We start from the raw sequence: 121896 nt of genomic DNA, 5'->3' as shown, positions 1-121896 counted from the left end.
TTTTCGACTTGATGCTCGTCTAATGGGTTAGTGCTTTGTCCTCCTAAATGTTGTGTTGTCTCTTTTGGTCGTCCTATCAGAAAAAAATACATGGGACTGCTTGTTTGGTCCAACTCATATAATAAGAGAGTCTTCAATTAAGGACCTTGGTGGTTGGCTCGATGACACCCTCACATTCAACGACCAGATCAACCATGTCGTTGATAAAGCGAACAAAGTGCTGGGACTCATTGCTTGTCTGGCCTCTGAGCTGAAAGATCCGCTATGTCTGAAGGCACTGTACTATGTTGGAATTCGCTAGTGTTGTGTGGAACCCGGCTGGAGGCGCCGCTATGCAGAGACTAGAGAGAAAGAGTGCAGAGGAAATTTACGCGTATCGCAATACGTAGATTTCAGCACGGATATAATGCACCTATGCCCTCATATTCTCTTCGCTGTCGTATCCGCTGGGCTTGATGGAAATCAAATGACGATGAAGTATGATCGCCAGCCTACTTAACTCTAAAATCGATGCTGCCTCGCTCCTCAGCTCTATTCCTCTTCACGTTCCTTCTCGTCGTCTCCGCGACAGATCTCCCAATTTCATCCCCTCCCGCCGTTCTGCTTTTGGTCAGAAAGATCCGTTTTTGAGAGCTTGCGCCTACTTTAATCAAGTTCATGATATGTTTGACTACCACGTGCCCTTGTCCAGTTTTCGCTCTCCGCTTTTCGAGTCCTTATCTATATCATCAATCCCCCATCCTTGACATTTCCTTCTTCCTTAGTTTGTAAGATATATTACTGTGAAACTCTGGGCGGCTGACAATATGAAAATAAATAATAATAATCATAATATCCACTGAAATTCGCAATCCATTCTGTCCTAAGTCCCTTTTTTATTGCTGGGTCCGTTACGTATTGGAATATACCTGTATTATCTGGTCTCCTGTTCAAGTATCTATGGTCCAAAGGATTGAGAGGATTTGGAAATGATTTACAAGGATTGCATTTCGTAGATCACTGGGTCATCACTCTATTCCCCTTCCTTCGTATGACCATAGATGCTCTCTATTAGGCCTAGCTAAGCTGGAGCACCACCTCTCGGTAGCTTAGGCTTTTCTTTCGTATAGGACTTCTTTAGCCTGTTGTTTCATACGATAGATGCTCCCTACCTACTGTCCCGTGTACATTTTTATGCTCCTTGTCGCACCTTACGTTCCGTCCTTTACTTACTTCCGAATTATTGTACGCTTAAGTTAGTAAGTTCTATTTCTGTAACTCAATAGGGCCGAACAATAGACATTAATAAAAAATAAAATAAAATAAACAAGCACGAGTTTAGTTTTACGGTTAGCTTTATTTTCCTAGATTTTCGCACAATTTTCACAATTATTGCTGGCGTTAGCGCGACGGCCACCGATGGGGCCACCCTTTTACATTATTTATCGGTCGTTAATGCTATTAATGATGCTTTATTTTATTCCTCACATTTGCGGATTCGGTGATTCGTGGTCCCATTGAAGGAGTTTACGATCAGTAATTTCTTTGTCTCTCCCCCTGTTAGTGTAAGCGCGCGACGGAAGGCTTTAGTGGCCTCGATTGCCTGCATATCGTCGCATCGGCTCGCTGGGCGCCTCTGTCCTATTGGGCGCTTTCCGTTTTCCCTGTCAGTTCTTGTCCGCTCAATTAAACAGTAATTAGACTAGCATTATCTTATCTTACTGCGGCTAGAGCTGCGCGTGTACGCGTGAGCGCAACCTTTTACCGACAAGTTCGTACCGATCAGCATCGTACAGACGCGTTCTTGCTTATATCCCAAAGCACGATCGTGTTGTGTGTTTGATTTTTTTTCGCACACACATCCAGCAACTTTAGTATGTTTTAATCCTATTGCTTTCGTTCCGCGTGTTCTTAAACTGCCCAAGTAAAATGAATTTTCCTTTTCGTTTCGCACGCTGAAATATTCTCCCAATGCACACGCGTTTCTATTAGTATCTCGTCAAGCGTTAATTAGTGTCTAATTTGTTCAGCGTTCAATTTTGTGCTATTAGTGTAAACTGTCGCGTAAAATTACAAAAAGAAAACCCGCTGCTAAAAACATGAATGAACCCCAGTGTTTGCTCTCGTGTGCTCTCTCACCGACGGTGCCACTGCCTACACAGGAATCGAATATTTACAGCTTGTTGTACCCTCACGTTCTAATTAATAATTCCCACCCCGTACGGTGAGACAGCACCGTGCGTTCAGTGTTGTCTCCAGTTTCTCCATAATGCATAGGACCGTCCACGGTCGGCGATGGCCAAAATGGAAGTGTGACATAGCGTCGTTCGCGCCGATTCCTCCACTTCAGCCCGCCGAGCACGGCAGTCCGTATTTGTTTTGCTTTTCTTCTTTTTTTGCCTTGTTTGGTTCCGGTGTGCGAGAGAGATCATGCTCACCGCGTGAGAAATCGTGACTTTCAATGGCGAACGATCTCGAGTGCGATCGTGCAGAGTGCGGCAAGCAGGGCGCCCAGTTGCCAGGCCGTCCGCCGGGAGCTACCGCTGGCGCTCTCGAACGATGCGTCCTCCTGCTCCTCCTGCCGGGTGATCACCTCGCGGAACACGATCGTCTCCTCGACCTTGGCGCTCTCGTTGTCCGCCGGCAGGGTGGTGGCTTCCGGCTGCTCCACATCCGCCGTCCGGGCCGGCACATTGTGGATGCTCTCGAACACGTTGCCGGCACGGCTGTTGCGGGCAAGCTTCTGGTTGGTGAGCTTCAGCTGGCGAATTTTCTGATCAATCTCCGACACAGTATCTGTTGCAATAAGAGAGAGCGAGAGAGAAAGAGAGCTAAAATAAGGTACTGGAATAACGCCAAACGCTGCACCACAACTTACTCTGATCTGCATTCTCGTCGTAGTTCACCTTGATGAAGGTAGTCATGGTGACTTCGTACACCTTGTTCGGGTCGGCCGGTGCAGCACTGATCTCGCGCTTCCGCCGTCCGAACGCCGTCTGACCGTTGCTGCAGATTACACCCTTGCACCGATCGACGCACACGTTGACGGTGCCGCGGAACTGGACGTAGGTCGACTCGGGGAACTTGAACGCGCGGAACTTGGCTGCCAGCAGGTCACCGTCGACCGTGTTGAAGTTTTCGAACAGATACGGATCAACTGAGCAGCTGCAGAACAGTGTGGAAAAAGGTTAGGCGGGTAAAGTACTGGCATGACCTTCGGCTGTCGGCGGTATAGTGTCAAAGGCGCGTTAAGGCCCAGCTTACCCGTTGAAAATGATCGTTTCCTCCTGGTATTTGGTGTCGGTGACGAGCATGTAGTTGACGCCGAGCCCGTAAATTGGTGCCGAACGGTTGTCGAGGAAAATTTCCATCTGCAGGTGAGCCCCGGGGCTAACGTTAAGGTCGCCCGATACCAGCTTGTCGCCCTGGCGGATCGCAATACCGAGTGACGGTTCGGGGGCATTCTCCGTGATCGAGGTCGTTATTTCGAGATCTCTGTAGTGAAGAAGGAGAGATAGAGAGGGAAATTGCAAGGGTTAGTAAATGTATGTAAATGAAAGCACGGCATGTTCTTGGCGATCTTTTGGTTAGGTATAGGTTTCACACAAACAGTGATTAAAGAACAATTTTGTCTTTAATCACTATTTTGAGCTGGTGAATAATTGTTGAATTATGACTCTTTGTCTTACATTGTCTCATCTAAGATATAAAGTCTATCTCTCTTAAATGAGGCAAAAGACCCACGAGGTCCAACAACTCTATAAAAAAATGACAGCAACATCAGTCGCTCTTAAGAGACGATACGAAAATATTCAATATAGACTAGTCGCTCAAACCTAAATACGGCCTTTCGATTGCTTAAATCTATTATAAATTAAGGTCATAACATTATTAAAACAGAACTGGGATAGTGTTCCTGGATAATGAAATAAGATTTGAGATGTTTCTATACACGTGCCTATTTTTTAGCATAAACATTGCTAAAGAATGTCATCTATGACGTGTAAGGAAATCTTTCCAGAAAGTGATCCAAGAAACTGTTCAGTAAGCCTCAATGTCAGAATATAGGTGGGTTAAGCCGGCTTATACAGGCTTTCGAGACTATTTTAAGTACTACACAGTGATCCGGCAGTTTAAGTACTACACAGTGATCAATACTTGCTTAAGGTGGCGGTCCTTACGAGGATTGAAACCAGGACGGGCATGTTATTAAGTGTCCAAATTGACGATACTACTGCGGTGCCAATGCAAAAAAGGGAAACCTTTTGACTGGATAGTTCCATGACTGAGACAGATGTAGGCACTATTTTTGGACCCGAATTAAAAAGGGATCAGTATCAAGGCCTAAAATGGGGTCAGGATCTGTTTCAGAATCGATATGGAATCTTAATCAATTCAATGACCAGTATGTGTTTGGGATCAGTTACAGTACAATAGGTACATGTTACAGCATTTGTATGGGGTAATGATCAGTTCCAGAACCGGTATGGGTTCAGTATAAGTTCTGGTATGGGTTGACGATCAATTCCAGGGCCAATACGGTTTTGGGATCTGTTTCAGGATCGGTATAGAGTCAAGCTCAATGGAGATGGGATTAGAGTAAGTTCTTTCTTCTGTAAGAGATCTGTAAAATTCCAGGATATACATGCGTTCGGGACCAGTTGCTGGATCAGTATGGGATCATAAAGTTTCTCATAATGTGTTCCTTATAAGTCACCAGGAATTGGCGTTGTCTTTTGAAAAAATCCTTTGCTTAGTTAGTTATAGTTATAAATAGTTATAAAATTTCTTGAAATTATCTTGCATAACCCTGTAACCGGGCCAAATTAACTAGTGCACAAAAAATTAAATAAATGCGCTTGCTGTCGTTAAGCATAGGTTTTCTTGTCCCAAAGCAGTGGTCCCTAGATTCAGATTTTTTGAGAAAAAATTTGGTTAGAAGGACCCAATTAGTGCAATAAATATGCATTGGAATTTTATCATGGACATGTGGTGACTTAAATATTTTTACTAATTTGTTCAATGAAACCCTTGGCATATGAGTAGACTCTAAACATTAAATTATAATATAGTCTATCTCTGAATGGATGTTTCGAAAAAAATAAAGGTCAAGTTCAAGCTGTTATGCATTTCTATAATTGTATCGTGCCGTTTTGGAACACTTGTTGATTCTACTGCTCTCTAGGAACGTCAATTATCTGACTGACTCTCAGACTTTTAAACATGTTTCGTACGTAGATTTTTTGGAGAATTCAGCAACTGGGCAACGAAAGGGATCTTGGTCATTTTGAAGACCTAGCAAAATTATATGCATACTTTATTACAATCCTAATTACAACATGACACCAACAGATGGCCAAAGAAGTGGTGACAAGGGAAGAGAAGTAGAGGGAGATTCTTCCATCGTTATATGTCGTTACCCTAGCGAGAGGAAGGAGTCCAACGGGTTGCGTATAATATTGCATCACGTACCTCATGAATGATTCGATAGCTGCTTTAATCTTTTTTAAACTAACTCCATTTTTTTATCCTAACGTTATTTATGGATGGCTTCTTACGTTGAACGTATAGTATAGTAGAACGGTGTAAAAAATACATTAAAAACAGCTTAAACACTTACTCTGGTTCCTGGAAGCCGGCGGGCAGCACATCCCGCTTCACGATACCGTGCGTCACATTGTAGCTCGGCCCGGTGGTGATGCACTTTACGCTCACGATCTCCTTGCCAGTGTCCGGCCCGGTCTCGACGATGATCCGATGATAGAAAACTTTCTTCCCCTGTAGAGGAAAAATTAAGCAAAAGTTGTCGTGTTGATTAGCATCTGCAAAACACCCACCCTTCCATTGCGCTCAATGACGGGAACACACACACGCCGGGTACGTACCGTAATTTGATTGATCACCCGTGTCACACCGCAATCGTAGATGTTGGTGAGCGAAAGCTCAAACACGGCCAGATTCTCCCGTATGGTGGGCTTACACTTCGGATCTGGATAGCCCTTCATACCGTCCAGATAGACGGCCTCGCTGGAGAAGTTTTCCGACGGCAGTGCAACGTCGACCCGCATCGTCTCGTCGGCGCACGTTACCTTGTGGGTGGCTGGGGCGGAAGGAAGATGGAAAACATACACAGGTACAGGCCATTAAAACAAATGTTATTTTGGGTTGGGTAAATTGTACACTCGTTGGTCGAGGAGGTGGTGGCAGGCAAGCGAACAGGTGCACTCTAACGGAAGCTAGGGGGAAGGCATTTTCTTCCCATGATCCCCCAGGGCTAGGCGAGACCCAGTGGACTGCAGCGATGGGACGAGCGCCACGCATGAACATCATCATTTTATCAACTAGTCAGCCAATCAATCTAAACAGCTACTGCTGATATTGATCGTTTGGCCAATTACCGGGGACAGTGGGGTTTGGGGTTGAAACACGTGCATTGGGTGTATTCTTCTGTGTCACGATTCTATGCTCCCGGACCGGTTTTGGGAGGGGTGATGTGGAGGGACAGTAATTGGCTCTAGCTCGTTTCTTGGGTTTGCTATAAATTCCGATACATTCCAGAACAATATATGATAAGAATGTATGAGAAGATAATATTTTAACTCACACTCAGAATGACTGTTTCGTTAACATTCCTTCCAATAGACTGGATTGTTTAATAATTCTATTTGCTTTTCCTTTTATCGACTCACTGGCACGGGTAGCTTGAATCTCACAACTACAATGCCGCTCGAACGTACGGCTGGGGATAATTTACCGCTCGTCTATTTATTAGTTAGCGAGTCGTCATGTCACCCGTTATTAGCGTCAATTGCATTCTCCTGCACAAACGTAGCAAAGGAAGCGACCGATTGATACAGAGCGAGAGAGTGGGCAAACGGACAAACGTTGTTTGGTAAACAGTAGACGGTGTTGAGAGAGTTGGTTGAGATTTATAATTATGACAACGTCGCTTTGATTTTCTATGTTCTATGCTTTCACCACCGGACGCCACAGCATCATCATCATCCAGCCGCGGTGCAGTTAGACAACCTAGAATCTGTTCGATGCTGCGCCAAAGAGCAACAAGCAGCTGGTCGTATTTATCGCCGTTTAGGTGCTAATGGGAAGTCGTTCCAGGGCGCCTATTATTGCCGTGAAGCTTGCGTGATTAGAGGACGGAGATGCCCATGCACGGGTAGTCGGACGTCTCCCGTTTGTAAGCTCTAAACTGTACGATTCAGATGTGTACCAGCAACAAGATTTATGCTTCCTTTGTGGCGCACGAAACGCATCGATTTGAGGGATGTAAGAATCGAAATAGTATGGAACACAATGTACAGTGTGCTTCCTTACTGCAGGGCTGTGTGTCATGCTGTGCAAAGCTGTGTGATCTACATTTATCGCGGGAAATGGAAATCGGCATGTTGGTTTGGAGTATGTAGAGCTTTGAATGCCCAATGTCTTGATACTTTGTATGAGTTACAATTCACGGTGTGGGAGTTTGAAATCGATATAATGCCAAGATCTAAGATATGCCGACATGGTGAAACCATGAATAGGCTCTAATAGAGATCAATAACGATCCCGAAATGATTGATGAATTTTGAAGATCAGCGGTGCAGCTATTTCAAATCCTTCTATAGAGAGGTGCATTGTGAAAAATGATTTTTATTCAGCTAAACATGAATTAAGTCAAACTAAAGTAGTCAAATATAATATGCTCAACTTCAGCGTGTGTTATTGATTTTTGAAACCCCATTCACCTTTTTTTTAATTTGGTTTTTCAACACATAAGGTCAGATTCGTTCGAGAGATTGCATTTTTATTTTCGTTGTTGTCGTTCATGGTTTGTTTCGATTTTGCATTCATGCCGAAAGGGGTTGACGGGGAGAACATGTCCGTGGCCTTTTCAGGAAAGTTGCTTATCAACAATCGATCGGTCATCGCGCAGCGTGCCTTCCACGACACGTCAAACATTCTTCTTCGGGGCCACCGCATCGATCGATCATTGCGCGCGGAATGAGGGCAAGCGCTTTTGATGTTCTGATATGTGATGGGTACGATCATTACCTTACCAGAAACAATTTGCTGTTGTTTGCTGCTGCTGAGTGAAAGGACCGAAATGGACACAAAATAACAATTTCTTTTCAGAATGTGTTGGGTTGCCCATTGAGGGAAGAATTGGTGAAGAAATGCAACACATTAGTGCGATGGTCTTTAGCTACCGTTAGCTGAGGTACTTGGTAATTAAATATTGTGCTTCATTAGTGTGCTGATTAGTTATCATCTTGACAGACTACCTGAGGCAATTGATTAGGTAGGAGAGTTAAGTATTTAAATGCGTGATCTTTTTGTTCAAACCAAAAACTCTCAAATTTATTGAAACAAATTGTTTGATTAGACCCTTTTAAACCAGAGGCTACACATCGTACATCAAATATCATGATATAATATATCTTCAAAGACATCATGATTTGCCTCAAAGTCTGATGTTTCTCAAAGCCATCGATATCAGATATCAGACCCGATGCACAACTGCAGATGATCTGCAACTGCATTCCCTTCTCGGTGCAACCTGTCCGGCAATGTCCCAAAAATGGACCGCTCTTTTCCACCCTCTTTGCTACTTCCAGAGAAATACGCCATGGACAACAATTACATGCCCCAGATGGGAAAATTGATCCCGCTTCGCTATAAACGGTAATCCGGTACGCTTCAATCATTGCCGTCCCAGAAATGGAGCCATACGATGCGTGCGCTATGCTCCAGACGCCCCAGAATCTACAGGCTACGGTGATTACACCGGCCAACCGAGCGACTGCTGCACCTCGGACTCACGCATCGAAGCCATCCTCGATCCACGACCACCACCAACTCAACTTACGCAACCAGGGCACCCGCACACGAGCGCGGGAAAAATCGAACGCTTTTCTCTTAATTTTATTTTCTAGTCCACAGTCTCCCATCCCACCAACCGATCGATCGATCGATCGGTAATTGCTCGCGGGAGCAAAACAAAATTAGATCAATCTTGAGGTTGTCGGGCAAGTGCACTTGCCGGTGTCGGTATTGTTTTGCCAGTGAAAGCAGAACAAAAACGGCAGACGGTTTTTTTTTTTGGGAACGGCCCTTTCGAAAATTCGATCTGCAACTGAGGTAGATAATTGGTTAGCCTACCGGACCGGTTACCGATCGGATGTGCCGGACCTACTAGCCGTGTTCAAAAACAGACAGACAGTAACGAACGGCCCAGTACAGGTGCTTAGTGAAAAGTGAGATTTTGTTCTGGCTGCGAAAGAAGTACGCGGTGATATGCTTCTTCGACGGGAAACGGGGGCAATGCTTCTGGTGTTTTGTACCTTTAGATTACATTGTCGTTGTGCCCTTCTTTTCTCGAGTGATCAATCTCACTGATACGATTTGGTTTAATTAAAAAAAATCATTTCTTCACAACCCAAAAAAAGAACTGGGAATTTAGGTTACAACCGTCCAATCGGGCCCGGTGCGTCGGTGGTATCGTGTCTGTAACGTGTGTGTATGAGAAAAAAGGGAAAGGCGGCAATTAGATCCAACTAATTTTCCAGAAAACCCCATCCATCCGGCGGGGAACGATCCTTACACGGATTTAGGATTGAAATTAATTTGTTTTCATTCTTCAGTTCTGATTCCATTCGATCGGGGCTGGAACGTGTGTAGCTCGACGGGAGGTATGCAAAGCGGCAGTTGAATGTTTCTGATGCTGCTGCCTCATTCCTGCTGCTGGTGGACCACTTCCAACTGGACACACGTACCAATCATGGTGATCAAAGAAAGGGTTGGGGCGTTTAGATAAAGATCAAAACATTTCTACCGGCATCAGCAGGGCAAGGGGCGGCCCCTTCTGCTTGCTTTGGCGGTACTGCCAGATTAATGTGAGAAATTAATAATGTGGTATTAAAGGGGGAGTGTAATTATGTGCGCACTTTAGGGTGGATTTGTTGCTGACAAGGAGCTTTAATGAAAGTAATTGCATGCTTGCGTATGTTTTGTAGCGCTTGATTGGTTTTATTTGTGTTTGTTAGATTGCTTTTTTAGTGTGGCATTTGATTTCATCACTTTTTTCAGTCGCTTGGAGAGATTTTAAAATAACGATTCATGTTTGATTTATTAATTCATTATACAAACCATTAAAAGCAGGAAACATATCTCCTTTCACTTAATTTAATTTATTTCATAATTTATTCTAAACAGTAGCTTTATTAAATTCTTACTGGGATTAAAAGGGGTTTAATAATCGACGATTTTTTTTTGCCATAAGTCGTCGTTTAGTTATCGTAAGGAATCGTTTACTTCAATTTGTTTTAAAGAAGTTTAAATTTTGCCTTTGAGTGGGGCAAAAGCAATTTTTATTATTTTTCAAATAACTTCTTATTTAACTATGATTAATGAAAACGTTTTTATTATAGATATATTGACAAAAAGTATTATGATAAATTTAATTTAAAAACAATTTACTCCGTCTTTAAATGTAAAAAATGTACGAAAAAAAAAGTTGAAGATGAAAGTATCTAACAGCAATTAATGAGAATCTTTTGTTCCAAGAGTGTTCTTAACATCATCTGCAGTCTAATCACATAAAAATCAATTGTTCTTCCCTTTCGTAAGCACAGCTGGCGGTATGCAACCTCATGGGAAAGTGAACTTTGGATGTGGGATTTATTAATAGTAACTATGGCACTCAAAAAAAAAAGAATAAAACACTTTCAAACTGATACAATAGTTAATTTCCCGTTGCGATTCATCATCGGAAATCACCACCCGCATTGGCAGCTTTTCCGTCCCGCTGGTCCGCTGGTCCGCTGTTCCCTTTCTGTTTAGGGTTTCCATTTCTCCTATTCCTACATACACACTCACACATTTGTGGAGAGAATTTGTAATCTCGTTAATCAAATCGTTAATCGGATGAACTTACGCCGTCCCAGCGCTTTGCTGACTAATGAGTTTTCTTTCCATGGGGTTTCGCTTTGTTCGATGGTTTGCTACAGTTGCAATACATTTTCTTCCCCGCATTCGATCGAGTGTGACCTCTGCGGTGGTGATAGGGAAATTGCGGCACAAACACTCGTCGGTTTCTACTACTCCACGCAGATGGATCAATTCAAAACCAGACCAAGATTAGCCGATCAATCGAGGTGCGAGTCAGCGATGGTAATGTGCCGTTTCCGACCGTGGACTACTTTCTGAGACGAAAGGTTGCGCAGCACCTTTGTTTTAGCAATTTCAGTGTCCGATAATGGGTGGTCTAGTGTCTAGTTCGATCGTGAACATTTCTAATCTGCAGGTACACATTACCCTGTGCTTATGTTTGAGGTCACTGAAATACTAAAAGACGTTACCTTTGTCTTTGTCTGTTACTTCGGCAAGATCTAACCCTCCAAAAGAGAGTAGATGAGGTGATTCTTCGGAAGTGAAATTTTGGGATGCATTGGTACAAAATAAAAACTGCCCGGAAGTGGCCATTTCCTGCCGTTTATTCGCGATTAGTGCTAACTGCATTACCGTGCGCGTCAGCAGGAAGGGAATTAACATGGCATTGCTGCGATGTCTGCGCTCAGGTGACTCGTCTCCGTCAACGCAATCGGAACAACGTTCACGTTAATCGGAGATAATTTACAAAGCTAACCAGGTCGATCGAGCTGCTGGTGCGGCTGCTGCTGCTGCTGGACCAACCGTGTGGCCTATATGTGTTGATTTGGCGCCGTGGAAAATGAAACCCAAAAAGCGAAACTGGGATAAGGTGATTAGCGCATTTCGAGGGGTGTAAGCTATGAGGGCGGTCGCGAGTGGTGTGGTCATCGATATGATCGAAAAGCTGCTGCGTATTGGCTATACCCTTTGTACGACCGTGCTCGATGAGTTGTTAACCGTGATTGGGAAAATCTTTGTATAAAATTGAGAAAAAAAAGTTTCTATACAAGACACAAGTTTTGATAGTTTTGAGTACATTTAATTTTTGTAAACATGTTTAAACTTGATTAAAAAAAAATAAAAAAAACAAATACTAAAGATTTAAAAGAACTCAAGGTTCGTCGCTTGCTGCTGAAGTTTTTTGATACAGTTTCTTTCAAATAGGTTTATTTTGATGTAAATGCACACCAGTAATCAAGTGCTTACGATGCTAACCGATCAAAAGAAACCTGGTGCTTATGTGAATGTGCCGAATCGATCGATCTCGTGCAACGGTTAACAATTTCACCTTTAACGCATAACCTACTGCGGTCATGCGGGCACGCGAGGTGTGCGCCGTGTCGATTAGTCGATCAGCAAAAGGAGAATAAAAAAAGGTCATACCTGGCCAACGAGCGTGCGCCACTGACCTCGACGCGATCGGGTTAGCTTCGTTTCGGGCACGCTATGGGATTGAGGTATACATGGGAAAATTCCAGTCCGTGGTTTTGAGTCCAATGCTGATTTTATAGCCTATCTCACTTGAAGTGTGCTTTACTGGATTTGTGATTGATGGAATCTTCCTATAGAAGAAGCATCCATATTAATGTTGCAAAATTTCCATAATTAATTGCACTGCTTAAAGCTGTGAGTGCCGACCAAAAATTGAACCAATCTACACTACCTGTCTCTCGCCTTTGGATAAGAGCAATCAGTTTCTTTTTAACAGTATGCATCTTCTTTTCTTTCCCATCCCATGATTATGCAAAATTAACCCCTGATGGGGCGCCCCAGCAGAAATAATGGGCGTTGAAGGTGTGCTCTGGCATCGACACACCATTAACACCGGTCATTACGGTACGCATCGGCTCATGACTAGTAATGAGCCAAGGGGCTGTGTGCATCATAACCGACTCTGTACCATCGGCCAACGATAAGCTGGTGCGAGTTGGTGCTGTGCTGTGTTATGCGATGGCAGAAACGTGCAGACCTTCGGCAAAACAGAACGCTTCGAAGGGAGGCTCTAACTTTATCAATCAACTCGTTTCACACACACATGAAGCGCACGATAAGATGAACGCACTAGATCCACGTTAACGCATCTTCTCACACTTTAGCCCGCGGACGCAGATTGCGTGTAATTTATGCAATGCGTACCGGGTATGGCACCCTGTCTACTATGGCACTGTGTCTGTTGTAGCGCCTCCAGCCTGGCGTGCGGTGATCCAACCCATGCAAAACTAATTACCTTCTCTGCGTTGCGCTCCCGATCGGACATGACGAAGTGATTTTGATCGCGTTGGAAGTATTTATAATGCGCATGATTAGAATATTAATTGCAGATAATATAATGACCATTCCTGCGGCTGCCTGTTTACACTGAATTTCTGATGTTGTTAGCAACGATAATCTGTTGTTTGCTTTTTTTAAACACATCTGCACTGATCAATTGCAGAACTCACAGATTGGACCTCGCGCCCATTTAACGATCGGCTTTGTTCGGTTCAAAGGTGGTAACGCTTTTCAGAACCAGGGGCAAAAAATAAAACTCAGACATAAACAACCAAATTTCCTTACAATGACCTCACACGCCAATTTCCTCGCGGCTTACACCGTCCCAAGCTTCGTCGATCATTGGATTTTTGCACACACGCTTTGCCTATTTTGTGAGGCAATTCAACGCCGATTTTTTATTCGAGATTTGTCTGAAAGTATTAGCACACACACATACCAGCCAGATATCATTGGCAAATGAAAGGCTCTTCGAAGGGGAAAAGAAAATCAGTACAGCTGAGCAGAGTAATTCCCTCTACAGCTAGGTGAGGTTTTATTAGCTTGTCTGTAATTGAAAATTACCCTCATCGGAGCGCGAATAATGGTACGCAACGGCATCGCGTCTTTGTCTGTGCTCTAATCAATCCAATCGGATGCGGATATTGGTTAGCTTGCCTTTATCATCCACCCAGCCACATATTCTAAGGTGGTGTGGAGCAGTTTTTTTTTCTCCTTTTCCGATTACTGTTTTCCCTCCATCACTTTCAATGCGCAAGCATCCAATATGCAAACAGGGAAGGAAGTAAAATGTTGCTTCAGATCACCTGCAAACCTGCGAACAGCTGCGTATCGAGCGAAATAAAATTGGCTGCTGGCGAACCGTATTGCGGACTGTGGAGCAACAGAGTGGGTGTAATGCCAGCATCGAAGCTTTATGTGCGAATCCCTTTTGTGATGCTGGTGAGACAAAATGGGTGCTGGTCATTGACCAAACCATGAGGATAGTGGAGAAGATGGTTGATTTTTCCGACAATCCAGCCAGCGTCAAAAAACATTGGCATTGTGCTCTCGCCCGTACGACGCCCGTGGTCACGGTAAGCATCTTGCATTATGGTTTGAGGTGCGGAAAAAACATCTCATTTGTTGCGAGCGGCATATAGTTTCCGTTTTTATTTGTCGTCGTAGTGTGTGTTCCCTCGCATTCGCCTTCGCCTTGTACGGATTGAATAAAATGCTCCCCTAGAGGGTACCGGTGTTTCCTTTTGGGAAGGACGAGAAGGTCATCTTTTGTTTACTCTTTACAGCGCTGAAAGAAGGGTGAATAAAATGAAAAAGATTTCCACTTCATCTCCAACAAGATACGGTTTATGCGATCTTCTGCTCTTCCGCAAACTGATAGCGGAGGGGTCAAACAAAGAGCTTACAAATTTAAAAAAAATCCCTTCTACACTTTCACACACACACGCATGCCATAATCGTAAAACTAAAGAAGAGAGAGAGTGAAGAAACGGTTGTTAATGGTTTTGTTTTCATTGGTTGCCGTTGCAGAGCTTGGAGGTTTTTTATGCCAAGTTGGTCAAGCTTCTTTCCGAGGCCCGTTTTATGCTCGCTATGGAAATTGCTGAGAATTTTCCCAGGCAGCAGAGATCGGCTTAAGCCGGCGGTCCAAAGACAGCAGTTCGTTCTTTGAGAGTGGGAGATGGAACTATTTCATTCTTGTGCCTTCAGCTTGCTTGTTTTGCTTAAGAATTTATTTAGCTGTTTGTGCGATTTTGTTGTCTGTACGACGTGTGATGCCAGCAAGGGGAAAACGTTGAACTTTCTCTGCCAATGGTTATGCTTCAAAACAAGCTTAGAACGTGATTGGGGGGGATGGTTGGAAATACGTTGAATTAAATTCTTCGTGAATGACGTCGGTAGAATTTTGCCTATACAGAGTGGGAATGTGTGTGTGGGAGCGATTATGAAAATATTTCTGTTTTGATCTGCAGCGTGGTTGGTAATTGTCTCAGTTCGAACGAGAACCATGTGCGCACAGAACGGAACAGAAGGGAAATGCCCGTTATCAACGATTATTGGAGTTTGTCGGAACGTAAGGCAGATGGGAATTGAAGAATTATGTGCTCGTACATTTATCGTAGCCTTAAGTAATGAATAAACCGTCAAAAAACCGTCAAATAACAAAAAAAACGTCATTTTTTAATTCATGTGGGTTTTCAAACTGTTTATCATCACAGTTTTCGAGTAAGACCACGTTACACTTGGTTTTCGATCGATATTGTTGTGTCTCAAATAAATCAATTTCCGTCAAACTAATTTGAAAATGAAATACAAAAATTTAACGTGCCTTCATCACCATCCAATCTCTTAAAAGCACTCTTACAACACAGTCGCAGTTTATGGACCATTACAACTCCATACATCAGTTCGGCCATTAATATTCATCGATTCTGCAATCGATCGTAGCCGTCGCAAACGTATCCGGGAGCCGCCGAGTTATGTGCATCGCCAGTACACAAAGCAACTGCCGGTCGCCGACATAAAGCACCACCAGTCGCAAAAACTGGCAACGGAACACCCAAACGCTCCAAACCATACAACAATCGCCCATAAAACCGTTCAAGTCGAAAGTGATTAGCTTCGTGCACATCGATCGTGAGGTCTCCCGCCCGCCCGTTTCCGGGCCAATCCAATCTGTACGGGCACCAAACGCGACAACGATTCTGTTCCGTCCGCGCGTTGCTGCTTTGCATTAGAACGCAGCCAATAAGGTTGGGTCTAGAGGGTAAGCTGTGAGAGCCGACCTGTGCACACACCCTTTTCCCGATCCCTAGCCACGTTCGTTGGACGATTTCAACCGGCTACACGAGGTGACGTTCATGATGATGTTGATGATGATGCGAGATTCTTCACCTTAACGGTTATGGGGGAATTGTTTTCGAACAAAAAAAGAATCCATCGGGGACGATCGACGAAACGGAGGGATGGTGCGATTTGTTTGCAAATGGCACGACCCAAGTTCGGCTTCGCAATCCCAAGCAGGGGCGCGGGGGGGGGGGGGGGAAAGGTGCGAAAGATGTTCAGAACAAATTGAACAACATGATTCGAGCGAGCGAGAAGTGTTTCCGTGTGTCGTTTTAACGGTTCTTACGTCCGTTCGCGAACGCAATGCTTGCACGGGTGCTTTGGGCCGCATTTGGCAGCGGGCTGGTGGAAATGAACAGTTCGATTTACCACCCATGGTGCGCCCGGTTGGGGTGTTATGACACAGGTGATATTTTACTGTCACCAAGCACCATGATTAGCGGTGGGTTCGGTCTGAAATTTAAACTATAATTTAAGCGAATAAAATGTTATTGCTTTTCCGCGATGAAAGCATGCTGTGGGGTCTCTGTAATGGCAAAAGGGAGAATTCATTTCTTTAAGTATGATTGGATTATGAATCATTTGACGGATCATAGGCATCGATCGGGCCTTTAAAAATGGAATGAAAGTTGTAAGATTAGAAGAAGTAGGGATTACATTTTATTGCATTGAAAGGCGTTCATCAAGATGACTTACAGAAAGCAATTAAAAAAACACCAAGCTATGATTTGTTTCTCTGCCTTACTGCTCAAGAATAATTATGCGTTAAAACAAGAAAATTCAACAAAAAAGGTAATCGTCTTCCCTTGTTTCTCACAGGAAAAAACACACACTTTTGTTTTGTAAAATAAGTGATCCACCCCGTTTTCTCTCCATCAATTGCAGTGGCAATTTTAAGCAACTGTACACTCCCCTGCACATTCTCGGCGTTGCATTGCGTGTGTGTGCATCGGTTGCTGCCGCTTGTTACCGTTTAGGCTGTTTGTTCTTTCGTTCGTTTGATATTTCTTGCACACAGACAACGCGGCAACGATTAGCTGCACAGTGGCAAAGGTTATTGCTCCTTGCTTTCCATGTTCGATGTTACGTGATTGTTTTCTCACCGGTGGTGCAGACGGGAGGAGGCAAGCTGCAACCTCCAGAACCAGACAGACGTAAGCCCTTTAACTTGCAGACAGCGGTACGTCACGTTCCAGTGTGTAAAGAATTCCCAGTCCAGGTGTAATAACTGCAAAATCATGGTACAGTGATCTCTGGTCGGCCATCGGCCGAAATGAGACCCATCATTATGTGCTTCAATTCGCTGCGATTGAATCGTTACGATGAATTTTGCTCGCAACGATCATTCGCAGGATCATTGCATTGGAGGTATAGAGCAGAGCGCTAGAATTTCGGAATAGAAAGAACGGCAGCAGATGGTTACCTCCACTGGGTAGCAGGTATCATTGGCAGATGATTAGTGGTTTGGCGAGTGAATTATAAATAACTCTTGTTTAGTGTTATGAGGCGAGTGTTTTCACAATTTCAATGATTAGGCAGCGGTCGTGTTGAAATCTTGGATTTAAATTCACTTTTCTTTAGTTAAAATGCATCACAGTAGAATCCTGTCGTACAATCCAATGTTTTGCAACGAGTTTTTTTTTACATAATAATGCTCACATGCACAATTTGTTTTAAGTCAAACTCATCATTCTGTTTACACTTATTTTGTAAAAGATTTCTGCGATAAATTATTGGAATTATACAAAGTTTTGTACAATACGATTGTGAACGATCGATTTCAATTCAAATTATAATCCAACATCCAACCATTCCTTTCTAGATACCTTTCGATAGTCAATGAAAGATCACAGTTCTGTTAAACGATCTTCGTCACGAGTTGTGCCTTTGTGTTTTTCAATCCGATGCAACGACCAGCAAAAATTCTACATTTGAGAATTGAAAAACAAAAGAAAAGCATCTAAAATTCACATCAGACTGACGGGTAAGGGGTGTAAAGGAAGGGAGAGCAAGAGAAGCCTATCCCATTCCAGCACAGAATAATCAATCAATTTCCTTTCGAATGGACGATTATTGATAGTAGCGCTTAGAGACTGACTGGAATAAGATATTTTATGCAATCGATGGTGCATGGTATGCACTTTGGTCTTCGTGACCGAGCGGGCTCCATTGTTTCCATCCGGGGGAGGTTATCATTTGCAGTGGGGATCAGCTCTGCGGACCATTGTTCTTGTGGCATTCGGTTTGAGCATTTGCAGCACGTTTCAAGCTCGTTCGTAAATCTGTGACACAAGATATAATTTATTAAACCATCACGATGCGCGGTACAGAAAAGCGCATCGAAGCAATATTCATTGCCTGGCAGGAGAAGAAGCACGATCCTATAGTTATTCTAAGCGGACAATTAAACGTGTAGTGAATGCAGCATAATAATAACGAACCGATAAATCCATTCTTCGATCCTGAGTGTGAAATAAATCAACTCAATTAGAATAAAAAAACTAAATAAAACGGAGCAGTACTAAATCTACACTGCAATAATGATGATCGCTGGCCCGATTAACACCATTGATTAATCTCTTTCTAAACCCTTTCATACCCTTCCATCGCTTCATAATCGTGTGGCAAAAGCGTGTGAAAAAAAGAGAATATAGCTCAAGCACGCACCACGACGACCGCGAAACATCGATTGCGGTGCGGTGAGTAGCGTTTAATTTTCCGTTTCCTTCCTTAGGATGATTGCGAATCGCGTGCTCGATGTGCGCCGCGGTATGCAGTGTGCTGTATCGGAATTAATTACCCGAGACGGCGACGACGACGACGGTGACGACGATCACCTCCGATGACGGGCTGGGCAGGAAGGAATAATAGCGTTAAGACATAAACCATCGATTGGTGTTGGCAGAAATCGGCCACTAGCCGTACAGCAACCGCACTGAATGGGAGAGCTTGCGGTAGTCTAGTGAGTGCACTGGCTCTGCCAGTAACTCCAAAAGGAAGGCAGAGAGGAGGAGTACTGATCGTACGTACATGCGTCCCTTTGATTGCTTTGTCCTGCATTGTGGCGGTCTTTTCATCCCATCAAGGCTAAGATTAATCCACACCGGTCAACGTGAATTACGCGGCAAATTTGTGGAAATTTTGTACCATCATTGCCGCTAACAATAAGTGCGCAAATTAGCCGTTGCAATCGGTTATGAGCGGCGGCAAGTGCGGTAGATCGAACTGTTGACGGGTGGATTTATGCGATGATGGAGGGCTTCTATACATTACGATGAACGGTGGGCGATTTTCTTTCTTTTAGCTTTTAGCGAAGGCAAATTTTGTGCAGCTAAAAATTAATCAAGTTGGTATTTTAAGAGGTTTTTATATATATTTGAAACAGAAATAAAAAACATTTCATCATTTAGAACTTATATTCAGCAATTATAGTAGTTTCTTCTATAAATTGTACTACATCCGACGTAAGAATTCTTCATTGCGTTGTTGAGCTTTTCCATTTTCCCAACAACCAACGGTAGCGAGAACCCTTTAGCCTGCCCGGGCTAACAACTGTGACACCGTGGATTCCCCACGACCGGAGATTAAATAAACGAAAGGGAAAGCAAAAATCGTGACAACAGTTTGCCCCCCGAGAACCTCTCAGTGTCCATCGCTATTTTGCTGTCGCTCGCCCAAACCCACCTCGCTTATGGCACCGTTATAGGGTAAAGGTAGGAAGCGTGTTATTCTATCGGTACAATTCTGCCCAAGTTCTCGCCAAAGTCAAGCGGCAAAATAAAGGTCAGTCGCGACCGTGTCTGTGCCGCGCGCTAGAATGTTAAACGGTAGGCGCCATCCCGCTTGGGGGTTCGTCGCTTACGAAAACGCCACACGCGCCACTGCCACGAGCGTTGAAGTCTTTCGTTGTGTGATGGCCGTTTTTTGCGATCTTTCGACCATTTTAACGAGCTACAAGGTTCTAGTGCATTCTTTTGCTTTCCTACCGGTCGGGTTTTGCTTCAAGTTGTCGCTTGTGCCCTTATTTAAAACGAGTTGGCATTTTGCTGGCAGTGTGGCAAGAGGAATAAAACCGCGTTGTTTGAAGCAGAGAGAGAGGTTTAGGATTAGCGTCAATAAAAAATCGTCTCACTGGTGAATTAAAAAAAAGGACAAACGCTAACTATTTCCTCTATCGAATGTATCGCAAGACACCGGTGCCCATCGAAATCGTCGCTTAATTACGTCCACTTTATTACGCGTGACGCGTTTGCTGTGCAACCTGTTACTTGGCAAGCCGGTTGGACCGTGCGGCGTGCTTCCCCCGAGACGGATCTCCCGGCCAGCACCAGTAAACAGAGGCGGAAATGTACACGCGTGAATGTTATTTTTTTGCATTAGACTCCAAACGATGTGTGTGTGTGTGTTCTTGTCAGACATGCCAATAATAAAAAGCAACATCAAACTCCAATCTACGGCGTAGAATCGGAATCGATCGACACGCGGCGAGATTCAGCGTACCGGGGAACTGTAGATTAAGCCGGCGACCGTTTTGTGCGACGCGATAATCGCAGTGCGAATGCTTGTGGCCACTAGTGGCCGTAAAGTATGAGATAATGGCTTAACCGGTGGTACGATTTCGCGACAGGTTGTCGTTTGTGGGCATTGCCGTTTAAATTGCAGAACCGTTGCCACAGCGGTTGACCCAGACGGCGGCGATAATAAGTTCACCGGGCTCATTAGTTTACTTTTATTTCAAAACGAAAACGGTCGCTTTCCGTTCATTTGCCAGCCCACCGGCCTGTAATTACTGCTAATCCAGGTGCGAAATATGTGGAGTAAAGAATGCTCAGAATCTCATTTACAGAAGCAAACCGGGATAGTGCCGGACAAAAACAGGGATTAGAAGCCACAGCAAATAATTTTAAAATTATAACCTTACTCCATTTAGTACTGGCCGGGCCCTGTGGCCCATCATCACATTTTATTTGCTTAACGGACCCAACAAACGCATCACTTTCGCAATGCGTGCTCAGAAGATGTTGCGGAACAGGCTGAACGTTCAATTGCTCTCGTATTCCGTTTAACGTTTACCGTTCCGAAAAGAGGGGGGGGGGGGGGGGGGTAACCTTCTGGCCCCTGGGTGGTACTAACAACTTCATTAAACAAGTAACGTTTTACCTCTCTATTTATTTCGATCGAACCAATCGGCTGTCCGTTTCTGACCATGGGGCAGAGAGAGAAAGAGCGAGAGAAACAGCAAACTAAGGAAAAAAGCCATGGAAGAATCAGAACAGTTTGTAGTTCTGTGCCGACTATCTGCATATACATGCCACGGGGTCGATAGATGGATGCTGCTAATCTATTTCATTTTATTTCACAAGCGGCCACATGTACGCGCTTGTCCAGCCCCGCCGGCTGCTTCATGGTTCTTCATTTGTCATTCGGACCGATGTTTGCTTAGCATCCGGGCCGGGTCGAGTGTGCGCTAACGTTCTTGATGGTACGAGTGCAGCTGCAAAATGGTAGTTTATGTTTACGCTTGATACTCTACATCTTCCACTGCTTCTAAACATGCGCGAGCGGGCAGGTGGGAAAGGTAAAAAGATTAAGTGTCCCGTTGGGTGCGAGTTAATGGTGTTGAAAGTATTTTATTAGCTTTGTGATCGTATGAGTGGCTTACTACCGATGATGCTGAAAGCTTTCGACGGGGAAAGGATCCGAGAGGGCTTGATGTTGATGTACAAACTCTTGGCTTGAAGTGAGCCCTTGAGCTTAAGAATGATTGCCTGGCCCGTTCGTGCGGTTAAGAGCGTAGAACATGTTCCTGTTCGGAGAGAGATTGTTGAGTCTAGTCAAGAGTATTGCTGTTCTAGGACTTTGAATAAGTGCACGGAAGATATGAAGAAATGAATTGATTACTTCATCACAAATTCATTTCATTTTGCATAAAAAAGAAGTTGTTTAAACAATTAAAAATGCTAAAACTGTATTATTCTGTTGGAACGAGCAGATCGTATTGCTTTTAATAATAAATAACTCTTCTAATTGAATGAAATTGTTCAATTTAATTTAGATAATCAATATATTTGAAAAGATTTGGCACCTTTACTAAATACGATGATAGGATAAGCAACACAAACATTAAGTCCAAATGAATGAAATAATGAAAGGGAAGCACTGAAGCGATAAATAAATGGATTTCAACACATCATTGAGTTTGTATTTTGTTATGGGTTGCAGATCGCATCGTTATGGAATCTAATAAGACTGCGCACAATGTTTTTGTGTCATTTACACAACATTTAAAATTAAAACACACGTATATAAGCATTTACTCGAGCCTTTCGTATTTTCTATTTATTTTTTTATTCCTTGATATTTTTCATTGTACCTGTTCCGGGTCGAGTCCATTGAATGGTTTAACAGTATGGAATTTTATCATCTCACTATCAGCTAACGAGCCCTTTTCATTCCCGCCTGTTACCCGGCCCTGCTTGAAGCAAACTCATCACTAGGTCAGTCGTGTCGCGTAATGAGCGCACTTGCTTGCGTCCGGCGACTTGCGTAACAGGTAGAACTACCCGGGCCGGGGCCAGCGGGCAAGTAGAATAGACACACACACACACAAACCCAACCGCAGCGGCACGGTAGGGCTGACCGTTGGCCATCCAAACAAAATGAGCCCTATTTCTCCTATTCAAGAGAGAGAGCGTGCGCGCGAGGGAGCCGGTTTTGGCCTCGCGGATAACTGTTCCTAACGCCAGAACGGACGATAAAGCGCATAGCGATTGCGTTTGCTTTCTTGGCGCGTTTTCCCTCTCCTCCCCCCCCCCCCTCTTCTCACCAGCTTGTTGTCGCTGATGGAAATCGCAAATGGAAAAGGGAGTCAATATGTTTGTGCGCAGAACGTGCGGACTTAATGGGGAGGAAGATGTCCTCGTTTCTTGGGTGTGGACAGCCCAGTACGCGTGCAGTAGAACCGTCCTGCTAGAAGATGGAGCTTGTCGCCGATGGACAACTGCAAACAAAAAACAACGGCAAAACGGCGGAACTTGATTTACGATGTAGTTATGTCCACGAGCGAGTACGCACACACATACATACTAGAGAGTGTGAAAATGGCGCAAATGTGTGTGACGAGTGTGAGCTTCTCTTTTTTTTCTTCCATATCTTTGTAACGCTTTGTTTGCCAAAGCCAGTCTGCGAAGAGTGTTACTGATCAATTTGTGCTAGATTTATGCTGCTAAAAGGGTCGAACGAATGTCGAGGGGAAAATGTTGCTTTTTGTTTGCTTTACCCGATTTTCCAGTGGCTTATGGTAGTGTGTGAAGTACTGCCTTGTGTTTGCTTCAATGCTGGGCATTGTGGCAGGGGATAGAGCGTTAAAATAGCAGCACTACAATGTACGCGAATGGTATAATTTATTTACTTTTGGAATAACACCTAAAACAGTTCATCATTATTGAACGTAAAAAATTGTTTGCATAGCTTATTAAAGCGTTTGATCTATCTTCAACTATAAGATCTCCGATTTTTTTCATAGACGATTCGAAAGTAAGTTTGATTTAGTTAGTTTACTATTTTTATTCAGAAACTTTACAGCAGCTTTATGTAGTTTTCATGTAAAGAATGTTGAGAATGTTTGGTTAACCAGCATGTTTGCAAACAAAATGATCATGGATATGGAGATATGAAAGACAATATCTTTCTTAAGATTACTCGAGAGCCGAGGTACAACGTGCTGCAACAAAGACGAGCACATTATGAAAACAATTACTGCAAACAAAATGAAGACACGGTAGTTTATTTAAATTTGAATTCCAATCAATTACAGTTAATTGTAAGATTGAAGTAAATTTCAAAATTCTTTTCAATATTCTTGTAACAAGACCTTGACATGAACTACATGGTCCTTTATGACCTTATTCCTTCCTACAAAATAAGTCTGTCATAATTTAAAAACGTGACGTTACGTCTTCTAACTCATCTCTTCGTTACTTCCAAATAATGCCATTACATCACCTTGTTCCTAAATAGGGAAAAATAATTACTAGGAAGACCATCTGACCATCGTCTAAGCACCGAAAAACGTTGCCTTTGCAGTGCTCATTAAAACATAACAGCAGTTTACGGAAAGAAATAATTCAATGTCATCCAACTTCCTGTACACGCTGGTGGGTTGTGCGCATTCTTTGCTTTGTAAGCTTTTCCCCCCTACGCTCACGTTGTTGACAGTGAATATATTAATTTTTAAAAATACTTCCCCCAACACACACACACACACACTCTGCTCGAGCTTCAACAGAATAGAACAACGAAATGAAAAGTGGCTTCTATTATTGTTACGGTCCACTGCGCCGCAAGAAGCCTTTGTGGACAGTGGTTCTCAAACTCCCTGCACGACCGCACGATGACACAAGCGCGACCGACGAGATTGTTAAGTGAAACCAATGAGAATTCGCAATTACGTCATTAGTGACCGAAGACGGTGGGCGATTGCAACCATTTGCTAGTGCGTGTCCTGTTTCCCCGCACGACAGACCGCACGTAAAATCATCAAGACGCGCTCGTTCAACGCTCCGGCCTGTCCCGGGTCTTTGTCTGACCCCGCCAAGGTTACACGGCTGGATGCGACGCGTCGAAAGTAATTTACCTCAGCGTTGCCTGCCACGGCAACCTCGCTCCGTTCGCGGATTCACTTTCCCGGGCTCGTCTACCAGATGTCACGATCTCGAGTTTTGCAACTGCGTAAATGCAATTTAAAGTGCTACTAATGGCGCAATTCATTTCAGTGCTTTTTTCGCTCTGCGCCATCCGCGGGCATCCTTGCGCGGGGGAAAAGAATAATCGTTTTCTCATTCATCTATTTAGTTCACGGTCACAGGCCGGACGGTGTCGTACGATGGGAAGGCTGATGCACGCTGGCTGCAGTGAAGCTAGAACTGTTGCTGTTTTGTATTTACTGGCAGCGAATCTCTTCACAGTGGAATGCTTTCACTAGCGAACCGTAGTGAAGCAAAATGGTATGTCCATTGAGGGAGGGGACGAGCGTATGTTGACTTTTCTTGCACTTCATTCCGATTCACAAAAGCACGAAGCTGGAAAGCTATCTTATTACGCTGAAGCCAAGCTATTATCGCTCCGGTAATCGTTATCATTATCCTGCAACATTCATCATCAGCAAAAGCGACATGATGCGGATGCTGCTGTAATCTGCTGGGACTGCGTGCAAATAGTTAAAAGTAATTTAACATTTTATTGGATTCAATGCCGTGCTGCAATCGTTTATTATTATGTTTTATTTGCAGCAAAATGCAAACCGATGGAATAGAGCAAAACAATACAATACAAAAAATAGATTCTAAACAACACATAAAACGAATTCATTTTATTAATTGTGAATTAGCTCATAAAAGTCATAGATTTTTTTAAACATTGCACAATTTTTTTATATTTCAATACGTTCAATGAACTCTTCAAGAGCTACAAATCTACTCTCTTGTTGTTCTAAATTGTCTGAAGTCGGCTTTATGATCATTTTATTTACGTCACTATTATTGGTGATCATCTCCATTCTCCAACTTCTCCTTCAGATCGAGCAGTAACTCGTTCCCAGTATTCCTTAATTGATTTTGCAATTTACTACCGAAACCGAATCTCCTATAATTTATTGTCACATTAAATTATTGTGCACAATTTTACAGAGCGATATTATTGAATTGCTGCTTTGCTCATTGCTTCACTGCAACTTTGGAAAAATGTCTCCCCCCGCAACGCTGCAACCGAATCCTCGACATCGCAACATAAAGTGTGTTTTATGAAATGTTTACGAGGAAATATCCTAAAGGCTGCGAACGTTGCACAGGAACAACACGCATTTCCCTCCATTCAATATACAAAAGCCCAACTGCATTCGGCTGTAATGTTGAATAGCTGCACAGCGTAAATTCCAATTTCAAAAGACTCGCGGTAATAAGCGACGATCCTGGTGGGCCTCGATTCAGGTTCGATCGGTTCGCTCGTTGCTCTTTCATCCAGCAGGGTTAGCAGAGGAACGTGAAAAAAAACCCAGGGAATGATCTTTACGTTGCCTTTTTTTCTTGTTTTCCAACCGGAAAACCAAACCGGGAATGTTACCGACAGTGCGGGCAATCATTTAAATTGCCTATATGCAAACTAATCTATGCCACAAGCCACATGCCGGCGGCACACTTGGCCGCTTTCCATAACCGAAGCTAGAAGTCCTTGCGCCGGAATGTGTATGTGTGTGTGTGTGTGCGCATGCACCGCAAATAACCGACGATGCAATTACGTCGCCACGCTTGCATAATGCTGTTGTGGTTTCGCGTCCACCAAAACCACAGTCTGCAGCCATCCGGGCCATGCAGATTTGTCCGATTCGATCACATCTGTAACTGCGGTCAACTGAAGGAGTGAGGAGCATAGCCGGTGGGAAGGCGATCGATCGTGATTTGATCGAAGCTTTGATCTGCGTGTGGCTACAGCCGTGTCCTGAACCGGTATCTCTTCGATTTGGAGTGCAATGGCCCAGTAAGGTGAGGTTTAGCGTCCGCTTCATCATATGCAAGCGTTAGGGTTGAATTATTTATTAAATGGAAATTTATTGTTGTCCGATCGGGCTCCAACGACGGGCGAGAAAATGTCCCGGGACCGACATTTTACCACACAAAAACCGACACCCTCGCACCACGAGCTAGGAGAGGAAGCGTGCAATGCAAATTTACCCTGCAGCAATGGTCGCATTTTGAAAGCTGTTGAGGGTGGATGCAAGTGATCTTCCGGGCGATCTGGGCGGGCGATCATTTCTGGGGCTAGGGCACTTGATTTTGATTGATTTCCGCAATTGCGTCGGCAGGCAGGCATCATTTCCTTGCACACTAACCTAGTTCTTGCGTGGGAGGATGGAAGGAAGAGTGACTGCGATAGGGCACTCTCGAAGGTAGCAGTACCGTCTGGAAGCTTCCGGTTGTACTGGCCCGCTTGTGTTATTTTTCCCCCGACTGGTAAGTTCTTACAGCTAACGGAACGTGCAGCAATTGAATTTTATTTTAAGCCCATCATGTCAGTGGTGCGTTGGAGGCTGCAGCCCCGTTCGGTTTGCCTTTGGCAGGGCTGCACTGGCGTGCTTTACCCTTGCACTTCCCGACGTCAGCACCAACCGCACACAGCGTGGAAATAAACAACAACAACAACTAGAAAAGTCGGCCGATGTTAATTTTAGGCTCGTCTGTACGCCTTTTCCCTTCTCATTCTTCTCTCTCACTACCTCTTCGCGATGCAATCATCTCGTGTGGGGTATGATCGATCGTAGGTCCGCATGCATCAGCACATACACACATACGCACACTTACACACAACATTGCTGGCCTACTGAGATGAGCTGGCGACTGCGATTGTGCGTTAGGACACGTTCACACCTTCAACTCGCCCGTCGAAAGGTTGGGCTTTTGCTTCAACGGACGCATCTACACAATTCGGGCATCATGGAATGGGTGTCGGTGCACTTTTAACATAATTTAACATTTTTTCAACATAACTTTGCTGGGTGAGTTGCCGTGGGTTTAAATTTACCATAGCGTGAAAGTTCTTTCACCAAACGCGCGCCCATGACCTTTCTATGCGCCGCCGGACCGCCGTTCAAGCTCGTCGGGCGCGTCGGAAGCACCCAGTTATGCATTGTTGTGGCAGCAATGAAAAGATCGTAAATTGTGTGAGCAAGTTGCACACGCTCCTGTCGGGCGGAGGGAAGGGAGAGGGAAGCAACGCAACGCCGGCTCACCAGATTAAAATTAGAGCTGCAGAAAAAACTCATTTCAACCGCAGTAGCTTTCGTTGATTCATGAAGCGTTTGTTGTGGCTGTGTTTAATGTGTGTGGGTCTGTTTTCCTCTGCTTCCGATGACAAGCGATGGGAAGCAGTGATATATAAATTTGACAATTTATGAGCTCCTAATGAAACCACTAGGGAGTGAGTGTTTGTGCTAAAGTTAACTCAATGTAAAACGTGTCAGACTGGTCTAATTTCTTAGTTGCGGGATTAAACTGTTGTTTTTAAAACACAAATGAAATAAGTACAGAATAGAAGAAAATAGGATTAAATTGCAAACTTCTCTACCATACAAATTAATCGAAAATAATAACCAAATAGATTGATGCTTAAAGATAAAACAGTACAAAAGTTGTTAAAATATGTATGGCTTAAAGAACTGCGTAGGTTTCCTCTTTCGATAATTAAATGCTATTGATTAATATTTTGATTTATTTTTTATGATTTCTGTTGTTATTAGTTAATCTAGCCTTTTATTTCCTGCACTGACGAATTTTTTATCTTACTTTTACAGTTCACAGGGTGTTGACAAGAAAAGCTAGTAAATTGAAATATGTTGTACATTTAAAACATCATGTTCTTGCTTATTTACAGACTGCTATATTGAATCATGTCCAAAGATTCAATACTAAATTGAAACGTTAATCTCATTTTACGACTAACAATTTCATCCATCGATTTTATTACTAACAACTGTCAGTGTTATGATTTCAAAGATCTAATTTGCAAAAAGCTGTTTATTTGTTTGTTTATTTGTCATTTAGTTCTTGCACAGACTTGCTGGGACACTTACTTGTATAATAAATCCCTAATTCATCTAGAAACTTAACTAAAACGCTATCAATGAGGAAACGAGAGACCATTGGTTTTGAATTGGATTATACTAATGTTGAAGTCAAAGAATCTTTGGTACTTGTTGAAGTTTTGTATCGTTTGGTTCATATGCGCATTATAGGAACATGCAGATCTTGAGAACATAGGTCTTCGCAGCTCACGTGACGAGAAGACTCACGTGAGAGGTCGTTCAGGAAAGATAAAGAACATAAAGATTCAGCTTTTCTAGCAGGTAGCGAGGATCTATGTTCCCGCTGATTAACTTCGCGACAAAAGTAGCTTGTAATGACTGGCGTCTATGTTCTAAGGTTAGTTACAGAAATGTTAGAAAAAATACCCTTTTTATTGAACATAAAGTTCTTCTTCTTCTTTAGCACAATAACAGTTGTCGGCCAAGACCTGTTTGTACCACTACTGGGCTTGGCTTTCAGTGACTTATTGATTACCCATAACAGGATAATCAGACCTACCTATGGTAGAACGGTCCATTCGGGACTTGAACCCCGTGATGGGCATGTTGTTAAGTCGTACGAGTTGACGAGTGTACTACGAGATCGGCTAAGCATAAAGTTCACGTTGTCAGTGAAATGGTAACTGAATGTTAAAAAATTAAATTATTTGATCTAAGCAGATGATAATTACTACATAAAAGATAAGGCATTCGATGCGATAAATAAAATTAAACCAAGGATGCAAAAAAAATCCAACAAAGTTGCTGATTGGATGTGATCTAAACACATGATAAACAGCTTATTTACAGATTTACTTCTTTATGTAAACTAAAACGACTACAAAAGACTAAATATCTAATAATAAACGAAATTATATATTTCAACCATACGAATCACAATTTGCACCAAAGAAACTTTCTCCAGAAGTAATGCAACAAGCTTCTGAGTAATGATGCCCATTTCATAGCCGCCCATCACGATCGCTCTCCGCGCAGCCAGCCAAGTACCATCATCGTTTCCCCAAGCAGCCCGGCGATCATATCGCAACACTACGAATGGCCGAATTGTGCGCGGGGCTACTGATCCCGATCTGTTTTCCCGCTGCCTGGCAGTCGGTCAGTTGACCGAACAAGGCAGCCCACATGCTCGGGCGCGCCCGTGCCCGCGATCATGTAATGTGTGTGTGTGTGTGTATGTGTGCGTATGTGTGGCTGCTGCGTTCGTTCGGGATGATTATTTTAAGTGTGTGTTCATTATGCTGCCGACGGCCAACACGGTCCACAGTCAGTGACCGTGTTGTAGTATGATCCCGCCTGGGCAAGGGGAAACCCTTCCCGGCCCGTTCCGCTGTGCCCGTTACGCTGCGTTGAGTTTCCATCACACCGCATCGGTATGTTTGTGTGTGTGCGCGCTGGAAGTTTCCATGCTTGAACATTGCTTCCGGATCCAAAAAGGCCAAACGGGACCAGCCACGAGCCAACCGGTGGCAAGTACCGGCCAACTTTGACGAGCCCGAGGGGCACATTGCGCGTGTGTGTGTGTGCGTAACGGTGCTGTCAAATACTTGCCAGCGGATGTCACGGCACGTCATGTCTGTCTGGTACGCTGCTTAAGGCCGTCGACAGATTGCCGAGCGGATTGCAACAGTTCGAGCAGTCGGCAGGCTGACCGCCGCAGACCACACACTGCCGATCGATGTCCTGCCAGCAGCCGGCACAGTAGCAAAGGAAGCAGTCCGGGCGCTGACACTCCTGCGGTGCTCCGGCGCCCCGACACACCGCACACCGTCGACCGGTGCGGGTCCAGCCGAACCAGTTTGGATGCTGCAAGGCGAGCCGGTCACAAAACGGGAGCACTCGGCAGGAGCCACAACTGCCCGCTAACTGTAAGATGCGCTCGGGGAGCGTCGCCTGTAGGGTGCGCGTTTGCCGCAGGACACGATTGTACAGGTAAGCGGTACGCAGCTGCTCCCGGCCAGGATAGAAAAAGGAGCAGATGAGACGGCGCGCCCGCTGGATGTACGCTTCGGTCGTGATGAGAAGGGCCAGCAGCGCGAACAATCCATAAATGCCGGCGACGGTCCAGCCCGACAGTGGCACTGGGCGCGGAAGGCACGCTTTGTTCGAGGCGTGGAAATCTAGCCGTTCGTTTGTGCGAAATCCTTCGGCAGTGTTGCGCACCAGCTCGGCGAGTGCTCCTGTACCGGTGACCTGGTTGGGGATGAAGAAGTGATAAACCATGCTCCAAAAAATTTTTTTGGTCCACTTGAAGCCTTTTCCAAAGACACACCGTCACGTTAACGCCATGAAATCCTTGCTGATGATACTCAATGCGCGAATGGCGTGCCACTATGTCGAGCGTTTCATACAGCAGTGCGTCCATCAGCAGCAGAACGGTCGTCGAAAGGCAATGAAACAGCAGCGTAGCGAAGGATCCAACAATGTGGCGCAGTTCCAGCTTGTTCCAAATGCCTGCCCGCGTGTCGATCAGCTCCGATTGCTGGATCGCCCGCAAAGGGAGCACCGGGAAGCCATTCTCCTCCACACGGCGAGCGGCGAGCGCTCGAAACTGATCCGTGATGTAGAAATTGTTGAAAGTGATCCTCCAAAGGTAAGCATTATGGTAGCGGACCGAGCTGAAGATCACACGGAGAAAGATGAACGCAAACACTTTGCGCACAAAGTAGCTCACCAAGCGGAGGAAGTGTTTCTTTTTGCTGAATTCTTTCCCCATCTGTTTGGACGCTTTCTTGATGGTTCTGGGTGAAATTTGGGGTGAATTGGGTTTTACAATTCTTCCACATGTAAAATTACCCAACAAAGGAACTTACACGTAACCGGAATGGTTTCGCAAATCGGGCACCTGATAATCGATCTCGATGCTACCGACACCCCCCGTCAGCTGGTGTTCGGTCTGTTTGAGCAGGCGATAGTTTGCGCCAAAATCCTCATCCAGCACGTCCTCCATGCGGCACACGGCACCGACCCCGAACAGTTCGGCCGAGCTGCAGGCCACATCCAGCTTCATCGGCCAGCAGAGCAGCGTGTTGACGAGCGGTGGCAAGCTTTCGCTACACTCGTCGTACGACCGCTCGAACGAAGCCTTGCACCGGTCCACGCCCGTCGCTAGCTGGGCCAGGCAGCGCTCGTTAAGCTTGGCCACGTACGCCTGCTGATAAGCGGCTGCGGAACGAATCGGCCCATCAATGCCAGCACCATCCGCGCTCACCTCCTCGCTGCTGAGCGAGTCTGAGCCGTCTTCTCCTCCATCACCACCACCACCACCACGGCCAGAATGCTCAACCTCCCGCACGATAGGTTCGACGATGGAAACGATCGCGGAAAACTCTTGCTTCAACTCCGGCAGCCGATCGCGCCCCTGGAGCAGTGCATTTTGAAACGGTTTCGTCATCAGATCGACGCGCGTTAGCGTCAAATTAAAGGCCAGCTCGGCGGAGCAGGTTAGAACGCGCACCACTTCGCGCCCGTTCAGGGACGCATTTTCGATCGGACCGGTCAGCAGGAGGGTGAGGGTAAGCGTTTTGAGCAGATTGCGTCCCGCTTTGCCAAAAAACCCTACCCAACACAGCGCACAGACGCAGCGAACTTGCGCCGAAAAGCTACATCCGACTGCTGCGAGTGGGGTGGAAATTAAGCAAAATACGCCCAGTTGGTGAGCCGTTTCATTGTATGGAAATTTTTGACGCTTACCCAGTGCGACCGCCACCGTCAGGCCGAAGTAGAAGCGGACGGTGTCGGGAAGGTCAAGGTTTACTAGCACGAGCCGGTAGAAGAGGAAGCCCACGAGCAGTCCGTACAGGGCTAGCAGAAGCGCACGGGGCAGCAGCAGCTCGGTTCGCTTTTCGCCCGCAAGAAGTTTGTACGGGGTGGGATAGTTTCGTTCGAAGGTGGTGAAAAACCGGCGGAAAAGATATCTTATTCTGGAGAAGTTCATTTTTGGAGAATAGAACCTGTTGACTATGGTTTAATTGTTTGCAGGAATAGAACCTGTTGACTGTGGTTGAATTGTTCGCTTACTGCGATGTTCTTGTTGGATTACTTGGATGTTTGCAATGATGCTGCCACCATCCAACTCAACTGGATCCGATGTAAATACCGAAAACAAAACCACAATTGGAATCGAATTGCTTACCTAGAATGAAAAATGGAAGAAAAAATAACCAATTAGAAACCAAGCGATACGAGAAACATGTTGCACTCAGCACTAATGAAGGGAAAACATATTCAACCGTCAAGCAGCAACTGTGGTTGCGCGTTGCGAGAATTCATACGTTTTTAATTGATTGCAATAACCCAAACAACCCACCGGGAGGGATTGAGGGAGGGAAGGAAGAAGCTAACATATGGCCAGCAATCGATAGACAATTGTGATAAGGTAGCAAAAGGCAACAACGGGCCCGCCGCAACACCAAACAGAGCAACAATGCAAAGCATCGGACTCCGGTAATGGCGGGCTCAGCCGGGTTTAATGCAACATTTTTCTCACCCCACGTTCAGCCAACGTTCTTGCGCCTGTGTGCCTGCATAGTGTCCGCGCCCACCATAAGACCACACGAAACCCGAGTCTCGTCTTCATTCGCATCACCCATCAGCAACGATGTTGTAGCTCGAGCGTGGAGCATTCGTCTCCACATGAGGGCCCCTAGCCTCTAGTTCAAGAATCTGGACTCGACCAAACCTTACCCACTTGCCACCCACCGATATGTGTGTGACTCTCTCTCTCTCTCGCTCTCCCGTACGATCGCGGTTCTAATTACAAGATTTTATCGTCTGTAAATAATGAAAACGAAAAGAGAAGCATCGGTAGACGGGGTAGAACGGTCGATGTGGCGCACCGTGGCGTGACGACATGCGTCGGACGGCACGCTTGTGCTGGGCGGGCGTTGGTCACTGGACCTTGGTGCCTGCGCTCGGCGTAAGTTCACACTCGCTGGACGCTGGAAGGTGGCTGACCAGCTGGCCCCAACACTGTCCGCCAAACGGAGCCGTGTACAGATTTGTAGCCCCGTACATCGCGGGCACGAACGGAAACTACGACATACCAAGGAGCAGAAACACACACACACACATACGTGGTGGCTTCCCGTGGGCTGCGCAGTCTAATCGTTTCTTTCTCCGCCAGTGAACGCACCAGGCAGTGCTTGTTCGGCTCATAAATTCGCACGAGACGGGTGCGCAAAACATGATCGTGATGGGTTCACGCATCAAGCCGCGCAGCAGCGCAGGAATGCATTGCGCCGCACCACGCGATAGCGTAACGAATGGACGAAACACGAGTGCACACACAAACACACTTAAGGTTCTAAAGCAGACCGCACGACACAGGCAGGCAACTTTAAGTGGAAGCATAAACTCCTGCCAAGTCCAAGGAATCGGATCGGAAGGAACCTGCCCTGAGCTTCCCTATTATTATGCATTTTTTTCTCACCTTTTCACGCGATTAGTGTTTGTTTTTCTGTGTGGCGCAGCAACAAAAAAAGTTAACCCCACAACGGTCTTTGGACAACGGTCGTGGGATGAGAGGGCACCGAGTTACAATTGCTTCTCCCGCGCAGAGACATTAATCTCCCGGAACGCCCGGAAACTCCGCAAGAACGAATGAAGACATTAGTCAGCGCCCGGCCTCCGGGATGATAGATCATCCTGCCACAAGTCACATGTGTGAAGTTTGTGCGAACGGTGCGAAGTGTATCATATAAGTGTGTTGTGAGCTGTGGATGGTTGGACGAGGAGTTGAGCGGGTTTGATGATAAGCAATTATGCAATAAGGGGAAGTTTTTATGCACGATTCAGCAATTAAGCTATCCACCGCGTTCGCGTCTCATTATCTGTATGGACCGGGACATGGAAGGGGTGAAGCGGAAGATGATCTCTCCATTGAAGAGAGGGGGAAGGCAGAGGTCAGAGCTGTACTGAGCCGTCTCAAGACCCGGGAAAAGGTCGATCAGGTGGCGGTAATGTGTAATGAGTTTCGCTAATGTAGGTGACGAATCGGTCTATTACGCGGCTGGGAAGATGGCCGTGTTCCCGTTAGGTTATGCTGGATGTTTGCGTGAATTTGTCGTTCTGAAGATGATGCGGTTTTTTTTTCCACAAAGCTTACAGTTGGAGTTTTGAGATTAGAAAGCCACACGAGTGGACCGATTCGACACATGGCAATACGTTCTGCTGCATCCCACAGTCCGTGACTAACGCTTGAGCATCTATCTGAACGCATCATCAGTGGCTCACACGCGCGGGCTCGTGTTTTCCACCTCCAGGACAACCTAGCTAGCCAGTTGGGGTGGCCCATAAAAGCAGAGAGCTCGGAGACTGTACAGTTAAACTGTTCGGTGGCGAATTTATTGATCCCTACGCCAACACGCGGTATGCAAAATATTGAACGGCTTTTATTGGCCGGTTGGCCGGGGGTAATGCGCGACGTACAATTCGAGCTATCAGCTATGCAAGATTAGGAGGACACGGTTTTCGTATTGGAAATGCTAACTCTACTCGAGAGCCTGTGGCTGTGTGTGAAAGACACATTCCAAAAATTTATGGCTCATGTTTGTGCCGTGGCAGCGACGACCTAAAACAGAGGTCGGTGAGATCGCCCCGTAACAGATAAGCCCCACACAGGACAGCACGCTTATTCTTATTTCGGCTGCCTGGAAAGCACTTCTTCAGAAGCTTCCCGGGCTGTGGAACGTTGTATTGGCAACATTGTATTTTAAATCATAGGACTTGGTGTTGGCCATCCCTCCCAGCAGCAGCAGCATCGCCGTGATGTATTATGCTCGGAGGGGTTTGAGCAAATCGCTCTGCTCGCAGGGCGGAACCACGGGCGAACTCGCGCGAGGTCGTGCCCACCCGCAGGACAGCCAATTCCTGGGGGGTGGGGGCGCGCGATCGGTAATAAACATAAATCATAAAATACGCAAATACATAGCTATTGGCCGCCCGGGCCGTGCATGGCCTCCTTTGGATGGTGACCGTTGTTGGATGAGCATGCGGTTGGGGCAAAGAGAAGAGTGAAGAAACAGTAACACAATAGTAAGGGGCTGACGTGGCTTTTGGGAAGGGTTCTTAAGTGCTATGAATTACTAAGTTGATTGATAGAGGAAAAAACATGATTATGATGTATTTGTTTAAGGTTCCTTTAATAATATTTCAATACTTTCTCATAAAGTTATACAATAATCGGTAGTTTATTTTAACTTAACGCGCAATTACATTTTTATTCCGCGTTGCTTTCATGCTCGCTTTCATTATGTTCCATAATGTTGCAACGAATGGGTTTAATAGACCATTTAATTTCTCCCCAACACACGCATGATTCCGATTCTGATATAATTTATGTGGCGTCCAGCTTCAATTGCGGCCAAACCATACCACAAACGGACCATTCAGACAAAGTACGCCGAGTCCTTCCCGAGGCCAGCATACTCGATCCAATTCCTTCGCCTGCGTGCCACAGAAGAGAACGACGAAGAAGAGGGTAAAATAATGTACCATTCAGCACCGGGAACCGGGATCACGAATTCATTAGCATTCAATTGGTCCACAAATTGAACGGGTTGTTTGGTATAAAACAAAAAAAAACACACACATACACACAACGACAGTCCGCATGCTGTCGTGTTGTCGTAATGGGTTCATATGTTTTATTTGCTTACCGGGTTGTTGTAGTGCTTGCGTTCGCCGCGAATCGCGATGAAAGTTGCGCGCGCCGAACGAACAAGATCGCCGCTCGTATCTCACCGCGGAAGAGAAGTTGCTCTGCGATGAAGAGTGTACCGGAGCAATTGGGCACCTGAACCTGAACCCATTCCCAGTGTAACGATACCGCCAGGGTCTGGTACTGGGGACGTTATGAATTATACATACAGTATCGCGCAAACGGACGTTGTTGGAACGAAATCGGTCAATTTAATTGTGTTTCAATTCGAACAATCTTTTCTTCTTCCCGATCGTTGGTTCGGCCATGGTGACAGAGCTATGCCCAGGGACGGTGGACAGGGAACTCGCCTGTTTCTCGCTTCTCCCCGTCCTGGCTAATGACGCTCCGCGGGCTCTATTGGAATTACTTAATTTTATCGCATTCGTTTGCTGATCGTTTGCTGATTATGGAGTGCCATGTATCGTGTTCATCGCTGACGAAGAGGGAGATCCAGGGTGCAAAAATAGCAACGGAAAAGAAAATTAACACAACGAACTGGGTGTCATAAAAATGTATAACACACACGGCGTGTCGTCCCCATAAGACTGTATTGTATAGCGTTATCGAATCGTAAGAGTGCGATTTTATGACAGCATTAAAGTACGGTCAGATAACTTTCCTACACATTGTTTGATTGCGTGCCATTCTTTATGTTAATACACATTATAAAACGAAGAAACTGTCAAAGAAGTTGGGGAGAAATGATAAAAAAACACTATGTCTTGCCAACGAATGTCACCCGGCACCTCACCTTATTGCTGCATAAATTCATGCCACGTTCCCTCGTGGACGTGGACCTTCAAAGTTGTTGTACAAAATCAGATAACTCAGCTGGCAGAGCTGAGTGTCGCAGTATTGGAACGACACTTGAAGGTTTCAGCTTTTTTCTATCTGTTTTTTTTTTTCAAGACGCGATACTGAAATCACTGTGCTACTGGTCACTCCGGTACGCAAACCCGTGGGAATTCCAAGGTAGCTGGTGCTTGGGAAAACACTACCGATCTAGCCGCGTCCACACAGAGATCTTACAAAGCGATCGCTGTCATATCCGCACAATGATGAAGGGTTAGAAAATGAAACGTTACGAAACGCGGACCTGTGTACCCGGTTGCAGTGAAGAGGCAGTGAAAGATAATGCCATAAATCAGACGCAACTGGTGGTGGTACCGGCGTTTTGCTCGGGGATTTATCTTTTTAATTGTAATGGTTCCTTTTTATTTCGCACACCGAACGGGCGTAATGAAGATGTTGCGCAATGGATGCGGTTGTAGATGACTTGGACATTACTGGAAGAGGAATGGTGAGATGTGGTCTAAGTCTGTCTGGTTGAATGCCTTTTTCGTGAAGGAATGATTTAATTTATGCTATTTATTCTTAATCCATAATATTAAAATATGCTTTAATTTCAGTGTTGTAGCTTAATCGATCACAGTGAACTAAGCTCAAAAGCGCACCAAACCACTACACTACAATGTATCACGGACACGGCAACCGAATCGATCATCTGACTCACGAAAATCGTGCTTAATCGTCGCGCTCGATTCATTAAACGATCGCGATTGCTTCCACAAGTTGGTGAAAGGATCGCTACACCCTACCCTTCCGCTTGTTACCGATATTGTTCCATTGTTTTCCCGCCAATTGGCATTACATCACACCGAACCGTTCAGAATCGCAGCAGAACCTGCCAGCAGGAGCAAAGGGTAATCGATCGTGCGGACACCGAATCGTCGTCGGTCCGCTTGCCTTCTGTCTCTCTCTCTCTCCCTCTGTTGCCCACTGACCCAAATACCGGGGTGGAAAATTTAGCCAGCCTTACTGGCACGGGCACGGCGCCATTAGCAGTGAACGGCACAAAAGGGTTGCAGGCGCTGCGCCTAGGGCGTTTTGTAGGAAGGGATGCAACACGGTCCCGGACGGGGTGGACAAGTTGGATTGTAATTAATTCATTCTTTTCCCATAAAACAACCACCCCGAAGTTGGTCACCGCGGCCGGGTAGGTTGGTTGTTGCTGATGAGCACAACGAAGGAAAAAAATCGGGGACAAACTGTGACTGTGAGTGAAATGGGCAAGGTACAGCAGCCAAAGAACGGCAGCAGCAATAGAGGAAGCTGGTAGAAGATGTGTATATTTAGGCGAAACCAGCGTCTAATTGGAGACAATAGACACTCGGCACATCGGTACCGGCATGCTGCTTGCCCCTTTGCAAGACATCGCTGGTACTGGTTATAAACGACGATCCCGCCGTTTCTTACCAGGTGGATGATTAAATGCGTCTCGCTGGCGGTGGGCCACCGTCTGGCCTTGTATGGGTATTGAATTTCTGGTATCCCACCACAACGAGGAGGCGGGAGGGAGCAAAAGAATCATTGAGCACATTGGACGTTTAGTAAGACACAAAACACAACCGACTAGGTGGATCTGGAGAAATAGGGAAGGAAGACAGAGGCAACGTCGGCTGATACATTCATCTTGGGAAGCTGAGAAGCGACAACTTTCCACCGATGCTTGTTACTTACTACTAGCGGCTCATTACCGGCTTTTAGAGAGCTCTTGGGTCGCTTGACACCGGGGCAAGTGTTCCGGAAGCTAGGCTCATCCCCTTTCTCACTTTCTCAGGCATACATTAGTGTCGGGTGCGGTGTAATTGAGTAGAGATGGTTTGTGGTAGCAGCAGCCATTGGGCACGGTGGTGCGTTGGTAAGATAAAATTCCAACAAGCTTTTGTCGTGGCTTCTTCCGCAGCCGTCTGCAGCTGGACAGATAACAGGTATGTGTGCGGGACAGTTTTGTTTGTTGGTCTGACGCACCCATTTGGATGAAATTAGGAGAGGGAGTTGGAGGATGGACCAGAGAATTGTACCGTTCAGTGTCTTATGAATTCTATCTCAAGCTGAGGCTAGCATCGTTTGGGGAGTTCAGGGAAAACAACGACGATGCTTTAAAGCTCTCTCTCTCTCTCTATTGAATGCTGTTTCTGTTTCAGTAGAAGGCTTTCATGCTTACGCAGATAACTAATTGAATGCCTGTCTGATGGAAAGTCTGGACAAATTGCTTCACTGAAGCGTTGGTAGCAACTATGTAAGCTTTGTAGTACCTTCGGAATCAGCGCTTCTGAAACATAACGAAGATACCAAATTTGGACATTCGGTTCGGTCGGTGCAATTAGACTAGTTATTGTTGGGTCTCGTCGCTCATCAAGCAGGTATTGACAGATGGGAGAGTGTTTTGAGGGTGCACATGACAGGTTGAGAGACGATCTTCGCCCGTGCCCGTGGTTTGGATTGATTTAATTATCATCTATTTCCATTCTCCAGAAGCACATTGTGGAAGACGATTGGAGGGTGTTGTTTGGATATGCTACACTTTAATGATGCTTTGTCTTCAGATTGAGGATCAATAAAACCCGACATCGAAATAGTCCCTGGATCAAGCATCCGTTCCTCACAAGGCTTTCGGGAATTAGCGGCTTGCAGTCGACTTATTACTGATGTCCGTTTCAAATCATTAAATAGCTAAAGAAGCCTAGAACAACCTTCTCAAATGAAAGACGCTCTAGACGATGTTCTAAAGTAATTATTGCACCTGCGGTTAGGATGGGCTTCAGAATTCAGTGTTAGAAGATAGAAGAGCAATAGGAGAAGTGGAGCAAAAAAGAAGCCAACAACAAATCGAACCACATTTCGTTCCGCTTTCGGTTGGGGTTTTAGTGTTACGCTGGAGCTACTGACAGCAATAAAATGTTAAGAATCAATTTAACAGTTCTGACCGTGACTGGCCGTATGCAACCACTTCAAGCCGGATGATGCTCATTAGGTCAAAGAGGGGATGAGGCGTACAACGTTCTGTACGTGGCAAGTGTGTACGATCGGAACACAACAGGTGCAACCGATCATTCGAAATAAATCATGTCTCGCTCTACTCCTTAATCGCACTCAGACCGGCAGGCATCACCGTGTGAGCTGAGAAATTATGATTGTTTCTGTTGAAATGAAACGAAAAGGCAACAGACACTCGCACTAGATATCCCGTCCGTTTGTAGCAGGGCGTTCGTTTTGTAAAGGCACTCATTAGCACCACGGTTTTTGGATTCGATGCTACGGTTGTGCCGTGGTTCTAACGGTGTAAACTACCACGGGTGCACTCGGCCAACTGCTGGTCCTGCTTTGATATGATTTGATTAAATTACTATCAATAATAAAAATACATAATCGACCATCGGGCAGCCAGGAACGGGATTGCTGACGCAAGCGGCGAAGGCGTAAGGTGCATGCGCGAGCGCACACTGAACGTATTATGTGCGCGATCATTTATGATGCTTCTTTAGTGGTGGGGCTGAGTGATGGTGGTTCTGACGGACGCACACTGTACAGTTATACAACCGTTTGATCGTATATTGATTGCTCAATTTTGGAAGGTTGTGGCCATTCATTGTGTTTATCGGACAACATTCTTTGGGGGCGCTTCCGAGGATTGTATTGTGTTTCTGTTGTTTTCATTAATCTTTTAGAACACGGGAGCGAAACGGTGTTGAGATGGGAATTTGAAACGAAATGATGTTTCTTATTTGTTTTAGGCAAGTGATAAGTATCAGTTTGAGCTCTGCTTTCGTCTTAGAATTGCTTTAGAGAGCCTGTTTTATTTAGCCCAAGGCCAACAAACTCATTTGTTACGTTCTATCTCGAGCATAGTTTCCCTGGGGAATCCCGAGAGAAAACCACTCACCGGAGCATAACATCGTTCAATTATTATCGCCAATAATCTGCACAACCTTCGGTAGAGCTGGTACGGGCTCGTACACGAAGGGCTGCGGTGAGGTTGGTATTTATTTCTATCTCCCAACCGCTTTGGTTGTATTTTTCTTTTTAAAATGCAACAACTAAACTCACCCGTACCACACATCAATGAGTACCATTGCGTGCAAGAGAAGATCTACAGTAGGGAATAAAAGACACGGGACAAACCTTTTGCTTCTGCATCTGTCGGCCAGTGTGTGCACAAGGTGGAACAAAACGAGAAACAAACACCCCGGTCCCTGAAGAAGAGTGCAAAGAACGACCGCAGGGATTGACAAGCCACCGAAGAATGTCCCGATGGGCGCATCTCCCCGACAAACCGGTCGGATGCTACCGCGTGAACCTTTTTGCTAAAGCTCTGTCCAATCGGCACAATCAAACCCGGGCAGAAAGGAGCCCGGGCTCTCCATACACAGCAGCGTCGCAAGGGCCCTCGGAAGAGGGTCCACGCGTATTAAGTGGTTTGACAAGAATAGGGCCATAACCATGGGGGCATACGATTTCCATTTAGAGCTGCGGTATCTAATGAAGATTGCGGGCCGTTTGAGGATCGCTCTGCTGCTTCGTAATGCAATAATGATGTTATGGAATTGGGTATGTTTCTAGGTCTTCTGGTACGGGACCGACTATGACGACGACGAAGATGATGATGATGATGATGAGGCGCAGTATGTTCGCTGGGGCACTGTGCTACCCTGTGATAGCTTAATTTGTGTTCGTGCTCTTGAATTTTAGGAGCAACAGCAGCAGTGAAACAAGACTTTTCTTTTTACCATTTAATTGATGATAACGATCGCACGATAAGAAGCGTACAATCGGAAAAGGGTTTATGGAAAACCGGCTGCCTTAATTGAGGGCGGATGATCACCTTTTCAACTGCGATCCCGCTTCAACGTGCAGGTAGCTAAGCTTGCTTCGTCATTAAAAAGGGTGACTTTCAAGAAGAGATCGTCTTTTCGGTAAGTGGCTTAAGTGAAGTAGGTTGCGTTTTTTCTCCTATTTTTTGGGGAAAGAAAACACTATAAATCACCCGATGGTCGCACCTTTCGGCGTTGTGTGCGTAAAGTGACATCAAATTTGCATACCATTCCGGCTCGAAGGACCATTCTGTAGATCAAACTCCCACCCGTCTTCTGCATGGAAGATTGAATTGTAGATGACTCAATCTGAAGCAAACGGCAACACGGACAATAGAATGTGGTGGCTTTCCCAGTCAGTGGCCTATTGCATAGTAAATTTTGGCCTTTTCTCACCATAGCACCCCTCCATCGTCTTCACTTGAAGTGCTTAAAAAGTGGTTAGAAAATGCGTGGCGTCTCCCGAGTGTGCCAAAAATTTGTGCCAATTTTCTTTTCTGCCCACGCTGACACCGAAAGCCGCACCGTCGATCCACCGTACCGCGGCAAAAGCTGGGCGGAAAATTTGTGTGGAAATTTTACGTCCTACCAACGACCTCCTCTCTCGGCGAATCGAGATTGATGTGCTTCCCTCGTTGAACAAAGCGAATTTGCGCTTAGAGACGATCAGTTAAATTGCTTCTATGCCGGTTTTTGGGCAGTGGCAAGGCGGAAAATCACGCACAACGGCAGCATCATCGCTCGCCACCCGCCAAAAGAAAGCGAACTGGTTTAAATTTGAGTAGAAAGATTCCTCCAATCCACCCCTCTAACTTCGAAGCAGCACCGAAAACGACCTCGAAAAAACGTGCCGAAAATCTAGGAAAAACGTTACCGGCTTTAATTGAATCAAAATTATAGTGCACCCGGCTGTGGCCTGGTGCCGCTCGTGTCGGATGACTATTTGGAGCACTTTACGGTTTTACGGTTTTGTTTTGGCGTGGTGTGGAGTGGGGGGGAGGGAAAGAAATGAATTTTCACACCAACACGTTTTGGGGTTCTGTGCCTGCTCGTGGCATCAACGTTCTCAGTTTCATCCGTGCGCCAAGACGTCAAAGCACCTGTAGGGAGGGTATGATTTTTGGAAAGGGGAACATATTGTGCCGGTTACCTTCTTTTTGCTGCTCCCTCTCTTCAGCTCGCAACTGCCAAATAGACCAAATTTACTGACAGACCGACAAGGGGAGAGACTCTCCTAGTTGTTGCATTAGTTTCACACCAATTCACTGCCTCACGGCACTCAATGCGAGTTTTTCTTTTTTGCCTTGTAGCTTTCCAGTTCGAGTTGCAGTTTTTTTTATTGGCCAAGGTTATGCGATATGTTGAGGGAAGGTCTTTGTGTTCCTTTCTTTCCATTCCATTCTTCGTTAAGGGAAAACATTGACAATGTTGATTGCAATTGCTATTGTCACTACCTCATTATGAGGGTGTGTTTTGGGTTTGTTTGTGTTTTACTTCAATTTGATGAAATGTTTGTACTGTTGTTACTTTTTCAGAAATGATTTCAACGTTTATTTTAAAGTAAGTTGTTTATTTACTAATTTTAAATTTTCTTGAATGAAAGTGTCAGTTCCACATTACAATGGGTTATTGTTTTTAATTAGTTTGACTCTAATTATGTTGTAGTTTTGTATTTACTTTTTAAAAGTAATCCAATGTAAGTTTTCCAGCTTATGTTTTTGTTATTCAATTTTTGTTCAATATCTTATCTTTTTGGTTATCTTGTTTAGTTGTAGTTTTTCATATTATTTGCTCTTAAATTGAATATTTTACATGGTGCATAATTTCATATGTTTCTCGATTTCCCTCAATTACATTGCTCATTTAAATTTTCTTTTTATTACTACGTTTGGTTTTCCCATTTTCCTTATTTTTTTCATGAAATAAAATCAGAAATATTTCCTACAATCTACTTTTTTCCCAACATAAATGCCGTAACTAGGTCAAAATTCAATGCACAAAAACAATAAGCCGGCTGCAGCTCGTTACTGCTAGCAGAACTAATTGATTCCCTTCTTGATCGGAAAAGCGGCAAAGAGATCGCATTAATTGGAACATGAAGCGTACATGCTGGTGGGCCCCGCCCCAGGATGTTCGCGTTCCGACAGGAACTGGCCGTCTTTTATGTACTCCGCCCTGTACCAATCACCTCAATTTCGATCCCCCCTCCCCCCTCCAAAACAAAAATCCGGAAGTGTGGGCGATCAATTTGGCAAACAGTGGCAAAAAATGAAACCAACCGTTTTGGGGCGTTTCGATAGGTGTAACCGGCTCTCATTGAAGCGGTTTACTTAAGATTTCGGAGCGATCAATTTTATGCTCTTTAGTTTTTTTTTTATCTTGACCTGTTACAGCTATTTTACTTCACTAAACGGGGGTTTCTTTAACCAATACTTAAAAGATGTTTATTAATTAGGTATTTCCCTGACAAGAGCTGGAAGCGGTTTAAAACAACCGCTTAGGGAATGGGCACAACACCTTATCTGATACAAGATCAAATATTGATTTTTTAATTAGAATTCACATATTTCATTCAAGCTTAGACTTACAGTACGAAGTGGGATTTAAAATCAGATTTGAATTATTAAATTTCACCAAGACCAGTAGCAGTAAGGGATGAAAAATATCTGGTATTAATTACGCCCGGGAAACTCTAACAACCAACACACTCACTATCGAGCATCGCGCAATCGAGCGAATCTGCAAATAAATGTAAATTACAAACAGTGGACTTGCGTCCGATCGCACTGCACTAGATAACAGTGGCTTCAATTAAGCATGTTTTAATAGTACACCTGCCACGTAAGATCACGATAATCCTTCGCTTCGTGAATCCCGGTTTCGTTTCCTAATTAGGAAATGAGTTAATGAAAACTAACTCCACCGTTTCCAGGCGCAGAAGCAGCACCGCCCGCTCAAACGATCAAACAGACGACGGCCATTCCCGTCAGAACGCTGTCCGCCGTCGTGGCAAGCGAAGAAACCAGTTGCTCAGCCTGTGCACCTTTGCTGCCCTGTGACATCAGTTTGACTTGAACGATGCAAACGTTCATTGAAATTTACAATCGGCCATCGATCCGAGGTTCGAGCAAGAACGCGTTTGCTGCCGTGAGCGTAGGACGCATTACGGCTGGCGGGCGCAGAACCTGAAGGTAATCTCCGGCGAGACTTTGTAACTGCATGGAGACAGGCACGGCTTGTACACGGCTTGCCACCAACTTCCGAATGGAGCCAAGTCGAGGGCCACCTTGTGCAAAACCTGCAACATGCGATTGGCATTAATTTATTCGCCCGGAGAACCGCACGGAACGGACTGGACTGGAGGCAACTTCGAGTGAGAAAATCAAAATGTTAAACTAATATGTGTAGCCAATCTTCATTCCTCGATTTGCTGGACAGAGGAGAAGGCCAAGCGTAGTCGGCGTAAAAGATTTATTTCTGCACTCACCGGTGTCGTACGATTGGCGTGTTTTATTTTTATATCACACGATGCGGGAAGGAACTTGTTTTAAAAGCCCAGACCAGATTGCTGTGGTAGGCGATAACAGCATTATTTTGCATTTCCGGTTTTGGGACCAGGTAAGGTTGAATTTATCTACGGACGGAGAGAAGATCAATGCTTTGATGCTGTTTCGGACCAAAACCATCGTCTCGTTTTTAAAGACTCCGAGACATCGACCACAATTTCCAGGTGTTGAAAGCTATCAATTTGCAAAGTTTTCAAACATCTCCCCTCTTGAAGGTACGATCAAACCGTTACGATAATGCAAAACTTATGCTTATGCTTTTGTTAAGTTTCGCAAAATTCAAGCGATGATCCGAGCGAAATTGTTTCGCTCTTGGGTGAGCCCTGGCTAGGCGAAGATGAACTTTCAAAACGCCGATTACGATCGCTGCCAACAGCTGCGATCGACAAGCTCGATTCCCTTTGATGTGATCGTGCCAGAGCGCCGATGGTTGGACGGCTGAATGTCAGAAACATTATTCCCGTCGTCGATAATCTACGCCAGCAGCGGTCAATTTGGGCGTTAACCAATTTGAAGGCACGAAAGGAGACGAACCGGTGCTGAAAAACAGCGACAGGACGGGGTTGGTTGTGAAGCTAAACTCTTTTGAGGTCTTCAAGATGAAAAGTGCAAAGTGTTTAGGTGTCTTGCTTCCCGGCTCACCGAAACTCTTCCGCCAGATCAAGGGCCGACCGTAAACGGTCCACAGTATCGTCCGATCGATGGGGATGTAGAACATTTTTAATCGTAAAATCAAACTGCACACACCAACTGCGCTCCCCTCGGAACGATGATAATTTACACATTTCTTCTGCTCAATCATCGCGTCTGTGGGCCGGTCGATGGACAGAGCCGTCAGCTTCGGTGGCCGCAGAGCGTAGAAGTGCATTACTCATAGTTAAGTTTATTTGCTGGCGTTCTTCTACTCATTCTTCTCTGTGCTGGACGATCGTCTGTGATGCGAGCGGGTAGAACTTGTGCAAGGCGATAAATCGTAATGATCATGAGGCGATGCTGATGTCGATCATTACTCAACGCGATCGCATTGATGTTGTTGAACGGGTGCATCACTTACAGGATTACAGTAGGAGTGTGTATTGATGCTGTGGCAGTAGTATAAATTCCAAGAGTATTGAGAGAGACAATTGATTTTATAAATGTTTATGCTCTCGTTTGAAAACTACTTACATTCTTCATTACAAATCAACACTCCGCTGTTTTATTAGCTTAAGAGGTATTGTTATAAAGAAACACTGTATTGAATATTGAAATAAAATAACTGCAAATCTTTAAATAATGTTGAATCTGTAGTATATGTGCAACCCTCGCTGTGCTGTAATTCAACCAGCCATAAAAGGATGCTCTAATGTGTCTCAACCTCGACATCATCAGAAACGCCTTCGCCCGCACTTTAGCGAATGGAAAATGGAAGTAGATCGCCTCTGGCCCGGGGTGCTTATCAGATTCTGCTCGTACCATACTCCCGAACGCTTTCCGTAAGGTCCATTGGCGGTTTCTAGCCCTGGTATTGTGGCCGCCATTGGTCGTTGATTCCCATGAGATGGCGAATTTTACCACGCCATGCCGGTACAGTGGTCGGTTTCCGCAAGTTGCTTGGGAAGCAGAGAGGCTGCCATTGCCATTATGAAACCATCGGCTGCATTGAATTGTTATGCGCGATAATTACCGCCCGCCGTAGCCGGTGAATATCCCCGATCCCAGGGCGGGTGAGCTTCAGCTTGCAGTACTTCTTTTAGACTGTGATTTTCAGCTGTGATCCCGAAGCCCGATGTACTTTCCGTGCGGGACAAAGCGTTGTTTTGTAACGCTCTCGGTACAATTGTGGTTTATGAGCATTGCAGTGTGTTGCATAGGAAATTCACAGACGTTTGAATTGAATGGAGCAAAGATGTTTTGAATAATGTAGCAAAATGAATCAACAATTCTTTGTTTGAGAATAGGGATGTGACCAACTGCGGTTTGGTTGGTGCATGAAGGATAAAAAGTTTATGGAATACGCGGGAAGTAACCGAATTTTTAATAAAAAAAGGTTATTTAGTTCTTCTGAAACTAATGTGTAAAGTCAACACAATTCTAGATTGATTCTACAAATGCTGGCAGTTATTATACCAAACCGAGTAAACGAGACTTCAGCGAGACATCTTTTAGAAAGCCAACGTCAAACGACTAGCGTATAAGGAAGCTTGCTGTTGACGCCTATACTAACCCGAACCAACCCTGGTTCCTACGCTTCTATTCAACCAACACACAGTGAGTCCTAGGTACGACGGTACTTTACCCCACAAGGCCACTTAGCTTGTCTGGGTTGAGCCACGGATCGAAGGTAATGACAGCCAAAGCCATCCTACTGCTCGTTGCACCACGTCGATCAGTTGACTCGCCTGCCGGGTTCATCACTTCTACCCAAACACGCAGCGTTTAAGTCACTCTGCCCCCGGTCAAACAGTTCTAGCCGTGTGGGAGCTCATCTTCCTGCGCCGCTCCGTTTCCCACCCATCCCGAAAAGGAAGGTTAAAAATGAATTGCTTCTGACAGGGCCCACGTCACGTCCTTCCAGTTGAATGGAGCCAGACACCGATCCGCGTGTATTAATCGCAGCCATATTATCCGTTAATATAGCGAAGCTGTAGGCAGCGGTGTAGAGAGAAGAGATTTCAGGCACGAGAAGGTGTCTTACAAAAGGAGGAAGCTGTCAGTATTGTTTACTCATCCGGGTGCCGTTCTTGTTAGGTGTCGAACCGTCATTGGCAGCTCGAAAACGGAAAAAAAGATGGATAAAGAAAGCAAACAGACGCTGAACCATCGATGGTACATGCAAAAACTGGATAGACATCCCTTGGACAGTATTTATTGTGTATCATTTCCTTTCTTGGCGAAGCTTGGATTGAAGGTCACTGTAAATTCCATTCGCTATGGAATGCAGTTACAAATGGCGCCTGTATCTGCAATTGTACACAATGCTCTACGGATTGCTTGCATGTTGTGCTCTTTGCGTAGCTTTAGCCAGATAAAGCTTGAAAGTCTTCTGCGTAAAAGGGGGACATGCCGTTCCACATCTAGTTGACAAATTGTTATTAGGAGTGACTCCAAAACTCGTTTCCCATTGGGTACTCGCAGGAAGTTTAACACCATTGACCCTTTATGGTTGAATTTTTCATCCCGACACTCACTTGGTGTGCTAGTAACTTTAAGGGTCGAGTTGACCATAAAACGTATTACCGTGACCGCTGCACGCTAATCAACTCTGCATTAGATGACAAACCAATCCCACCAAGAGGCTGTCATCACTTCGAATAAAGCACCACGTTAGCACCACGACCCATTCCCGAGAAATTTACGCTCAACGCTGTCAGTGTCGTCGTTGGTGCCCCTTCAACCTCCAACGCTAAGCGAACAATTGCACCTCGGGGCTGGTGTGTGTTGTCGGCGTCACCATCTTCGTGTTGCTGGAGAAAGTTTTGCATGACGCATACCATCTGCCTTAATTTCGTCGTGCTAAGCAGCTAAGGAACCGTATGCTTGCTGGAGCGATAGCACACCACCCTTGTACCGTGTGATGAACATAGACGCGGCTTTTTTGTGATGTCATTCGATACTGAACAAAAAGTGAGTCTTCACACACAGGCGCAGAATAATTGGTACCGTTCTGCTGGTATGCGCCTGCGCTTGGGAAAATGAATAGCCTCTGCCGAAGCCTTTCAAATTGCTCATTAGCGCGGCAGCTTTCAAGGAATAGTACGGTTTGCCGTCAGCAAGCAGATCACATCTAGGGGATTTTTTTTAAGCCACCCTTACAGGGTTTCCCACGATTTATTGGTTGGTTCCCACGATTTATTGGTGCGTTCCCACGATTTTTTGGTCATTTCCCATAATTTTTTGGTAGCAACCCACGATTTATTGGTCGGTTCCCAAATATTATTGGTCGGTTCCCAAATATTATTGGTCGTTTCCCAAATATTATTGGTCGGTATTATATTATATTATATTTGGGAACCGACCAATAATATTTGGGAAACGACCAATAATATTTGGGAACCGACCAATAATATTTGGGAACCGACCAATAAATCGTGGGTTGCTACCAAAAAATTATGGGAAATGACCAAAAAATCGTGGGAACGCACCAATAAATCGTGGGAACCAACCAATAAATCGTGGGAAACCCTGTAACAGCATGACACGAGAAGCTGAAAGAAAGAGTCTTCCGATATTTTTGCTGGATGCTGCCTCGGGCTGCAGTGAAAGTAGTGCAGGAAATGTGGAAAGGAACCAGGGGTCTAACGCCCTTTGGAAGGTGTGCCGGAAAGCGTTAGCGAAAGTGAGTTACAGAAGCCGTGTCGAGGTTTGGTTTTTGCGGTGTGGTGTGGGTTAGACAAAACGCCAGAAGCCATACGACGCTTTGGAAGCCAGCCTCACCCTTTGATTGGAATTTTATGGGTGATCACTTTCACTGATTCTCGAGTTTGATGCGAAGTGAAGCAGGCAACTAATTATTTACAAACGTGATTTGTAGTAGAAGTTGAAAATATGCACAGGTTTTGTTAATTAAAATAATTAACTACTAAATCAAACTACTGAAAACCAGTAAATTACTTTGTGTAGTTCAAAAATTACGAAATTTAGCTTGATTGCTCTGAAAGGAAATAAAAGACTTCAACAGTATAACAAGCGAGGAACCCTTCGCTCGTGTTCTATGCAGGCGACGGGAAATAACGCTATTTCTTGTCTATTTAATATAAGTATAGCGTTGACCTAACCCTAGTTGATCGTGTCAAGTGATCATGAAGATCGTGATTATCACCTAGAAATGATTCTGTCATAATGATTCGTTTCCCTGAAAGAATGCCTCGTAAAATAGATGCCAATGGGAAAGTTCTTCGGCAAAATGACTTGCTTCCACGAATCGTCACATCTTATTCGCGTTCTGTCCACTTGTTGCTGCTCTGGACTATAAGTAGTAAAAACGCGTGAAAATGATACTTCAGAGTCAGACTATAACTACTTCCTTTGAAAACAACGAACTGTCACACGTTTTCACACTGCGTTCAATACTATCAGCATCGTGTTATCTCTCAAAGGAAGAGCACCTTTTGCACCATCGAGCCAAGTGTCCATTAAAAGAACAGAGCAAGAAGTTAATAGCAAATAGCATCGGCTTAAACATACAGTGCTACACCGGGAGCAGTGTTTTGCAGATGATCTGTCCATGGCACGGGATTATAATTAGCAAAAACATAGCACACAATCGTGTCACCGTCGTTGATGACAGCGGCACAATCGACAGGTTGTTTGCCAGGTTCTCGAAACCATAATTACAGCACCGGGTCCGGGTCGCAAAGTCGAGGTTCGATGCATTTTACAAAGACGCAAAAAATAAAAAGACATTCTCAACCTTCCCACACCACGCATGTGCAACAACGGAAACGACAGAAGCCTAATGAGAGATCCGCTTTTACTTTACAAACTTCATAAAAATAAAGAATAAGAAGCAGAATTGCATCTAAAGCACACGGGAAAATCACTCACTCTCAACTGCGTGTCGCCTTTCGTTCGCCGCAGTTTTGCTTCCAAGAAAGAGGTGCAATATAAAAAGAAGGCAAGCTCTCCTTGCCAGTGTGCACCGACCGGCAGCAAGAATGTTCTTCTCCGCCTAATGGATGGACGGGCGCGAATGGATGTGATGGTATGTGCATGCATTGCATGAACTGAAGTATGAAAAAAGAAGCGAGATGCGTTTTCTAAACGGACAGGAGAGCCGAATACCGAAAAGGAAGCGATAATGCGCCAGCCGGTATAAATCATGCTGCCATATTTCCGTTCCAGTGCGGTGATGCGTCGGTACGTGACGACGGCGGTTATGCATCCGGCGACGACCACACAGCCGACGATGACGACGGGGCCTCGGACAGCCAGCCACGCCAAGCCCCGTGATAGAAGCATTTCGAGGGAGGTTCGAACGTGTCCGCAGCGCATATGGAATCTAGAAGCCATAAATCAGCCTTCGAGGCGATGATGTACGCTGGCCCTTTGCGCAAAGTCAGACTCTGGGGCGATGATGGGCCCGCGCTGGTATGTGGTGCATTGAATGACGCTCTGGAATGGCCACGGTGGGTTGCGTGCGGTGTGGAATTTGTGACAAATGCAGTGGGAACACTTTCCAAGTGCATTTGAAGAGTGCATTTCCGTGGGTCATCGTGAGTAAGTAGGAAAATGGATCAGCAAATGCGTAATGCGAAGAAGCATGTGTGGAAAATTGCTCAAGGGTTTCCTTTCGGTGCTTTTTTATTGCTGTTTTACGTGTTTGTATTTGGTATTTGGAGAATTATTTTAGGCTGTTATTGACTTTTGTAATTTGTTTACATTTGGATTTTTATTTAAATATGTAATAATAATCATTTGGTAACGCAAACATTATTTATTATATTTAACGTTTTTAAATTAAATAATTTATATCACAACTATAGTGAAATGGGATAAAAGATAAATCATTTGATTTATTGAACATGGTTTATATTTTGATTGTGTAATTGCAATACCAAAAAGGAAACCAAAAATGTGTATAAAGCGGCACAGTTCCTAGTCACTCAAAAGGGGAAAAAGAAACCCGATTTGCAATTCAACCAGTAAGGAAATTAGCAATCTAACCGGTATCTAACGCAAAGTGACAGCACCCAGCATCGAGCATCGATGAGGCAACTCCCCGATTGAGGTGAAATCAAACAGCGAAAAGAAGAAATCCCGACAAAAGACAAAACTGCCGGCACAGGGACCGTTCGCATCCGGGACGAGCTTGCATTTCCGGTCGGATGATGTCACAGGCAATGTCACAGACCGTTCAGTTTACCGTCATCAAACAGCAACAGTGCGCGTGTGCAATTGACACTGAGCAACAACAAATAGAAACCAAAGTACTGCCCCCACCGACAAGCATGAAGCGACTCCACCCGTTTCCCGGTTTTGGAGAGCCCGTTATGAGTGTTGGTGCAGTGCAGTTTCAGCCCACCATTTCGACCTCTAACCGGCAGCGGAGCCAACAGAAGTGACGATGACGCCATCTCCCCCGGGCCGAGCTTTGTTTAATCTCCACTAGACACCTTTTTAGCCTTCCATCGCTCCCTCCCCCGAAAATCGTCCGTTGCGTCGGTGGCGGCGAATGTTTGTCGCGTTAAGCAGCCGTTGCGCGACTGCCTCGCCTCTCTTTACTCCGCACACACCGCGGTGAACCGGTTCACGAGCTGCCTGAGCGTGTACGGTCGTTTTCGAACGCCAGTGCGGATTAGGCCGCTGGGTGGACTCCGAATTTCATTCACGGACAAACGACTCCCCGTACATGGACGTGACGTTTGCGATGTTGTTTATGGCTTGGGCTTGCGTGGCGCAATGAGTCAATATTTATGCCAAGCTCGGCGCTGATCTCCCCACAAACCTTTGCTTGCCAAAGATCACGGGGTATTTGCAGGAGACAGCGTTTCAGTTTGTGGAAGGTATAAAAACCACGTCGCTGGAGCGTTTGCCTGTCTGCGTGTACTGAACGAACCAGTTTCCATTTTTGGCTCAAGTATGGTAATGAGTCAATGGGCGAGAAGAATGGTTGCTGGTCTGCGCGCCCTTGCAGGCTAGGTAAATTCTTGCAGCTGGTGACAAATTGTTAAAATCTGAATAACCCGTAATGTGCGAGAGTGGCGCAAATAGGGGTTGAAAGTGTTCTTACACCAATACTGAGGAAAAATGACATATCTTAATATGCGAAAAAGATAGCTTCATTGGCACAAAGTACAAAACCATTTTTAGCATATTGGTCAGCGCGTGAGAGAGAGAAATTCACAATGGGTGTGTAATGTTTCGCTTTCAGCACTGCAGTTGTCCTCGATCTTTACGAGCACTAAAATAAACGGCCCCTCGCTGTATTACTTATTAGCCTTTACTTCGGTACTCCTACGCGCGGCATTTACTCTTTGCTTGACGAAGGTTGACCACTTCTCTTACCGCGGCCAAGCGGCCGAGAGACAATTCATTTTTGCACAGCTTACCTTTCGCTTCACAGCTGGCCACGGTCAGCAGCGCTATGCTGGCCAGCGTGTACAGCAGCTTCAGCTTCATCGTCGCGCCTTTTGTGGTGTACAGTTTGCTTCCCACTCTGTCACTTCTGGCAACCAGCTCGCACCAACTCTATCTGGAACCGAAATTCGTTGCAAAATTTGGGCTACGGGCACAATCGAATGCACGCCAACAGACGAATAGAATGGGCGATCACTCGAGATCACGTCAAATGTGACACTGCGGGGCACCTACACTACCATAACGACAGCTAAAAACACTACCACAGACAAGCACCACCACAATCACCGACAGACAAATCGCGCCAATCCAAATTCGATCCAAACGATTTCAATGCTCGTGCGGGCGGCGGCAGCGTCGGCGACGAACCCTTGTTAGCCGAAGGTGCGCTCGGTTTTAGGGCGCACGCCGGTGAGTGAGTTATGCAATACGGCGTTACACACAACCACACGCTTTGAGACACTGCAAATGCACACAACGAGCACCACGACACGACACGACGTGGGCAGTTAGAAGGAAAGGGCACCACTGCTAAGCACACTCCGGGGTGAGGGCGGCCTCGGGGTGGCAATTATTTTGGGTTTTTTTTTGCCTACTTCACGTTAACTCACTTACTACTGCACACACTTAGCAGACGGGCGTTGAACGAAAAGCGAGACGACGGGCTGGAAAATAGGGAAAATATTTCACTATTACACACGGGCATGGAACATGTTATGTGGCGATCACGGTTTATGGATTTCCATTTGCATTTATGCTGCAATTTTTTCATCTACTGCTGCTGCTACTGCTTCCCTTTTATGTGGTAAGCAAAGCTCTTACGTTTGCGGTGGTGAAATAAATCATGCATAAGTATGAATTAGTTTAACAATAAGTTTAAAGCACTATAAAAATGCAGTCGCAAGAGCAACAATCATTGGAAAATTTACTAAAAAAACACAAATCATTCAAAAACCACCATTAGTTCACTGTTTTTGCGGTAAACTTCGTCGTAAAACTGTGTTGCAAGAGAAATCAACCCCCACAGTGGGATGCTGCAGCTCTTCCCGAGGGAAAACTTTCTAATAACTCTCTGCAACAGCGCGAAGCACGATCAAGAAAGCGGGTGTATAAGCGTTGTTTGATGCAATTTCCCGGCTTCTACCGTGCTCGTCTGTTACTCTCTCTCGCTTGGGCAGTGTAGCAAATTGTCAAAACAATTCATTTGCACGGTTTACTATTGAACACTATTGAACACATGTGATGTAGCAGTTGTGACTGTGTGTTTCAGTGTTAGCAACGATGAAAAATGCATACATGCAACAAAGTGCAATCAATAATATTGCACACACGCACACACACTCGCGCTGCTACGATAATGTGCGACTGATGTGATGAGAATAAGCTTCTCATAGACTCACGCCAATCGCAAACAATCGTCTCCGCGAAACACACTTTCAAACTAACACAGCAAGAAAACGACACACCAGCGCACTGGGACACCTAAGATCGCGATCGTGTGGCTCGCACTGATAAATTCAACTCCACCGCGGCAGCAGACAACGCCAAACGCCGGGATAAAAGAAGCAAATCCGCGCCCCGACCTTCAATCGTTGCGTTTCGTTCATTCCGCAATGTTAGTTCTCGTATCTTCGCTTCTGTTTTTTGTTGTTGTATTGCACACAATGTGATAACACCACTACACTCACACGGTGCGAGAAGATCGCAACCCCTCACAGTAACGCCACCGTCTGACTGTTCACCACCTTCCACCCTGCCTCGAACGATGATAGTAGCAGCAGCAGCAGCAGCAGAAAATACAATAAGCGCAATCTTCGCCTTCACCACGACGGCAAACCACAAAAGACCGCCAACCATTCCACCAGCACCACCCCTTTCTCCCAGCATAAATCTATGCGAACTAAACCCCTCCCTGGGTGCACACAACCTTTCGACGGGAAACGAAACGCACTGCGGCCTCTCAGCGTCGACGACTCAAGCTGTACTGAGCGGTTGGTGCGGACGCGCGAAGGCGCAAAGTAGTAGTGTGCGCTCGGGCGCCCGAACTTGCCGTGATCGTGAGTCGGAGGGGCTGCGCAAGACCAGCAAGAACGAAACGAGATCGTCGGCAAGCGAGGAATATACACGCACCCCGGTCGGTGCGGTTGCCAGCCCAGCGCGAACGGTGTGGTTTTTGGAAAGTCGTCGTGCCGCTGGGGGATGAGTGAGCAAGCAAGACAACGTTTCCCAAGGGCTACTTGATCGTTGATCGTGCAGTTTTTGGGCAGGAGCGGGATAATAAAGGATCTGTGTGGTGTTTTTGGCAGTCTTTTTGAGACGATCGTTTCAGGGCATTTTGGGAGATTTGTCTTTGGAAATTACAATAAAGAAAATAAACCAAATAAGTACCTGATTTTTTTAAATTATCGATTGATTTTACCTAAATTTGAAGTTCAATTGATGATAATGTTTGTTTTTCTTTTTTAAATAAATTATTTAAATAGCAGATTTAAGCATAATTTTTACTGTTAAATAGAATACTTAGAAAGCATATAAAAAGTGTATAAAAGTCATTCAAAGTGATACAAACATTTTAAAATTTTCTATCAATGTGACTCATTCCTCCTACGACTGGCAGTATTTGAGGGTTGATGAACTTTTGGACATATCTTGTTTTTGTTGTTTTGTTTGTTCTGCAACAGGTTCCAGTGACGAATGTTGTATTCATGTAGGCAGGGCGGCAACAGTTGGAGAACGCGAGTTGGCAAATAAATCGAACACTTTGCTGCACTGCGCGTTCGCCGTTGCGTTTTGCGCGAGCGGGCTTAAGAACCAATTTATGGTTGCTGTCGAAGATCGCAGCTTAACTTCTGTGTGTCGATGAGATCGGACAGTAAGAAGAAGAAGAAGAAGAAGAATAAGGAGAAAAGGTGAAGGAGAGAGAAGAAACAAAATGGGACACCGAAGGATACAGTGCTGGACTCGTCGATGGCCAGCTGTCTCCTTTTGGTGAGATCGAGCGGATCATCAAAACTGTGGGGGGACTATTGGCTTGCAGGGTGAAGAAAACCAGTTCCGATCTTCAACACTGTGGGACACACAGTACCGGTATGGGCAGGAAGATTGAGAAAGACAGAAAAAATACATAAAAAGTAACTTTTTAGTTGTCTACCAAGGACAACCACTGACAGCATGGAAAGTCGCATGATGGGCTGAGTGGAACATTTTATTATTTATTTCACAGTGGAATCTGAACGGCAAAAAAGAGTCCGCTGTAGGAGCTAAAGATCGGCTAGAACTGCACATCCCAACATGCAATCACTCAAGCTTATCTCATTTGATTATGGTATACGATTATCAAGCGATCGGTAAAGAGAGTCATCATTTCCCAGCAATGATACGAAACATCCGCCCGGTAGATCGCGAGTGCGCGACTGAGTGAGTAATGGAGGAGTCGCTTCGATGCACACTCTCATGGTTAGTTAGGCTTGCAATAGGCAAGCTTTTAGAACCCCAGCATGTCTAGAAGGGGAAGCGAATGTGAAACTTCATGAGGCTCTAAAACAAATAGCCCTCCCCGCCCGTACGCCACACACGATGGCGCATGAGGCAGTAGATATCATTCTACCTTAAGCTCAGATAAAATCACCAACTAGAACAGGTCCGGCAATGGCCCCGCGTGCATGACTCCAGCAAGCAACTCAGCTGTGTCATCCCGGCAATCACCCTTTACCGTTCTGTGGACGAGACAGTTACGAGAGCAAAATGAATGGTTTAGAGAAAAAAAAGCCAAGAACTTCTACCCTTCAACACACTCCTCGCACACCTCTACCTGGGTCAGAGTACACAACAGTAGGTTAAACAAGGTTCACTGATGAAATGGGTTTTTCTCATGTTGCTCACGCGGGAAGCCGGTCGGTTCGGGGTCTTAATCTTGCGTCTTACATCGCACTCGCGCGGATGATCCGGTAGAACATACATTAAACGGTTAACATACATATATATATTCACATGCCCACACACACACATGAAAACTGCACGTCGCAAGGGATGGCCCCCGGGAAAGCCGAAAACACCGGAAAGACCTACATTCGCGTATGGCCGCGAAGAGTACACTATTAACACAGTTACTACTAGCTGCCTCATGCGCGAGTACACGTGTGTGCCCCCGTAGCACCGTGCCCCTCGGCTTACGTCACGGCGCATCAGCCGTCCCCGATCCCCGCCCCCAGTGTTCTAGGTATGTGGGAGAACTTTCGGAGGCAGCAAGTTCATTTAGGCGTAATTGAGCACGATAAAAGTATGTGTATTATTATGCTTCTTCTTCTTCTTTTTTTATTTCTCGTTCTGAGCGTTTTGTTCAAGCGTCTTCTTTCCGTTTCTCGCGTGCGGATGCTGCTGCAGGAAGATGCGGACGGCGCGATCAGGGAAGTAGTAATTAACGTGCGCGAAGTGTAGGTCAGTGAGAAGTTAACCTCGGTGTAACGGTTGCGTTTTTTTGCGTAAGAATAAAGTATTTTTTGGAATAATTTCAAGAATTGCTTCATATCCACATCACATAAGAGCGCTTGATGTGTGTTTTTTTTGCGTGCTATCAAACCGTCCAAATCTCAGTTTAGGATGGTTAGGATGATTTAAATTGTACCATACGCCGTACCCATGCCTTTTGTGTGTCTTTCATTCTAACGAACAAATATTGTGCTTTGCTTATCTGCGCGAAAATCTTGCTCCGTTCTTGAAATGGGCAGAGAAATAGCAAAACGGAAATCAGCATCAGCCTGCCAGCTCTTGCTGGGAAGAAGTTGCGGTAGGCCCTTTAGGCTGGCTTTGTTAGTTGGCAGGGAAGCATGATTAATGAATTAATTTGTACGTGCTCGCCGTCAGTGACATCCCAGAAGGCAAATTCAGCTCGACGGCCCATGAGGCAGTGAGGATAGCTAAGTTGATGATGTCATTGCGCTGCCTGGGCGGAAGAGGAATTAAAATTATGTCATTTATCATGGTACAAAATTCAGCCTGGAAATAAGACATCTATGCTTTTATGAAGAAAAACCAAAGCTGGGTGCCTTTAACACATAACACATACACCATAATTATTAATGTTTGTTTAAGCTCAAGTAGCGTTACCTGTTGCATAAAAATTCCCCCCTCACTCCCGCTCATACTAACACGTTGCCAGTGTGGTCAGCATAAATTATCAGCCCCAGCTCAGGTGAGCATTCTTGAGCGACCATTTGCCAATTTGCCAGACCAATGTTGGCTCTGTTTGGTTGTGCATTGCGTTCCGCTCGGTGGTCGGTAGTTTGTGTGAACCGCACCATCACACCCCGGTGTGTGGTAGAATTTATTTTTCATTTCCTCCTTTTTTAATGCTTCCATCCATTCCGGTTCGATTCCTGTTTCATGCGTCTCACCCTGAGTGCGGGTGCCTTTCCTGTGTTTGTTCTTCTGCTGAGTTGCCAAAGTTTATACGCTTTGGTTTTGTTTTCCGTTGCACGTCTCTCCTTCCGAGATTACGCCATTTCCTTATAAATAATACAACTTTTGGAGAGAAATTCGCAAACGAAAATCGAGAGACATTCATTTCGCTAACGATCGTGGTGTGTCTCGGGTTTGAAATGATCTGAAGGCGGAATGGTAATCGTACCTAGAATGGGGCTACATACTACACTACCTGAACCGTTCGTCATCCCATAGGCATGTGTGGGACGTGCATGAGCCATGGGTAAAGTTCTTTGACTTCAGATATTAGTTGTTTTTTTGGGCAGACAGAACTTTAAGCAAGGCCGTTGAACCGTTTTGCAAAACTATTGGACAACACGTTTTTAAAACGAATGGTTTTTTGCAGTTCATGAGACTGGCTACCTTTTGGACTTTGTATTACGTCATCTGAAAAACTTAAACAATGTAACAATTAATAACAAATATATTTTAGAAAAATAAACGAAAAAAATAATATTTTTCTGAGATAGTAAAACCAAATTCAAAAACAATCAGACTTAACAAACCGGAAAAGGTATGGAAAAATAAACATGTTTCAACATTTCATTTAACGCCATGAAAACTTATTCAAATTAAATTTAACAACACAAATTTCAAATATTTTGCTGAAATCTTCTAAAAAAGATTCAGAGCAATGTCATCCACGCTATCGTTTGAAGGTGAATTTGATCAAAAACCCTCGTTCGAAACGTCAAAAACCGTCACAACCTGACATTTGGACGCTTCAGCAGCGTGAAAATAAACAAACATTTGTTTGCTGCTGGTGTTGTGGAAAGAATGGATTTAAAAATTGAACTATTTGAAACGGTACCTTGTTTGCTGTGTTTAAGCAGTCAGGAACACGCAAACTCTCTTTGTAGCGAGCTGGAACCGAAGGTGGTATCGGTTTTGTGTCGCCATTTCTGGTTCACTGCAGAGGACATTCAGCAAAAGTACGTGTGCAGTGCGTGCTGGGCACAGGTGGACGAATTTAACACTTTCTACGAGCTAGTAGAAAGAATACACCATGCAGAAGAACAGAATCAACACGATGGAAGCAAACTGGAACTGTTACCAACGGAAGATTCGTGTGCGTACGCGGAAAGCCCAGAAACAGATGAAATTCACGAATCCTTTCCGGATGATTCAGACTCGGAAACTGTTCTTATTGAAACATCAGAGGAATTGAATTTGGAAGAAGTCAGTGGGGAAAGTGTCGTTGTTACAATAGAACGGAATACCAAAGAATCTCCCCAACAAAGTGATGAGATCGAAACAGGACCAAACTTTGACAATGTGATCGAATTCGAGCACCACGAAGAGTCTGAAGATGCGACGCAAAACGGGCCAGAAGTGGCGGAAAGCTATAAATGTGACCAGTGTGATCGCGTGTACCCCAAGCGGCATCTGCTAAATAGACATCGAAAGCAACACGTTGCTGAAAATGGCTTACAATTCGCATGTTCAGAATGTGGAAATGAGTAAGTAAAAATAGTTAGCAAATGGAGTGCGTTCCCTGGCGAAAAATTATGATTTCCATTCACTTTTCTTATAGATACTTATCAGAAACGCGACTACAGCAACACAAAAAGCGTGTTCATGGGCCAGGATTTATGTGTGACGCCTGCCCAAAGTGGTACAAAACTGGGGAAGCGTTGCGCCGTCATCAAAAGGATAGCCACAATCCGTACGAAACGGAGCGGGTAGAATGCCACATATGCAAACGATGGTAGGCATACGAGCAGGTCCAGTCGTTCATTGAAATGTAAAATAACTAAATCTGCTTAATTGTTCACTTTTCAGGCTGAAAAACAAGGGCAGCCTCAGAAAACACCTAAATCGACACAAAACGAGCGGAATGCAAAACGTGTGCGAAATCTGTGGAAAGGTCGCACCCACGCATACGGCCCTGAAAAGCCACAAGCTGTTCGTGCACAAGATGCAAAAGTCTTACCAGTGCAACATTTGCTACAAAGCTTTCAAACGAGCATTCACATTGGAGGTAATGGAACGAGAAGCTTGCTAGGGCTGGAGTTTTACGTAGACAGATACTTAATTGGGCGTTTTATTTGCAGGAGCACATGACGATACACACAGGCAGCACGCTGTACAAATGTCCGCACTGTCCGAAAACGTTCAACTCGTCCGCCAACTTGCATGGGCACAAGAAAAAAGCGCACCCGAAAGAGTGGGAAAGAAGCCGCATCGAGTATGAGAAGCGATTTGTGGGCGATAGCATTTACGAGGAGGAGATAATTGTTGTGTAAAATGTGTAAAATGTTGTGTTCGAAATTAAAACTAAACCATGGGTACGATTAAATATTAAATATATCATCATATTTATTAGAAAATAGTTTGTCCGTCTACATCAAAATGGCATGAAAAACGATAGGAAAACTAGGAAATTGTTCGCATATTTTTTTGTTGCTCTTTTTCGTGGACCGAATTGTTTATCAACAAACATCTGACAGCAGCGTTAACCCTTGGCGGTCATGGAATCCTCATGGAAAACATAATTAAAATTAAAGTTATTAAAAGCATGAAGTTAAGGTGTTTAATTAATTTGAAATCATGCATATTCTTCCAACAGATGTGGATAATTGTTGTAGCTGATAATTTGTTTTCATAATTGGTGTAAAAGATTTCTACGTTTGATTCTCCTTTACCACATGGATCACCTACATCAGAGCTCGCTCGTGGCAAACGTCACCGCAATCTGACAGGACGTAAACAAACCACGTATTGGTTCGGAATGGGAAAATAATCTGTGAGAAAATTGCTTCCCCCAGCTGAAACAGCGTTTGCAATCGCGATTTTATCATTGAATTAAGCGCAATGGAAACGGGTTTTGGTCGCACCGTGTGAAACACCTCGTTTCGTGAACTGTTTGTGTGTGCTTGTGATTGTGCGTGTACTAAAGGGTTTTGTTCCGAGCTGTGCTAATGCCGAGCTCCGATGGCAGGTTGCGGACATGTGTAGCGATGATAGTGGCCCGTCGCGAAGGTGGTCATGCAGTCGGCGTGTAGTGCTATCGCGAACCGTGCTAACATAGAGGGGAACAATTGCATGTGCCGGTCGGTGGTGGTGATAGCATAACCATACAATTCCGCGCTGCGTTGCATTGTGGTGTGGAAAGCTGCGGCGGGCACGCACGGCCGGATGTAGTGCAGGTTTCGCGTTTGTTTTCGCGTGCAGTCGTATTGTTCCTGTGCAGTGATCACTCGTGTGTTATTGTCGAGTGGCACGCACGTTCGGTGCGAGTAGTTTGAATTTCCGCGAAGCAGCAGCAGCAACAGCAGTGCGATAACGAGCGTCATGCGGCCACGTAAGACGATCCTGCTGGTCGGCGTGTTGGTCATCTGGGTGCTGATGACTTATCTCGCGTTTATGCGCTCCGTCCGGGGGACGGGCGGGTCGCGGCCCCGGCCTGCCTTCACAAGCAACAAGCTGATGCTGGAAAAGGTGCAGGACTTTGAGCAGAATCTGAAGAGCTTTGCCGACAGCCGGCAGAATTTGTACCGTGACATTATAAACATTCTGCGGCGGACCGACAAGGTATCGAGCGTTCCGGCGCAACCGATCCCGGCCGTGCCGTCGCAAGAATCTCCCGGCCTGGTTGTGCAGGAAGCGGAGGTGCCGAAAGAGCGACAAGCACCACCGGTAGAGGAAGAGGATGGGAAGGGTGTACTGGGCGTGCCGGCACCGCTCGCCCCCATACCCGAGGCAGAAGACGGACGGCCCGAGGTGGAGCGGGTGCTGAGCAAGTTCCAGCAGCGCTATCTCAACAACGATCCGGCCTTCCCCGTCATCCCGGTGGTCGTGTTCGCGTGCAACCGTATCTCCGTCAACAAGTGTCTGGACGATCTGATACGCTATCGGCCGAGCGCAGAACAGTTTCCCATTATCGTGTCGCAGGACTGTGACGATGAGGCGACACGCAACACCATCCTCTCGTACCGGGACGAGGTGACGCTGATCCAGCAGCCGGACCAGTCGGACATACCCGTGCCGCCGAAGGAGAAGAAGTACAAGGGGTACTACAAAATCTCGCGCCACTACGGCTGGGCGTTGCGGGCCGTCTTCGGGCAAGGGTTCGATTCGGTGATACTGGTCGAGGACGATCTGAGCGTGGCGCCGGACTTTTACGAGTACTTCCTCGGCACCTACCCGATACTGAAGCGCGACAAGTCGCTGTGGTGTGTGTCGGCGTGGAACGACAACGGGAAGGAGGGATTAATTGATACGACCGCGCATGATCTGCTCTATCGGTCCGATTTCTTCCCCGGGCTGGGATGGATGATGACGAAAGATCTGTGGGACGAGCTGGAGCCGAAATGGCCGAAAGCGTGAGTTGCTTTTGTCTGACAGATTGTGATAATGGGCGCTCAGTAATCAATTGTAATCATTTTCACAGATTTTGGGACGATTGGATTCGGCAGCCGGAGCAGCGCAAAGAGAGGGCTTGTATACGGCCGGAACTGCCCCGGACGAGAACGTTTGGCAAAATTGGTGTATCGAAGTATGTTTGAAGCGTTTGGGTGGTTTGGTATTATTAGTGTGTGAAATTAACCTATTTTTTGTATTTACAGTGGTCTATTCTTCGATAAACATCTAAAGTTCATCAAGCTCAGCGAAGAGTTTGTTAGCTTTACCAAAACGAACCTTTCCTATCTGGTGAAGGTAAAATGAGTTGCCATTCAAATAACTCTGTGTCACTCAGCAAACAGTGTGTGTAATTAATCTGCTTCTCCATTTCTTCATTCTCGCATTTTCCTTCCTCCAGTCTGCATACGACGATGCGTTCCTTAAAACCGTGTACCAGAGTCCGGTGGTAACGCTGGATGAACTGAAGCGTGGCATGGTAATGACGCGTGAGCCGATTCGCATAGCGTACCACACCAAAGAGCAGTACAAACGGGCCACCAAAAACCTCGGCCTGATGGACGATTTTAAGGTAAGTGCCGGCGCGACCTGCTGTCTCTTGTTTGTACCAGCCAGCTGACGCAAGCAATTCAATTTCGCAATGGTTTACAGAGCGGCGTACCGCGGACGGCCTACCGGGGCGTAGTTTCGTTCTTCTACAACGGCCAGCGGGTGTATCTGGCGCCGAGTGCGAACTGGAAGGGTTACGATCTCACCTGGAGTTAACAGAGCGCTCCACTGCCCAGCCTGATCTAGCAGCGCAGCATTGTTATCGTTTTGCTGCGCAACCTGTTTCCACGTGCGTTCGCTTCCGTGAAGAACTGACTTTTCTTACACAACCAACACACACACACACATCGTACGCGTGGTAGAGGAAACACAGCATGATGTCGTGGTGGCCTTTTTTTGTTTTGTTTTAGCGTAAATTTTGTAGGGGACGTTTAAAAATGGATTTCAAAATTCATCTCGATTGCTGACGTGGTGGTATGAGTGATGCAACAGCAAAAGCAACCACCATTTGCTCACTTCCCTGCAATAGTTTTGATATTGTTTTGCCTTTACTGCAATCCACACACACATACGCAAAAGTGTTAATCATTCCCGTGCGTTGAACACCTGCAAATAGCTTAGTTTATCGCTAGTGTTACGCACTCGAGGCAAAAAACCGCTCAATTCCGCTGTATGAACTGGCAAAGTGATTGAAACAATCACCATCTTATTATTACATTTTATGTTAGGGCATTTAGGCATTTTTTGTATTTTTTTATATTTTGTTTCAGTGAAACGATTTTATAGACATATAGAAGAAAGGTGAAATGCTAGAATAATTACGTTACCCTTACTGCACTATCCACTGAACAACCAGTCACCAGCCTGTTTAAGTGTATCGTTATTCTTTTCTAACTCAATCACCAACTATCAACACAGTTCCTTGCTATCGCTATCGTATCTACAGTACGTTCCTTTTTTCCGTGCAAAGTTGCGTAACACCAACAAGTCTTCTACTTTTTGATACTCGACCTGATTCACAGAGCATTGATTTGTGATGCAAGCCCAGGAGAACAGTTAGAATTTAAGAAAAGTGCATACAAAGCACACCCACTGCACTGCTTATGCGCTGCAGCAGCTAGTCAAATGAGTGTTTGTTTTGAATGTATGTGATGCGTGTATGCGTGCGTGTGGAACCACTCCATTTGCCACACAGCCGACATGAGAAATGCCAGAATGCAGTTTAAGCCGTTAGCCAGACAGCAACAAAAACCTAAAAGCAATACATTTTGGCTCCATCTTTTAGTAACTTTGGGTAATGAAACGTTTTAAAAATTACAATATAAATAAATGCTAGCAAAAAATGCATCACAATTGAAAGGATGGCTAGGAACGGTGGAGTCCTGTCGAACAGTGTAGTGTGTTTGGGAAATGGTATGTTGTGAAAGCGGGGAATAGAATGCAAAAGAAAGAAGAGAGAGAGAGAACTAATCTTTACAATGAGACATAAAAATCGTACGTTAGCAGCAAAAGGATGCCAATGTCATTCATTGATACCCACATTAAGCGCAATGGTATGGTCTATGTAAATAAGCAAAACACGACATAAGGTAGCATTTTTAAATAGTAGTAAAAAGTCGAAATCAAACACCGAAACTGTACGTGTCAAATGGTACTCTCGATTGGAGCGAAACATAAATCAGTGTAGCAACAATTGCAAAAAAATAGTAACAATCATAAGCAAGGAAGAAATCGTGAAAGAGAAAAGGAGAGCCAAAAAAAAAAAAACAAACAGAAACAATGAACGGAAAGCGTTTGTATGAAACTCTGTACTCACTGTGAAATAAATGTACACACTTTACGCCAGCATACACTCTCACATACACTGTGTGAAACATTGTAAATAAATCAGCTCTTTGCAGCTCTTGTGTTACTGTATTCCGGGAGTTAGATAGTGGTGCGCCGAAACTCAACATTTGTTTATTATAAAGGTGTTATTCAATATGGTTTTACCGCGCTGTTGTTTTATGTTTGATAAAAAAATGTTGTAAACTTTATGTTAATGCTAATGGAGTGCATTCTTTTTTCGCAGTTTGTTTATTTAAAACAATTGATAATAATTGCACAAATTTATCGCATTTGAGAATGATCACAATTGTCTATTTTATTAGACACTACTTCTCTTTAATAATAATTTCAATGTTTTATGCGTTCTACGATCATGTTTCGGAAAATTCCTTTCAAGTAACGGAACAACTAACTGACTAATTAGTCGATGATTTATTGATGTCTCTTGTTGCTTGAACCAGCACCCCATCCTCTTCGAGAAAATGATCTTCACTTGCGGTCAGTAGACACGCCCATTTTCTTCCCGAGAAGAATATGGTGGATCAAGGCAGGGTTCGGCAATGTTTATCCTAAACAGTAACTTGCGGATTTTGTGATAAGATAATAAGTGTTTTATAAAAATATAGTAAAGCTTCTATTTTTTTCATATCAGTTAGATTAGTTTGTTCTTTATTTTTAAAAATCTTTGGAGTTTTAACAAGTTTTGCACATTTAATTGGAGGTTGATTAGATCAGCTTTTAAACAATACCCTCTATGCTTAATTATCGAGGCTCGTTAGACCACTTTCATTAGTGTGTGTGTACACTAGTACACACGGTCAAATCATTCGTGATAATTCTAATAATTCTACTTGTCAAATCATTGATTCATCCTCAATCTCTTCACAATCTATTTCACTCGACGAATCCTGCTCGCTGGAGGCCAATCCATCCTTAATGGCACACTCGTTGTTGTTCATCAAATCGGCACCCTTCTTACCGCCGGTACGCACACCACCAGCGATCGATGCTTCAGTTGGATTGGACGTTGCTAGGCTCTCGATCATATTGCTCGGATTGCCAAAAGCACGCTCAAGATCGGCTATTCCCGAACTGTTACCATCCGTTGCCAGCAATCCTCCGTTGATTAGCTCATTTGGATTAAACTTTGGTCCGGGCATTCCAGCTGCAGTGTAGTAGGCTCCTTCCAAGAGTTCTCCCGACGACAGTGGCCTCAAACCAAGCGGTTGTGCCATTCGACTTTGGGGCGATGGTGAAGGAATTTTGTGTAGAAATCCGCCAGGTCCAGCTGCTGCCGCCGAGGGTATACTGGAAAGGTACGCTCCCGGTGGCATTCCTGGACGTGGGGGGAAATTGGGACCGGCGTTCATGGGAATAGGCCCGGAAAGAGTCGGGTAAGGTCTAATGGCAGCGGGATGTTGCATACCGAGTGCTGGATGCGATGCACCAGCAGCTCCTGGCTGTGGACCATTTAGCAGGAGTGATTGGACGGGCGTTGGTCCGTTCGGTGTTTGGCTGAACAACCACAACCGATCCCCCACGACCATCGGACGGGCAAAACTTCCAATGCCAAGCTGGGAGTAGTAGTGTGAGGCGAGTGACTCAACGTCCGCTGTATATTTGCGTTTCCACTTGGTGCGTCGGTTTTGGAACCATATCTTGATTTGAGTTTCGGTTAGATGTAGCTGTTTGGCCAGTGCGGTACGCTTGGCGACGGATAGGTACTTGCCGCGCTCAAACTCCGTCTCCAATGCTTTGATCTGAGCCGCTGAAAATGCAGTGCGTGGTCGTTTCTTTCTATCATCGTGAGCAGCCAGTCCTCCTACACAAGAAAATAAAAAAAAAACACGCAGAAAAAATGGTTGCAATTAGTAATGGGCAACAATTTTAAACGATGACAGGTATGAGTTTAGTGAGCTGTTTCGTGACCACTAATATGAGTTGTATTTTTAGCCGTACTTTTAAACTTTTCTTGTTTACGAAAACATAAATCTGCGTTGTTATTTTTAGTTCACAGTAAAGTAAAGTTAGAAAAAAACCCCATTCGACGTTCGAACGTACCGACTCGGCTCGGTGCATGACGGCGGCATTTCTCACATCCTTACCGTCGGGCAGTTAAAGCCGCTGATCGACATTCGGTGACAATTAAGTGGCGTATTTGGAGGCAATTAGAAAACGATTAAATGCTGCTCTGGCGATGATTGATGAGCAGTACGACAGGTTTGTTAGTTTTCGGGCTGCATGTTCGAGAGTGGATGCCGATGCGTTGGCTGTAGCATCGATGATTGGAGATAGGTGCGTTGTCGATAGGAAGGTGGAGAAGAGACTGAAGATCGTCCACGTGAATGGTTGTCAATGGATGGGGGAAAAACGATCGTAGGCGATAAGTTATTGAGAGAAATATTTAAAGACGTAGCTAAAAATAATCACGTTTTTCTTGCGGAGGAATATTTTTGACTCAAAATTCTATGTGACAATTTTGTGGAATGAGTTTGTACATACAAAAAATACGAAAGAAAACAAGTATGCGATTCAATTTTGTTGTGTCCATTCCTATCGTGTACAAAAATATGCAAAAATATATCTTTTCTGCTCATTGCTCATTTTCTTTACTTTTTTGTACAAATAATGTGCTTTTTATACGATTTAATAAAAAAACATTGTTAGGTATCAAGAGTTAGTCGAAAACATTTAATTTTTTACGATTGCAATTTATCATCAATTCTGCAATTTAATTTCACGTTATTTTACCTGTTTAGCGAGTTAAGAAAAAAATTATAGAAAATGTAGCTTTTTTACAACCAGAATTTATAGAATCAAAGTTCTTAATTATGGGTTTAAACATTCTAATGTATAATTGGAATAAATTCTTCTTCTTCTTTGGCACAACAACCGTTGTCGGTCAAGGCCTGCCTGTACCCACTAGTGAAGTGAGCTTGGCTTTCAGTGACTTATTGTTACCATAGCAGGATAGTCAGTCCTACGTATGGGGGCACGGTCTATTCGGGGCTTGAACCCATGATGGGCATGTTGTTAAGTCGTACGAGATGACGATTGTGCCACGCGACCGGCCGAATAAATTACTATTCACTAAAATGTAATAGCTCAAACATTGTTTTCACAATTCAGGAAATTAGTAAAATGATATTAGATTGATAAAAAATATTTTATTATTCTATTTTTTTTGCTTTACTGGCTATACTTTAAAAACTCTGTCTGTTTCGAACGTTAGCAATATTTAACTCATCTGATCGCATAAATAACATACTACAAGGGTAATTTTCGTTACACTAGATTTACATATTGTTGCATACCGCTTGATTAGGATACGAGATTAGGCAAGCAACCTCTAAATAAAAAAACCAAGACATGTGTCTCACAATGAAGGTGAACAATGGGTTATAACTGAATCTTTTACTCTCCAGCGCTATGACTACCAAGCATGGTACACCACCAACCTTTGTGTGATACGCAACAATGTTGTGAAAATAATTATTCCTTAGAGCAACCCGTATTCGGTGAGATGGAACAGCAATTGGTTATCCTTCAAAACCGAAACCATCATTTTCATGGCCTTTTTCCGATTAGTTTTCTGGATTCTGAAGTAGATTTTCAGCTTATTCGCAAAATCAGTTGTTGTTCTATGTCAGCGGTCGGCATACTTTTGATGTAAAGGGCCAAATTTAGCAAATGATCGAAAGCCGTGGGCCAAAAGAATGCGGTTTTATTTATGCACTTAAATTAGTACGTAATACAACGTAAACAAAATCATTGGTTAATCAAGCATATCAAGCAATGCGATTGGTAATAATGTTGTATTTCTGTAACTATATCATCCAAGCATGGTCCAACATCGGTAATACCTATTTTAAAAACTAATGGTAATATTTGATTACTTAAGGATTGCCTACAGAGGGCCAAAAGTGTGAACAGTCAAAAACAACAAGGAAAGAGCAATATTGCTTCTTGATGAGCTCATCCTTTCACACCGCAAAAATTAATGGTTATTGAATTATTGAAACAAACGTGGATTTAGTAACTATCAAAACGCTTTATGAACAAGTAACGCCATGTCAGATAAATTGATAAAAAAAAATTCTTATGAAAAAACACGTTGACAATCGTTGTACTTGTTATCATTTTGGAATGGTCGTAGTAGTAAAAATAACAGGGCTTTTTTAATAGCAGGAAAACATTATCGCACAAAAAATGCATTACTGCAACCAGGTTTTAGTGTATCTTCCCTGTACAAAATTTCGTATGCAGCTAGTCGCATTACGAAAGTCTTATTGTCGTGTTAAAACAATGTTAATATTGCATACGGGGATATTGACCTCGAGTTCGATCACACTGATGGTCCATCATTCCATATTATTTTTATTGAATTTGAAAGAGTACGATAGAGTAAAATGTCGTACTATAAGATCTTCAGTAATTTGTTTACCAATAGATTCTCCCTATGTTTCAAAATCAGCCAAATCCTTTCGCGGGCCGGATTGAACGTTGCGGCGGGTCGCATTTGGCCCGTGGACTTTGCCGACCATTATTCTAGGTCTTCCTACTGTACATCTGTTCTACTATACATATCGCTCTTAGAATCTGAACTTGTTGTTAATAATCCGAAAATTTACCAGTACATTACACGTACATGTGCAGTAGGATTGTGTAGGATTTGATTGCATAATAGTCAGGCTGGAATTCCCTCGTACGCTACCAAACGCAGACTATATAGAATGATAAATCGTAACTAATTCCTACACGTTTAATTTTATCTTTGAAGATAAATTTCTAGATTGAAAGCTAATACAATAAAATCGTTTTAATCATCGGAGCATCGATAACCTTAACACCTTATGTTAATAACTAATTAAAAAAATATATAGGTTGATATCTTCTATACACCCAACCTGTTTTTATACAAATTAATAAAACTCACCACTAGCACTTCCTTCGGATGCGATCTCCGAACAATTATCCATCGTATCCTCGTTGCAGCTTGACTCGGGCGAAGAAGATTCTGCCCGTTCCGACGGTGGGCGATCGGCGGCAAACGGAACAGCACTCGTTTCATTTTTATTCACATCCAAAAACTCAACTGCCGACGCACTGCGAGTCATCAACGTTTGATAAACCATACTGTTGTGCAGTTGGGCAGGGTGAGCGATGGGATAGGAGCTAGCGAGACGATCATCCATCCCACGATAGCATGCGGCGGACGAAGTCGATGCTGTACCCGATCGATCTGGTTTAGCGAGCAGATGTTCGATCGAGAAACTGTTTTTTACTCGATTGTTTGCTACCGGATCTACGTGGTGCATTGAGGAGGGCGTAGAGTTCACTACACTGGATGCCATCGTTGAAGTAATGGTTGATGTCACTAACGGCTTACCGAAGGCGGGATGGTTCATAGTACATGAGTGGTTAACTCATAAAACTAGGTGTGATTGTTGTAGCACTGTATGCACTCAATTATCACAAATCCTTTTGCTTCACTTGATTGAAGGTTATTCATTCATTGATTTAAATAAATTTCATATTTTACTAAAGCTTCATTGTTCACTACAACAGGAAGGTTTCACACAAAGGTTAATTCTACACGTTCACCAATATATGAGAGTTTCACAATGCATCACAACATTTGAACTATCACTAAATATGTCACGCTCACGCACCCCAACGTCTGTTTCGACCAGTTTTCCGCGATCGACTGTGCGTGTGGATGGGATGGACTCGTCTTGAAAATGGTAGAACATTTCCACTTGCGCTCTGTGACGATCGAGGATGTTCGCGTGTTTGAGAAGGTCCTGAAGAGATTGCGTATTTAAGAGGGAAAAGCAAACAAGAGAAACCCACCTCTGTATGCCTCTGGTTTTATTTTTTTTCCCTTGAGCCAGGGTTTGTCAAGTGTTTTTCAAGGTTTGACAAAACATAATAAATAAGTAAATTTTGAGATTATTTTTCCTTTTTAGATACTTCACGTTGCGGTGTATATCAAAAAGTGATTATAATTGATGTAGATAAATAATTATTTGTAGTCAAGTAACACAGATCTACACAAAATAGAACTAAACAAAAGAGTTTAACAACCACTGCATTTTGGCCACCGTTTTCCGTCCCGGGAAGAAAGAGGGCGTGTCCATTGATCGTGCATGAAGATCATTTCCTTCGTGTTGGATGCTGCGCCGTTTCACTGGTACAAGCGACACCAATAAATCATCGCCTAATTATCCGGCGTTGATGTTGGGTCGGGGAAAATTTCTCAAACAGTACGAAAGGCGAAAGAAAACTCGGGAGGAGCACACATTTTTTCAATGAGATTCGTTACCTACACGGTTACGACTGGAGGTTTGAGAGCGTTTAATTTCCCTCCGCATTTTCCGCGGAGGAAAAGTGCGGCCCACTCGGGGACACAGATACACATTATCAACGCATCATTTCATCGTTAGTATCTCATCTGTTCGGCTTTATTGCGGCGATATTTACTTCGATACGTCACGGCGCATCGGGTACGGGGTAAGAGAATAAATTGGTAAAATCTGTTTATTGAATCATCAGGCCAGACATCAGGAATGTACGATGAACGACACGGGACATCATTCGGGAAACATGGGACAGGGGGCCTGGGTAGGACTGTCGGACACACGGATCAAAACGGGGCAAGTTAATGGGGGTTACTCTTAGTTGGTGTCTAATTAAGCAATGATTATGTCCTGGGGGGAATTCTTTCTCACTTATGAAGCTGATGATTGAAATGCACAATAGAATTCATTTCTACCAAGGGGTTTCTTTAACTCACTATTTAACAGAAAGTTAATCGTCTGAAATCATCTTTTGCTGGTTTGGTACAATGTAATGAAGGTGTTAGTGGTAAAAGAAATTATTAAATTCTATATTAAATTCTATATTAAAATCAAGCGATAAATCAGTAAAAATATATAATCTATTACAAAACATTTAAAAGATTTAGATAATTAAAATCAACCAAATAAATAAATAACTTTTAAGCGACTAACATTTGTAACAAAATTAGAGATCAATGAGCGGATAACAACTTACTCTTTTCTGCTTTAAATATTTAAATGATGTTATGTTAAAAATCTCTGAAATAGCTGAAGGCTTTTTTATGTTTTGTCATGTTATAATAATAGTTTAACACAAATTAAATATGGCTTTTACTGTTCATCGCTATGCAATAATCAAAAACATTTTATTAATTTAAGCTTTTTTTATCTTCAATTTACTTTTCTTTCTTATGTCTCTCTCATGACATGTTGTTGTTTTTCCTTATTTTTACAATATTTCTTTAAAATATTTTTAATATACTTGATTACAATGATGAAAATGGAACAATTCTTCATTAAAAATTCAGTATAATTATATTTTAAGATAAATTCTACGAAACAAAATCATAAAATCACGCATAAAAAGATGAACAAAAATGATGAAAATGAGAACCATAACCAAAGGCATTTGTAACACAAATTCAATCACCGGCAAAGGTTGTTGAAGAGCAGCCAATACCGTTCACCGTACGCATTCAGCATTCCTTCAAATTAGCAAACGGTCACAGACAGGTTCACGCAGCAACATAAATTAATACAACCTGCCGAACGATCGAGTGTCATTGTCTAACCCACCAGCAACCAACAGCCGAATCGGAAACCGAAGCAAGACAAATTATTCCAACAATTTTCCGCCACGCCACGGAGCAAACAGAAAAAAGGGCTACATTTGTTCAAGAAAGTAGCTCTTCCTTCCCAATAACTCGGTGTACGGCTTTTTTGCTTTTTTTTCTCTGTACGCCACATTTCCTGTCGTCTTCGAAGCACCGATACGCGAGGGTGCATTGGGTGGAGGGCCGCCGACTTGCCGACTGCAAGCGGGAAGATAAATTAACCGCAAGATTTATTTTTAATCTCAAACAAAGTTCTGCCTATCGGTTCGAAGGGACGGTTCTTGCAGCCGACCGACGAGCCGACGATGTTGCGGTGTTTGCAGTTTCGCGTCAAACGATCGTTACACGACTGCTTTTCCTTTTGGTAAGAAGCGGTTTGGCCCCGGGATGAGGACACCTTTTCCCCCCACAGCAAACTGCTTTTCCGTTCGTCGTCGAGCCGGTTGCTACACACCGAAACGGCACACATTAATCAACGCCGGAAAGCATCAACTTGGCCAGAGGCGTTAATTGTTCGGTAATTGGAGCATAATTGATTGCATTCGTCGACTTTTGGCTAAGTGGCTTATTTTGGAAAGGGAGTCTTGAGGGGAGGGAAGCGGGAAAGGACGCTGCGCTTTTCCATGCATTGTACAAAATGGGAACGGGTTTATTTTTTTCTTTGTTCGGGTGGAGAAGCTGTTGCCTTTGTCAATGAACCTTGAAGCATGAATGGGGTTGCGTCGGTAGTGGCGCAGATAGTATTACGGACGGGTTTAATTTGATGGTAAAATGGTAGTGTTTTGACACATGACAGCGTTGTTGTCAGCAACATATCAATTAAATGAGCTAACAACAAAGTTTGTGGATGTTTTGGAGTGGATTCTTTGAACTTTTGCTTTCATAATATCACATTCTTTTTGTGTTGGATTGAGGTTAAGTGTTTTTGGAAAATATTTAAATGATTTCTTCACAAGTTTATGCAAATGTAATCTCAGTCATTTTACGTGTTTTGTTGTACAAACAAACACTTGATTATTACTATTTTGGAGATCATTTGCTTGAATGTACGCATAACTCAATGTATCTGTTCTTGTGACACTTTTGGAATTCTTCGAATCGAAAGCAAGCCGACATGGAGAATTAAATCACATTTAAATCATCATTAGAAAGGCCAAGAGCATGATGCAAAGGAAAAAATACAGATTCAGATACAGCAGTCACCAGCGTGATGTCATCACAGCCACAAATGAAGCATTACTTCCGATCCGCTGGGCCGATGACAAATGTGTTCGCTTGAAATTAGGGACTAATGGAAATATTTGTAGCTCATCAGGGCGCTTGGGAGGACCTGTGCAAGGATCGGTGGTATTGTCATTTTAAGCTACATTTTTTGCCATTCTCTCAACGACCAATTATAGAAACACTGAACTGCATGTGTTGACTTTTTGTGTGTGTGTGTTTTTTTTCTTTCTTCGCCGTTTCGCTTAATATTCAAAACCTGCACGCTTCATCGCAAACGAGCTGTCCTCCGGGGCTAAAAGGACCGCACCGTTTTGACGTTCAATGATTTGTTGAGTAGGTAATTAACGTATCCCAAATACAAACCCCACTGCCACAAACACACACATACATCCATTGTACGGCATCTGTGTGACAAAAGTCATCCCAGAGATCTTGAGATCTTTCTCCGAACACTGCTCCAACCGTGATCACTTCCACCCCATCTCCCCTCGAGAAAGGTTCCTAACCGTTGGCGCGGAATGTGTGAAATGTACGGTTCATTGAATTTTTCGAAAACAATCTGGCGCCATTTGTGTGGGTTATGATGAGCCACTGCGCCCAACACCCAATGTGCGCAAGGAGAGCGCGGCCCGGGCTTGCTTTTGATTGGGGTCCGTCGCCTGGGAAAACGAACGATCGTTTAAATTGTTGGCTTTATTTTTGTGGAAGAACGAAACGAACAGCATTTTAGCAGTGAGATGTGAGATCATTGGATGCTATTTTAATGAGCGTGTGTTGTTCGGTGGAAGGATGCTCGACGAGTAATAATCGCTAATGGGATGGTTTCGAATACTTCTGTACTGTAATCAATCAGAGATTTGGGGTGAGGGAAGCGAGAATTTTGTTCAGATGCTGACATTTTCATTGTTTCTGGTTTTTGTAAAGCGCCTAGGTGTCTTCTTTTCGATATTGCTTCGTCTTAAAACGACTTCTAAATATCATCTGTATGTCATTTTCCGTATTGTTAAGTGTCTGTTAGATAATATCAAATCATTTAATTATAGCATATTGTTGATCGACACTTGACGAATAGTAATAATTATCATGAACATGTGAACCACCCTCTCGGTTAGCAAATTTATTCACCACCATGTTTAGTAAATATACCTGCTAAACGCACACTTAACGCATCCTCCGATCGTTCGATCATTCATGTCAAATAAACGTCAAAATATAACAAACTTGCCAGCCATCGGCTCGGCACAGTTCATTTTATGTACCACAACGTACCGCACACACTGACACTGCCGCGCCTGGCATAGTGCATCATTGTCTCTGCCGGAGTCATTTTTCAAAACCCCAAACGCATGCACGACGCATCCCGCCAGTGTGTAATTGGAGAACATGAGCGGTTACAACGGAAAGCATGTTTTGCCGCAATGTCTGTTTGCCTGCCGTGTTGTAGCGCCGCTAAGAGTAATGTGTGCCGCTGTTTGGAGTTTTCCTTCGGTTTTCTTTATTCCGTGTGCTGCGAGGAAACAGTGGGTGTTGTATGATTTAAACAGATTTAAAAAATATTTTTCGAAATGTTTCTCGTACCTGTTTTTCGATTAACACCGTAAATTAGACATCAGCATAGTTTAGAACATTTTTATTGTGTGATTCTATTGACTAAATTTATATTAGAATAAAAGAAGCATTTCAAAGAAAAGAAGTTTGGCGTATCAATCTACTGCAATTGAAACACGCTTTAACTTCCATCATGTAACCTTTTTGAGCGAAAAATTTTCAACAACTTATTGGCAAACAATAATTTCCAAAAAAAAAACAAAAGTTTTGACGGCTTCATTGTACCCCAACGGTGGTGTTGTTCTTGTAGTCGACATATAGTGTGATTAAATGCAAAAGCTCGTTCGATAAGATCGATTACCTGGGAAAAATGACAATAAAAAGACAAAAAAATTAAAGTTGCTGCTGCTGAACCAGTCTTGCTGAACTGAACTTTTTACCCTTTTTATTTAATTATTTATTTATTTATTTATTTATTGAAGATAATTGTGAGGCGCGCGTGAAAGGGGCCTTTGCAATATTAAAAATAAAATAATTCTTAAGATAACCTAACTTGCTATATATTTTAAAACAGACATGAACATTTAAACGTGGCAACTGTAGGGTTGAAGTCAAAAAAGCAGTAGAACTTATTGAAAGCTTTGCACATTGAGATAATTGGATAATGAGCTCCTCTGTAAGTACGGGCCCGGTCTATTTTGATCAGAAAATTCCGAGGACGTAGTGCGTGGTCAGGGGCGTACAAATTGATCTTAAGAAGAAGCTCGGGAGCATCAATTTCGCCTTTTATTAACATTGCTACAAAAACTGTTTGTGCTACCTCCCTACGTCTCTCTAAGGACTGCAAACCTAGAAGAAGCCGTCTAGTTTGATATGTTAGAGACATTAAGGTTCTTATAGCTATTTTTGTGATTATTTTTCTGAATGCGCTAAATTCGTGTGGACCAGTTGTTAGTGTGCGGAGACCATGTTACAACATTGAATTCAAGTATGGAAAGTGTTTACTAACTAGAAATTGATTTAACATTAAACTTTGCTTGAAGGTTTCCCCGCATTCTATTAAAATGGCACACACTGTACTTACGATGCTTTGATGGCTATATCCGTTTCTCTTCGTATTGCTCAGCCACACTTCTAATTGATTTATTATTATCGTAAATCTTGTCAGTTCAACCTAATAACGGTGAAAAGTGGAGTGTGTTGGACGTGGTGAGGGTCATTTCTTTTCACGAACCTGTTGACTGCTTGAGCGATGGCACTACTAACAAAACGTAATGTGACTTGTACTCTTCATTGACATAATGGTACAAATAAATGCTCATCAGTCTATTACATTTACAAGCAAATTATAAATATTCTGAGGTAAAGGCATAGCATAATCCGAAACATGAACATAATATGAGATGGTGTTGCTACGAATTTTCGAATTATATCTTCTATTGACCAGAAAAAAGTGGAACGTATGAAAATAATTAAAAACCCAAAAAGCATCTTTCTCCTTGTAACAACACCAAATGATGCGTTACGGAAGGGATTAAATTATTTACAAAAAACTAACTGGCAACCGTCCGCCAAGCACGACACTAATCGATCTGATTTATTGGGGTGTGTTCGGAGAAAAAGGAACAGCTCCGGAGCAAGAGTTTTCCGGCCGAAGGCGTGAAAGTGATCTGCAACAATCCTTCGCCATGTTACGGTAAAGCTCATTTTGGAACCGCCTTCGTTTTGGAACCGTGCCGTCCTGCATAATTAGGTTGCGCTTGTACCGTGCGTTCGTTTATTGCGACCAGCCACTCGAGTCGAGGACTCGGCCGTTACCAGAAGAACAGTGCTCGTATGTCATCGTTCCGTCGGTGGTGTTTAATTACAAACATGAGGATCAATGTTTGTGGTTTTCGGACCCGTTGTTGGGAAAGCAGCAACCCTTCGTGCAAACGTGGAAGAGGTAGCATAACAAACGATGTTGTTTTTTTCTTCTTATTCTTTTTTTGTTCCAAATTCTGCAGCTGGGCTAAGCCAGTAGTCATCTAGGCGCCGCGGAATGGAAGAAATACGAAGTACGTAGAAACTATCATAGATTCAGATTTTTAATTAAATTTTAAACATAAATGCAATTTAAGAAAAAAATTAAGTAGCTGAACAATTGAAATAATAGTTTTATAAAATAATTTGTATTTGTCATGTTGAAAAATGTTTGCCTAAATATTTTCTTGATCTTTTTCAATTTTGCATTTACTTTTTTATTGTAACATTTAGCTGTTTTCATCCAGGTTTAAGCTGGCTCAGACTTTCTACGGTTGCTGGTTTAAGTTAACGAAAGGAAAATGATTAGAACTATTTTGTTTATAAACTTATCTATTTTAATTACCTTTTTTTATTTTTATCTTTTGTTATCGTCTTCTTTAGTAGCCTTTACGTTAGGAAATTTTCTTTCTGGGTAAAATATTTATATTTTGTTTCATATAAATCAAAGTGATTGATTACAAATGTAGATAATAATAAATAAGATAAATATGACAGAAATTTGCATGAAGTGACCCTTGAAATGACTTTTTTGACCTCTGTGAACCTCATCTCACTTCATCAGAAAGTGCAAATTCTGACATCACATGGCTCTAATTTACACGTAAGCTAATTTTACCACTTATTTTTGCACAGCATGGAGCCTCGCAACATAAATTATGCTTATTTTGATTACGCTGTGCGACAGTTCTACCCCGCAATACAACACGCTGGCGAAGCTGACTAGAATAAAACAATATTACATCACATGCTGTACGTGGAACCAATTATATAATTGAGATCAGCGATCATCACCTACTCAGGCTCTAATTAGGACGAAATTCTACGAAAAACGATGGAGTTAGGTTGAATAATTATGATCAACAGTAACGGCGCGCACGAACGCGTGCATTCCATGCTCCGCGTGTCTACATTGCGCACTGATCGTGTGCTGGAGCATAATTTATGTTGCTTTAGCGACTTGCTCCGGCACGGTCTGTCACGTAACTGGATCGCACTGCTAGAACCTGCACAGCGCATCGCTTGTGGGTGAGTGTCCTCTTGCTAATAGGTATATTTACACTTTTTTTTACATTGCACCTTCCCTTTCTTCCCGCTTGTTGGCTCTACTTTGCACCGGATTTGGTTGATTTCATTTTGTTCTAATAATTTATCTCATTCTCGCGATACTGCCGTCGCTGCCAGGTTATGCTGTGCCCCAGAGCCGGTGTACGGTTTCCAAAGAAATCATATCCATATTTTCCCCGCGCTACATTCCAAACTATTTCTTCCCGATCTTTTCATGATTGTCAACATGTGGCACGATTATTTCGGTATCATCGTTTAAAAAATGTAGCATAAAAAATAATATAAATCGGGTACCAAAAGAAGACAGCGATGACTTCAAACCAAGCTGGAACTAAACTGGAGGAACGGACCTCTAAAGCAGCTTTCTAAGCGCCCACAAAATGGGCATGAAAATATCATCCCAGCTCTACAAGCATAATTAGGATGCATTGGGAAGGGAGGAAGGGCAGTCATTAATTAAAATATTTCAGGCCATGCATGTGGTTCTGAATTGATTGAAAAGTATTGCTATTGAGTCGAAATTTTGAAAATTATGTTGATTGTTAGATCAATTTTTTAATGATTGAAATGGAATTTTACAAGTTATATAGAATTCTAAATATTAGAAATAATTTTATAAACATTGAAAACATTATTTGAGCCTTAAAACATTTAGTTCATAATTTCGAGGCAAACAGCTTAAAAAAACCATGTTTATACATAAACAAACCTTATACGAAGTTCAACAGTTGCAAACGATATTATGGCCATATTTTCTATATGATGAAGGACTTTAATTTTATCATTTATACCTTCTTCAATTTACATTTTTGAGTAATGCATCCCGTCGTCAGATAATGAAGTAAAAAATAAATCACTTAAATAAACACACCCTACGTGGGAGCAATAAAAAACTATCCATTTATTCCACCCAAACAGTAACGGTACGCTGTGCAGCCCCACATTAAAGCAATTATGAAAATATTTTAACGAAATCATTCTCGGCTCCTTCCATTGCAGTCTCCTTCCCCATGGGTAGGCAAGGTGGGCAAACCACGCAGGGGGAGTATCATTTGATTAACTGGGTGACAATTTACGGTGAGCCAGTGCTTTTGTAGCTCGCGCGCACGATGATGCACATGCAACGAGCGCGTTGCCCAGCGATGCAACGAGCGGCGTAATGGGACAGGATGTTTGACAATTTATATCATTCGCATAAATCATCAAGTCTTTACGAAACAAACGCAACGATCGTTCCTTCAGCACCGCAGTATACCGCCATTAGGACGCGTTTGCCAATGCCAAATGCTAGTGCAGCGATACTCCACCGGTAGGGGTGAAATTCGCAGAAATGAAGTAATTACGCGCGCACTTAAGGGTACACCGAGTTTGCATTGTTGGTGACGACCTGACGATCGTCGAAACGTATCATGTGCGTGATCACTCGTTGCTGCTTGCTCGCGGTGGCAGTGATATCTTCATTAGACACACCTAATATCCTAATTAAAGGCCCAAAACATGCTACATACATCACCGGGGCGGATGCATAAATTATCGCTAATTAAATCGTAGCTCCCCGGTTGCCCGTTGGTCAGCATAGGTCCAGAGGGAGTTTTCACGGGGCGCGTAAGATTTTCTATATTTGTTTTCTATATCCACGAAGTAAGTTAGTGTGAGTTATTGAAGAAAGAATCTTTAACCCTCAACATTCGGTGTTAAAATATCAACGAAAATAAGGACACCCTTGATGCTCTATTGGTAAAGTGACAGGACTTATAATTTGAGAAAATTAGCATCCATGGATCGTGGCGCTAGTCCCGAATGATGGGGGCGGTTTTATTGGTCAGCGTCCAAGGGAAATTGGTGAAGCATGTTGGGGCGTAAAATGATGATTGGTTAATTTAGTTTTTGTACGTTTGAAGGATGATGAAGTGCAACGCTTTTGGCAAAAGGTGCGTTGATTGACGTCGGAAAATTGTCTTTAATAATGTTTTCCTCAAGGTTTTCCTTTATATGTTCATATTATAATTATTCTGATGATCAGTAACAAAGGGGATAGCAAAAGTATAATGTAGAATGAGAAGGCTCACAGTATATGTTATTTGTAATTTTTATCTGTGTATTCAAAATTCATTCAAAATTCATTCCAGCTGCGTGGTAATGAATTAAGTCTCGAAAGCCCGGATAGGCCGGATAGGCTAGGATAGGCATGTCCGCCGAGGACGTTATGCAAAATAGAAGTTATTCAAAATTCAACGGACCACCAAACTGATAGCACCCCAAACACCATAACACCAAACGGATTACCAAACTGCGTAAATCTGCGCTGGATCGACTATAAACGAACCAGGGGGTTCGCAAAACTTTTTGTAACAATCGCAGACGTTTTTGCGACATTCGCAGACGTTTTTGCGACATTCGCAGACGTTTTTGCGACAATCGCAGAAGTTTTTGCAACAATCGCAGAAGTTTTTGAGACAATCGCAGAAGTTTTTGCGACATTCGCAGACGTTTTTGCGACAATCGCAGAAGTTTTTGAGACAATCGCAGAACTTTTTGCGACAATCGCAGAACTTTTTGCGGCAATCGCAGAACTTTTTGCGACAATCGCAGAATTTTTTGCGACAATCGCAAAAGTTTTTGCAACAATCGCAGAACTTTTTGCGACAATCGCAAAAATTTTGTGACAATCGTCAACGTTTTTGCGACATTCGCAGACGTTTTTGCGACAATCGCAGAAGTTTTTGCAACAATCGCAGAAGTTTTTGAGACAATCGCAGAAGTTTTTGCGACATTCGCAGACGTTTTTGCGACAATCGCAGAAGTTTTTGAGACAAACGCAGACGTTTTTGCGACAATCGCAGAAGTTTTTGCGACAATCGCAGACGTTTTTGCGACATTCGCAGACGTTTTTGCTACAATCGCAAAAGTTTTTGCGACAATCGCAAAAAAATTTGTGACAATCGCAGAAGTTTTTACGACAATCGCAAAAAAATTTGCGACAATCGCAAACGTTTTTGCGACAATTGCAGAAGTTTTTGCGACAATCGCAGACGTTTTTGCAATAGTCGCAAAAGTTTTTGCGACAATCGCAAAACTTTTTGCAACAATCGCAGACGTTTTTGCGACAATCGCAGACGTTTTTGCGACAATCGCAGAAGTTTTTGCGACAATCGCAGAAGTATTTACGACAATCGCAGAAGTATTTGCGACAATCGCAAAACTTTTTGCGACAATCGCAGAAGTATGTGCGACAATCGTAGAAGTTTTTGCGACAATCGCAGAACTTCTTGCTACAATATTGTTACAAAATAGATTGAGTGTGACTTTTTAAGCATACTTCACTTACAAGATTCATAAGAATCATTCCGGAAACATTTCACCACAACCATCCCTAGCATCATCATCATATTCACATAACCAATGGCTAAGATTTTTTAAACAAAAAGCTTTCAAGAAGTGTGTAGGAAACAAAACTCGCAAGAGGTTACAGTGACAGGTTCTACGACAAGCGGTATTAGCGGCCACCAGCTGCCCTGAAGATTGTGTAGTGCTGTTATAATGCAGCTAAAGCTAAATCCTTTCAAATCCTACATCAGTTTAGGAGGTTAACCTGGATATGGCAAAGGCGGACATGACATATGTGTCGAGGATGGACGAGTCTTTTCACACCAGTATGGTGCTTGTTAGTAATACAACATTAGTAAGCAACATTAGTTGCAGAGGTGGGCAGTGATTTCGGTGGTTACAGATAAAGAAGGCCCTGATGGGTATTGCAGATACAGATACAGACAAGGATGGAAGGAGGCACCTATGGATCGAGGATGTCTGCACGAAGTACTCATTCGTAAATGGGCCAATGATATGGAAGAAGACACTATCACCGCTGTTACTGGCGGAGCGATTTGTCAAATTCAAACGTGTTTATTTACACAGGAGAGCTGTATCCTTCCTGGCTATGCAATTTATTTAGATGGTCATATCCGACGGTTTCAAGATTTGTTTTATGTTTTTTGTCATAACCTTTCCAAAGCGGAAAGTTCTTCCAGCGGATTTTAATTGAGTCGAAATATGCGGTGCACTTCTCAATCGAACGGCGTCTTTCTAGCAAATAGTGTATCATTTATAGGGGATATCAGTAAACTAAACTTTCATGAATTCCATATCCCTATTTGTTAAATCAAAGAATGCAGCAAGACGCTCATTCGGCAGCTGAGAGAAAGTCTAGTAGAATTGGCATCTGGAAAGTATGATGATCAGATCAATATATTTTTGTGCGGTCTCGAAAACATCCCGCTTTTCAGATCAGATCACAAAGAAACTTAAAATACAAAAAAACTTTACTAAACAATGATTATACACGATACTTAACGACAACGTCAACATCCGTTAATCTATATCAAGGGTCTCCAAACTACGGCCCGCGGCCCGCATGCGGCCCTCGAGAGCCTATAATGCGGCCCGCGATGATGTTGTAAAGGATGATGTAAATATCATATTAGTTTAACAATTTTCATCATTTTTTTTTTATTTTTACTAAACCAAGACAAACATCAAGTTACTATAAAAGAAAAATGCAGAACTTTAAAATATTCATAAGGTATTTTCTTGTCAAAACGAGATTTAAACGTTCTCATTGCCAAAAGTAAAGCTTAATGGACCTCAACAACGTTATTTACGAAGCAATGCGGCCCGCGAACTGAAAAGTTTGGAGACCCCTGATCTAGATGGTTGCAGGCAAGAGGCCGTGAGTGTTTTATGACGATACGCATATCGACGCATCGCTCTGTTGGCTCGCGAAATACCATGCCAGAGCCATAGATTAGGATCGACCGATATCACAATCTCTCCAACGCATATGTTAGTTGTGTTGCATCATAGAAATCAATATTTAATAGGTAACTTTCCACGAAAAGATTGTTTTGATGGCGAATGTTTCCCCTCCCATCGACCAAAAATTAAGTTTAAATAACAAAATACACAGTTTTCTATGCACCTGTCACAAGATTACAAACAAAGATTCGTGTCATCCAGCCTACAGCGGATGGCAAAAATTTCAGGAAAAAGATTCGCCGAACTCTGCTCGATTTTGCGTTGACAAGAGAAACGTTGATTTTGATAGGAGTTTTCAAGCAGCAATCGTTCCGTGGAGTGAAGGTTAATGTGACACATTTCTTCCTCATCGTTGGCCCCGCAACCGTTATCGATCAAGAACTGCTGATGATTTTCAATTGCAAACATTTGCGAGTCCTTAAGAAAAGTTTACGATATACTGGCTTTAAACAAACAATCTGTGATAGTTTCACATACGCACACACACACACACAATCAAGCGTATGGAACGACATTATAGAATAACACAAAAAAACTATATGTTGCTTCCCATTATATTATGCTTTATTCTCCTAATATTGCAAATGTTCCTTGCAATGTTTAGACCTAAATGAAATAGCTAAACTGCCTCTTGGCAAATTTGAACTTGGCGGTGAAAAGTGATGACGCTTTGATGACCGCGAACAGTCATTGCCGCCCCAACCGATCTGTATGACATCCTCTTGCGAGAGAAAGACATGGAGAGATATGGAGAGGTAAGGAGTTGGATGGAGGGGTAAGGAGCAGCTTGAAGAAGGGGTGATCAAAATCAGCAGGTGATCAGCGAATTGTTCGATCGTTTCACGCTACGGGAAACCAGTGGATAATTTGTATCGACTGCTTTGGCGATAGGAGCCAATGTGCCGGAAGGCTTATCAATTAAAACTCATACTGTGATAAATGATAATGCCATGGACGAAAATCAATACTTATATTCAGCGCACATTTAAATCTTCCGTACGTAAATGTACCGTGCCATTGTCCTTCAAATGAGAATAAGGAACGGTAGAACTTAATTTTAATGCGATTGCTGAAACATGATGCTGAAGTGTAAACTATGTGCTGGATAGATATTGTATAAAAGGCGTTAACGGTCTAATATTAAAAAGGGCTCCTTTATTTTGTAATTAACAATACAAAACAATAAAAAATACGAATACAAACAACGAAAAACAGAATAGAATTTTAAAATTTTAAATTTCAAGCTGTATACAATCCGCATTACACATTGCAGCACTTTCAGGCGCCGCGCGCTGAGCTAAAACGTTTTCTTACAGCGGCACGTTGCGTACAGTGCACTATGTGGCGGCATCGAACAAACCGTGGTCGTAAATCTTTTTTGCACTATTTATGATATATATATCACATCGCATCTTGTTTAAAATGGTCACTTTACTTATAAAATATGATTTTATGAGTTGGAAAACCAGATGGCGCCACTGTACACTGTTTTTAAAGGATTTTCCACTCGTTAGTAATATTTTGGCCAACAATATAGAGACCTTCGGCCCAATAGCAAGGCCAATCAAGGGGATCATGTTGTCAGACTACAGGTGATTTGAGCACTACTTGTTCTTGATGACTTAATATAGCCATAATTGGTACACTTACCCAACATTTTAAAATGTATTACCAAACTTGAAAAATGCTGTTTTTGTAGTATGTAATTAGATGAGGTGCCAGAAGAAAAAAAAATATTTATGTTTTATTTTTGAATTAAAGTAAATATATATTATTCGTCCATTTACAACAATTATTCACACATAAGATCATTATGCGAAATTAAGACAAAAATCGGGAGAAAAACGAAGTTTGGAAAGATTTTTCAATTTTGACCAGTCATAACTTCTGCGGTTGAAATGATAGAGTTATAATATAACTGATTTTCTTAACTAACGATTAATCTTTGAAATAAACACGATTATTTCTTAATCCGAAATATTTTTATAACTGTCCACCGCGTTTGCCCCGCTGTGCAATGGAACCGACATTTAAATTGCTACTAAAAAAAAGTTAACGGATTTGATGATTGCATATAAGAACTAGTTGCTTTATGATAGTAAAAATCACAGCAGTAAAAAAATCAGGTTGTTATTTGTTGTTAATAGTAATCTACTCCAAAACATATGAATGGCTGGAGTTGTCCAATTGTTAATGTTTAATTTATATTAATGTTTTCAAGAAATTAAAACAAACTAGAGAAACATGCAAAAATTACAAACAAATAGTTTTATTTTCTAAATTATTCGCCTTTTTCTGGTTGGTAGACTTGCTGGGCGTATGTTTATCACATTCCTGAACAAAAAAATTGAACAATCCCTTTGGTCGATTGCTATATCAATCTGGCCTTGTGTGATTTCTCTGTCTAGCACAACAACCAAAAAGCCTTGAAAACGTTCGTATTTTTCCGAGCAAAAACACTTATTCAATTTCAGCGTATGAGCTGTGGTAAAATTATCAATATCATGAACAATTCTGGATTCAAGATATGATTCTGTTTAACAGAAAAACATATCAACGGCAGAGTTGTATTCTTATCAAAGCCATACAAATAAAATTTACATGTTATAAAGCTGTGTAACAACTATAAACAATTTAATTTGAAAGTGAGAAAATCTGCTAAAATAAATTAAGAAGATACAACTAATTAAGTTGGTAATCTAAACGAAAAACATTTAACACCAACAATACAATTAGCATCCCTCGGATGCTCAGTCTTCTTACAGATCGTGATGGAATTGCCACCCCCAAATCAACCTCTCTGTCACACGATGTGCGTAATCCCCGTGTACTTTATTCGCCGTTGGAATTACCTCGCACCTTCAAACCATGCTGCTGTCGCCGCCGCTGCTACTTTTTGTGTTGCTTCCTCGTCGCTTTATCGCTCTGCGTACAGTTTTGACGGTCACCATCAAGGCGAACGGATTTATCGTCTAACTAGAGCGAAATGGGGTGCCCGTCCGTGTGTGTGTGTGTTGTTTGCTGCCACAATATTTACCCCGCAAACACACAGCGCCCGTGTGGCAATGTGCTATGTTTTGATGTCTGATCGCACGTGAGTGCGCGCGAGGGTGCGTTCTACTAACGCGAGAGGCGAAAAAAGGAGTTAGAACTAATCTCATTCGAGTAGCTTCTATCAAGGGGCGGGTATGGCACTTTTTTTCCTCTGTCTCCAAAACGGGCAAGCGCTGGAGGTTAAAGTAGTAGGAAGCAGGCCGTAAACGCTCTTCCTACTGGTGTGGTGTTCTAGCGGCAACGCTAGTTCAATATTCGAACACACGACGATTGGCAACGACGAACGATCCTTGAGGTACCCTTCAAAGGCTCTCAGCGCTCGAGCACAGGACCTCAAGCTCGAGATCCATCATAAGTGGCGCTGTTGAAGGTGAAGTACGGCGCGGTCTGTTTTCGGAAACCGGACATGGAACGGAAGGAAGCGCGAACCCGAATCGGCTACAAAATCACAATCACGCCGCCGATCCGGTTGACCTTTGCGTGACGGCGGCATCCCTACCATTACCACTTTATGTAGCCACTTCTCTCTCGCTGTGTGTATGGTTGGTACTTTTTTCTCCTCGTCCTCCAACACCCTATTGCCAAATATAGGCATGTATCTGTTTACTATATTGTGTGTGCTGTTTTGTTTCGTCCAAGGCTGTGGCTGACTGTTATTGTTGTATGATGCACGACTCTTTTTTTAACAAAAAGTCATCATTCATTCAGGTTTGCCTGTAATGTATCACATGTCACAATAACTGATAAAGCATGTAATGTGTCCACCGATCGACGGTAAAAGCATAAAATAAGAACGATCAATGTGATTATAAGATTTAAACATCTCCATTCCGCCGCCACCAAAAGTCGTAGCAATGAACTTTCTCCCAGCGTTGTCATCCCGAACCTACCCAAACGGAAGGGACCACCCAACTGGCAGGGCGGCCAAACACTTGGCGGCGTTGTGTATTTTTTACCGTAAGGCCATCGGTTGCTTCTTTCTTGCCAAACCCAAGAGCACGGTACTATTTATATGATTTATATTTACTTCCTCGCGTCTGTCTCGAGAGAGAATCTTCTCACGTTAGACCCTCCCCCAGCCCCGCATGTCTCGGTTCGGGGTGTGATGATGTAGCGGCAACGTACCGTGCCTTTGACGGGCGAAGGTCATCATCAGTCATAAATTTGAGCCGCGTACTGGGAGAGTGAGACACTCCCGATCCCGTAGCACAGGTTATGATTACGCACTGACGGGCGGCGGCCGGTGGTAACGCCTTTGACCGCGGTTGACAGCTCAAGGGACTACTGCTTCGCTTTGACTGGGAAGAAACAGTAAGATTCATTGGTGAGTTTTTTTTGTTTGCATATTAGTTCAGAAGCAAAGATGCTGAAGAAAAACGCTACCAGAACACCGCCCCGCCCTCGTTCTGCCTGGAATTTGCCATGCCATGAAGATGTATGGTGCCCGTCGTCTCGACCATTCGCCCTCTCCCAAGGAGAACTAGCCACAGTGTGTCCAGTTGTACGCGGCGATACTTTTACTTTTCTTTTTCCATTGCTGTTTTGATTTACGTACTTTCGAGAGTTGGTTACGCCAAAAAAAAAGAGTAAGAACAGGAATTAAACTCCTCCTTGGCCGAGCCGTTTCGTCGGTTGTCACCGGTGACATTTTCTTCGTGAGTGACATTCAGCCCAAAGGCGAGGGAGACGGGGAACTATTTTCGAGACTATGCGCGGTGACGCACCCTTTTCGTCTGGTTGGAGGTTTTTTTTTTGGATGAAGGACGATCCTCGCACGCACCTCGATTTCACACACTCCTCTCACACTTTCCACCAGAGATTGCAAAGAACGATCTGTACGGTACAGGCAGATGACGCGAGCTTAGAATCTAGGTCATTGGGGCAGCAGGGCGGTACAGCAGTTTGTACTAAACCTCGCAGTAAGCTCTATGTTTTGTGATTTACGAGTTTTTGAAATGTTTAGTCGACCGAAGGGTAGAGAGCAGGGTATGGGCTGAGTGTGGGCCGTTGGGAGCTAAACGCTATCCAACGCTGCGTCCGTTAATCGGTTTCTTTAAATGGGATTTAGAGAATTTATTAAATTAGTGCCCGGATTAGTGCGACACGACGTACTTGCTGTTGTGTCGGTCGTCAATGAGGTGTCAGAAGCAAAAGGGTAATCCCACGTACGGGTGTGTGTGTGCATTGGTTATCGCATTGCGCAACGAACCGATCACAAATTTTTTTGAATCAAATGCATTAAACATCTGGAAAAAATAGCACAATTTTGTATAATCTATTTTATTTTTTACCCCTTTTTGAATATTCCTCCCCATCCACACTCAATTGAATGTGGCCTTTCCCGGGAGGCCACTTACCTTCCTGCTTCGAATCGGTGTCAAGGCTTTCGGATGGCTAGTGTTTATTTCCTGCAAGCTGCATATTAAAGAGACATATTTTTAGATGGCCACCAACCCTGGCCTTCCGTTTGACGTACGACACTCCGGGGGGGAACCTAAAAATGTCCCCAATTATTTACACCAGGCGGAAGGTTCAAGCTAGAATTTGGTAAACGATGTTTGTTGTGCCTGTCTGAGCACACATGCTGTTGGATTGTAGAAAAAAAAAACAACATTGAAGCAATATTTTATTTCGGATAATAACAACTTCCCTTGAACTCTCTCATTAGCGGCGAGCTTCATCATCGGTGGAAGTGGACCGTGCGAAGTGGAAATCTAAACGGGCGAAAGTTTCTTTCTTCAGGCACGATGAGATATTGAGTTGATTGATTAACTTAACACCAGGGGCACGAGGGAAAAAAGAGGATTACATGTATAAAATATGTTTTCTTTCCTGTATTTCTGTTCAGGCTTTGTTTGTCCAGTACACCATGCATTTTGTTACACATCTAAGCGCTCCAACGTTTTGACGTTTTTGTTTCGATTTAAAACCGTTCTTAAAAGTAGACAAATACTAACACGCGTGTCTGTTTGCTCGTTTCGTATCAATATGTCTAGCTCAAGCGCGGCACCACTCTGCAGAACGGAAACGACCGTTCCTTGGCGCTTGCCATGCGTGGCCAGCGCGGGATGTCACTGGTTTCGCATTGCTTGCACACTTTGCAAAAGTTCGCTTCTGTATATATTTTTTTTGCTGCCTGTCTGTTGTTGCTTAACGTTATTATAAACGGGGGATATTTTAACGACAAAAAAACAATGATGCTGATTACAATAATAATAACAGATTTTAAGGATTGTGGAACAGGGAAGGACAGGTAAAGGGAAAGGAAAGGGACACACAGGGAGGGTTATGTCTCCATAATTAATATAATTATTACAGTAGTACTTATAAGTTAGGTCCGTTTTCCTACACTGTTGGGTGAAAAATCCTGTTTTAGCTAGTGAAAATCGATTGATCCTATTAATATTCTCTTGCTCCTTGGGTGATTGTCACAAGCTCGATCGTCAGATCACAGCTGAGATCGTTTTCCCGAAAGGAAGCCAGAGTTTATGTTGCATTTATTCCCAGCGCCTGTATTGTGTGGTTGTGTTTTTTTTCATTTCGCTATGTCCTAGGGTTGCGCGTCCACGTTAATGCGCTTATTCGAGCTTAAACAGAAACTAACTTTCCTTTTTCTCAATTAATAGTGTGTTTGTTTTTGTGTGTGTGTGTGAGATAGACAGTAGGAGGAAAACGTCATTAACACGAAATGAAAAAAGAAAAAAGAAAAAAAAACATAATTAACTACTACCATACTCATTACGAGACCAATACTAAACTAACTGTCATAGCAGCCACTTTTAAACGTTAATGCCTTTACACTGCAACAGCACGAAATTGTGATTCCTTTCCAATTGTTTGTTTTTCATTTATTTTTGCGAACCATTGACCCTACCGAACGGATACGAAAGGATGCCGTGACAAAGTTCCGTGTCACTCGGACCGTGCTTTGCTGCCGTGATCTTGAGCGCGTGGCGTGATAACACACCGAACACATGCGAAGTCCCGCTCGCCGATTCGTGGGGTATGATAGCGAGGATCGTTCGCTCACTTCCTCAGCCGGAAGGCAGGCATTTGTGTCGGAGCTGCACACATCCTTGTTTTGTAATATGCCTGCTAGGTGGAAGTAGCAGCAAGAGAGCGCCACATGGACATGCAACACTCGCCATTATGGATTGCATTTCACACCACGGAAAATAGTAGACCGATGTTGCGGGCATGCACGTGTCTGGCGGAGCGCTGGCTAGTGGTAGGTAATTATTGTAAGCAGTTTTTCCTGCCACTTCCACGGTAGATATGGTACACCAAGGCAGCCCCTAATGAGCTACCGCGTTTGATAGGCATAGCAACGCCAAACCAAAACCCCAACCCACATGTCGATCGCTTTCGGGGTAATCATTCTTCAACATGAGGGCCCTCTTTACCCCGTCTTGCACGGCGAGCCGTGTCACAGAGCCAGTGTGCAGCTAGACATAATTGTGAAAAGTCGACGAAAGGCTGGGCCACAGTCAGCACCACTGCACTGCAAAACCAAACCAGCGGAACATCAAACAGCGTGGTGCTTCATTGTTCGACTGAATCGGAGCCCTTCGCAAAGAGGCGTCAAATATCGAGGAATTTTCTTCGCCGTCGTCGTCGTCGTCGTCGCCGGGTTTTTCCCTAAACCCCCATTCCGCCCAGACCCAAAACATCGTCGAAATTGCGGGCAGCAAGTGAAATGCGGTCGTTAATCTTTGTTTTTTCCCCTTCTTGCTGGTCGCGGCACCGCTACTAACACTCACGCTGGTAGCGGTAGCCAAAACCGTTGGCCGAAACCATTCGCGAAGGGGGGGTTGATAATTTCACTTCCTACCACGCGGTGCCGGGCTTTGCTGCTGCATTGCTCGCTGCAAGTGGTGGAGAGGGGCGATGAGGGGGGGGGGGGTACATTTTCCACACCATCGAATACAGAGCAATGAAAATCAAAACCTAACGAACCGTTGTCTTTGGTGGTCCGTGGCAAGATCGTGCCATGATCTTCGAAAGCCTTCCGAAAGGGAGGGGGGAGGGAGGAAAAGGGATGGGGCTAATGTGCCGCACGAAACGGTCACGGCAGCGGCGGTGGACCGGAAATTAAGTCTACTCCGAGAAAGAAGGAGAGAGAGAGAAAGAGCGGCAGACTGCACAAAAATTGAAGTCATTGGCCAAAAAGGAAAGGGGGAAGGTAAACGGAAAGAAAACATATTTGTATCAACCCGTTACCGCACCATTAGGGAGGGTCTGGAGGGTGAGGAAGGGAGGCAAGCAGCAACAGCATGTGCAATTTATCAAACGCACACACATGGTCCGGCAAGGGAGAAAATCGAATCCATTTAGGAGCCGTTTTTACTTCGGTGGTTCAGCGATCGCACTGAACCCACAGCGAACACGTGGCACATCATGGGTCATGCTTTCATTTTGGTTAATACTCCATTATTTCCCGATCGGACTGCGGTTCGGGCATCATTACACACTTAATTTGACACACAATTGTGTGTGTGTGTGTCATTTCACCCCGGCAAGTGTATCGTTCCACACGATTCGCTGCGATGGAGTGTCGCAGCATGTTGTCGTTTGAATTAAAGTGATAGTTTGAAAGAATCGTGAGAAAGCTGATTCGTTTCACAATGACAAACATGCACACAAGTGTGTGTGTGATTGAGGCTTGATCGAGCAAAAATACCCAAAAAGGCAGTTACCCGATTGCAGCAACCAACCGATCGGAACCTGTTCCGATCCGCCCGAAAACTCTCTCAAGTAGGTCAAGGTCCATGCACTACCGAAGAAACCACACACGCGGGATGCTTTACAAAGCAGATTATAAAATATTTAGTTACTCTGCTACCTTCAGCGCCTGAAACTTCGGCCACGTTGTGTGCAGAGAGCGTCACTCGAGCAGAACTTGACCTATCCAACCGCCAAGCGCGCGCGCAGAGGATCCAGTCATTTACCCCCGCCGTACTCGGGGAGCGGGCTTCGCGGTGCAGTTCGCTCGTCACGCGTACATTCGGTCGTTCGTTCGGTCCGTTCGGTTCAACTGGTCGTCCGTGTGTTCGCTCGTTCCTTTGCTTTTGCTCTTCTATGCGAAACGGCTGCTAACATACGTACCTACTATATAACGTACCTGTGTGGCCACCTGGGACGATTGACCCTCAGGTTTATTCTATTCTTAGCGTACTACACTCTCAGCCTAAACCTCTAATCTCCGACGGACTATAATTCACATGTGATCGTACGCTTTCGAGCGGCACGATGAGCGCGCAGCCCGAACTAAAACGGAAAATCTTAACCTATTGTATATCTTATAAAGAAAAACAGATGAAAAAATATAACTTAATAATTGCTAACCATAGTAATAGTAGATGTGAAGCGTGATCGAGAGACAAACTCTGAGAGAGGGTTTGCCATCAAAATAGGGACAACTTTTACACACGCGATCGCAACAATTACGGCGAATAAATAAAAAAATAAACCTTTCGACAAGCATCTTTCCCGAAACGCAAAATTCACGCCCGTCCTCCCACAGTGGCGTGAGACGACAAGGTCGCGTAAACGATCGAATTTCGTGGCGATCGTTTTGTTGGTGCGAAAAATAAATAAATAACCCGTTGGGATATACACACACACAGCTGCTTGCCACTGGTTCACAAGACCCTGTGTTCTGGCAAGATCCGTGCGTCGGTGGCCAAAGATCGTTAGATGGGGTTGGTCGTAAAAGTGAAGGTGCCGGATGACGCATAGCTTGAATAGGCTGCGAGCGCGACGTGTGTTCTTGGCTCATGCCGGGCCCCAGAGGCACGCGATCCTTAAAATAAGTTCAATGAAATCTTTCTATTCTCTAATACCACCTTCCATCTTGCTCTCGCGCGCTCTCTGTCCCTGTCAAATCACTGTCAGGTGAGCGGGTCGGCGAAACGCAATCGCGCAAAGTGAGCAAATTGTGTATGTGTGATGTTACACGCTGTTCGGCACACCAACACCAAGGCGCTATCGCCGTGCGGCCACACTGCGATCTTACCCTCCGCATCATGGGGTGTGCGTGAGAGGAATCCCATTCCCTTACCTTGCAACCGCTGTACAAACACAAGCGAAAAAGATCAGGTTCGGTCGTCAGCTTGTCTGCGCACGTTTCTGGCCGGTCGGTTGGTCGGCCGATACAACACTCGTGCGAGTCGTCTGACTGTTTGTACGCATTGCGCTCGCCGCTCGCAGCCGCTCGTTCGACCCCGTTGGCTCTTTTCCCTGGTCGCTTTCGAGCAGCTTGCGCAATAATAGCACCACTACGGGAACGTTTTGCGTCGTGGCGCTGAACTTGCTACCATCGGACTGTGTGCTACGGGATGAGAGCGAACGAGAGACAAATCGGATGCGAGTGTGTGCGCGAGAATGCAAAAAACACACAACCGCACTGTGCGACGCTAATCTAGGCCACCGTACACACAGCTGGCCGTAAGTGAAAGTGATCGGGTCGAGTCGCCCCATGCAGATATGGGAGGGGAAGCGTTTTGTTCTGGATACACGGAGGGATGCAAAAGTTGTCGAAATGTTACACCTGAACCTAACACCTAACTAGTGACGATCACACGCGTTCTTGTTCTACTCAAACAGGCAGAGCCAACGACACGATGATCCAATGCGAAAGACTGTGTGGCGACGGGGTTGAGGGGAGGGGATGAGTCAGAATACTGCAGAAAACTGGACGGGGCCGATCAATCACACCTTAAGCCGGCGGCACAATTTGGCCGATGCGGCGTGTGCGCGTCCCGAAGCCCTTGCTGCCGTCCGGTCCAATCGGCGTACGTACGACGGCTTCGTTGCCGGGCGTCGGCAGGACGGTGGTGCCGGCATGACTGCAGAGGATGCTGCCGGCACGCGACCGCGGTCCAGAGCACTCGGATCCGATCGAGATGCGCCTATCGTAGCCCGAGTCGGTCGAGATCTTGCGCCCGTTGTAGTACTGGTCGGAGCCGCTGGACAGCTTGCGGAGCGGGTCGAACCCGCCGGTCGAGTACTTACGCGGTGAAATGTTGGGGCTGCCGTCCGTGTGGTAGCCCGTGATCGAGCCGGACGAGAACTTGCGATCGTACGCACCCGTCGAGTCCATGGAGATGCGGCGTTGAAGTAGATGGGGCTGCTGCTGCTGCATCAGTTCAGGCGAGTTGGCGTACTTGCGGTCGTAGTTGGAGCCGACCGAGTACTTGCGCGGTGCCGAATGGACCGGCGTGCCATGCTCCGACGAGCACTGGGACATCCGGCGGTACATCAGATCGGTGGAGCACTGCGAGATGCGGCGCACATTGCACGAGCAAAAGTCGGAACAGTTGGACGACCGTCTAGATGATGGCACTTCCGAGCAGGCAGATGTCCGCCGGGACATACCTTCGGCCGGGACGGACGAGCAGGCCGACGTACGGCGCGACATCTCGCCGCAGCTCGAGTAGCCCTCGGAGCAGTTGGAGAACTTGCGCGAAGCGTCCGAACCGAGCGAGTACGCACTGGAGCGGCGCTGTTGCTGCTGTTGGCCTGGGACCTGCGTCTGGTAGCATTCGTAGGCCTCGTTGCCGAACGAGTACTTGCGCTGCTGGGGCGAATGCGGTACCATGTACGGCATCGGAGGCGACTGCTGCTGGTGTTGGTGCTGGTGCGGATCCTGCTGCAGTGGCGCCTGCATCGGCTGCGACATCATCGGCATCATCTGGTGATGATGATGGTGATGGTGATGGGGCTGCTGCTGATAGATCGTACCGACCATCATGTCCGCCTTGGGGTAGAAGCCCGATCCACGGCGCATTCGGAACCGATCGAACCCTTCCCCACCACGGCTACGCTCGATCTCATGCCCGGCCGCAACCTTGTAGCTCTCGACGAACTTCGTCACGTTGGTTGCTTTCTTGCCGGTCTTCTTCTTCGGCGCGACCAGCTCCAGCACCACGAACTCCGTCATCGCCTGGGCCCGGCGGGCCGACGCCGACTCGGTGAACTCCACCAGCGCACACTCGTTCTGCTGCAGCTCCGGATGCTTGTTGATGAACTGACGCACATCGGCCGGAATGGGACCGCCCGGGCGCAGCACGCGGATGAGCGAAATTTCGCCACACTTCGAGAACAGCTCCGACACCTTCTCCACGGTGTACTTGTCGTACGGCAGCCCAGTGGCAACGACCGTGCGCGACGGCGTCGTTTCATCGTGCTCAGGCAGCGCATCCAACCGTCGAATCTTCGTACCCAGGTCGTTCACCTCGATCTTCACGCTCTTCCGCTTGATCGCGTCTCCCACCACGCGCCAATCCTTCGTCAGCTGCCGGACGCGCTTGAAGCTCGACACCAGCTTCAGGCTCACGAAACCCTCCTTGTTGCGGCGCACGTGCTTCAGCAGGAACGCATCCTTCAGGATGTTATCGTTGGAGAAGTAAAACTCCACCTGCTCCACAATCCGCTCGCACATCTCATCGTCCGGCGTCTCGAACGCACCACCATCTTCGGCGTCCTCCTGCGTGCCCGGCTCATTGCCATCTTCTCCGGCAGACTTTTTCGTAATCTCACAACCCGAATCCTTGGCCGCGTCGTCCGACGAACCAGCACCGGCATCTTCCGAGTGCTGGCGAAGCTGCTGATGCTGCTGGTGCTGATGATGCTGCTGTGGCAACTCGCTCGAGCTGCGCCGATCGTACGACAGCGACACGTCACTGTCGATCGAGCTGATCGATTCTTTCGTGTCAGAGTGCTTCATGTTCCGTTCCTGGTCGTCCTGGTCGCGCATAAACATCTCATCCTCATCGTCAATATCCTCATCATCGTCGTCCTCATCCTCATCCTGATCGTCATCGTCGTAGATGCCATAATCGTGCACCTCTTCCACCGCCCCGTGATGATGGTGATGGCGGTGGAAGTGCTGCTGCGGGCTGCTACTTCCCGGCTCGTCCGACTGCAACCGCTCGTCCACCGGGAGCGGTTCCTCCCGCATCAGCTCCTGATGCTGCAGGAACGTATGATTGTCGGTCATCAGCGGGGACAGTGTGTCCGGTTCCTCTTCCGCCTCGACCGCTTCCTTCGCGGCGCCACCTTCGTCCTCGACCAGCTCGATCTCCTTCGCTTCTTCGGCCGGGCTGCCCGGGCTGACGTCTGCCTGCTCCTGGGAAGTGGCTGCTTCTGGCAAAATCTTGGACTCGACGATCGGTTCGATCGGTGCGGCACTTTCACTTTCCTTCTGCTCGGTGGCGTCAGTCATCGTAGCCGTTTCGATCATCGTTCTCGCTGGCAGTGTGGTCTCCGTCTTTGCCTGTACACTGTCGCTGCTGCTGCTGCCGCTGGTGACAGTTTGCGTTGCCGTTTCCGTCGCTGGTACAGGCGTCACTAGATCCGCTGCCTCACTGGACGTCGTCGTCGTCGTCTTTGTATCGGCCATACTGGTTAGTTTCGGTGACCGGTGCGATTGCTTTCTTCTCCACTAATATGGCTAATATGGCTTCCTCTTGTACGGTATGTAGGAGAGGGCGAGTTTTGTCACCGTAAGTTGCTTTCGTAAGTTTTTTTGTTGTTTTTGTTGTCCAACAGATTCGGATGAAGGCACTATATTGTTGCTTGTTCTTTTCCCCTGCTTTGTTTCGCTCTAGAGCTCTAGAGAGTTGGCGTTTGACGATATCGATCGATCTGGTGCACACACTTGGTGCGGTCACCGGTTCGCTGCTTCGCTGCTACTAATCCAGTCTTTTCGAGGGGAGCTGATTCCGTTCGACGGTGACTCACTCGTTATTTACAGTAAATTTACAACGACAAAAAACTGATTGTACAATTGTTTGGTTACACAGCCTGCTTTACAGCTTTTATTATCACTCTCAGTCTGTCCGGATTTTGTGGTCCCGACAACACAAGAATTCCGAATCCAGCAGATTCTTCTGTTTTGGGAGTATAGTTCCGAATGAGGTTTTTTTTATTTTGTGGGGAGCCCCGAACGACAAGGATCGATCGAGCCTTGCTGAGAACACAATAATTTATCTAACTCCACTGCTTCACGCACATTTGCATACACATAAAGTCCTAGAGGGGGACGAATATGCACACCGAAGCTCGCTGTTGCTCACTAAAACACACACACTCGCAGTGCTTTGTAGCGTGGTTTTCTCTTTTCGCAGTCTGCTGGTACTACCACCACGTACCTCCGCACTGTCTGCAGCGGTTGTTCCCTTTCACTTGGCAGTGTGACGCGCTACACCGAAGCTTCGTGTTTGCGGAGGCTCGACGACTCTGCTCGCCAGTGTGCTGGGGTTTCGGTCGACGCGCGTTAGACTTTGCTGCGGGCACTCTTTCACCGCTGCGAATGTTTCCACACCGGAATTCAAGTACTTTCACAATTGCCGTACCACACACACACACGCACACCCGCACGCTCACTAACAGTTTCTAGCAATGCCTGTCTCTATTGGTACGAGGTATCCAGACTGCTGGAGTCGTTGCTACTGCTGCTGCTGCTGCTGGGGACGACGGCAAGGGCAAGGGCGATTAGCGTAATGTTTCGCAACTGGCACAGCAGAATGGAGATGGGGGCCTGGCGAGAAACTTTTGAAGTGAACTTTTCTTTACGCGAGCAACTTGTCCGTGCAAGGGGGGAGAACTATCGTGTCCGTAATGGGTCGAAGACTTTCAGCACATGCAACTGCATGAAACGATTTTTTTTATATTTTCTGTTCAATTTCTTCTCACAAGTCAAGTCCAATTTCAGTTCCGAAACGATCACTCAAAAAAAAGATGCTACCGAAAATCTGGATCGTCAGCTACTGCCACCTTCAGTACTTGCCGCAACCTGAAGGACCTAGCTTTCTCCGTACCGTGCGCACCGTCTGCGCCCTACTGAATGTCGTGCTGATCGAGGCAACACACTGCTTCAACACAATCAACACCTGATCGCGCACACACACACACCCTTTGGTCTTGTTGTTGGTTAGTCGTTTCGTTAGTCCGTTCCTCGGTAGAATGGGGAGGCAGGAGATGGCGGTTTGCAAGCCAGCGCACTACACAAACTCCGTGCAACACCGCGTGACACTCGTGACGGAACGCTCGGTCGCCTCAGCTGCTGTCGCTATCGCACACAAACTCCACTGAATGCCACCGATTCGCTGCTCCATCAATTTGGACTGCTTCTGCTAATGCTGACATGCACACCGCGCGGGTCAACTTTCAACGCGCACTGCAGGCACTGCGGTACCACGCTGCACCGAATACGCAACAACGACAAACGCTCTCGCGCACACCACACGCAGGTTCGCCCGAATTGAACACCTTCTCCTCGCAAGATGCACCGCACCTCGGATTGGACTATCTCGCTTGGTTGCAGCGCAAGGGGGTGGTGGTTTCGGTTTCTTTTTCTGCTCTGGTTTCCCGATCGCACTCACTCTGGCTCCCACGTGCACACATACAATCCGTTAAACACCGAAAGATGATTTAAAACATAAAAATTGCAGACACTGTCGAAACGGGGTGAAGGCGGAGGCGGTAAAGGTCTCGGTGCCTAGAGCTAGAGTTTGCACACACGCGCACGCACACACATACACACACGGTTGGGGCCTGTTGCTGCTGTTCGTCGTCGTCGTCGTCTTCGAAAAAGGTGTTGCTACGACAAGTGTTGTTGAAAGACTGAAATAAAGCTACGACTTGATGCCGGTTTTATATCGGCTCTCCCCGTTTGCCCTTTCCCGTGCCAACCCCCGCGTGCCAACGCAGCGCGGCGCGCGCTGGCCCGAGCCCCAGCAAGGGGTGGCGTGTGCGTGTGCGCTCGGCCGTTCGGGCTTTCCGTTCGTGTCCGCACTTCCGCTCCGTTCGTGGCGCTCGGAACTGGCAGTCGTGCCCGGTTCGGCTTCTGCCGGCTGTGTGAAAGGGCGGAAGAGGGGGGTTGTATGGTGGGCCCACACTTCCACCCCTGCCTGCTGCTGCTCCTCACCAGTCTGACACGCTGTCGTGGCTCCCCAAGGAACCGATGCAACCGACGCTCGTTGTGTGCGTTTTGATCGATTCGCGCTGATCGCGTTGCGTTTGTTCCACCCGTGCAATGCATTTCACCGCACCATGCACTAAAGGGAGGGGGGAGAGGGGGGAGAGGTGGAGTAAAACCCTGGGCGAAAAATGTCGCCTACCACCCTTACCACCCCATATTTCACCGATCCAGCCGCACCACCACCGTCGTCGGGCTAGTAAAGGGATTTGGTTTTATTTATTTTTGTTGCTGCTGTGTTTTGCTTCGCGTACGCACAATCTACATAAACGAGCATTTTTTTACGCACGACGAGCGATCGGAAGATGTCGATCGATTGTTGCTTACCTCCGCCGTTTGGGTGGCGTTTGGGGTGGCGGCTGTGAGGGCTGTCATTAAGCGGTGATTTCCGTTCTGGCAGCACCGGGGCTTTGCAAAACTTTTAATCACACACCAGCACGGGCACGAGGTAGCAAGTGCAGCTCACCTTCAAAATAAGTGAGTGAGTGTGTGTGTATTATGTATTGAATTTATTGATGTATTAAGTTTTTGTGGGTAGTTTACCTTTTGAATGTTTACTATTACGATTTACTAAGAATTTTAGATTTGTTTTGTGTGTGTTTTGTTCTTGGATTTTGTGTTAGTCATCAATTCATGTTATTTAATCATTTCATACTTGATTCATGTGTTTTGTTATTTCTTTACATTAATTTTGGTGAACATTTAAAAAAATGTTATTCTTTTAACTTTTATCTGTTTTAATTGTTTTATTAGTTTCTTAACTAATTTTATTATTTATCATTTGATTCATTAATTATTATTAATTATTCGCAATGAAATCTTGGACTATATGCTGTCTTTTTCATATAAATTCGGAGTGGAAAAACATAAATTTTAGTGTAAATTACATGTCCTGAACAATCTAAACCTTTTTACCTATTTTAGCTAATTGATTGCAATAGCAAACTATCTTTGGAGGGGTTGTAATTTGCAACAATTGAGCCGCTTGTTTGGCGTAAGCATTGCCTGCGCCTGCTTACGACATAATCACATTCCGGCGATTATTTGGGAGCAACATTTGCCCGGCTACCTGTTGTCAAACAATGGCCGATTCGCGTTCACGCAACCGAAATTGTTACATCCAGACGGTTCCATGCTCCCGTTAACGAACCCTCAATTGAGTTGCCCTCTCCGCTTCCCGAAAGGTGTTCAGCCCTGGCCGTCCCTTACCCATGGTGAAGGCTTAATCCAATAAGGGTTCGCATCCATAAGGCTCTGTTCGGCTGTGTGTTAGGTCAAACTGGTGGAGCCTTAGTTACACGACGACGACGAACTCGGCGTGTCTCGTCGCAACACAGGAACTAGAGCTAACGGGGATATATAATTGTAATGTCGCATCGGTGCCGTATGGTTATGACGATCGTTAGACAACCAGCGGGAGCTTTGTAACCAAGATGACACACACCACAAGCCAATGCTTTGATGCAAATGTTTGCAATCTGGATATAGTTGAGCAATGTTCTATAAAAAGCAGCCCAAAAATCAATCCAAAATCGCCATCTTTGTTGGGCCATATTTGTAGTCATACGTTATTAACACCTCGTTGCCAATTGCCCTGTTTTGCTTTCGAGCGCTCTTGTGTGTGTTTAAGTGTGTTTGTGTTTTAGGACGTCCAAAACTTGCCCTTTATAGCTTTCAATTCTATTTCGGAGTTTCATGATTTTATTATTAATCTTCCACCGATCGGCTGAATCACACTTTTACCCTGTCTAACCCTGTCTTACCCTGGTGTCTAATTTAGTTGTCTTTAGTGGAAGCTTGCATTCAACCCACATGCGTTAGTTAATCATCAGCCCCCTCATGTTTGGCTTTTTTCCTCTTTGAGAAAGGAAGCAAATAGATTCGATCAACTTTGAATGCGACCGGGGGAGAATCGGGTAGCGCCTCAGCGGAGTTCAAGTGTACGACGAGAAGGCTTAGTCAAGGTGATCAGCTAGGCGTGGAAGAGATTATGTACACATGATTCCAGTTTTCATTCCCCCGGCCTGCATTCGGCACCAATCTACATGTGGAGCGATATGATCGTTTGTGTTTCGTTCACCCAAGAGCACTTGATAGGAGCAACGGGGGAAGATGCCGAGACTTGGACGTGGCCAAAACATAAGCGAGAGTGCATAGCCCCGCAGGGAGAGAGAAAGAGGGACGATTTTTTCTTCGCACGGTTGCTTCCCTGCTCCCTAGCGAGGAAGCGTTCAGAATAGACCGCACCAAGGGAACGTGAAAGCAATGAAAGACATAAACACACTCACACAAAGTAGGTGCGCGCGATAGGGTTGTATGGGAGGTGGAAATGCTAGCATATATACATAAGCTGCCCGCCCGGGCCTGGGAGGTAGTAATCAGTTTCGCCTTCGAAATCGAAGCATGATGCAATGCTATTTCCGCACCAGTTCCCTTTTAAGGCAACCGGTGCAACCATTCCCGGTCGTTACACAGAAGAGGATCGGGGTGCAGACACCGAATGAGTGGTTGGCAGTGTTGGAGGAGGAGCTCAGTGGTTGAACTGGTTGAGGTGTCGCAGCATAGTGCGGAGCGGAAACCTGCCTTATGTTCTACGGAGCCTTTGCGGTGTGAAGCCGCCTCCCGGAGGGTTCTTCATTGTCGTCTGTTGAAAGTCTTCCGCAAAGCTTCGTTTTTTCCCCATTTCCAGTCCAGTGTTGGGTTGCATGCTCGGTTTCAGGGTCAGGGGGATTCAGAAACATTTGCCAACAGTTGCCACCGCCGTCCGAGGAATAGCATTGTGCCGGCCCAGTTTTCCTTGCGCGGCTTCACACACTCACTCGCTCGGAAGCTGGAAAGAAGAGTGGTGACCGTTGTCGTTGGCAACATAATTGTCTCTTCCGAGAGCGATCGGTTGAAAGTTTCAAGGTTAGCTTCCCAGGTGACCTTGACGCATCGCGAAGTATGGGTGCGCCGATCGTCGAAGGAAGCGACGGACTCAGGGAACAATACGGACCTGACATTAATGGGAAGCATTAAGTGCGGCCTTTGTTGTTGCGAATGCTTATCATGGGTTGGGAGGAATTACAAAAAAAGAAAGTAACACGCTTTTGCTATCCAAATAAGGTATACATTATGTGTTAACTCTTGAAGCTTCAAGATACCAGTGGCATCATGCAATTATCATGAGCTTGAATACTTTAATTTAAAGGGCTGATGATGGTGAAATACGTAATTTAAATGAAATGAAAAAATGGCAAAATACGCGTTTCCAACAATACCATCAGTTTAATTAAAGATAGCAACAGTAAATGTTGAACTAATTACTGAAATTTCCAATAAAAGAGTAAATTGCGTGTAAAATCATAACTTTATAAGATATTATTACCGTCGAAGACAGTATGTTTAATAACGCGTTTTGTCAAACACGTATCCCATAATGTTTGCACACACCTCACGTGTCGGGTCGCCCCCATCGTCGCACCCCATCCCAAATCTCATCTTCCGCTTCGCCTCTATGCAAATGATGCTGCTGATAGGACAGGAAGAAGAGGGACAAAATATAAATAAAACATCGTTCAAAAAATGTAAACATTCGTCCAACGCGTAGCAGCGGCTCTTAAACCCGATGTCATTGATCCTCATGGTCAGTTGGTTGGCCAAATACAAGGGAGAGAGAGAGAGAGAGAAGCAGGCAAAAAAGCAACATCAAGCTTGCGCACGATCACCCAAGTGCGAGCTGATGCCGCCCCACGCCGTTTAGTTGCGTGGAGCATATAGAAAGAGAGAGAGAGAGAGAGAGAGAGAGAGAGAGAGGGTGGACTTCCCATCGAGTGAAAGAAAGAGCGACAGCATTGCCCATGCAGCATGGAACCACGTTAGACGGGGATTTTCGTTGATAAATGTTATTTCCGAAAGATGAGTGTCTTCATCAGCAACAGCTTCATCGTTTATGTGGAGGGCTGACGTTGTTAGTGATGTTGGATGGATGGCGAGATCGAGATGGGTGGAAGGGTGTTTTTGCAACGTTGAAATGGGGGTCAGTAGTGGCAAATCGGGCAAATTTCGGTACCCATTTCAGATGTGTTTCCACAGCAGCGGTCAAGGTGATTGGGGCCTGTGGGCCAACATTGTTAGAAGATTAAACGGGTTGTTGTTCAGTAGGTGGCTTTGTGTGGTAGGGGAGCTCAGCTCGGCTGGTGACATCTGGTCGAGCTAATCTTTACAACAACAAAAAAACGTCTTCAATCGCGTGTTTTGCACGTCATCACCAGAAAGTAAGTGGAACTCGGGCGAAAGGAATTCCGCGCGTGTTACATCGTGTGCGATCTTCTCCCGCTAACGCCTTGAGCTTAGACGTGGTGATCAGCTACGGGAGATTAAGAATAGCGCAAGATCACTCGGCAGGGCAAAGCATCGGCATGGAGCAATCGTATGAACGTGCAGAAGACACATACTCCGATTGTCAACGCAAGATTTATGACGCATAGTTGCATGCTGCCGGTACACGCGAGGTTGGCTTAGTGGAATTGTTTAATAGATTTGCGATTAGAAAGGTGTTTGGCAGACGGGTTAAAACGTGTTGCTGCCCTGCGAAGGTTTGCCAGGTCAGGCGGGCATATTATTTGCCGAACACTTCTTTTTTCTGTATTTTTTTGCTGCATTGTCGTTGCCATGATATTGTCGGAATGGTAGAAGGTCAATGATTTCGGCGTGTCATTGAATAACCGTGCGATCTGTGTTGTGCGATTGCGGATTTAACGATTTGGGATTGTTTTGGGCTGAATGTGTTTTTTTTTTCTTTTTTGTTAATGTTGGGATTTTGAAGTGTTCCGTCCCATTGGTGAGGGGATTGTTGAATGGTTTTGTTGTTGGGGTTTTCCAAAACGCTAGTGGGGGAAAAATGTTTCGTCACGAAAAGGAATAGTATATTTGGCTACGTTTCAAGGATGATGTGTATGATAAATTACATCATGAATTTAAAAAAAAAAAACAGTTCTTATTTGCACAATTTTACATGATTATTCTTGCTGCTGCCTTGGCGCAATGATTTGATTTTGAAAACTCTACCGGACACAATTAACAAACTAATTAGTTTCATACGCTGGCTGTTTGACAAATGCTGACAGGCAGATGCAAGAAAGTTAGCTTATGGGCCAGGCTTTTTACAAGTTCACAAACTGATTTATATTATAACGTTTTCAGAATGAAGCCGTCAATTTGAAACGCATAAAACCACAAAAATGAAAAAAATGATAATAACATTTAAATACATGTTGTTTAAGTTCATGTACGGTTTGAATATGCCATACACAATAGATCGGCCCAACAGTATTCATCATCCAAATCAATATAATATTCGCCCTCAGCACCATTTTACGATCGATGTTATGTTAACTCGACTGACGAAAGAATTCATATTAAAGTTAATTGGTTAAAGCAATGGTTATTTTTCAATGTTTCGGGTGATAATAGGTAACTCTCCACGGAACGATTGTTTGATGGCGAACCTTTCCTCTTCTAATGTCAAAAAAAAAAATCGCGAACAATTTTGCGTTTCCATGACACGATTCTTCAGTGGATTCGTAAATGGCGATATTATGAACGTATACACATTAACAGTTGTTTTTACCGTATGGAAATCACTAAAAATCTTTAAACTAAGGTTCTTCCAAGCGCAGGGATGCTAAAAATAAGTTAAATTACCAAAATACACAGTTTTCTTTGCACCTGCCAAAAAATTACAAGACAAGATTCGTGCCATCCAGCCTACAGCGAATGGCAAAAATTGCACGTAAAAGATTTGCTGAATTCTGCTGAAATGACTGAGACAGATACAGGATCCTTTTAAGGCCATAATAAAAAAGGACGCAGGATCAGGGTGCATGGTTTTGAGGACAGTTCCAAGATAGGAATGTAGTCTGGATCTGTTACTGGATTGGTACGCTTTCGAAATCATTTACTAAACCGATATGCAAACGGAATCAATTCCAGAACCAGAATGGATTCAGTTCCAGGACTAGTATGTGTTCAGTTACATCGGTTCAGTATTGGTATGGTGGCAGGATTGAGAATGGAGTAAGGATTAGTTTCAGGAGTGGTATGGTGTCAGGATCATTTGCAGGACCTGTGTAGGTTTATAACTCTAAGACCTGGAATTTTTAAGACCAGAACGGATTATGTTGAAGTTTCTGAAACGCGTCTATCTGTCTTTATGCATCTTTTGTATATCAGAAGCACCCTGGGAGTTGTGTTGTTTAACAAAAAACGTGCGTTGTGTTGTTATTAAATATCCCCATAATTGTATTGCATAGGCCTGTAACCGGGCCTAATAAACTAGTATAATTTCGACAATTAAATGTTTAAAGTCAAAATGGGTGTGAGCGAAATTTAAAAAGAGGTAAATTTCTTTTCATTCCATCGATTATTTATCTTTATTCTAATTGTAGGACTAAGTGATGTTATAAGAATCAAGCAAACACTATTTTTTCTGGTAAATACAAAACAAAAGCACAAATATGAGTCAATGTTCACAAATTAAACAAAGGAATAGTAAAAAGTGATAACAAAGAGCTAAACAAACCATCTAATTAAACCCTAAAATAAATTATAGATGAAAATCACCTACAGTAGAAGCAGTTTCCCTTCATCTTTCCTGCACTACCAGCTGCGCACGGACAGTTCAATAATCCTTCCCAAATTAAACCACTTCTCGAAAGCAAGCCTTTGGAGCAAAAGGTTTGGAAAAGAAAACCCGGTATTCCAACCCAAACCCCCAGTGCAGTTGATCGCCCACTTGGTCGGCGATGCATGACCATGAAGTATATGGGGGACGCACCGAAAAAACCTCGACCACTACACACGCCACCATAGCGGGAGATAGCGAACCCGTGTGGTTCGCGTGAATTTGCCGGTTTTCTCGCTGAAACCGCGGCTTAATTGCTTTCCTCCGATGATCGGCCGCAGAACTGCACCTTCGCGCCGTTCGCCGGTGGAAACAGTGATGGAAGAAGAAATTGGAATGCTCCCCCCGTGCGATGAAATGCCGTCCATCCAAGAGTTTGCACAGTGAACAGCCCAGCGTTGTGTTTCGTCCACGGACGAGCGGGTTCGGGTTCATTCTCCGACACAGCATCGGTGGAGCCGAAAACCTTGAACCACAAAGGCATCATGCTTCCCGAACTGCCGCTGCAAAACCCATCGTCTCGTTGGGCAATCGCGTTCTCGCATTACCGCTGCCGAGCGCTGTCAGCTACTGCTGCTGCCAACTCGGAGAAGTGACTACTTTAGCGCACATGATGTCAACCTCTGTCGCTGCTAGCCATAAGTTGATACTCGATCTCCCTTTGCCTGGGGGAGTGGTGCTGGTATGCTGGCGTGGATCACTGGAAGCACTTTTAACTTTATCCCAGTAATCTGCCTGAAGTGTAGGTAAAACCTTCAAAATTGGAAACATTTCAACTGGGGATGGGAGGGAGGTTTGATCTCCGACGTCGTCAACGTCTGACTGCGGGTTTGTTGTCTACAAGCACACTTCTAGACAAGAGCGTCAACAAAGACGCATGCCTCCGCTGAGTAGGTTACACGGTAAGGAAGGTTTGTCTCAGCTCCCATGCAAATATGGAAAGCGATACGTGATCGCGCACAAAGGCGGGAGGGACACCCACTCGACGGAAGAGGGCACACGTGTGAAATGCGGCTCACGAGACCTCGCGCGCCTGCCGCGACTGGCACGGTAATTGAGTTGTGCGGAGTTTGATTTCTTGCGCACGATAAGGGCAACCGTTGAAGAGCGCAACGGCGCTGCGTTGGCCATTTTTGGGATGGTTCAATGCAGATAATTAAATCGCATGGCTGGTGAAGATTGATGGGGAGGCGAGGATCAGTTGTTTAAGATTTTTTGTTAAGAGAACAAATCAAGAAAAATAATTTCTAGTTAAAAACGCCAAAAAAAAAGATGAGTGTTTTAAAAATGAATAGGCTGAGAAGCATCTACCATTTGCCCGGAAACATGCGACGCCAACCTTGGAGTGGATGTGTATAGTGATGCCCTCTCTGGAGCGCACCCGCGACTCCGATCCGACTCCGGTTATTGTTGGTCCGATTCCAACTTCGGCAAAATCGACACCACTAGATCCGCCCGGAGATGAAGTCAGTCAGAGTCGGAGTCACAATGAGTCGTCTTTTTGCTTTGCGCGTGCAATTCATTAAAAGGCCTTTGTTTGGACGACTTCGACTCCAGACGGCTCTGGACGATTCCGGAAGGCTCCGGATAATGCTGGACCTTCCCAAGCCGGTTGCAAAATGTTCGGAGTTGGATCGGAGTCTATTCCAGAAATGTGCCAATTTTTGTCCATCACTAAATGTTTATTATTGTAATAATGTCAACCCGTCCGTGACGCATTTCCCACCCATTAAACCTGTGGCCATGACCAAGACATTTTGCACACCCGATGTACGCCGGGTGGCAATGAGATTTGCATACGAACACAGATTCCGTTTTTATTGCACCAGCCTCACCGTCAACCCATTTGGATGATCAGCCAGACCGAAGGAAAGGACAGACCGCCCCCCGACTGCACATAGGACGACGTCGATGTTCAACGTGATGTATTCTTTTGTAGAAGAAATGCCCAACGGGGGAAGCAAAACCGTGCGCTATATCGTACAGAGGAACGCACGATCACTTCCGATCAGCTTCCTTCCTTCTTCGCACGTTTCGATTGGGCCGCTTTTTCGAGGGCCACCAGGTTTTTGGATAGCGAAAGGTATTGGGTTCGCTTCGCTTCCGAAAATGGGCTTCCCGTGGGGCTCGGACAGGCCGTCCCCGCCGTTCGATCCGCGGCTGGTCGTTAACCTTGCCCGCGGGCACGGACGAAAGGCAACATTCGAATATCCGTTCCCTTCGGCTCGAATTTACGCTGTGGGTTGTGGGCTCGATTTACTCGATTTTTGTGCCATTTAGCACCACAGCATCCGAGATACCACCCGATTCCGATAGCGATCAATCGAGCACAATCGGATCGGAACTGGCAGTATTGGCAGCCATGAAATTATGCTTGCCCGGTGTCCGTTTCCTTTTTGGAGGAAATGAAAAACAATCTTTAGAACAGAGTTTGACAAAAAAATAACAACAACGGCCAATAATTGGTAACATATGCTTGCCGCAGTTAATTAGCGGCAGGTGTCGGCAACGAGATAAATGAGTCATGTGACCTACAAACATACACAACATTGTAGAGCACCCTCCCAAAAAAAAAAAATAAATAAAAAATAACAAAAACCGAGCCTCTCGCCGCAAGTTAATTTAAATATTTCCCCAATCGCTAACGCGCGCGAAGGGAGTCCAGCGTTGGTTAAGCAAACGGACCAACGCCGTTACCGGAAGCTAAACCGCTCGCACGCTTGCGGCACCTTTTGCGGAACCTTAGGAAGTGAAGGAAAAGGTCGCACCGTCGATTACATAAATTAACCAGCGCTGGCGTGCGCCATCACGCCCCATCGTCCTGCAGACGACGAGGATGACGGTGGCGGCAAAGCAGCTTCTCGATTAGTACCGACGATCGATCACAACATGTACGCGAAGCGCCCTTACTTTGCGCATCATTTAAATGCTTACAAGCATTTTGTCTTGCCTCCTTTTTTGTTCCATTTGGAGATCTCTTCAGAGTGGGGAGAGGGATCTCTAACGCATGCTGCTAACGACGCAACCCGTTGTACTTCCTTAAACGGTACGGAACAGGGTTTAGTGTCGTGTCGGTGACATTGACTAGCCAGCAGGGTTGTCTGAGCCAACGGTAGTAGGTCTGTAGGTATGTGGGCTTTGCCGCGAGGATGACGAATTGTGCCGGAGGGGGTGTGTGTGGCGGCTCGTCGTATGGATTGAAATTTGCAATCAGGAAGGAATGATTTAGTAGCTAAAGACACGGGGTCACTACGTAACTCTGCCTTTGGTTGTTATTTTATTCTGATTTCAGGGTTTTATTGCTGTAATCTGTAGGAAAATATTAAACCAAATATTTCTGCTTTTTGTTACAAAAGAAGAAAGTAATAACGAATAATTTTAATATTTTTTTTTTATTTCTTTAGCAGTGACCAGTGTTGTTCTGTAACACTTATTCATCCTTCAATTTTACAGACATCCAATTCCAGGTCATTCAACGATTGCAAAAAAAAGGTTATCGGAAAGCCGGTATCGCTTCCACTGCACCGACATTCTTTGCGCGGTAACTAAATTAGCTAACGAAGGTAACACACTCTTGACGTATGATGCAACCTCGCCAATACACCATTGGTAAAGTGTGACGCACACCGTATACGCAGCCACGTACATTATTTTTCGACCAGCTAATGTGCGTTGGTAAATGTTTTTGTTTTGTTGTGTCGCCTGCTTGCACTCTGAGTCCTTCCAGCGGTATGTAATACCTTTTGAAGGTGCTTTCATAGTGTAATATCGGCAAAGCTAGAAAAGGAATGTAAGCGATAGCTGTGTTCCTGCTAAACGGGAATGAAACGGTATCGAATTCGTTTCCTTAAACCAGGCAGACTATTGTAGGTATTGTTTTTCATCCAATTTACCCTCATTAACTAAAAACATTAGCAAAACGATCCAAGAACAGATGACGCAATTTTCCACAATTGTTTTGTAATGGGGCTTGTGTGTGATAATATGCATGTAAAATCAATAAAGGCAAGAAGCACTTCAGAAGAGATAGGAATTGGAAGAACTTAATGATATTTAAGGCTTTTAAATTTAAAGCAAACTCTCAGACCAAAATATTTAAATTTTATAAAATGCTAAAATAAAGATCAAGATTGGTTTTTGCAATAATTTATTTATTAACAATCATCTTCATGGTTTGTTATGTGGCGTAAGCCATTTAATAACTATGATGGTTTATAACAATTATTATTTCGATTTAATCCATTGGAATTAAACAAACAGAACCGCCTGTGACCTAGAAATTGATTTGACACGTTTCGTATACAACCGGGCAGAGTAATCACGTGTCCCATTTCACGGCATAATGTACCGCAAAAACGCCCCTACCACAAACCAGCGACACCAACAATTCCCCAATCAGAAACCATTCACTTTCTGCCAAACATAAGGTCAAAGTCAACCGGACCACGTTAACTGGAGCAGGAGGGTGCTGGGTGTCGGCGTAAACCACCTAGCAACGATATTGTTTCATTTTGTTAAAATTTTATCCGATTTTTTTTATCGGCTACGGGTTACCCCAAAATGACAGATCACTTTGCATATTGTTGTGTTTGAGTATGGGCTGTATGGACGATGCTCTGAGGGACCGATGCGTATACCGGAGGCACTGTTTGTGAGATTTTTCACATGTTCATCATAGTTACATGTTTGATGGTGAATGTGTCAAATTTGTGTTAAATATTATTTTGAATAAGTTGATACAAAAAGTTGTTATTTTTTATCAAGTTAAACATTTTACGTTTTTAAAGAGTTCATCGTTCTATTCGAAATTAACATAATTTAAACGCCGGTTAATTCACACCATAGCTAAACGATTACATAAAGCTAGAGTCTGCAGAAAGGTGTAATTTTATGTGAAATACTAACGCAACTAATTATTTTGTGCATTTATGCATATATTTCCACAAATAATTTAAAATTCAATCAACTCATATTTTAAGGTTTTGTTTTATTTCTAATATTTTTAAAACCATTTCTCATTCTTATTAGACATCAACCAATCCTGGACTTAGTTTCTAATGGGTTAGTGGATTTATTCCTATGTGACTATGTGAAGATTGTTTTTCGTTTTTGTTCAAAATATAGTTGAGTAGTTTGAAGACCTTTTCAATAGTAACGAATAATCGAAGATTTTAGTGTCCTTCATTGCGTGAGTGTAGTTTTTTGTGTTGTTATACAACAGTCATGGTGTTTCAAGCATCAACAGTTCAAGGAGTTCAATATTTTACAGGTAAATCTGACTTATCAACCATGAGAACAGGCAGAGGGATTTGGTCGTACGACTTGTCTACTGTACTACGGGGTAGTCATTAATTTATTTCGTTACTATAAATAAAGACTCTTTTGGCTTATTTTGTAAGATATAGATCTTGGTGACTTCAAAAATACTTAAAACCTCCCAGTAACGATTTTTGTTTTCAGACTACTAATTTGGAAATTTCTCATTAATTTTCCACCATCATTGTATTTTGTTTGAAACATATTGAAATTTTGATATTTACTTCACTCGACCAATTATCCAATGTCACACCCCGCCCAAAGTCAACGCTCGTATGACATCGCTGCTTAACTCCCGACGAGCGGAAATTTACACCTCTAAAGAGTAAATTGCTACGTACCGTTTGGCGGCTGAACGGAAGTAATTGCGATTTGGTGGTAGAATTGTTGGTTAGCGGTCAACCTAATTAATGGTTTCATGATCTCTATTTGGTGCTTTTGCAAACTCACACACACGGTCAGGTGTTTCGACGGCATAGCATATACATGCATTACCATCGTTTATGGTTGTAGTTTGGTCATCTTCATAGCTAGAAAAAACTCTTCCTCATTTACCGATCCCCACCAAAAGCCCCTCAGCAGTAGCTACAGAAGGTCAAAGTTTGCCGAAGCAAATCCTCTTGTTCTCGCCAAAACATGCTGCTCAACAGCAAGCCGCATCTACTAAGCAGTTCCTTCCAAAAAGGCTCACTGAACTTTCCAGGGTCAGCTGGGTGATGTGATTGCTTTCAGTGTCACAACACACGGCGTAGTCAGAAACTGGAAGGGGACTTTTTTTGTAGGGCTCTACGCTTGTCTTCGAGAGCGAACCCAAAGGAAGGGAAGAGACAGGTGAAAGAGAGAGAGAACCAAAGGTGAGAGAGCGAAGCAGGTAATTCGTGGTGGCGTTGTGAAGCGAACCATTGTAGTTGTTTTACATAAGCGTCTCCACCATACGATCACATATCTTTGGGGGAAGTTTGGTGGCTCTTCAATCGAATCCTTTAGGTCACTGGAGGAGAAACCATACGACCATAAGCGATCGCAAACGAATCCAGTCAAACTGGTACTGCAGTGAGGCATGTCCTCGAACCGACTGCTTCCAATTTGTAACGACACAGTACATTTCCCGGAGGAGTTTAAGGATCAGACAATCCGCACACGTAACACAGCGCACGTTTCAAGCGCACTGTGGCGCAGACGTGGAGCTGTGTCGGCAACTTGAACTAACCGAACAACAAACCGCAACGGATACGGATACCAAGTCAAGTGAATTGACACACTGACCTTCGATAACTCCTTATAGAGCACCCTCCCTCTATGAAGTATCCGTCTGGCTTGGGCAGCAGCAGGACGCATGGAGGAGAGTGATCACGTTCAGAGAAGAAAAAGAGAACTAGAGACTAGAGTTGAAATCCTCGTAGCTCCTCTTTCTTCTTTCCCCCCTCCTCGTCTCACAACGGGCTTGCCTCTCGTTACGGGTCGACCCTTCCCCGGTGCAGTGTAGATGGATGGATGCGGTAAAGGTTTTCTGGTCACGAAGCTAAAGGGATGGTGAAGTTAGCGAACGAAATTAATAGTACGCACACGTTCGCACGCAAGAAGCCGCCGATGATCATGAACCCGACCGGTCTTTCGATGACCGACAGCAGCAATGTGTGGTGGGTTAAGAAACAATCCAGTGCATGACAAGAGAAAAGTAGAAGTAAAACAGATTTCTTTCAAGAATGTACGTTCAGGCGAAAAAAAAATCGAAAGGAATCTACCAGAACCTTCAAGTAGCAGCCAGCAAACTACTTTTCACTTGCTGCTGATTCTTTGCAAACGGCAAGCCGTATTCAATTTCGGCTCGACCAAGCCGGACAACTCTTCGCCCGGGAGTGTTTTTTCGATTGTACTTTACGCCGATACTATCCTTGGCATTTGATCTTGTGTTAAGTGCTTGATACCGGCGAACATTGCATCAAACGAATGCGCTATGCAGGTATGCATGCAAGACCACATTTAGTTTGAAACATATCCTAAAATTTAGTTGTTGCACAGTCTCTTCCGAGAATTCCAAAACGAAAAACATCTTCGAAGTTAATCGCAACTTTCATTCCTAATATTCCTCTTGCAAGCTTTTATGTCTATTTTTTGCGTTAGAAGAACTAGGTTTTGTTGCCAATTTTCAATAAATTACAACACAACAACAATTCTACGAAAAATAGGATTGATTGAGAGAAAAATAGGATTTTTATAAAATTTTAATTACTAACAAATAGGAACAAAATGGTTTGACTCTAATCCAAAAGTATATGTTTGTAGCCTAGAAACAGTAGATTATTTAATTGTTTCACTTATTTCCACAATGTGTCATACGTTTAAAGAAACGAAGATTTTAAATTATTTCAGATTAAGAAGACTACTCATTTTTACCATAAAAACACGCTTTTCATATAAAGTTACAGCTTGTTAACACACAAAACTAATCTCAAGATTGAATTCATAAAAATTCTAGAGGATTTTCAAAACGCTACATCTGTCCTACAATCCATCGGATGTAATTCTGTCAAGAGAGAAGGTCATGTTGTATCAATCTTGATTATTCGACAACTCGTTACGTGAAAGAACTGCGTTCAATGGCGTAATGTATCGTTGGAAGTATGGAATATCCAAGCCACTGCCTCCAGACTCAGTCTACGTTCGTTCCAGTATTGCATAGGAACATGCTTATGTATTCTCGATTATGTTGATCACCTGAATGAAAAACACACTGGGCAATTGCCAACCTTCGCGAGAATAGCACAGCAAACATCACCCCATAAGACGCTTAAACCTTCGATCTTTGTTGATTTGACACAGTTTTTAACAGGCAGGATTATCTCCCCCATACCAGGCTAATTCGCATTCACTCACCAAACATTCTAAAACGGGCATTAGCATTTAAATTCAGAGCTCGTGCATCGCACCCTCTCCTAGTGTTGTCATTCCGTGCTGGATGAACTGCCGCTGTGTGTGTTTTTTTGTTTTGCTCGCTTCCAATCAGCGCAACACAGTAAAGGTTAATGCTTGAACGTTTGCACGTCTAACCACCATTAAGCTCGTACGCCAGTCACGCACGCATGTGCCAAGTTCAAGCTCAAACGTTCGGCAATCCCCGAGAGAGGGAGATGTGGTGTACTTACCACAGTGAGGTGGTAAGGGATGAAAAATAAAGAAAAAAAAATGAATGGTGATCACGTGCGACACGGTGGCCCACCACCACCAGCTGTCAAATGCATCACTTCCGATAGCGAAACGCACCGTGCCCGTTGGCTGCCACCTAATCGACTGACCCCGTTTTGACGGTGGCCCCGGGAAGGACTCGGCGTTTACTTCCGGGCTAACCGTTTGCGAGAGACAACGGTGAGGTAATGGTAATCGCTGTGGGAAGAATAATTCGCCACGGTATTCTAAGAACGTTCGCAACTTTGCTGACTCCATCGGTTCCGTTTTCTGTGCATGTGTGTGCTGTGCGTGGGGACAACTCCAGGAAAAGCCTTTAGGCCAATGTCACATACCCCATTCGGTTGTATAACTTGTCTGATGAGTGTCTGTGAAGGGGAGAAAAGGGTCAGAGAGCGGGAGATGGCGGTTCACATTCTCGCGATGATTACCGCAGCAGTGACTCGATTCGAATCGTGAATAAATCTATCCATTGCCACCGAGCTGCGAGGACAGCCGGAATTTGCGGCGTGCACATTGCGTGCGCCCAGCTTTATCTGCGTGCCGTTGGGTTGGGAGGTGGTGATGCACACGGTGTGCGTAAGGGCGCCCATTTGACATATTCATTATGTCGTTCAGTGAGAGAGAGGTTGCAACTGCCATGCCGCCGTTACACTTGACCGCATTCGAGTCCTTCGAGGAAGTCGAGAAGGGAGAGGTGTGCGAATAAACCGACACGAGACAAACCTTGCGAAGAAAAGTGAGGTGAAAGTGTTTATTTATAGTAGACAATCAGACAGAGCGCAGCAAGCGTCTATCACTCATACGAGCAACGTGGTACCATCTAGATCTTAAACGCAAGCAGCAACAAATGACCATGGTAAATCGCATCAGATCGGAAGAACATGCACACATAGACGCCGGTTGCAAGCAGATGTTGTTTCGTCGAGGCTATCCGCTCACAAAGTTACGTTCTTTGTGGCGGGATGTGTGACTGTCTCGTGTGTGTACTACTTCACTACACGCCATTCCCAAACGCTCAAGTGACAGCTGTCAGGGGGAGCCGGAGAGTTCCTCGGCCGGGGGATTGTCCCATATTAAGTTCTGCTCCGGGGGTGGTCTCTCCTCTTCACGATCGCTTCATCATCATCATCATCGATCGCCGCAAACCTTCGCCCGGTGCAACATCATTTATCGTTTACGCTCGAATTAGTTCGCAAATCGATTGTGGCCGCGATGAGCACCCGCTGTCGTCGCCGTCGGCCCACCGATCTCGTACGCGCCGATCGTAGGCTGGTGGGAATGATGATTTATTTACATATCGTGCCAAGATGCAGCGCGGTGGGAAGTGAGTGCCGCCCGATGTTGTCACCGTACAATGCGTTCGCGTGATGTGTGAGGTTAGAACGTGCCGTAGTACAAACGCATAAGTGTAAATATTTGCCAGCCTTAGCATTTCGTTCGGGTACGTTACGCGCAGTTCTTCGTTGAATTCCGATTTGCAGAGCTGGCCCACTTCGGTGCGCAAGCAAATGAGATGCAACGCCAACGATCATCGTCGTCGGAGAGGAATCGGAGCGCACCACCGGCGAAACACGACAGGCGGCTGGTGGGTGGGTGACGATAATTGCCATTTGATGACAGCATTAGTGACATAAATAAATAATTTTGAAGCACCTTGCACTTGCACTTGCACCCATCTTGAGCCTCTCTTCCCTATCGCTCATTCAGCAACACTGTATGGTTAAGTGAGTGGTATACAAGCTGGGAGGTCTTGCACACAGTTGAGTTCTGTAGTTCTCTCGCTGTTAGGATTGGGCCAAGAAGGAAGCTCGATCAGGGGTGGCCTAACCTTGTGCCATATTTATATTTGAGATCCTTGACAATATAAGACAGGGAAGCAATGCAGGCTACTTCCTAGTGCACGTAAAATCAGACACAGATTAGAAAGTGACATTAAACATTAAAAAGGCCTTTACTGCCCTTTGGCAATGGCAGTCGAAATTATTCTATATAGTTATACGAGGACCGATGAACCCAGATTTATTTGTTGATTCATAATTGGATATTTATTTTCAATTTGCAATCTACAGTTCATTGAAAGTTACTGACTAAAGCAAGGTCCGTAAATTACTACAGTCGGTCCGTCCTGTGTACTTTGACAAATCTTCATTTGACAGCTAGGGAGTCCAAAGTTACTTATCAACTCATACAAAGTCCTTACCAACCATAACTCCCTATGTACCAATCTCCATAGAAATCTCCATCCATCATGGTTACCAAAATCAGAGCTAAGAACCCACCTGTAGTCTATCTAGCCACTTTGGATTAAAGACAAAAACGTAGGATAAAGAAAAGAGTAGTAAATAATAAAAAAAAGGAAAAAGGCACATAATCGTCAAATGAAGAATAGAACAATTCATCGGAAGGGGAAATAGAAATCCGATGAGCTACAATTGACAAAAGTTGAAGAGGGCGAATGGCGTACTGAAGGAGTATAGCCTCATATCAGATGCAAGAGATCAGCTCTTGCTCTAGCATACATCCATGTTATTCGTTACAGATGCGCAATGAATGTTATGTTTGCCTTGTTATGACAATTATCGAGTGTATCCATATTTAATGGAAAGCAGTTATTATCATGAGGCAAGAATTTGACATAAGAACACCAAACAGATAATACATTGTTTATGAAGATGTTGAAAAAAATATCATCTACGATGTTTCATCGCGTTCGAGATGTAATAGCCGAATTAATGTAAGGATAACAAATATACATTTTTTTTAAGCATGGGGCTATAACCATACCATAAGGTTAGCCATAACGGATCCAGAAATCAGACTAAAAGAAACGAAATAGGCCCAATCATACATTGGCTTTTTTTACGATATGAATATTAGAAATTGAAGAAGAGATTGGCATCGAGCTATATACCAAAGATCATATTGAGTTTCAGACGAGACAGAGACCCGGCTTTACGTTACATTTATCTGGGCATAAGGTGGGACAGTTAAAATTTCATTAATTAAAAAAAAATCAAATTGTTTTATAAAAGTATAAAAGTATTTTTGACAGAAGACATAATCATAACTATTTGGAAATCATTCGTATAACAGATAAACAATAAGACAGAATTATTTTAGTTATGTCATCACACGATCAGTGCTTGGTGACATGAATCAATCTTTGCCTGAGACTTACCAGTTAAGGCATCGTATTCTAAAACTTGTTTTAACAAATAATACAAAAAAGTATATTCACCTTGAACATTCAAGTCACTGGAATTTCACTGCTCTACGGATAAGAACTCCATTTCTACTCTATTACTTTGATCAAAAACGCTAAAACACGGGTTAAACTTCGGTTCGTTCTCGATCCCACAATCAATCAGCCGGCACCTAAGCCCCGAAATCAATGATCACCGAAACTAAGTAACACATGTTTCCCACACTTATCTCCAATCAGTCCAACTGCTTAGAACAGATGTCACAACAGTACATGGAAGTTGCCAGAAATTCTAAAAGCGTAACACCGCTCAACCCAAAATCCCATCCGCCGCCGGCTTAGCAGCGCCGTCTAAGAAGTTCAAGGTAAGCTAGAAGTGCGAGCGATCAGTAAACTAGTCAGTTCCGACGATCGTGCACCTCGTGCAGCTTCTACCGCAGACGCCAAAGAGACCGCGATAGACGAACGGCGATAGAGATAGCGATAGAGTGCCGGCGCGGAGTAGTCGGCATGATGCGATGCTGTCATGCAATCCATGCTGTGTGCGGAAGCGATTAGTAGAGAGCCCACAACCATCTCTCTGGCTGGACAATACTTGGCTGGAACGTTGCTCATTGCCACTGGAGAGAATTCCATCGGCCGCAAACACGGCCCCGCGAGAGCCCAGGCAAAGCTGAACCACCAATAAGTTGTCGGCAAGTGACGAGTTTAACGTCCGGCAAACGGTAACTGTACAGCCAGCCGAGGTGTGGGAAGAGGTTTGTTCTGGGGAAGAACCGTCCTCCAGCTGACTGCGGAGTGGCGGAGAGCGATGGTACTTTTTAGCATAAATCGTTCATTCGCATCGTTTGCCCTTGAACTTCCGTCCGACTAAGCGTGTTGATGGAAGCAGGAAGTTAGCTTCGAAGTTGGTGTCTGAAGATGAGATGAAGGATTTGCAAGCCATGATGAGTTCAGGTGGCTGGTGGATTGGAAGATCGGAGAAACCAGTTGCTGTGAACTAGAATCTCAATAGCCCAGGATCTAAGGTAGAAATTGACTTCAAAGCGAAAACTAACTCCAATATTGAACGGACAGGCTGGGCTGTGTGCGGCTGTGTGAGAACAGACACTTTAGTAGAATAAGAAAGGTTGTTCTCCGGTTTCTCATTGTCAACAATTTCTCAGGCCACTTGGCGTCCCCCCACGCGGCTTCTCATGCGATTCTGACATCGAACAAAGCCGACACTAATTACTTCTGACAGGTGTTGGCCGCGGTCGTCGAGTCTGGGCCGCGTGTGGGTTTTCCATCCATTTTTCCATTTAATCTGATCTCACTCGGCCAATGTCACGGTCAGTGTGCCCGGTCGGCAAATGCACGTGCTACACGTAGATGTTAGAGACCAGAATCCTTCACATGCAGTGCAGTATGGCCCACGTCGCTTCTCCTCTTTCTGTGATGTGGAGTGACAACACTCGTTTCACGCTTTTTCACACCCCGCGCGAAAAAAGAAAGGGATGTGTCCTGCACGATGCACCCTGACATAGATCTCCAATGGCAAATCGGCCCGACTCGACTCGCTCATCCCATCCCAACACCCCTTTCGCTCCTGTCTACTATCATTCTTCTACTCTTGCAACGCGAGAAGGAGAAGACCTCAGACCGCGATCGGGAGCGGTGACTCATTTTATTGCCCATCGTAAATCAAAAGGTGCAAACACGGTGCACATTTGCACCGACAGCTCTCTTCCATAGACTCTAAGGTCTTTCTCTAAGGTGTCGCCAGACATCAGGCGCCGGTAGTGCAACGCCATTCGAGCCATTGTTGGGGAGGGTTGTAAATTTCCCATTCTCCAGACCCGCTGCCTGTGTGTCTATATTTACTGGCCAAGAGAAAGGACAATCTCGTCTTTGTGTTGTTTCAGGTCATGGCGAGTCCTGTGTTTAGGGCAAGGAAGAAGAAGCGTTTGTTAGTAGACGCGCTTTGCGTCTTACGAGTGGATTCAATGCAAACTAAACCTGAAGTACAAAACAGCGTCGAGCTCTTTTCATTCGTTGATACGCCCGATCTCCGCCACTTCCGAGTGTACAAGGTTGCACTAGCTTTTTTAGCACCAGCGTGTTGATAAATTGGTAGGTCACAACTAACGCTAGATTGTCAGAGCCCTAAAGCTATAATTTTGTTGTGCTGATAAAAGTTGAAGAATTAAGCAGTTTCGATAAGGCTCAAAATGGAAAGGCAAGGATAGAGGGTACGGGTGGAGCGAAGGTGGCCACCCTGTTGTCACTGCTGCTGCTACGATGCTGACTGCTGCGATCGATTAGATGGCTCGGAGAACCTTGGTCAGGGTTACTCACGTGGTGCAGGTGGTGACATAAGCACCGTTCGTGTGTGCATCGTGCCACCACCAACTAAACCGATAGTCGACGGAATTGTTGGGTGTTGGTGTGCTGTTTGAAATGGTGTTGCTCGAAGGTGTTGCTTTCCTTTTATGGTCATTTACACCTAATCGTATAATTGAATGTTCCTAGGGTAATGCTTGCAAAGCTACAGGTAAAGAACACACACACGTGAGAAATTATTTTTAGAAAACACCTTATCACTGATAATATATTTGTTGAGAGATTTGCACTCTTAAACGTTAAGACAAAGTATTTTTTTGTTATTACTTTGTTAGAACCTCAAGACGTACACTGTTATTCTATCCAATCCAGTAAACCGTAACAAGCGTACCTGTGTGACCACATAAAGTGTCAAAATTTAACACACGCACACAAAGCGTTACTACACACATGAGGCTGGACAAGGTCAGAAAGGCATGGCACATGGATCATAATTTTAATGATTAGAACGTACACCGCGCATGTAAATCAATCAACATAGTGGTGAACTATAAGTGACTGGACATCGTCCTCGACATTCACGAGCATTCGATCGTGATGGATCGTGCACGAAACGTCAACATCGGTTTCGAGTTCAAATGATCCTCGAACAGTCTCTCCCCTTTCGGCTTCTTGAGGAGGAAATCCCAGGCGACAATCTTTTACCAAAGGTGGGACATGCAGGGACACTTAACACCTCATAAACCCTGAGCTGAACGAGCGAACGGTACAAACAAAATGAAACCAATTTGGGGTGTGTAAAGAGTTACACAAGCATGTAACATAGAATGCAGAGTTGGATATGCAAGGGGGTGGGAAACAGAAGATCTTTTGAGCAGGCTCTCATTTCATTATGTTTTGCACTGTACACTTTTAGTTTCTCTGGCATTTGTATTCGCCTATTCACGATTGAGCACATCGTTGTG

The 121896-nt window shown here is 44.5% G+C and overlaps 6 protein-coding genes across 7 annotated transcripts; 2 read left to right on the top strand and 4 right to left on the bottom strand.

Moving 5' to 3' along the window:
- Positions 1–1316: 1316 nt before the first annotated feature.
- On the bottom strand, positions 1317–55688 carry LOC1276057 (uncharacterized). Its single transcript, XM_061641546.1, has 7 exons — positions 55562–55688; positions 53607–54299; positions 5865–6079; positions 5600–5757; positions 3244–3474; positions 2858–3144; positions 1317–2775 (listed from the first exon to the last, which is right to left on the bottom strand). The coding sequence occupies exons 2-7, from the start codon at positions 53674–53676 to the stop codon at positions 2438–2440; spliced, it is 1299 nt and encodes a 432-aa protein (XP_061497530.1). The 5' UTR covers positions 53677–54299; positions 55562–55688; the 3' UTR covers positions 1317–2437.
- Positions 28897–33094, bottom strand: LOC1276056 (protein sneaky). 2 transcript variants are annotated; one of them, XM_061647444.1, is made up of 5 exons: positions 32645–33092; positions 32348–32607; positions 31468–32269; positions 30927–31395; positions 28897–30847 (listed from the first exon to the last, which is right to left on the bottom strand). In XM_061647444.1, the coding sequence occupies exons 2-5, from the start codon at positions 32589–32591 to the stop codon at positions 30215–30217; spliced, it is 2148 nt and encodes a 715-aa protein (XP_061503428.1). In that variant the 5' UTR covers positions 32592–32607; positions 32645–33092; the 3' UTR covers positions 28897–30214. The 2 variants fall into 2 exon arrangements, with proteins under 2 accessions (XP_061503428.1, XP_061503427.1); XM_061647443.1 differs by having other exon boundaries at positions 31468–32607; positions 32645–33094.
- A 4143-nt stretch (positions 55689–59831) lies between the features above and the next one.
- LOC1276055 (zinc finger protein 675) lies at positions 59832–61433 on the top strand. Its single transcript, XM_061646797.1, has 4 exons — positions 59832–60575; positions 60650–60823; positions 60898–61096; positions 61170–61433. Exons 1-4 carry the CDS (start codon positions 59893–59895, stop codon positions 61359–61361), a joined length of 1248 nt encoding a protein of 415 aa, XP_061502781.1. The 5' UTR covers positions 59832–59892; the 3' UTR covers positions 61362–61433.
- Positions 61434–61803: 370 nt separating this feature from the next.
- Positions 61804–65943, top strand: LOC1276054 (alpha-1,3-mannosyl-glycoprotein 2-beta-N-acetylglucosaminyltransferase). The gene is made up of 5 exons (XM_061644997.1): positions 61804–63440; positions 63509–63613; positions 63684–63774; positions 63878–64048; positions 64129–65943. Exons 1-5 carry the CDS (start codon positions 62410–62412, stop codon positions 64240–64242), a joined length of 1512 nt encoding a protein of 503 aa, XP_061500981.1. The 5' UTR covers positions 61804–62409; the 3' UTR covers positions 64243–65943.
- A 688-nt stretch (positions 65944–66631) lies between these two features.
- On the bottom strand, positions 66632–71515 carry LOC3289950 (homeobox protein MSH-B). Its single transcript, XM_555988.3, has 2 exons — positions 70790–71515; positions 66632–67675 (listed from the first exon to the last, which is right to left on the bottom strand). Exons 1-2 carry the CDS (start codon positions 71259–71261, stop codon positions 66708–66710), a joined length of 1440 nt encoding a protein of 479 aa, XP_555988.3. The 5' UTR covers positions 71262–71515; the 3' UTR covers positions 66632–66707.
- A 20638-nt stretch (positions 71516–92153) lies between these two features.
- On the bottom strand, positions 92154–99904 carry LOC1276053 (uncharacterized). Its single transcript, XM_315358.5, has one exon. The coding sequence runs from the start codon at positions 97656–97658 to the stop codon at positions 94974–94976; it is 2685 nt and encodes an 894-aa protein (XP_315358.5). The 5' UTR covers positions 97659–99904; the 3' UTR covers positions 92154–94973.
- Between the last annotated feature and the right edge of the window lie 21992 nt (positions 99905–121896).

The sequence above is a fragment of the Anopheles gambiae genome, chromosome 2 (genome assembly GCF_943734735.2).
Source record: "Anopheles gambiae chromosome 2, idAnoGambNW_F1_1, whole genome shotgun sequence".
NCBI lineage: Eukaryota > Metazoa > Arthropoda > Insecta > Diptera > Culicidae > Anopheles > Anopheles gambiae.
The sequence above is the reverse complement of the archived record's forward strand: the minus strand, read 5'-3'. Positions and strand labels throughout refer to the sequence as shown.

Coding starts and splice junctions, on each gene's coding strand:
- LOC1276057 (XM_061641546.1), bottom strand. CDS start 53,676: ATGAAGCTGAAGCTGCTGTACACGCTGGCCAGCATAGCGCTGCTGACC. Junction 6,080..53,606: donor GGCCAGCTGTGAAGCGAAAG/GTAAGCTGTGCA, acceptor CTTCCGCCCCAG/CCACCCACAAGGTAACGTGC. Junction 3,145..3,243: donor GAAACGATCATTTTCAACGG/GTAAGCTGGGCC, acceptor ACTGTTCTGCAG/CTGCTCAGTTGATCCGTATC.
- LOC1276054 (XM_061644997.1), top strand. CDS start 62,410: ATGCGGCCACGTAAGACGATCCTGCTGGTCGGCGTGTTGGTCATCTGG. Junction 63,775..63,877: donor ACCTTTCCTATCTGGTGAAG/GTAAAATGAGTT, acceptor TCCTTCCTCCAG/TCTGCATACGACGATGCGTT. Junction 64,049..64,128: donor GCCTGATGGACGATTTTAAG/GTAAGTGCCGGC, acceptor AATGGTTTACAG/AGCGGCGTACCGCGGACGGC.
- LOC1276053 (XM_315358.5), bottom strand. CDS start 97,658: ATGGCCGATACAAAGACGACGACGACGACGTCCAGTGAGGCAGCGGAT.
- LOC1276055 (XM_061646797.1), top strand. CDS start 59,893: ATGGATTTAAAAATTGAACTATTTGAAACGGTACCTTGTTTGCTGTGT. Junction 60,576..60,649: donor TGTTCAGAATGTGGAAATGA/GTAAGTAAAAAT, acceptor CTTTTCTTATAG/ATACTTATCAGAAACGCGAC. Junction 61,097..61,169: donor AACGAGCATTCACATTGGAG/GTAATGGAACGA, acceptor TTTTATTTGCAG/GAGCACATGACGATACACAC.
- LOC3289950 (XM_555988.3), bottom strand. CDS start 71,261: ATGAACCATCCCGCCTTCGGTAAGCCGTTAGTGACATCAACCATTACT. Junction 67,676..70,789: donor ATCCGAAGGAAGTGCTAGTG/GTGAGTTTTATT, acceptor TTTCTTGTGTAG/GAGGACTGGCTGCTCACGAT.
- LOC1276056 (XM_061647443.1), bottom strand. CDS start 32,591: ATGAACTTCTCCAGAATAAGATATCTTTTCCGCCGGTTTTTCACCACC. Junction 31,396..31,467: donor CGAAACCATTCCGGTTACGT/GTAAGTTCCTTT, acceptor AATTTCACCCAG/AACCATCAAGAAAGCGTCCA. Junction 30,848..30,926: donor TTCATGGCGTTAACGTGACG/GTGTGTCTTTGG, acceptor ATCCCCAACCAG/GTCACCGGTACAGGAGCACT.